This window comes from Hyperolius riggenbachi, chromosome 3 (assembly GCF_040937935.1).
Source record: "Hyperolius riggenbachi isolate aHypRig1 chromosome 3, aHypRig1.pri, whole genome shotgun sequence".
Lineage (NCBI taxonomy): Eukaryota > Metazoa > Chordata > Amphibia > Anura > Hyperoliidae > Hyperolius > Hyperolius riggenbachi.
This window is the reverse complement of record NC_090648.1, coordinates 197,893,237-198,015,132: the sequence shown is the minus strand read 5'-3', so window position 1 is coordinate 198,015,132 and position 121,896 is coordinate 197,893,237. Positions and strand designations below refer to the sequence as shown.

The following is a 121,896-nucleotide window of genomic DNA, read 5'->3' as shown; positions in this document are numbered from 1 at the left end:
TACCTGATTGACTTCAGCAGGGAGTCTAATCACGAGCTTGTAACGCAACATGAAGATTGGCATGGCTAGGATATGATGAATGTATCTATCTGTATTCCTGTTTCCTGAATAAATAACGTAAACATTGAAGAAGCCTGAGAAAGTCTATCTCCTGTTTGCTGTGTGGAGAGTCAAGTGATCTCACAGTCTGTGAGACGGTGGTGTCGAAGCAAGGTGATATAAGAACAGTTTATAACAGAGATGATTTGGTAAAGATTCTTTTTTTCTTTAAAAAGTCAAAGCCTAAACATGTTTTGATTTTTTTTGTGACAGTTTATTGGTTTGATGTTGTGATTTTTACTTTATATCAAGCGTCACAACAGCTAAAATGCTATACTATACATGAGTAAATATTTGTTTTTACTGCATAAGATAGGTTCTTCATCTGGTTTGAGTCCCAGTCACTGTGTTCTCTATTGTTGAAGTCCTCCAGTCTCCCTCTGAGTCCTGTTCTCTATTGCTGGTATGAAGCAATGAAAAGCCATTCGGAAGCGGCAAAATCCAAAAGATGCAGAGGTCAGCCGGGAGTGGTAGCTATCACACTATCCTACCATCACCCACATGCTCACTGAGAGTACCAATTCTTGGAGGTGGGGGAACCACTACCAATGATTGGGGGCAAAAACAAAATCAGCATCCATTTGAGAATATACAGTAGGTAAAGATCCAGTACAACTTCCATGACTGTTATTTCTTGAATTGTTGAGCTCTTATGTTTACTGCAGAATTTGCTATGCATTTGACATTTCCTGTTAGTTTTACTACTTAATCAGAGTCAAGGATTCCGCAAAAGCTGTAATCAGCATTGGGTAAAGCAGCCATGCTAGCTTCTGGGTTGGGACCAGCCAGAGCGTTTATGCCACCTGGGTACCTGTGGAGACATACATTTCACAGGAATAGAATATGTACATTAAAAATATATCCTGAACTGTTTCACAAACTGACATCCAAAATACATTTTTTTTTCTAAAGCAAATGTGTTAAATATGACATACGGTATATAAGGAAAGTGATTATGTAGTTTTGTATTACTATATTAGAATCTTACCTACAGTATATGTGTGCCCTATGCTCAGTGAATATTTAGGTACACTACATACATCATTGATCCCAGCACAGGAGCCTATAGGCACAGAAATTCTGGCGCCCTAAACTCCGCCCCTCAGCACAGTGCACACAATCTATTTTTAGGAAATAAAACCACGCAAGGTGATGCAGATATTACAAAAAATTGTGATCGTTTCTAATCACAGGCAGGTAATAATAAGTAGATTTTAGTGACTGGCAGCTTCTAGTGATAGAAAGGTGGTGGTAAGCAATATGGATGGTTAGTGTGTTAATTCAAATTTGGTTGCAATAAGTCTGCAGATTGAAAGTGAATCCAATCAGTCAGCTGCAATGACATTGGATTGGTTCAATTTCTCTCTTCCCCCATTTGAATAGCAGAGCAGTGGAACACAAATACCTGCTTGAAGTTTGGGTACTTTGGTCTCCTCTTCAATGTAGGCATTCAGCATGCAGCAATATTCCTATATAGGTCCCTGAAGTCACATGACATGCATTCAGGACCTTGATGTAGGAATGCTGCTGCGGGCTGTATAGTGGAGTTGGTATTTCTGCTCTGCTTTCCGGATGTTAGGAGAGAGGTGAGCTCCCTTAATCCACAGGCCCCTCTGCAGTCACAGGAGTAGTGGGGGCTATGGTTACGCCACTGCCTGCCTGCAGCCTGATTATACCTGCCCTTTATAAAGCCTGAATGTTGCCTATCATGAATGTGAGTATCCAGAAAAACCCTGGCTGGCCTGTCCCGTGTGCCTTTTGCTCTATCCCTGTTGCGTGTGTCCTCTCCAGTTTTATTGAAGCCATTATCACCTGCATTTGTATATAAGAGCATTACACATACAGCAGCAAATAGAGGTGCCACAGGCTTTAATAAAACAGGAGAGGGCACACAGCAGGGATAGAGCAAGAGGTGCTCAGGGACCGGCCAGCATCTGCCAAACTCAGGCACGTGACAGATAGCAGGGCCAGTCTTTTGTGCGCCTCTCAATACAACCTATTGCTACCTAGACAACAAGACCCCCATCAGCATAGAGCTTACATCCTGTGCACCCCCCATCCAGCACATATCCTAAGCAGCCCCTGTCCTAGACAACTCCCCACCAGGCAGACTGCAGACTGGACAATAAAGATTCCATACCCACCCCATAAAGCATGCCTTTTTAAAACACACACAAACACATATCAGCTGTCACGCCAATATAAACTTACACATACACCTACATACGCTCTTCAGCTTTTTTAATACAAACACATGCTGACACACACATACTGACGCACACAGACACAGAACATTTATATTGCGCTTTTCTCCTGACGGACTCAAAACGCCAATGCATCACACGTGGTGACACACACATGCAGACACGCTGATGCACACAGACGTACGCACAAGCAGATGCACACACATGCTGACATACACATGTTGTTACTCCAATATAAACTTTCCTTCTTCATTTCCAACAATCCTGTACTTATCTCCCTCCTCTGCTTCTCCCCTTTACTTTTCTGTACTTATAGATATACATATCTGCTGTTTAGGAACTGAGTCTGCCAGTGTCACTGCACTCCTAGTGTTAGCATGGATTTATGTTGTAGGCAGTGGGAGAGCCAGGCACGCCACAAGTACAGGCTTTATTATCCTTACACAGATCAGTGATACATCAAAGGACAGATGATAGACAGCAGTGAGGGTCCAGCTTGTGGCCTGACAGCTGTTTCGTAATTCTTCATAAGAGGCACATATTCTAAGTGGCTGTATGACAATTTGAAGCTGAACAGAGGCTTGTAAAGTTAAGCATAAATCTACAATACTTTGCAAACACACACAAAAGTTTTATTTTTTAATCTAGTAAACGTATACTTTATCTGAAAGCTTTGACATATTTCCTTAAAGTCACTGCATATATGTATAATTGTATTAATGCTTCTGTGAATACAAGCATTAAGGTGGCCATTCATAATTCAATCTTGTTCAATCCCACCAAATCTATGAAGTAGAAAGGTAAACTGATTGAATATACCGTATTTTTCGGAATATAAGACACACTTTTTCTTCCCCAAAACTGGGGGGGGGGGGGGAAAGTGGGTGCGTCTTATATTCCAAAGGTACGGTATTTTCGCCCCATAATACTTACCGGATCCTGCTGCCGCGATCCTCGCCTCCTTCGTCTGTCCGCCGTCATCCAAGGTCACAGCGGCAGCTGTCATCTGAGGTGTCATCAGAGGGTCCAGCAATCCCATCCAGTATCCCCGCTCTTTAAGTGTCCAAGTCGCCGGCTCCTCTTCACTGCAGTCATGCTTGTATGCAGCCTCGTGGTGATCACACGGTGATTACGCGCTGCCGGGGCCGACTTCCTCCATAGTTACGGCGTCCTCTTCTTAAATACAGTGCCCCCTTCTGTATGACGAGCGGCGCATGTGTGCCGGAGTCACGCATGACGTCAGGCGCACGTGCGTGATGCAGAAGGGGGCACTGTAACTAAGAAGAGGACACCGTAACTATGGAGGAAGTCGGCACCGGCAGCGTGTAATTACCGCGTGATCACTGCGAGCCTGCATTCAAGCATTACTGCAGCGAAGAGGAGCCGGCAACCTGGACACTTAAAGAGTGGGGATACTGGATGGGATTGCTGGACCCTCTGATGACATCTAATGGGACCCTCAGATGACGGCTGCTGCGACTCTCGGGTGATGACAGGCAGATGGAGGAGGGGAGGATCGCGGCGACAGGATCAGGTGAGATGCAGCAGGGGTGAAGTGTAGTGTAGTTTGGGTTGGCTTGGGGGGTTAGTTAGTGAAGTGTAGTGTAGTTTGGGTTGGCTGGAGGGGTTACTTAGTGAAGTGTAGTGTAGTTTGGGTTGGCAGGAGGGGTTAGTTAGTGAAGTGTAGTGTAGTTTGGGTTGGCTGCAGGTGTTAGGGAGGGAAGTGTAGTATACTGTAATGTAGTGTAGTGTAGTTGGTGGTGGTAGTAGGGGTTTGTGAAGTAATGTGTAGTTGGTAGAGGCAGCAGGGGTAGGTGAAGTGTAGTGTAGCAGGTGTTAGTATAGATGGGCAGTGTAGCTTAGATAAAGACAGTTTTGGGGGAGTTAGAGGTCATAAGAAGCCCCTGCACCATAGACGCACCTAGGTTTAGTTTATTTTTTTTCCTTATTTTTGCCCTCTAAATCTAGGTGCGTCTTAGATGCCGGAGTGTCTTATGTTCCGAAAAATACGGTAGTTTAAATGGATACTTTAGGTAGTCTATCATATTACAAACAAGTGTTAAAATTGCACAGTAAAGATTGTATCAGTAGGCACTTTCACACATGTATGCAGAAAAATGTTTGTTGAGTAGGTCCAGATCAGGAGTGACCCGATGTTAAGATATTGCTAAGCTCCACTCAGCTCCCTTAATCTATAGGGGACAAGTCTAAAGGCCGTACCCACCTCGCGATTTTTCAGATGATTTTCCCAACAAACGCGTTCCTTTTGAATGACGAGCGCTCGTTTCCGTGGTCTCGCGACATGGGTACAGGAGCATAATCACGTGAACGTCGTTTGGCACCACACGGTGATAACGGCTGGCATTGGCGCTTTGGATCTTTAAGATCCCCAACAACTCCACACAAAGTACCACGTTCGCTTGACTTTCTGTTCGCTCCCGTCATGTGCCATGGCACATACCCCCAGGCCGGAAGATGGATTGGCAAGCACTGGGACATCGCCGTGATCCATCTTTCTTCATTGTGAGGTGAATATTCAGCTTTAGACCAAGCTTAGAATTCTTAATAGCCTTACAAAAACAGTCTCCTAAAAGACAAGTGTGCTCTGCTTAGGTTTATTCACAGTAACATCAATCTAGATGTCTAGATGGCTAGCTATTAGTAGAATGCTCCTACAGTGGCAGCCATCTACTCCGGAATTAGTGAGTATTGGATATACAGTATATCGCTCTGGACAACACCACATGGCAGCCAGAGGTAAAGTGAAAGCTTGCCTTATTACCAATCATGGGGACTTTTCCATCTACTCCTGTTGGGGCTACATTGTTTGCCCTGCATTGACCAATAAGGATTGTGAAGAACTACTCATGCTATCATTATTTGCATTTACTCACCAAGGCAACTAAATCAGTACTATTAAAATAACATTTTTTTACAATTTTTTCCCCTATTTATAAGCATATACAACCTTTTTTTCTGACTACAGTGAGGTGGTGGTTGTGTGATTGTTGTGAGTGTGTGTGCTGTATTTATCAGTATTACTGTATACACTCGCATATAAGCCTAATTTTTCAGCACAAAAAATGTGCTGAAAAGTTACCCCCTCAGCTTGTATGCGAGTCAGTTGAGCTGAATGGATGGTGGAACAGGTATTGTTACTGGCAGAGGAACGTAAAGATCGTGCACTAGTAATTTTGCTCTTGCCAGCTGGATCCTTTCTGTGCCCGTGCCCCCCATTCCCTGCAACATGGAGTGCAGAGTGCACTGCCCAAGGCTACCTATGTCCCCTTGCTGTTGGAGCAGAGTGTACAAGCAACATGTCAGTGCGGTGCAATGATTAGGGATTCTTCCTGTGTGGCAATCGCCGTCTCATATCTATGATCCCATCTAGTGGCATCTTAAGACACGACTATCATCATTGTGGCACATCTGGCTACTGTGCAGTGGGCTATACGGGGGGGGGGGGGGGGGCTTATATGCGAGTCATTCACTTTTTCCTGGTTTTTGAGGGAAAAGTGGGTACCTCGGCTTATTCACGGGTTTGCTTATATGCGAGTATATACAGTAACATTTCTATTGAGTTATTTCAATTCCATGGAATTTTTATTTAAATTGTGCACAATACTGGTGATCCTTATCCATATAAAAGGGATTGAGTACAGTTTTGAACCAATTATTTTATTGGTCTATTGCTTTAGTGAAAATAAGATAAAAAATTGCACCTATCCTCCTACTCCTAAAAATGACTTTTAGATATCCTCCAGTTTTATGTTATTTTAAAAAAGTAGATTTATTGTTTTGTTTCAACTCAGGGGTATTTTTAGGCATAGGCATTACAGGCCACTGTCTGGAGTGCCATTGGTTCTGGGGGGCGCCATGCCCATGCTTAAGCCCCGCCCCTTAACTAAGCGCAACCTCCTAAATGAAGCCACTCTCCCACAGGTGTTTCTACCTCCTTCTGTCTCCTTGTGCCACCTCTGTCCCAATTCTGTCTCCCTTTGTACCTCCTTCTGCCTCCTTTTGTGTATCTTTCTGTCTCCTTGTACCACATTCAATCCCATGTGCCACCTCTGCCCCCCTGTGTGTCCAGAGATGGATTAAAGTGAAATGGTGCCCTAGGCAAGCAACAACTTTGGTCCCACGCTTGATGGCCACCTAGATTTTTTGGCAATATTTGTTTGGGGTTGCATAAACCAACCCCTAGACTCTCTTCAGGCCCTAGGCACCTGTCTAAGTTGCCTTGTGGATGATCTGGCCCTGTGTGAGTCCCTTTGTGTCTCCCTTTGTCCCACAGTGCCTCCTTCTGTCCCCCTTTGTGCCTCCCTTTGTCCCCTTGTCGCACTTTCTGTTCCCGGCCCCCTCCTGTGCTCCCCAAGTCCAGCGTGTAAAGGCAGAGTATAACGCAGCAGAAGCTGTGCTCTAACCTTCTCTTTGGAGTCCAGTGCTGTGCCTGTGTGACCATCTTTTCTGTTTTCTGCTCCCTGGTTTCCACTTTTAGCGTGTAATCATGCTACATGCTGTAGGAGATGATGGGCACTAGGGAGAGTGGTGAGCAGAGAGGTGGAAGCACAGCACTGGACTACAGCAGAGAGGTGAGAGCACAGCTTCTGCTGCACTATACTCTGCATTTACACATGAAGTTGGAGTAGTGCCAGGAAGGGGTTGTGCAAAAGGATTAGCGGGTTGTTTGTATCTCAGGGACTCCCTGTATTATGCAACCACCCTATACGGCACATGGTTTATGTTCTCTAGTAATTCCTAACGAGTGTGTTGGTTGGTTTCTATATAATCTAATATCTACTATGCACAAAAATATGTACTGTAAAGACAGTATCTTTGTACACACACACACACACACACACACACACCACACACACACACACACACACACACACACACACACACAATGCTGCTGCTGCTATCAGTTTCAAAGCAAATGTGTTTATTCCCTGCTCATCACAGCTCTTTTGTTGGCCTAACTTCACCTAACAGGAGTAAAGATAGACAGTTGCTTAAGCCAGTGATCTGCAAACTTGGCTTTCCAGCTGTTAAGGAAATACAAGTCCCACAATGCATTTGCCTTTATGAATCATGATTGTGGCTGTCAGACTCCTGCAATGCATTGTGGGACTTGTAGTTCCTTAACAGCTGGAGAGCCAAGTTTGCAGATCACTGGCTTAACCACTTGATGACCCAGCCTTTACCCCCCTCCCCCCCCTCCCCCCCCCCCCCCCGCTTAAGGACCAGCGCTGATTTTGCTGATCTGTGCTGGGTGGGCTCTGCAGCCCCCAGCACAGATCAAACACCAGGCAGAGCGACCAGATCGCCCCCCTTTTTTCCCCACTAGGGGGATGATGTGCTGGGGGGGTCTGATCGCTCCTGCCTGCGTGTGGCTGGCGGGGGGGGGGGGGGCACCTCAAAGCCCCCTCCACCGCAGGATTACCCCTCTCCCTCTCCTCCCTCCCCCGGAGATCGGAGGCTGCACAGGAACTGATCTGTCCTGTGCAGCCTCTAACAGGCTCCTGCCTGTCATGTGACAGTGATCCCCGGCTGCTGATTGCTGATCTGGTACAACGCTGCTACTGTTAGCAGCGTTGTATAAATGTATTGCAAGAAAGGAAGTGGTCTGGCACTGTAGCTTTTAATACGTTTCAGCAGGCATACATAAGTGAAAACAATGATGTGGCAACATGTGGCAAAGTAGTACACTGTATCACAAGTACTTATCGTGCTGCTGCTGAGGTGAGGGAGAGACGTCTGTGGGCGCAAGTGGGTGCACGGCCTTACGACCGTTTCGCTGTGAAATAAGCCTTGCTCCTTCTGAGGCCTGTGTGCACAATGTGCGAAGCGGAAGACGCTAAAGAAATAGCTGTCTTCCGTACAAAGTCCCCGCCTACCATTCCCACAATCCCCAGTTAGCTGACCAATGAGAGCATTGCTAGTTCCAGGTAATCCCCCTGGCAACAGCATACGTATACAAAGGAGCTCTGTATGTTACACGCCCCCTGGTCGCGTCCTGGCCGGGAGCTCGCTCGCCGGCTGGTGACACGGTTTGGGGGTGGAGCAGTCTCCATAGGAACGCGCACACACTCGTTGCTTCAGTGGCTCTGATGAGCGGGCGGTGTGCGGCGTCACCACGCTCCCTCTTGGGTAGCAGTTGCTCTCATTGGTCAGCTAACTGGGGATTGTGGGAATGGTAGGCGGGGACTTTGTACGGAAGACAGCTATTTCTTTAGCGTCTTCCGCTTCGCACATTGTGCACACAGGCCTCAGAAGAAGCAAGGCTTATTCCACAGCGAAACGGTCGTAAGGCCGTGCACCCACTGGCGCCCACAGACGTCTCTCCCTCACCTCAGCAGCAGCACGATAAGTACTTGTGATACAGTGTACTACTTTGCCACATGTTGCCACATCATTGTTTTCACTTATGTATGCCTGCTGAAACGTATTAAAAGCTACAGTGCCAGACCACTTCCTTTCTTGCAATATGTTCAATGACACTGCTGACAAACGGTCTTGAGCACGTAGTTTCTGCTGAGGAAGAACGTAACAACCCACAAATACTTGCTGCACCTCATCTTTGGGTCATACCGAGTGCCTGCCCAACCTCTCCTCCATTGATTTACATACAGTTGTTCCTTTGGCATTGAGCACCAGGTATGTCGATCGCAGGCGAAGATACTTCCCCTGAGGAGATCGACACCGCAGATGAAGCTGTAAACATTCAAGGTGATCACGTCACAGCAGGGAGGTCGGACCTATCTGGTTTTTTCACCTATTCCAGCGGTCCCAATAGTTCTAATTCTACTGTGGGCGCCAAGGTGCTGGAGCAGAACTTAGAGAGGCTCTGTGAAAGGGAAGTGGGAGTCTTTTGGACAGTAACCACGCTTGAGAAATATCGAGACGAGGACTTAGTTGCTAGAGGGTTCAGAAGATACCAAGAACCCTCAGAGTACAGACAGGACCCCAAGTTCCTGGAGACTTGGAAACAGGAATTTCTTGAACATTCTGCACGTCTACAAAACATAGTGCTCAACAGGAGTAAAGTTGAATTGAACCTGCTCACATCTGCCATAGCGGAGAGCAAATTGGAATTTAAGAAATTGGTGACTGACGATAGTTTTAAAGCTACGCTAAACAAGATTGATAAGAAGTTGGTGCCCCTTCAGGATAGCATTAAAGCTCAGAAATTAAAAAAGTACTTGAGAGATAGAGAAGATTATAAATTTGGAAGAATCTTCACTTGGACATTGCCTGCTAGCCAGGGGCCGAGAGGGAGACCACGTATCCCCCGAAAGCCAAAAGGGTACTGGACAACAGAATCAGAATCTAGCGGAGAAGAGACCCCAAATAAAGCACCAAAGCAAAGACCACAAAAACCGCGGAAAACACCGAAACCGCAGAACCCTAACAAACCGACTACTGACGAGTCGGAGGCCCCTTTAGACGACGAATACGCCGAGGGAGAGGGAAAAGTAAGAGACAGACAAGTCACCTGGGAAGACAAGACAAAAGGAGGGAGCAAGAAGAGAAAAATAAGACACTAAATATGCCTTCAAACGTTAAATCGAATGTGGTGAATTTGACATCGGTGGAGCTACCTGAAGGTGTTGAAGATTTATTAAACAAGGGGCTGAACTTTTCTCTGTCCTCTAAATTTGAATACTCCGACTTTAAAGTCGATCTTTATAAGGGAGTAAGAAAACTGAATATAAGACACCACTTTGAAAAAAGGAGGTTGGAGGAGTCCTCACAAGGAGGCTTGATCCGGCCACTTTTTAAGCCTACTATAGGAACTTTGGGTTTCAGCGCCTCCAAAAGTTGGAACGATAGAGAACTAGAGGCTATTTCTGCTCTAAATGAACTATTGATGGATTCAGCTCCGACTGCAGTGTCGTTGCATGATCACAACAAATTTCAGCCTTGTAAATCAGTAATGCCTTTTCCTACACAAGCAGGATCTGCTATTGATATTTTCGAGAAACAAGTAGACAGAGAATTAAAAGCCCTTGTTTATCCACAATCACAGCTGAATCTAACCACCACCGAGCTGCGCGCCTTGAAATGGCTTAAAAATCGCCCCGATCTAACAATCAGGAAGGCGGATAAGGGAGGATCAGTTGTTCTCCTTTATGCTGCAGATTATAAAAAAGAGGCCTTAAGGCAACTCCCGGATGCCTCCACCTACAGACCCCTGAGGGGCGACCCCACTGTGGGTTTTCTATCTGCGCTGAGGTCCCTCCTACGACAGGGGGTGGAGGGGGGCTTTTTGACACCGAGACTAGCCAACGACCTCCTGCCTGAATTTCCAGTTAAACCAGTGTGTTATCACTTACCAAAGATCCACAAATCTCTGACCGACCCCCCGGGCCGACCGATCGTGTCGGGCCTGGGGTCGGTCACAGAAAGACTGTCCAGGTATCTGGACCATGTCCTCAGGCCCCTCTTGTCCCATGTCCCCTCCTATCTAGGCGATACTTTGGACGTCTTGGAGGGCTTAGAGTCCACGTCGTGGTGTCAAGGAGATCTGTTGGTAACCATCGATGTTACCAGTCTTTATAGCAGAATACCGCATAACGAAGGGATCAAAGCTGTCAAAATGTATCTTGACAGAAATGAAAAAGATCTCCGCTTTAATGAATATCTCTGTGATTGTCTAGCTTTTGTACTTACCCACAATGCTTTCTTATTTGGCGATACGTGGTACCAGCAGATCTCTGGCACTGCGATGGGGACTCCCGCCGCATGTACTTACGCTAATCTGTTTCTCGGGGCATGGGAGGAGAGGCACGTCCATGATTTGGACAATCCACACAGGATGTACCTGAGGATGTGGTCCAGATATGTGGATGATGTCTTGGCCTTCTGGTCTGGAGATGTTGCAACCTTAATGGACTTTTTGAAGTACCTCAACACCAACGATGTTAATATGTTGTTTACTATGGAATATTCCAGAGAGAAAATCTGCTTCCTGGATTTGGAACTCTTGATTGAAGACTGTGGAGTCGTGACAAGGGGTTATCGTAAACCGACGGCCTCTAACACGATTCTACATTCAAACAGTTACCATCCCTCTCATGTCACTAGATCACTCCCGCTTGGCCAGTTTCTGTGTTTACGCAGAAACAACACCAGACTGGACGATTTTGTCAAACAGGCTAATGAACTAAAGTCACATTTGTTGCTAAGAGGCTATGACAGCGTGGCTCTCGATTCAGCAATGAATGAAGCCTTGAAAAGACTGAGATAGGTTGGATTTAATCAACAGAAGGAAAAATAATCCTAGCCATCAGAAGAAAGGACTAGGAGTTTTTACCTTCAAATATTCCCCAATGGAAAGAGAAATCAAGGATGTTATCAATAAGAATTGGCCTATCCTACTTCAAGACCCTATCCTAAAAGAATGTTTACCTTCTAAACCTCTTGTTGCGTTTAAGAAAGCACCCACAATTGGTGACCTTTTGGTCCATAGCGATTTCCGTGAAAGTCCACACCGCACATGGCTGGATAGTATTGCCTCTGCAGGCAATCACCGCTGCGGTTTTTGTAAAGCTTGTCGCCACATGAAAATGGCGAGTCTTATCGACTCGGTCCTGTCCAATTCAAGGTCCCGTTTTTTGCCACCTGCAGAACGACTTTTGTCGTTTATGCATTATGGTGTTCTTGCCAGCGTTTTTACGTTGGCAAGACGACCAGAATGGTCAAAGATAGAATCTTGGAACATGTACGCCTGCTCCCAAAAGGGAAAGGCTGCCCCAGGATTGTTGACCATATGGCCACAGCACACAATTCTGACCCAAGCCTCCTTTCTTTTGCTTGTGTGGACCTTTGCAATCTTCCCCGCAGAGGTGGCAATAGAAAGAAGTTACTTTTGAGATTGGAAGCTAAGTGGATTTTCAAGACGGACGCTATGGGCCCCTTGGGTCTAAACGACTATGTCGACTTGGCCTGTTTCCTGGACCCCTAGGTCCCTCCTATTTGGGGTTCTATAGCCTATTACCTACTCTGTTCCTCATCATATACATCATGACTGCAGCTTTGTATAAAAAAAATTTTCAATAGGTATTTAAACTTATATATTTTTGTACTTTTATATTTATGTATATTTATATGCATTTTTGTATTAGTCTCCTATTTAAGGTTTACAGCATGCAGTCATGATGTTATTTAATACCGTTATTGCTCAGTGATTCCTGTCCTACACACTGGTTGTGTATTCCCCCTTTCTTCCCCTTTACGGGACCTCTGTCTGGGTTCCTGGTGCCCTGTCCTATCACCCCTTTTTTCCTGTTCTACCCCCCCTCACTTCACACTTTCCTCACCTCTTCCCCCCCCCCCTCCCCCCTCCCCCCCTCCCCTCCTCTCTCCCCAGCGCTTTTCTCCTACATGCTTTCTCATATGCATGGAGAGTTTGTATCCTATATTTATTGCGTATCTTTTTTAAGCTAATAAGCTAGTTCCAGGTAATCCCCCTGGCAACAGCATACGTATACAAAGGAGCTCTGTATGTTACACGCCCCCTGGTCGCGTCCTGGCCGGGAGCTCGCTCACCGGCTGGTGATGCGGTTTGGGGGTGGAGCAGTCTCCATAGAAATGCGCACACGCTCGTTGCTTCAGTGGCTCTGATGAGCGAGCGGTGTGCGGCGTCACCACGCTCCCTCTTGGGTAGCAGTTGCTCTCATTGGTCAGCTAACTGGGGATTGTGGGAATGGTAGGAGGGGACTTTGTACGGAAGACAGCTATTTCTTTAGCGTCTTCCGCTTCGCACATTGTGCACACAGGCCTCAGAAGAAGCAAGGCTTATTCCACAGCGAAACGGTCGTAATGCCGTGCACCCACTGGCGCCCACAGACGTCTCTCCCTCACCTCAGCAGCAGCACGATAAGTACTTGTGATACAGTGTACTACTTTGCCACATGTTGCCACATCATTGTTTTCACTTATGTATGCCTGCTGAAACGTATTAAAAGCTACAGTGCCAGACCACTTCCTTTCTTGCAATATGTTCAATGACACTGCTGACAAACGGTCTTGAGCACATAGTTTCTGCTGAGGAAGAACGTAACAACCCACAAATACTTGCTGCACCTCATCTTTGGGTCATACCGAGTGCCTGCCCAACCTCTCCTCCATAGAGTTGTATAAATGTAAACAAAGCGGATTATTTCCGCTTGTGTTTACATTTAGCCTGCGAGCTGCGGTCCGCAGGCTATTCACGGAGCCCCCCGCCGTGAATTGACAGGAAGCAGCCGCTCGCGCGAGCGGCAGTTTCCTGATTAATTAGCCTGCAGCCGGCGACGCAGATCTGCGTCACTGGTCCTGCAGCTGCCACTTTGCCGGCGCGCGTTATGAGTGCGCGGTCGGCAAGTGGTTAAGCCAATAGAAATGCAGGTTTAACAGGAAGACCTTAGCGGCACTTCCTGTGGAGGCATACTCAAAGTGCTGTGTGCAAAGAAGTAACCATGTGTAGAAAGTACAAAGAATGTTACCTTCCCCCCATTATCCCAAGCAGCCATTCTGACACACAGCAGTTTAGTGATTAAATGAGAATTAGTGTAACGCCCCAAAAGAGGGTTACAAAGTGCTAATGTATTTTTCTGTGTGGTGCCTTTAAGTCTTAGACGCCAGGTTTGTGGAACTAAAACAGCGCATGAGAAGGGAGTGTAAGCGTCCACGTGATCGCATAGACCGTTGCTAAGCGACCAGAGTATGCAAAGCAGGGAACTTGCTGGAACTTTCCAAAAGTCCCGCACCGCCTGTCAGAGAGCTATTGCAGAGAGCGGAGATTACCCGGTGTAGCCGGAGGGAACTGGCTGAGACCAGAGAGAGCGCACCTGAGAGAGTGAGGAGAAGGACGTGACTTAGAACCAGGAGCTGGCGGTGCAGAGCAGGAAGGAGGTGGACAGAGAGAGAGGCCATAGCAGTCGCCCAGAGAGTGTGAGGGGACCCGGCGGCCATCTAGTGACCAGCGTAGAGCAGTAAGGACAGCGGCAGCAGGTTGGACAGTGACCGGAGGCGGCAGACCCTGCCCAGACCTGAGCTATGCAGCAGACAGATGAGTACAGGCCTGAGGGCCAACTACAAGCCACAGAGTGTGTTCTAAAGTGGTGTTACTAGAGACTGTTAGTGTGAGAAAGCTTTCCACACACAGCGACATTGTGCTAAAAGTAGTTACTGTTGATTATAAGTAGTGTATTGAGTGTTCAGGCCTTGCTGCTGCTGAGAGATATTAGTAGCCTCCCTAAAGTACCCGCTTAGCTGACTCAGCCCCCGCTTGCATTAAGTCTTGGTATATGAAGAGACATTGTTCCTGTCAAGTCCATTTCAAGTCAGGAGTTAAAGTTACTATTATTATTATGTAGTATTTATATAGCGCCAACATCTTCCGCAGCGCTCTACAGAGTATATATAGTCTTGTCACTAACTGTCCCTCAGAGGAGCTCACATTCTAATCCCTACCTTAGTCATATGTTTATATTGTGTAGTGTATGTATCATAGTCTAGGGCCAATTTAGGGGAAGCCAATTAACTTATCTGTATGTTTTTGGGATGTGGGAGGAAACCGGAGTGCCCGGAGGAAACCCACGCAGACACAGGGGAGAACATACAAATTTCTTGCAGATGTTGACCTGGCTGGGATACGAACTGGGGACCCAGCACTGCAAGGCAAGAGCGCTAATTACTAACTCACCGTGCTTACAAGTTCTTCAGTTGATGTGTTCTGCAGAATTACAGAGAATCTGAGATTTAAAGAGAACTTAACAGTATTGAAGAAGATAAGTGAAGGAGGAGGCGTTACATTGCATCTTGTGATCCTAAAGTGTGCTGCAGGAGAAACCAGGCGATACCTGATCAAAATACAAAGTCAACTAAGTTGGAGTACAAGTTTTACATCAACTCTAAATTAGAGCTTATTCAGCCTTGACATCATAGTGCACTTAAACAAAGTTCTATTGTAAGAGGGTGTTATTGATGGTATAGAGTGGTGCGTTGGTCACTTTATATTTTATTTTATTTCATTTACTTTTATTTTGATCTAACCCTTTCTGATTATTAGATTTATATTTTGTTTTGTTTGTTATTTTGGGAGGCCCCATCCCAAGGGGAGGCATTTAGAGGTGAAGTGGGTTGAGTGTGACCATACAAAGAGTAAAAGAGCCTAACAGATCTGTGAACAAGTTGAGCCTCCTACCTGGGGACCAACCAGTGAGATTGTGAATTATTCAGTACCATCTTAAGAACTGCCACCAGTTTCCCCCAAGGTTTTGCTGAGCAATGTAGCTTGGACTTGGTTGGAAGGGACTGAGAACTGTTTAGGAGCTGAACTGAATTGCTCAGTAGACCAACCCCTTACCCCCAGCCCACGCCCAACAACGGTACTGTGTATTGTATATGCTGTAAAGTGGATTGTTGTACGAGAAGACCTTTGTAGCTCAAATACTTTGTGTGTAACTAACCTTTTTATTCCACAGCTTTTACCAGTGCACCGGCAGTGAAGACCAGGAGATTGTGTTATTTGACCATGGATGTGTAAGGAAAGTGTATTGTGACATTGAAGTGTATTTGGTTTATTCATTTCTACAGTGACCACTGTTAGGTCATAAATAAATCTTTGATCATTTCATCTAAGTCAGTGTCTGGTGGACTCCACTCAGCCGAGTGCCTGGTGCTAATGGATAAATCGGGTTACATTAGTCCATAAGACAATTCACATCCAATCATGTACAGGGCTCTCATGGACTGTGGAAACCGATTCTGTGTTTTAGATCGTCCATCAAAGTTGATCAGGCCCCTCTGAAAGATCCATTAGTGACATAAACTGACATATGGGCAACAGCATCACTCCCATGGATACCAATGCAAGCACCCAGTCTGCTCATATCCCACTGTGCAGAGAACCGCCTCCACAGAGAATGAGACCCCCGTTGTGGCTACATACAGTGCCCAGGTACAGAGCTGACCCAACCAGAGTCTTAGAGGCTGTGATTTGGTTAGCCTATAACAGAACAGCATATGAAATATACAGCCTACTTAGCATTCCTAATCTATACATGAATCACACCTATGCTAAAGCTATGCTAGATTTACATTTCCCACAACATGAGCGAGGGGCACTATAGGGCGACAGGGTCCTGACTGGAGAAAAACTGTCAGTTGCATAGTTGAATATTAACTATTTCAGACAAAGAAAGAAGAAAAACTACTCTGCATATGTATTTGTGTGCTTGCCACTGTACTTGCAGTTGTTTATCATGTCAAATGTCACTTAAGCTTCTCTTTAAAGGCACAAATGGATGTTTGAAAAGCATTTACACACAGTTATGGAATACTCCTAACAAATATGTAAACCTCCAGGAGTACTTCAGGTGACCACAGGTGAGAAAAATACTATCCTTTACAAAAGCTATACTATATCATAATGTTGAAATCTTCTGCCATAGATGCCTTTTTGAAGATTGAAGCATAATCATTGATAACCCATAACCATGTACAGTTTATAAATATACTTTCTTCCATAAATCTCATTTAGCAAAAGTTAACATTATAGTGAATTACTTACATTCATACTCCTCCAAGAGGTCTTGAGCATTGGAATGGCTGAAACATTTGTTTGAAAGTCATTTTAGTCATTTCTTTCTTGCTTTAGTGATTTGTTTCAAAATATTTATGCTATTTGGTACAGAAACTTTTTGCACTGTCTCAGAATTCAGAGTGAAGCTAGACTGTAACTGGTAAATAGAGATTGCCTCGAATGGTTTGCATGCGAACAACGCGGGTACGTGTTCGCGTCGAAATGCGAACATATACCGAGTTCTACCTGCCCCCTATACTACATCATTGGGCTAAACTTTGACCCTCTACATCACAGTCAGCAGACACATGGCAGCCAATAAGGCTGCACTCCCTACTGGAACCCCGCCCCCCCTTATATAAGGCAGCAGCGTCGGCCATTTTCTCACTCTGTCTGCCTGCTTTAGTGAGAGAAGGGAGAGGTTACTGCAGACATAGGGAAATCGATAGTTAGGTCTGTTAGCTTGCTCCTTGCTGATATTTGTTGCTGAAAAGCACCACACAAAAAAAAAGCTCATTTAACCTCCCTGGCGGTACGCAGTTTCAGAGGCTGCGTCCGCAGGAGGATTTTTTTTAATAAAATGTTTTTTTTTTATGCTTTAGCTAGCACTTCGCTAGCTAACTATGTCCCCCAAGCCTCGCCGCACCTAACTAAACCCCCCGATCGTCGCCGGCAATATTTACCCCTCCGCGATCCCGCAAGAGCCGCAGCTTCACCATTCAGCTTCAGTCGTCGATATGGCAACGATCGGACATGTTGTCTGACGTCATCGATGTCATGACGTCGTGCGCAGTCCCGATCCTCCCCATAGCGAAGCCTGGAGCTGATTGGGAGGCTGCGCCATCACAGGATCCCTAGGGGGTACGTTTTACAGCGGCGATCGGGGGGGATCGGTGGGGAGCGGAGAAACTTGGGGGACATAGTTAGCTAGGTACTCAAAGTTGAAAGCGATGGGCACATCCAGTACATGCTTGTCTCCCTCTTGCTCTCCCAGCAACTGTAGCTGTTGTATTTTTTGCATACAATTTTTAAACTATTTTTCCAATAAAGGCTTTTTTATACTGGATGTGCCCATCGCTTTCAACTTTGAGTACCTGGCTGAGTGGAACTGTCATTGGTTTGGAGCACTCCGGGGAGGCCCAGTGAAGTAGCCCAGTGCACCAAACTCTCTCTACATACTCTGGACATAGTTAGCTAGCCAAGTGCTAGCTTAAGGTATTGCAGCAAATTTTAGCAAAAAAAATCATTCCGGGGCCATGTGATCCTCTGCGGTGGCTAGCCTGAATGTAGCTCGGGCTTAGCGACAGGGAGGTTAACCCCTTAAGGACCAGAGCCTTTTTTTCCATTCAGACCACTGCAGATTTACCGGTTTATTGCTCGGTCATACAACCTACTATCTAAATGAATTTTACCTCCTTTTCTTGTCACTAATACAGCTTTCTTTAGGTGCTATTTGATTGCTGCTGCCAGTTTTAGTTTTTATTATATTCATCAAAAAAGACATGAATTTTGACAAAAAAATGATTTTTTTTTAAACTTTCTGTGATAAAATTTGTCAAATAAAGTAAAATCTCTGTATACATTTTTGTCCAATATTTATTGTGCTACATGTCTTTGATAAAAAAAAAAAAAAAAACATTCAGTGTATATTTATTGGTTTAGGTAAAAGTTATAGCGTTTATAAACTATGGTGCCAAAAGTGAATTTCCCCATTTTGAAGCCTCTCTGACTTTTCTGAGCACCTGTCAGGTTTCATTAGGTGCTAAAATTTCAGGATAGTATAAATACCCCCCAAATGACCCCATTTTGGAAAGAAGACATCCCAAAGTATTCACTGAGAGACATGGTGAGTTCATAGAAGATTTTATTTTTTGTCACAAGTTAGCGAATATGACACTTTGAGACAAAAAAAAAAAGTTTCCATTTCTAACTTGTGACAAAAAAAAATGAAATCTGCCACGGACCCTTCTCTGAATACCTTGAAGTGTCTACTTTCCAAAATGCGGTCATTTGTGGGGTGTGTTTACTGTCATGGCATTTTGGGTGGTGCTAAATTGTAAGCACCCCTGTAAAGCCTAAAGGTGCTCATTGGACTTTGGGCCCCTTCGCGCAGTTAGGCTGCAAAAAAGTGCCACACGTGGTATTGCCATACTCAGGAGAAGTAGTATAATGTGTTTTGAGGTATTTTTACACATCCCCATGCTGGGTGGGAGACATATCTCTGTAAATGACAATGTTTTGATTTTTTTTACACACAATTGTCCATTTGGAAAGATATTTCTCCCACCCAGCATGGGTATGTGGAAAAATACATCCCAAAACACATTATACTACTTCTCCTGAGTATAGCGATACCACATGTGTGGCACTTTTTTTGCACCCTAACTGCGCTAAGGGGCCCAAAGTCCAATGAATACCTTTAGGATTTCACAGGTCATTTTGAGACATTTGGCTTCAAGACTATTCCTCACGGTTTAGGGCCCCTAAAATGCCAGGGCAGTTTAGGAACCCCACAAGTGACCCCATTTTAGAAAGACAACACCACAAGGCATTTTGTTAGGAGTATGGTGAGCTCATAGAAGATTTTTTTTTTCACAAGTTAGCGGAAATTGACACTTTGTGAAAAAAAAACAATAATGTAATGGATAGCGGAGATACCGCGCAACAGCAAGTGGCATGGCGGCTATCTCCGCGTCGCAGCCGGCGGTTTTTGCCGCACAGTTACATGCTGGTGCTTTGCCTGGTCCTTCTATCGCTCATAGACTAAGGGCTACGTGCGCGCGCTAAGCGAAAGGACCTTTATGCATCTAGAAGGGGAGTCAGCTGATCACTCGGTCAGCTGACTCCAGCTATGCTCTGGGTTGGCTGAGTGACTGGGGCGGCGCTATAGAGCGCGTTTAGTATATATAGGATCTGACTGTCAGTTGTTCCGCATCTGCTGTTGCATATGCTACGTGTTAGCACTCAGACCTAGTCAGATCCCAAAGTGTGCTAGAACCAGCTGGAGCTGGGGATCCACACTTAGCCAGATTCTGTTGATAGCTTAAAGTACTAATTGAACTGTATTATTTGTTATGACCTTCTGCTAGTTTGACTATTCTTCTGCTCTCTGATTCGGTACCTTTGCCTATCTGCTATAAGTTGCCGACTCTGCCTGAACTACTACTCTGATTTAGCTTCCTGTCTCTGTACCGTATCTGTCCGTGTGTTGCCAAACCTGCTTGCCTGACTCTTCTGCCCTCACCAGGGAGCTTAGTCCTGGTGAGGGACTCTCAGTTTAGTTATCACCTGCTCCTCAGGTAGATAGCTGCAGTATAGTCTGAATCACCTGCTCCTCAGGTTGATAGCTGCAGTACAGTCTTAATCACCTGCTCTTCAGGTAGATAGCTGCAGTATAGTCTGAATCACCTGCTCCTCAGGTTGATAGCTGCAGTATAGTCTGAATCACCTGCTCCTCAGGTTGATAGCTGCAGTACAGTCTTATCGCCTGCTCCTCAGGTTGATAGCTGCAGTACAGTCTTATCGCCTGCTCCTCAGGTGACTAGCTAATACAGCACTGTCGGGATCTCCTGCCCCTCAGGGAATCCCTGCTGCAGTACAGTCTGAATCACTCGCTCGTCGAGTGATCACTCTACATTGTCTCACTGTGCATCACCCGCTCCTCGGGTGAAACTATCACTATTGCTCTGTGTCTCCAGCCTGCTGGAGTACTAATTACTGTGTTCCTTAGAGATACCCCCTTCTACCAGCCCCTCTGGGATAGTGGGTATCTCCATCCATATTTACTGTTGCACCAAAACACTATCTTACACCTGTGTGTCCTGTGTCTTGCTATACTTGTATTATTGGTGATTCTGCAAATCACCACATAATCATGTATAACATCTGTATTATTGGTGATACTGCAGATCACCAATAATCAGAAAATCTGTTCTTGCTGACACCAATCGTTACAGAACATCAGACCAAACAATATGGACGCACTGCGTGACCAAGTCAGAGTCCTGACCACCGTGGTAAACAATCTTACCGGGGTGATTAATACCCAACAGACTCAGATTACTCAATTGTCTGAGACTGTACAGGTACTCCAGACAGCCGTTGATGCAGTGCTCTCCCTCTAGTCACGGACCTCCGCATGTCCGTACCTGAAAAGTTTTCTGGCCATAGATCTGATTTTCAGAATTTCAGGAATCGTGTGTTGTCTTATTTTGAGTTGAGGCCCAATCTGTCAGGATCTGAGAACCAGAGGGTAACATTCATAAAGACCCTTCTGTCAGGAGATTCACAAACATGGGCATATAATCTGAATGCTGAGCATGAAGCGTTATCTTCAGTTCAGGAGTTTTTTAAGGCCATGGCCGTTATTTACGATGATCCGGATATTGCTACCACTGCTGAGCGGAAACTGAAAATGAGTAAACAAAAGTAATAGAGGCGCCAAAATAGGATAAAATAATTAAAATCAGACTAAAAGGAGGGACATGGGTGGATTCACCTCCCTCAAGTATAGCAATGACCAGGCCAAGTTCAGCCGTAAGTTTTACAACTATATTTATTTTAACACAATCTCCAAAAAATTGATGCAACGCGTTTCACGGGCCAACATCCCGCTTCATCAGGCAATCGTAAAAGGAGAACACAGCTGAAGATCAGTATCAAGCCAGAGCGCCTCTTTATTTAACATACTACAACAGATTGGGCTCTCGGTTCTTTTTTTCCTCGTTTCCAAAGCGGAAACTGAAAATGCTCAGGCAGGGTCGTAATCTGGTTGAGGTTTACGCCGCTGAGTTCAGGAAGTGGACTGTGTCGGCTAGATGGGGAACATATGCATTGTTAGACTGTTTCCTGTAAGGATTATCGAATGCAGTTTCTGATTTAATGTTAGGGCATCCTGAGCCTAAGTCTCTAGACGAAGCAATTGCGTTGGAGGTACGGGTTGATCGCCGCCTTCGCTATCAGAGTCAAACGCGTGGGAAGAACGCTATAAGATCTGTTTCCTACGCCTCTTCTCCACCCTCGTCACCTCCAGACGAACCGATGCAGATCGGTCACTCGAGGCTGACGCAAGTGGAAAGGAATCGCAGAAGGTCAGAAAGACTCTGTCTATACTGTGCTGAGGAGGGTCACATTGTCCAGAATTGCCCTAAAAAGTCAGGAAACGCTGCCGCCTAGGTGTAGTCAGAGGTAATACCCTAGGCGAGCCGTTTCTACCTCTAAATAATAACCGTTTACTCCTCCCCTGTTCCATCACTTGGGAGGGTCGGGCTACGGCCACAGAGGCATCCGTGGACTCGGGCTCTGCAGCCAATTTTATAGACTATGACTTTGTGAAAAAATTGGGCATTCCTTTGCTCCCGCTGGACCGTCAGATTTTGGTTACAGCAGTAGATGATTCTCCTCTACAGTGTAGACAGCCTCTTTCTCAGACTCCCTCACTGCTGTGTACTATAGGGGTGCTACATAAGGATAAATTACAGTTCTTTGTCCTGCAGATGGCAACCTCTACCATTATCCTTGGTATGCCCTGGTTGCAACTACACTCCTCTCAGATTGACTGGGCGTCCGGTCAGCTGCAGAGCTGGCCTACCCATTGTCATCATCATTGTCTGGAGAGAGTTGCTGTTTGTGCCACCAAGGTTCAAGTCAAAGGGGTGCCAGTGCAGTACGCAGAATTTGCGGATGTATTTTGTCCCAAATCAGCAGACAAATTCCCCCCTCACCGGAGTTTCGATTGTCCCATTGAGTTCAGACCAGGTTGTATGCCTCCTAGAGGCCATCTCTACAATTTGTCTGGACCAGAGAAGTTGGCTATGCAGGAGTATATTAAAGAAAATCTGGCCAAAGGCTTTATCCGTCCTTCCAGATCTCCACGGGAGCTGGGTTCTTCTTTGTACAAAAAAAGGACGGTGGGCTCAGACCTTGCATTGACTATCGGGGTTTAAATAAAATCACAGTAAAGAATCGTTATCCACTGCCTTTGATAGATGATTTGTTTGCTCAGTTGACTAATGCCAGTATTTTCTCTAAATTGGATCTTCGAGGGGCATACAACCTGGTACACATTAGGGACGGTGATGAATGGAAGACGGCGTTCAACACACCCGATGGGCATTACGAGTATCTGGTTATGCCCTTCGGGTTGTGTAATGCGCCCGCCGTTTTCCAAGAATTGATTAATGAAGTTTTTAGGGAGGTTCTGGGAAAATTTGTCTTAGTATATTTGGATGATATACTGATTTTCTCTCCCAACCTGACAGAACATCGTAAACATATGAAGTATGTGTTATGGAAACGAAGGCAGAACTCGTTGTACGCAAAGTTCGAGAAGTGCCTCTTTGAGGTCACACAAGTCCCTTTTTTGGGATGTATCATTTCCACTGCAGGCCTTTCCATGGATCCTGAAAAAGTCTCTGCTGTATTGGAGTGGCCTCAACCTGTAGGATTGAAGGCACTCCAAAGATTTCTTGGCTTTGCTAATTACTACAGGAAATTCATCAAGGGATTTTCTTCTGTGGTATCACCCCTAACCAGCCTTACCAAAAAAGGGGCTGACACTTGCCATTGGTCGGCAGAGGCACAATCTGCCTTTGCTACGCTTAAAAAGCTATTTTGTTCTGCTCCCATTCTGAGACATGTGGATGTCACCTTCCCCTTCATCGTTGAGGTTGATGCATCAGAGGTTGGGGTTGGGGCTGTACTGTCTCAGCACTCTGGCTTACAAGGCAAACTTCATCCCTGTGCCTTCTTTTCTCGTAGGTGCTCTCCAGCCGAGAGGAACTACGGTATTGGCAATCGGGAACTTCTGGCCATTAAGTTAGCCTTTGAAGAATGGCGTCATTGGCAGAACATACTATTACAGTTTATACTGATCACAAGAACTTGGAGTACATTGAAGGGGCCAAAAGACTCAGTCCCCGACAGGCCCGCTGGTCCCTGTTCTTTTCAAGGTCAAAGCAGATGCACTTTCTAGGTGCTTTGAGCCTGAGACAGTGCAGCCTACAGCCCCTGAAACCATCTTACCTCAAAGATTAGTGGTAGCAGCCACGGAGACCTGGGAAAATTGGGCGAGTACTTTAAGGCCTTACCAACAGGACATCCCTGAGGGGAAGCCTGAGGGGGGTTCACTTCGTGCCACTTCCCTTCCGCTTACAAATTTTGCAACTATTCCATACCCATAAGAATGCAGGGCATCCCGGAGCTGCCCGTACTCAGGATCTGTTAGCTAGATGTGTATGGTGGCCATCATTGGCACTCGATTGCAAGGAGTTTGTAAGAGAATGTGCTGTGTGTGCCAGAAGTAAGCCATCTCACCAGGCACCTGTGGGTACCCTTCAGTCCTTGCTGGTGCCAAACGAACCCTGGACTCATGTGTCCATGGACTTCGTAGGGTAACTCCCTAGCTCCGAAGGCAAGATGGTCATCTGGGTGGTAGTGGATAGGTTCAGTAAAATGGCTCATTTCGTACTTCTGAAAGGACTCCCCTCGGCCCAGGAATTGGCTGATCTCTTCATCCGGCACATTTTCTGGCTGCATGGCATTCCGGAAAATGTAGTGTCAGATAGGGGAGTCCAGTTTGTGTCGGAATTCTGGAGAGCCTTTTGCTGTCAGCTCAATATGGACCTTTCGTTTTCATCAGGCTATCACCCACAGACCAATGGTCAGACCGAAAGGGTTAACCAGTCACTAGTACAATTTCTTAGGTTTTACGTGGCAGATGCGCAATCAGATTGGGTGAAGTGCCTGCCTTTTGCAGAATTTGCGCATAATAACCTGAAAGCTCATCTTCAGGTTTCTCTCCATTTCAGGTGGTCTCAGGGAGATCTCCCAAGTTTTCTCCTTTGCCAGTAGCATCTTCTCCCTTTCCGGCTCTAGAAGATTGGCAAAGGGCTTTAAGGGAAATTTGGGTCCTGGTAAAAAGAAATCTGAGGAAAGCCTTCCAGGTTCAGAAAAAACAGACAGATAAAAGGCGGTCAGTGGAATGGAAGTTTTCCCCAGGAGATAAGGTGTGGGTGTCTACTTGACATTTAGCCTTAAAACAACCGTCTCCCAAGTTAGGACCCAGATTCATAGGCCCGTACCCTGTGTCTAAGAAAATCAATGATGTGACGTATGTAATTGATCTCCCAGCCAGCATGAGAGGTGTGAGATCATTCCATGTTTCTTTGCTTAAACCTGCTGTGCATGTGGATTCCTTCCCCCCCCCCCCCTGTGATGATTGCCGATCAACCAGAGTATGAGATCGAGAAGATTCTGGATTCTCGATTAGTGCAGAATTCTGTGCAGTTCCTGGTTCATTGGAAGGGCTATGGCCTAGAGGAGAGAGCTTGGGTGCCGGATTGTTGCATGCATGCAGAGGAGTTGAAGAAGGAGTTTCATGAGTTACATCCTGGGTAACTGGGTAGGAAGTGTCCGGGGTCCACTCCTCAGGGGGGGGTACTGTAATGGATAGCGGAGATACCGCCGCAACAGCAAGCGGCATGGCGGCTAATCCGGCTATCTCCGCGTTGCAGCCGGCGGTTTCCGCCGCACAGTTACATGCTGGTGCTTTGCCTGGTGCTTTGCCTGGTCCTTCTATCGCTCATAGACTAAGGGCTACATGCGCACGCGCCGAGCGAAAGGACCTTTATGCATCTAGAAGGGGAGTCAGCTGATCACTCGGTCAGCTGACTCCAGCTATGCTCTGGATTGGCTGAGTGACTGAGGCGGCGCTATAGAGCGCGTTTAGTATATATAGGACCTGACTGTCAGTTGTTCCGTGTCTGCTGTTGCATATGCTACGTGTTAGCACTCAGACCTAGTCAGATCCCAAAGTGTGCTAGAACCAGCTGGAGCTGGGGATCCACACTTAGCCAGATTCTGTTGATAGCTTAAAGTACTAATTGAATTGTATTATTTGTTATGACCTTCTGCTAGTTTGACTATTCTTCTGCTCTCTGATTCGGTACCTTTGCCTATCTGCTATAAGTTGCCGACTCTGCCTGAACTGCTACTCTGATTTAGCTTCCTGTCTCTGTACCGTATCTGTCAGTGTGTTGCCAAACCTGCTTGTCTGACTCTTCTGCCCTCACCAGGGAGCTTAGTCCTGGTGAGGAACTCTCAGTTTAGTTATCACCTGCTCCTCAGGTAGATAGCTGCAGTATAATCTGAATCACCTGCTCCTCAGGTAGATAGCTGCAGTATAGTCTGAATCACCTGCTCCTAAGGTTGATAGCTGCAGTACAGTATTAATCACCTGCTCCTCAGGTTGATAGTTGCAGTACAGTCTTAATCACCTGCTCCTCAGGTTGATAGCTGCAGTACAGTCTTAATCACCTGCTCATCAGGTTGATAGCTGCAGTACAGTCTTAATCACCTGCTCATCAGGTTGATAGCTGCAGTACAGTCTTAATCACCTGCTCCTCAGGTTAATAGCTGCAGTACAGTCTTATCGCCTGCTTCTCAGGTGACTAGCTAATACAGCACTGTCGGGATCTCCTGCCCCTCAGGGAATCCCTGCTGCAGTACAGTCTGAATCACACGCTCCTCGAGTGATCACTCTACATTGTCTCACTGTGCATCACCCGCTCCTCGGGTGAAACTATCACTATTGCTCTGTGTCTCCAGCCTGCTGGAGTACTGATTACTGTGTTCCTTAGAGATACCCCCTTCTACCAGCCCCTCTGGGATAGTGGGTATCTCCATCAATATTTACTGTTGCACCAAAACACTATCTTACACCTGTGTGTCCTGTGTCTTGCTATACTTGTATTATTGGTGATTCTGCAGATCACCACATAATCAGGTATAACATCTGCATTATTGGTGATACTGCAGATCACCAATACTCAGAAAATCTGTTCTTGCTGACACCAATCGTTACAAATAAAAATCAATTTCCGCTAACTTGTAACAAAAAATGAAATCATACACCTAACGGAATACCTTGGGGTGTCTTCTTTCTAAAAGGGGGTCACTTGTGGGGTTCCTATACTGCCCTGGCATTTTAGGGGCTCTAAACCGTGAGGAGTAGTCTTGAAACCAAATTTCTCAAAAGGACCTGTGAAATCCTAAAGGTACTCATTGGACTTTGGGCCCCTTAGCGCAGTTAGGGTGCCAAAAAGTGCCACACATGTGGTACCGCCATACTCAGGAGAAGTAGTATAATGTGTTTTGTGGTGTCTTTTTACATATTCCCATGCCGGGTGGGAGAAATATCTCTGTAAATGACAATTTTTTGATTGTTTTTCACACACAATTGTCCATTTACAGAGAGGTTTCTCCCACCCAGCATAGGTATGTGTAAAAATACACCCCAAAACACATTATACTACTTCTGCTGAGTACGGCGATACCACATGTGACACTTTTTTGCAGCCTAGGTGCGCCAAGGGGCCCAACGTCCTATTCACAGGTTTTTTTTAAGCATTTGGTTTCTAGACTACTCCTCACGGTTTAGGGCCCCTAAAATGCCAGGGCAGTATAGGAACCCCACAAGTGACCCCATTTTAGAAAGAAGACACCCTAAGGTATTCTGTTAGGAGTATGGTGAGTTCATAGACGATTTTTTTTGTCACAAGTTAGTGGAAAATGACACTTTGTGAAAAGAAACAATAAAAATCAATTTCCGCTAACTTTTGACAAAAAATAAAATCTTCTATGAACTCGTCATACACCTAACGGAATACCTTGGGGTGTCTTTTTTCTAAAATGGCGTCACTTGTGGGGTTCCTATACTGCCCTGGCATTTTAGGGGCCCAAGACCGTGAGTAGTCTGGAAACCAAATGCCTCAAAATGACTGTTCAGGGGTATAAGCATCTGCAAATTTTGATGACAGGTGGTCTATGAGGGGGCGAATTTTGAGGAACCGGCCATAAGCAGGGTGGCCTCTTAGATGACAGGTTGTATTGGCACTGAAGTGCAGGAAGCGCAGGATGTTCTCAAATCGTGACCTGGACATGGCAGCAGAGAACATGGGCATGTGATTGATGGGTGTCTCAGGGGGTGATTAGAGGGGAAAATAGATGCAATCAATGCACTGGGGAGGTGATCGGAAGGGGGTCTGAGGGGGATCTGAGGGTTTGGCCGAGTGATCAGGAGCCCACACGGGACAAATGAAGGCCTGATCTGATGGGTAGTTGTGCTAGGGGGTGACAGGTGGTGACAGGAGGGGATTGATGAGTGTCTCAAGGTGTGATTAGAGGGGGAAATAGATGCAACCAATGCACTGGCGAGGTGATCAGGGCTGGGGTCTGAGGGAGTTCTGAGGGTGTGGGCGGGTGATTTGGTGCCCAAGGGGCAGATTAGGGTTTGATCTGATGGGTAGCAGTGACAGGTGGTGACAGAGGGTGATTGATGGGTGATCAGTGGGCGATTAGATGGCAGAACAGATGTAAACAATGCACTCTGGAGGTGATCTGAGGGTGGGTCTGTGGGCGATCTGATGGTGTGGGTGGGTGATCAGATGCCCGTAAGAGGCAGGTTGGGGTCTGATCTGATGGGTGGCAGTGACATGTGGTGACGGGGTGATTGACGGGGTGATTAACGGGTGATTGACAGGTGATTGACAGGTGATTGACGGGTGATTGACATGTCATTACAGGGGAGAATAGATGTATACAGTACACAGGGGGGAGGTCAGGGGGGGTCTGAGGTCGTGGGCGGGTGATTGGGTGCCCTAGGGGCAGATAGGGGTCTGATCTGATGGGTAGCAGTGACAGGTGGTGATTGATGGGTGATCAGTGGGTGATTAGATGGCAGAAAAGATGTAAACAATGCACTTTGGAGGTGATCTGAGGGTGGGTCTGTGGGCGATCATATGCCCGTAAGAGGCAGGTTAGGGTCTGATCTGATAGGTGGCAGTGACAGGTGGTGATTGACGGGTGATTGACAGGAGATTACAGGGGAGGATAGATCTATACAGTACACATGGGGGGGCTGGGGAGGATCTGAGAGTGTGGGGGGGGTGATCAGGCGCCCCAGGGGGCAGTTTAGGACCTAATCATAAAAATAGCGCTGACAGATAGTGACAGAGAGTGATTGATGGGTGATTAGGGGGTGATTGGGTGCATACAGGGGTCTGAGGGGTGCTGTGGGTGATCAGAGGGAAGAGGGGGGCATATCATTGTGCTTGGGTGCTTACCTGCGTGGCTGCAGCCTGCCCTGGTGGTCCCTCGATCACTGGGACCACCAGGGCAGGAGGCAGCCTGTATAATATGCTTTGTATACATTACAAAGCGTATTATACACTTTGTATTCGGCGATTGGGCAGCTAGTAACCCGCCGGCGCTTCCGAACGGCCAGCAGGTTACTGCGCAAGTGGGGCGGAGCCTGTCACCGGCGGTTGATCGCGTCATGAATGATGTGATCACCGCATAACCATGCCCACCGCCACCGATGGGCGTATTGCGGTCGTTTGGGCCCAGCCCTTGCCGCCGCCCATCGGCTGTGGGCGGTCGGCAAGTGGTTAAGAGCTAATGTTCTTGTGATGTGTTTTTTTTTTGTGTGGCCCACTGACTCTGCATATACAGCTCTGTCTGTCACAGCTGGCCCTTGCTAATTGCTATTCTGTGCCAGGCCCAGCACATTCAGTGCACACTTTTGTGTGACAGCACACTGTTTTATATACCAGTCAGTGCATACTTTTTCATTGCACCTGTGTGCCTGCACATTGTATTATACCACCAGTCAGTGTATACCTTTCACTGCACCTGTGTGACTGCACATTATATTATACCACCAGTCACTGCATACCCTTCACTGCATCTGTGTGACTGCACATTGTATTATACCAGCACTCAGTACCTTTCACTGCACCCGTGTGACTGCACATTATATTATACCACCAGTCACTGCATACCTTTCACTGCATCTGTGTGACTGCACACTGTTTTATAAACCAGTCAGTGCATACCTTTTCACTGCACCTGTGTGACTGCACATAGTATTATACCAGCAGTCAGTGTATACCTTTCACTGCATCTGTGTGACTGCACATTGTATTATACCAGCAGTCAGTACCTTTAACTGCATCTCTGTGACTGCATGTTGTATTATGCATACAACATGCAGTGCATAACTTTCACTTGAATGGATGGCAGACTTGCCCTCCATAATAGATTCTCGTTATAGGATTTCAAGTGTAGTCGTCTCATTATTATACAGCAGTCAGTGCATACCTTTCACTGCATCTGTATGACTGCACATTGTATTATACCAGCAGTCAGTACATACCTTTTACTGCATCTGTGTGACTGCACATTGTATTATGCCAGCAGTCAGTGTATACCCGGCAGGTCTGTTCGAGGTCGTGCTGACACTATTTTATGTGGCCCTTGACCAAAGTACAGTGTTCAGAAGGCACGTGCCATCAACTCCCAAGATTGTCAGGACCTGGTTGCTAGGCGTCAGTATGGACGTAAGGTGTGAGGATGATGAAGTACCTACTGTTGGTGCAGTTTTTGAGGTGTCTGATACAAGCAAAGATGGGGGTGATGATGATGATGATGATGATGATGATACTGCCATGGATGTCACGTGGGTTCCCAATAGACCAGATGAACGGGGACAGTTCAGAGGGGGAGTCAGAGAGGAGTAGGGGGAGGCGGGTTGCTGAAAGAAGCAGGGGGAGCTCGTCGTCAGAAACAGCTCGTGGCAGTGTCCGGCTGCATGTATCGCCACTTATGGACAGCCAGCCAACATGCCCTTCAAGGTCAGCTGCTGGCGCTACCACCACCACAATGCCATCACCCCAGGGCTCAGTGGTGTGGAAATTTTTTGTGTGTATCTGCCTCAGATGAGAGCGATGCCATCTGTACTCTCTGCCACCAAAAATTGAGTTGTAGAAAGACCAAGACCCGCATAGGGAGAACTGCCTTACAAAGGCACATGATGAAAAAAGCACAAACTGCAATGGGATGTCCACCTGAGGAAAAGCAGCACACAAAAGCAAAGCCACCCTTCGCCTCCTCTTCCTCCTTCAGGTGCAGCATCTTCAGCCGCTTTATACCTTGCACCTTCACAGCCACCCTCCACCACTCTGCCTCTCACCTTGAGTGGTTCCTGCTCCCCTGCCCACAGCAGCCAGGTGTCTGTTAAGGAAATCTTTGAGCGGAAGAAGCCAATGTCTGCCAGTCACCCCTTTGCCCGCTGACAGCTGGCTTGGCGGAACTGTTAGCTCGCCAGCTGTTACCATACCAGCTGGTGGACTCTGAGGCCTTCCAAAAATTTGTGGCGATTGGGACACCGCAGTGGAAGATACCAGGCCACAATTATTTCTCAAAAAAGACAATACCCAAACTGTACTGTGATGTTGAAAGACCATATGGGCTTGAAAACCGCCATCGCCTGCACTCTCGGCATCGTGCGCACCAGTCCAGCACAGCCATCACTGCACAAACAGCTGTTTGTGGTGCGTTACACAGTGAGTTTGGTCTGTCAGTGTGAACCAGTACACTACTTACACTACCAGCTGATCCATGTATACACACGCAAGATGTTTTCAATCACTTTATACCTCCAGTTTAAGAATGCAATGTGATTTCTGCCTGTTAGGGATTATAACTCTTCTGCGCGTCAAATCTCTAATTTTCCCCGGGACTTTTGGTGTGTATCCCACTCCGCCATGCCCCCCTACAGGTGTTAGACCCCTTGAAACATCTTTTCCATTACGTGTGTCGCCAGAAACAGTGTTTGTAGTTTTTAAAGTTTGCCTGCCCATTGAAGTCTATTGCAGTTTGCATGGTTTGTGCGAACGCGAACTTTTGTGGAAGTTTACGTTCAAGGATCGCGAACCCAAAATCGGAGGTTCGAGCCATCTCTACTGGTAAACAACATTCCCATCATTAGGTGTATCTGTAAAGGCTAGAATGGACTTATAAATTGGATTTCATGTGCCAGAAGATTTTGCTTTTGCATATTAATCTCTCTCTGGTGGTATCCACCACTCAGGCTCGAGGTGAAAAAAACAGCCAGGAGCTGTAACCCTGAGCGTGTTCATGGTAGCCGCAGGGAAGCTTGTGCAGAGCATAACACCTCCCCCGGTGCGATCCAAATGCCGGTAGCCACTCTCCTTCCTGTCTACGGAGGCTCTGCATCCCCCTGGTGAGACCGTTGTCTGTTGTCATGACGACAGACGGCAATCTCACTACAGGGTTACAGCGCCACCCGGAGGACGGAGGTATAAGTGGTGTCATCTCTGGCACACAGCTTTGGGTCAAGGGTCCATCTGACCACGGATGCCTGGTCTGCAAAGCATGGTCAGGGCAGGTACATCACTTATACAGCACATTGGGTCAACCTGGTGACCGCTGGGAAGCAGGGAGTACATGGCTGTGCAGCGGACCTAGTTATGACATCTCCACGGCTTGCAGGCAGGCATGCTGCCACCTCCTCTCCTTCTCCTCCTGCTACATCCTCTTCGCTGTCATCCGCCTCGGCTGAGTGGCAGTGCTACTCCCCAGGGCCTATGCTGCATGCCAGGTACGACGGTGTCATGCCATCTTGGACATGTCTTGCCTCAAAGCCGAGAGTCACACTGGAGCAGCTCTCCTGGCTGCTCTAAACAAACAGGTGGATCAGTGGCTGACCCCGCACCAACTGGAGATCGGCAACATGGTGTGGGACAACGGCAGCAATCTCATTTCAGCTTTGAGTTTGGGAAAGTTGACACATGTACCCTGCATAGCACATGTGCTGAATCTAATAATCCAAAGATTTGTGTGTAAGTACCCAGGCTTACAGGAGGCCCTGAAGCAGTCCAGGAAGGTGTGTGGGCATTTCTGGCATTCCTACACAGCCATAGCGCTCTTGGCCGATATTGAGCAGAGAAACAACTTGCCCGTGAGGCACTCGATTTGCGGTAGCCCGACTAGCTGGAATTCAACACGCCTCATGTTTGACCGCCTGCTACAACAGGAGAAAGCCATCAACGAGTATCTGTACAGCTACGGTGCTAGAGCAAGCTCTGCGTCCGTTTGAGGAGGTGACAAACCTGGTGAGTCGCAATGAAGGCGACATCAGCGACTTGATCCCATATGCTTTCTTCCTGGAGCATGCTGTGCATAGAGTGGTGGATCAAGCTGTAGAGCAGCTTGAACAGGAAGAGGAGGAAGAGCTGTGGGAACCATCACGACCACAACCAGATTTGTTATCAACACCTGCGGCAGCACAGAGTAGGGAGGAGGAGGAGAAGGAGGAGGATGAGTCGTCTGGGGAAGAGGAGTCAGATGAGGAAGGTGGTTTTTTTGAGGAGGAGGCGGAAGAACAACAGCAGCAGACGTCACAAAGGGTTTGTGCTGCTCACCTTTCCCGTGGTATTGTTCGTGGCTGGGGGTAGGATGAGAACTTACCTGACATCAATGAGGAAGAGCAAGAGGAGATGGCTAGTAGGTCAGCATCCAACTTTGTGCAGATGGAAACTTTCATGCTGTCCAGCCTGCTGAGGGACCACATATAAAGAACCTCAAAGGGAATGACCTGTCCTGGGTGGCAACGCTACTAGATCTTCGGTATAAGCACAAAGTGGCGGAGATGTTACCAAATCAACAGAAGGCAGAAAGGATGCAGCACTTGCACAACAAGATGGCAAGTATGCTTTACAGTGCATTTAAGGGTGATGTCACAGCACAACGGAATAAAGGTGCCACTACCAGTAATCTTCCTCCTCCTCCCATGTCCACGCAGGCAAGGACAGGATGCTCTAGCGATCTCATGGTGATGTCGGACATGTGGACATTCTTTAGTCCAACACCTCGCCTTAGCCCTTCCGGATCCACCCTCCACCAAGGCCGACTACCAGGCCTAAAGTGCGGATATAGACACTCTGAGAAGCAATGAACCCCTGGACTACTGGGTGCACAAGCTTGACCTGTGGCCAGAGCTGTCACAATTTGCCATCCAACTTCTGGCTTGCCCTGCCTCAAGCATCCTGTCAGAAAGGACCTTCAGCGCAGCTGGAGGCATTGTCAGTGAGAAGAGAAGTCGCCTAGGTCAAAAAAGTGTTCAGTACTTCACCTTTATCAAAATGAATGAGGTATGGATCCCAGAGGGCTACTGCCTGCCCCAAGACTAAGTCGGTCCCCACACAGCATCTCTGCCTGCAGGCCGCGTGACTGCCTTCTCCAGCACCATCAACACGGTCCAGGACTCCAGGTGGATTCCTGAATTTTTAAGGCCGCTGTTATAATAATTTTTTGGGTGCGTGTACCTGCCTGCCTAAATTTTCTGGCTGCACTGCAGCTGCAACAACAAAACAAAAGGCATGTACATGTGTCAATTCCCCTTCATGATAGTTACCTTGCCGCGGTGAAGGGGCTTGCGTATCACAATGAAGCAATGACCTATATGAGTGTGTTGGGGGGCACACCTGACCCACAATAATAAGGGCGTTGCTTCATTGTGGACAGACCAAATTTGATTAGCTGGACAGTCACTGTTGTTCTGTCATTGAGCTACCTCAGCCCGACCATATGGGCTTGAAAACCGCCATCGCCTGCACTCTCGCCATCGTGCGCACCAGTCCAGCACAGCCATCACTGCACAAACAGCTGTTTGTGGTGCGTTACACAGTGAGTTTGGTCTGTCAGTGTGAAGCAGTACACTACTTACACTACCAGCTGATCCATGTATACACACGCAAGATGTTTTCAATCACTTTATGCCTCCAGTTTAAGAATGCAATGTGATTTCTGCCCGTTAGGGATTATAACTCTGCTGTGCGTCAAATCTCTAATTTTCCCCGGGACTTTTGGTGTGTATCCCACTCCGCCATGCCCCCCTACAGGTGTTAGACCCCTTGAAACATCTTTTCCATTACGTGTGTCGCCAGAAACAGTGTTTGTAGTTTTTAAAGTTTGCCTGCCCATTGAAGTCTATTGCAGTTTGCATGGTTTGTGCGAACGCGAACTTTTGTGGAAGTTCATGTTCAAGGTTCACGAACCCAAAATCAGAGGTTCGAGCCATCTCTACTGGTAAACAACATTCCCATCATTAGGTGTATCTGTAAAGGCTAGAATGGACTTATAAATTGGATTTCATGTGCCAGAAGATTTTGCTTTTGCATATTAATCTCTCTCTGGTGGTATCCACCACTCAGGCTCGAGGTGAAAAAAACAGCCAGGAGCTGTAACCCTGAGCGTGTTCATGGTAGCCGCAGGGAAGCTTGTGCAGAGCATAACACCTCCCCCGGTGCGATCCAAATGCCGGTAGCCACTCTCCTTCCTGTCTACGGAGGCTCTGCATCCCCCTGGTGAGACCGTTGTCTGTTGTCATGATGACAGACGGTGATCTCACTACAGGGTTACAGCGCCACCCGGAGGACGGAGGTATAACTGTAGCGCTGGCTCCCAGAAAGGTGAGTAAGTGCAGGGGCTGCTGCAAGCAATCTAGCAGCATGATTTTCTCCCGATTTTAGGGTCTTAAAGCCTGCAAAAAAAATTGCAACGCTTTTAGACCCTAAAATCCAGAAATAATCATAATGCCAGGGAGATTAAATAAAACATGAAAGATAGTTCTTTATAAGACTATATAAATTGTACTTTACCTGTTATTTACCTTTCCCTGTAATCCTGTGGACAGAAAAGTTAAAATGAATAATACAAAATAAATTTTGGAAAGGCTGCATGAAATATCCAAACTGCATGAGTAATTGCACAGTCCCAATTAATTCACCTTTACTAACAAGGGAAAACAAAGAGGGTAAACTGGAGCATTATACAAAGTTACACTTACCTTTAGTCTTCAAAACCACCAGAATTAAAATGGCCACAAGTGCAGAAATGCCTCCAACCCTTGCAGCATTTATATAAGAAATATAACCTAAAAATAAAATAATGTAAAGCTTGGCTTAAGAAGAATGATCTTCTGGATTTTGATGAAAAAATATGTCCTGCCATCATGATTGAGTCAAACTATTACAGTCAAATTAGAAAACTTTTGTTTACCACCAAACAATTAATAGTCACTGTAAATTGATTTTTTTAATGCCATGTTTATAAAAGACACTTTTTCACCACTAGTGAGATTTATATTAAAGTCTAAGGGGCCATTCACACTTATTTAAGTTTGCGTGCATTTTTTTTTTTTTTTTGCAAATTCACACATCTAATGCATTTCAAATGTCATTACATGTTGCCTGTTTTTTTCTGTGTTTTGCATTTTGCAATTTTTCTGCATTTAAAACAAAAATTATGGGATGTGTGATTCACATTTCAAGAGAACCTGTACTAAGTAAAAATATTTAAAATAAACACATGAGGTAACTTCAAATGAACATTACATAGTTACCTTGCCATCAGTTCCTCTCAGAAGCTCACCATTTTCTTCTGACAATAATCCCTTACAGTTCTGACAATATTTTGTCAGATCAGAAATATATCAGTTGCTGTCAGTAAAATATCACTTGCTGTCAGTTATAGCTGAGAGGAAAACTGATGTACCAGGTAATGTCCATGTTTCCCTATGGCTCAAGTGGGCGATGTTACAGTTTAACTGTGTGCTGACCAGAAAGCTGTTATGGGTAATGGCCATTTTCAAAATGGAGGACGGAAAATTCCCTTGATCACAGTGAACAAACAGGACGCGGGACAGGAGAAAGACACTGAGGAGTAGACTACATGGAAGGTAAGTATGACTTGTGTATGCTTATTTTGACTTTTAATTTTCAGTTCAGGTTTTCTTTAATGCGGGTCAATGGCAACACAGAAACATTGTTTCGTGTAAAAATGTTCATGCGGTTTTGAAGCTAATCAGAAACATTTCCATGGAAGTCAACGTCATTGGAATGCACTGAAAATTTGCATACAAACACACACAAAAAAACCCAGCAAAAACACACACCCTAACAAATACCCCCCCCCCCCCCCCAAAAAAAAACGCAAACCACAGATTTGTGTATGCTGGAAATTGCATCCAGAATTCATTTTGATATGTGTGAATAGGCCCTTACTCAAATTATACCTACATTTTCTGAATTCAATTTTGAATTTAAGCTGTTTTTGTGCAATTTAACACTGACCCATAATGCTTTTTCAACCAGATAAAGGAACAATGTAACGATACACTATCTTTACATTGTGAGATATATATATATATATATATATATATATATATATATATATATATATATATATACACACACACACACACACTGTATATATACACAGTGCTGCCCGTACTTATTCATACTCCTGGTAAATTTTGACTTAAAGTTACTTTTATTAAGCCAGCAAGTAATTTTTTTGATGGGAAATGCCATAGGTGTCTACCACAATATAACTGTAACGATCGGTGTCAGCACGCAGAGAGAATCTGATTATTGGTGATCTGCAGTATCACCAAGAATACAGATATATACCTGATTATTGATGATCTGCAGAATCACAGATAATACAGATATATTGCTAACCTCTGGACACCTGGATAATGTGAGTGTTTGGTGTAACGGTAGGACTTTGAATATAGCACAGGAAATTAGAGACAGTATGGGCAATACTGCTCTAGAGAAAAGGAAACCTACCAGTAGCCTGAGGCTCCCCAAGGGGCGGAGTCAGGCTGGAAGAAGGACAATCAAGGTAAATGTCACTGAGTGATCTGGAGACTATCTCTTAATAGTAGAGATAGCTCTCGAGGTCGGGCAAGCCAGGTCGGCAACTCACGGTCAGATAAGGTACATAGACAGAAGGCTGATTCGGTATCCAAGGCTAGCAGGGTTTGGCAACAGAGTATCAGATATGCGAGGTACCGAATCAGAGATCAGAGGAGTAGTCAGGAAAGCAATAAGTCATAACAGATATCAAACAATGCCTAGTCTGGGTGTGAGGTCCTTGGTCTGTACACCCTGGAACTAGTCTGATGTATAACAGAATGGTAACACAAGTTCCCTAGTCTGGGTTTGAGGTCCGTGGTCTCTACACCCTGGAACTGGTCTAAGCATAAACAGGTTGATAACACAGGTTCCCTAGTCTGGGTGTGAGGTCCGTGGTCTCTACACCCTGGAACTTGGTCTAAGCATAAATAGAATACAATACAAGTAATCTGGCTCAGTGTGAATTCCCAGGTCCACCTGGTTCAAACACACTGCAGGATCTGACTAAGGTCTGAGTGCTTCCACGTAGTGTTCGCAACGGTAGACAACTTGTGACTGGCCAGCAGCAACTATATATAGTGTAGCGCTCTCTGGCGCCACCTCTAAGTGATGGACCAATAAAAACTTGCTCTGGCGTCAGCTGAACAGCCTGGTCAGCTGGTCCCCTCTTGGCCGTCATAAAAGTTCTGCCTCTCAGCGCGCGCCTATTCCTAAACCTGTGTGAACTAACAGACTCAGCCACACCAGAGGCACGCTGCTGCGCGCAAACCGCCGCGTTGGACGCGGAATCAGCCGCCTTGCTGTCAGAACGCGCGGCGGCTTTTCCGCGTTTTCTCACAATAACAAGACGATGTACAAAAGGCATTATTGTGGAAAAAAAACATTTCTCAGTTTTTATTTAAATTTGAGAAAAAAAGTGTCCAGTCCAAAATTGTTCATACCCTTCACAAACTGTCACAGTCTGTGGGAAAATCCAAAGTTATATACCATTCCAAATAGTCCAAGCTGTTCTAAAGCATCCTAATTACCTTAAAAAAGCTGTTTTAATCAATTCAACAGGTGAAAAACAGCATCTCTCTCCAGTTGGTTTGTGGACAGTCATGGCTAAGACAAAGGAGCTCAGTGAGGACCTGCGTCTGCGCATTGTGGCTGCTCACAAGTCAGGAAAGGGCTACAAGACCATTTCTAAATGTTTTCCAGTTCCAGTGGCTACAATGCAAAGTATTATTAAAAATATACAAGATGTTCTGCACTGTGGAAAATCTCAGACGATGTAGTCGGAAGCCAAAAGTGACACCTGTGCTGGCCAGGAGGATAGTGAGAGAGGTGATAAAGAATCCAAGGATCACCACCAAGGCCATCCTGGTGAATCTGGGCTCTGCTGGTGGCAATGTCTCAAGGCAAACAATCCAACGAATACTGCACACTGCTGGGTTCCACTGATGCAGAACAAGGAGGACACTACTTCTCCAGATAAGGCACACAAAAGCTCGCTTGGCCTTTGCAAATGCTCATCTGGACAAAGAAGAAAACTTCATGGGCCTGATTCACAAAGCGGTGCAAAGTGTTTGCACACGAGTGAAAAGCTCTTTATCACGCCTAAACTCAGTTTAGGCATGATAAGAAGAAACTCAAATACCTTCTACCAGCCCCCTTCAAGCTGATCGGCCCCTTGCCATCCTCTTCCACTTCCTGGATCATCCACTACGGCTCCCGATAATTCAGCCAGTTGGGGGCCAGTTGGCTCAGTCTGGCCATGCTTTCTCTACCCCGTTGTGCAAACTCAAGTGTTTCAAAGTTTTGCGCGCAACAGCACACACGCGCACGCAACGCCCCCGCTTCGCGCGCAGCGTCCATTAAGCCCTATGGGACTTTGCGCACGTGCGTGCGCGGTTGCGCGCGGGAGCTTCGCGCGAAGAGCAGCACAAATTGGTGATAACTAGGTGGTGCAAAGGTTATCACGCCTAAAGTCTTTTAGGCGTGATAACTGAGTTATCACCGCTTTGTGAATCAGGCTGCTTGTCTCCTGTGAAATAAAAATTGAATGGTTTGGTCACAATAATGTTTCCTTCATATGGCGTAAAAAAAGGAGAAGCCTTTAACCCAAAGAACACCATCCCCACTGTCAAACATTGTGGTAGGGACCTGATGCTTTGGGGTTGTTTTTTCAGCCAATAGACCAGGGACCCTAATCACAGTAAAGTAAACAGCACCATGAAAAAAGAGTAATACATGAGGATTCTCAACAACAACATCAGGTAGTCTGCAGAGAAACTTGGCCTTGGCCACCAAAGGACATTTCAGCATGACAATGACCCAAAATACACAGCAAAAGTGGTGAAGAAATGGTTAGCAGACAATATTAACGTTATGGAGTGGCCCAGTCAGAGCCCTGACTTGAATCCAATTGAGAATCTGTGGAGGGAGCTAAAGATCAGAGTGATGGCAAAAAGCAGGGGCGCCTCTGGCCATTTTGTCACTCCAGGTGAGGAAATCTGAGCCGCCCCCCCCCCATTAAAATAATCACAATGCTGCAGCATTTCACCAGAAAATAATCGTATTACAGTAGTAGTTCAGTGCAATAATACGAGCCGCCGATCTACCGCCTCTATACCACTGTGTCCAAATGAAAAATGTACTGTTTGATCGTAATTTTGATACATTTTTGTAACGGATTCATTGATCGAAAGTATAATCGATCTGGGATGTTGGTAATTACCAGATTCAATCCTAGTGAAAGAATCTGTCAGTAAAAATGAATGCATGTATTGACAGCTATAGGCTAGGGTTGCTAATAACAAGATCGGGGGGATTAAATTGTGAGGGTAAGAGGTGGTGGGGGTCAAAGTAGAGAATGACAAGGAACATTTATATTGCATTTTTCTCCTGGTGGACTAAGGAGCTGCAGCCACTAGGACGCACTCTATAGGCAGTAGCAAGGTTAGGGAGTCTTGCCCAAGGTCTCCTACTGAATAGGTGCTGGCTTACTAAGCAGGAATAGGTGTTGGCTTACTCAGCAGGAATAGTTGAGGTTTGCTGATGTTTGAACCCAAATTGCCGGTGCCAGAGGCAAAGCCCTTAACCATTACACTTTCCAGAGAGAGGGGAGAAAATAACTTTTATTTAGCTTTCCTGTACGACTAGTAGACAGCCAGCACTAGGGTAAGGGGGAAACGAAGGTTAAAGAGAATTTGTATTGTTAAAATCGCACAAAAGTAAACATACCATTGTGTTAGGGGACATCTCCTATTACCCTCTGTCACAAATCCACCGCTCCCCGCCGCATTAAAAGTAGTCAAAAACAGTTTTAAAAATTTTGTTTTTAAACAAACAAAATGGCCACCAAAACAGGAAGTAGATTGATGTACAGTATGTCCACACATAGAAAATACATCCATACACAAGCAGTCTGTATACAGCTTTCCTTTTGAATCTCAAAAGATCATGTGTGTGTTTACCTTCTGTCCCCTGCTTCTCTCATGCACTGAAGTGACAGGCTTCCTGCAGAAAGCTCTGCCTGTGCCTGTGTTTGTAATTCCTCAGTATGTGTCAGCCAGCTACTTTCACAGCTTAACAGAGGAGGATTTTTATCCAGCTCTCTTCTATCACTGATAAGATAGCAGAGATGCTGCTGCCTTATGTAAATAAAACACACACTGGAGTGTGCATAGAGGGGCCTGGAGACTGTGCATAAACAGACCAGCACGGAAGAGTTGGCAGCCTTCCAGACACAGGCCGACAAGTCTGACAGGGGAAATATACATTGATTTATTACAGAGACAGTGCTAGTAGAAAGTGCTGCAGTAAGGCAGAGCACATTAGAACAGCTTTAGGAACTTGTAGGATGGTAGAAAAACGTTGTAATTTTTGGTACAGTGTCTCTTTAATAAGGGAGAGAAGAGAAGTGGAGAGATACTAAGATGGAGCAGAGAGCTTAGATAGTATTGCAGTCCCATACCACACAGAGGCTACCTGCCTGTTATTTGACTCCTCCCCTGCCAATCTCTCACACAAGACTGCAGCAGCCCTCTTGGAGTCTAGGGACAGTCGAAAACTTTTCACCCTGTGTAATACCTTATCAAGCTGTCCACATGCAGACTTTACAATGGTGAGAGAGCAGACAGAGTTTTTTTCTTTGGACTCTGTATAAGGCAAGCCTCCTCAGTCAGCCTAGTGCTTCACATTGCCTTATACAAGAAAAACCTCAAAGCACCAGGCACTGTACCAGCAGCCTGGAGGAAAATCTCTCCCCTCTGCCCCTGGCCAGTCTGTTCTGCTTCCCAGAAAGACACAATCCTCCTCTTCTGATTTGTTTTCACAGTCATAAGGAGGGGCGGGACAGGAATGAACAGACACACTCTAGATCCCGAGATAACAACTAATTAGGGAATGTCATACAAAGTGTTGTAGACAAAAGTTTTGTAGACTCCTTATGAGAGGCTGAGCAGCAGATGCTTTCATTAGAACTTTTTATCTCCGCACCCTCAGTTTTCAGTCTCTACGGACAGGAAAAAAACTTTTTTTCCCCTGGAAGCGCCCCCAAATAAATCTGCCGCTCCAGGCAGTTGGCTTATCAGCTGGTGCCTAGAGGCGCCTCTGGCAAGAAGACCCTCCAGTCTGAAAGATTTTGAGCTCATTGCTAAAGATAAATGGGCAAAAATACCCATGGAGACATGCAAAATGCTGGTCTGCAATTATAGGAAGCGTTTGATTGCTGTAATAGTTAATTAAGGCTTTTCTATTGATTATTGAGAAGTGTATGAATAATTTTGGACTGGACACTTTTTGCTCAAATGTAAATAAAAGCTGAGAATTTTTTTGTACACAATAATTCCTCTTGTACATCGTCTTATTATCTTTTGGGAGACACCGATATCATTTCCCATAAAAAAAATTACTTGCCGGTTGAATAAAAGTAACTTTAAGTCAAAATTTGCCAGGGGTATGAATAATTATTAATTATAGCTTAATGAAAGCAGTCCCATCCTAAGATATCCTGAAAAAAAAACATTTGTCATGAAACCACCTTTGCTGCTGTTTGCTAATAAAGCTAAATCATTGGGGTAAAAAAAAAAAAAAACTTTAACGGCCACATATCACCTGTTGACCCTGAGACTCTGGGCAGTCCTGCAACTCAACCAAAATTTGAGGGCCCATTTTCATTTGCACTAGTGTGCATCTTGGAGATGCATGCCGGCACTTGAATTAAAATATCTCCAAATCTCTCTAATTTTTTCGCATCTTGCATGCGAGGCATGGCGCCTCACATGCAAGATGCGAAAAAATTATGTTGACAGCACACAAATTCAGATAGGCTGCAATTCCCTGTCCAAATTTGCATGCGGGGAATCACTAAGAATAGCCCCCAGTATAGACAGGCCCTAACTCAATGCCTTTGTGTATGAATTTTCCATTTTTTTCTTCAAAGTATTCAGAACGTGAGTTTACAAAAAAAAATTCAAATTGGAAAGCTGGGGCTGAACCACTGTTTGACACGCCGTCACAGGTTATTTCCATGGCATTTAAAATTATTTAAATGCAAAGTACTGGATGTCACTATATTTATTGTCATAAATAACCAATGAGTATGATAATTCATGGTAAAAAGTTAACATACCAGCAGCAGGCGTTTTAATTCCCAGCAATGTCGTATTTACATGTCTCCATCTATGGTTACCATTGTCATAAAAATATATGATACATAAGTATTCCCCATAGTCAGAGTATGTAATGTTTTCTATGTCCAGATTATATTGTTGATCAGATTGCTTAAATCTTGAAAAAATTCTCTCTTGAGGACGGCACAGCTCATTGGATGAAATGTTGTGATGATAAGATTCTTGTTCTATTTCCGCTGAAGATAAACACTGAGTAGATCCATTAGTATACTTAGCTATCCAAAGCAACACATATGAATGTTTTAATGTAACATGACAAGACAATGTAACCTTTTGATTCTCTGTAGTAGTTGCTGGATATTTTTGAAGTGTATCTGTAAGCAAAGATGTGACAAATTTTAGTTTTTTAGAACACAAAAACAGCATTATATTAAAAATGTAATTGTGGTAAATAGTAATATTTTAGCTAAGCCATCCAATGGCTCCTTACATGTCTGGAGCCAAAGCATTAAAACCACATGCCCATTTTGTGAAGGTCCCCCCTTGTGTTGCAAAACTGCTGTGGCCCATATAGGTATGAAATCCCACCAGACCTCAAAAGATTTTCTGTGATATCTGGCATCAAGATCTTTTAATTAGTGAAAGTTGTGAAATAAGGCCCCCATGGATTTGGCTTGTTTTTCCCTCTCCCAGAAATGGATAAATAAGCATCTCCCAGATGCTTGATCTGATAGCATTCTGGAAAACTTGGGGTCCAAACAAAATGTGATTCAGCATTAGAGATGATTCATGAGATGGTAACTTGACAGGTTTGTTGCAATTTTTGTTGCAAATAGCATGCATCTTGGAACAAAGTTAAATAAATAAAGTAGCTGCTGATTTGCTGTCTGCAACAATTTTGCAAGAAACTTGGCTTTAAAGTGGTCTGAAACTCAGCATTTCTTTTTTGCTCTAAAGGATTATTTACAGCCTTAAACCTACTACCAGAACAAAAAAAATGTGGCAGAATAGCATTCAAACAGTTAAACACAGCACTTTGTTCCGCAGTGGAATGCTCCTTCAGCTTATGACCCGCATCCGAAGAGGCGATAACATTATCTTTTGGTAGTAAACTGAAGAAATAGCTTGATGCACACAAATAGCTTGATTTCTTGCTAAGCCGAATTGTATCCCATACATCAGACGGTGCAACTTCCAGATAGAAACCAAGTAATATATAACATAAATATAAATATGAACAGTAAATCCAGGAGGAGCGCTTGTCAATAGAGATGTCGCGAACGGTTCGCCTGCGAACGGTTCCAGGCGAACTTTGGGGTTCGCGTTCGCCTGCACCAGGCGAACTTTTGCGGAAGTTCGATTTGCCCCATAATGCACTATGAGGGTCAACTTTGACCCTCTGCATCACAGTCAGCAGGCACATTGTAGCCATTCAGGCTACACTAAGCCCTGGAGCCCCACCCCCCTTATATAAGGCAGGCTGCGGCGGCCATTAGCCTCACTCGTGTGCCTGCTAGAGAGTAGAGACAGACTAGGGACAGCTGCTGCAGACTTGTTCTTCTAGGGACAGATTAGTTAGGTTCTTGGCTGCTTAGCTTGCTCCTGGCTGATTGTTATTGCTTTTATAGCACCCCTCAATAGCTCTTTTCAGAGCTCATCCTGTACTTCTTTTTTTTTCTGTGTGTCAAACTGACACTTTTGTTGCATGCACAGCCTTGCTAATTGATAGTGTGTGTGCCACTGCCAGCAGCCCAGCACATTCAGTGACTACCTGTGTGTGTGACAGGGAGCTGCACATTGTACTGCCCAGTACTGCATATACCCAGTACCTGTTGTGTTTACTTAACCCACCTCATCACTGCATGCATATACCTAGCTTTGTGTTGAGTGAACCCAGCTCACTGCATCTAACTACCTGTTGTGTTGAGTGAACCCACCTCACTGCATCTAAGTACCTTTACTGTTCAGTGAACCCAGCTCACTGCATCTTACTACCTGTTGTGTTGAGTGAACCCAGCTCACTGCATCTAAGTACCTTTATTGTTCAGTGAACCCAGCTCACTGCATCCAACTACCTGTTGTGTTGAGTGAACCCACCTCACTGCATCTAAGTACCTTTACTATTCAGAGAACCCAGCTCACTGCATCTTACTACCGGTTGTGTTCAGTGAACCCAGCTCACTGCATCTAAGTACCTTTATTGTTCAGAGAACCCAGCTCACTACATCCAACTACCTGTTGTGTTGAGTGAAGCCAGCTCACTGCATCTAAGTACCTTTCTTTTCAGTGAATCCAGCTCACTGCATCCAACTACCTGTTGTGTTGAGTGAACCCACCTCACTGCATCTAAGTACCTTTACTGTTCAGTGAACCCAGCTCACTGCATCTTACTACCTGTTGTGTGCAGTGAACCCACCTCACTGCATCTAAGTACCTTTATTGTTAAGTGAACCCAGCTCACTGCATCTAAGTACCTTTATTGTTCAGCGAACCCAGCTTACTGCATCTTACTACCTGTTGTGTTCAGTGAACCAAGCTCACTGCATCTAAGTACCTTTATTGTTCAGTGAACCCAGCTCACTGCATCCAACTACCTGTTGTGTTGAGTGAACCCACCTCACTGCATCTAAGTACCTTTACTGTTCAGTGAACCCAGCTCACTGCATCTAACTACCTGTTGTGTTGAGTGAACCCACCTCACTGCATCTAAGTACCTTTACTGTTCAGTGAACCCAGCTCACTGCATCTTACTACCTGTTGTGTTCAGTGAACCCAGCTCACTGCCTCTAAGTACCTTTATTGTTCAGTGAACCCAGCTCACTGCATCTAAGTACCTTTATTGTTCAGTGAACCCAGTTCACTGCATCTTACTACCTGTTGTGTTCAGTGAACCCAGCTCACTGCATCTAAGTACCTTTATTGTTCAGTGAACCCAGCTCATTGCATCTAAGTACCTTTATTGTTCAGTGAACCCAGCTCACTGCATCTTACTACCTGTTGTGTTGAGTGAACCCAGCTCACTGCATCTAAGTACCTTTATTGTTCAGTGAACCCAGCTCACTGCATCCAACTACCTGTTGTGTTGAGTGAACACACCTCACTGCATCTAAGTACCTTTATTGTTCAATGAACCCAGCTCACTGCATCCAACGACCTGTTGTGTTGAGTGAACCCAACTCACTGCATCTAAGTACCTTTATTGTTCAGTGAACCCAGCTCACTGCATCTAACTACCTGTTGTGTTGAGTGAACCCACCTCACTGCATATACCTAGCATCCCCCCCGAGATGGACAAAATGGACAAACCAGGTAGAGGAAGAGGTAGAGGCAGACCCAGACGAAGGCCACCAGGCACCGGCAGGTCTGTGCGAGGTGGTGTTGCTGTGATTTCGTGCGGACCTGTCCCAAAATACAGTGCTCAGAAGAAGGCATGTGCCATCACTTCCCAAGATCAGGACATGCTTGACTATTTAACACAGAACTGTAACGATAGGTGTCAGCTACCAGAGAGAATCTAATTATTAGTGATCTGCATCTTATCACCAAGAATACAGATCTATACCTGATTATGGATGATCTGCAGAATCACCAATAATACAGATATAGTACTAACCTCTAGACACCTGAAGCGTGTAAGTGTTTGGTGTAACAGTAGGAATTGAACCACCGGGGTAGCAGGTGGTCCAATTAGTAGAGAAGACTCTACTGCAGTCAAGGGCTCCAGGAGGGAGAGTCCCCGACTGGTCTTGCAGCAGGGCCCCCCTCTGAGGAGCAGGGGACCCCTGCAGGAGGACTGACCACCCAAAGGTTGGGTGACCTCCAGAAGGGTCGGGCAGGCCGGGTCGGCAACACACAGGCAGATAAAGTACAGAGACAGGAGACAGATTCGGTAACCAGGGACAGGCAGGGTAGGCATCAGTAGATCAGATGTGCGAAGGTACCGAATCAGAAAACAGAAGAGAACTTAGGAGAGATACAATTCATAAACAGATATCCAATAATGCCTAGTCTTGAGTGTGAGGTCCGTGGTCTCACACCCTGGAACTGGTCTAAGGAATAACACAGATGATATACAATATTCCTAGTCTGGGGTGTGAGGTCCGTGGTCTCTACACCCTGGAACTGGTTAAAGGAATAACACAGATGATATACAATTCCTAGTCTGGAGTGTGAGGTCCGTGGTCTCTACACCCTGGAACTGGTCTAAGGAATAACACAGATGATATACAATATTCCTAGTCTGGGGTGTGAGGTCCGTGGTCTCTACACCCTGGAACTATGCTAGAGAATAACACAGATAATAATACAGTGAACTGGCTAAGTGTGGATTCCCAGGTCCTCCTGGTTCCACCACACTGAAGGATCTGACTAAGGTCTGAGTGCTAACACATAGGTATTCGCAACGCTAGACAACCAGCAACTGAACAGCAAGAGATATATATAGTAAAGCGCTCCACAGCGCCGCCCAGCTCACCATCAACCAATCACCTGCTGAGCTGGGATCAGCTGACCGCCTCGATCAGCTGACCCTTCTCCTATTGGCATAAAGAGCCTGTCTTGCGGCGTAGCTCTCCATCTGTGTGCACTACTAGGTCCAGACAAAATAGAAGCATGTTACTGTGGGGAAACCGCCGCTCTGTGCGCGGATTCCGCCGCCTCACTACCAGAACGCGCGGCGGCTTCTCCGCAATCCGTCACAAGAACACCTCATCTTCCGCAGCCACCAGCGTTACAACAAGCACCACATCCGCTGCATTTGACACTTCGCAGGAGTTATTTGGTGGTGGTGGTGAAATCACTGATTCACACCCACTACTGCAACAAGAAGAAGGCGCAGGTACACCACCTCATACGTCTGAGTTAGGTGGCGATAGTATGGACGTAATGTGTGAGGAGGGGGATGATGAACCACCTGAAGTTGGTGCAGTTGAGGAGGTGTCTGAGGAAAGCGAAGCTGGCCAGGAGGATTATGATGACGATTATACGGATACCACATATGTTCCCGGTAGAGGAGATGACCAGGGGGACAATTCAGAGGAGGAGTCAGAGAGGAGTAGGAGGAGACTACTCCATGATAGAAGCAGAGGGAGCTCGTCCTCAGAAACAGCTGGGGGCAGTGTCCGGCGCCATGTATCGCCAGCTATGGCCAGCCAGCCAACATGCCCTTCAACGTCAGCTGCTGATGCCACCGTAGCGCCATCACCTCAGGGGGGCTCAGCGGTTTGGAAATTTTTTCACGTGTGTGTTTCAGATCGGAGCAAAGCCATCTGTTGTCTCTGCCAGCAAAAATTGAGCCGTGGAAAGGCCAAACGACACGTAGGGACAAGTGCCTTACGAAGGCACCTGGAGAGAAGGCACAAACAGCTATGGCAAGAACACCTGAGGAAAAGCAGCACCCCTCAAAAGACAAGCCACCCTCCTTCTCCTCTTCCTCCTTCAGGTGCATCGTCTTCATCCACTTTCTCCTTTGCACCTTCACAGCCACCCTCCTCCACACCGCCTCTTCCCTTCAGCGGTTCCTTCTCCTCTGCCCACAGCAGTACCCAGCTGTCCGTGAAGGAAGTATTTGAGCGTAAGAAGCAAAATGTCTGCCAGTCACCCTCTTGCCCGGCGTCTGACAGCTGGCGTGGCGGAACTATTAGCTCGCCAGCTATTACCATACAAGCTGGTGGAGTCGGAGGCTTTCCGTAAGTTTGTGGCCATTGGTACACCGCAGTGGAAGATACCAGGCCGCAATTATTTTTCACAAAAGGCCATACCCAAACTGTACCATGCAGTTGAGAGGCACGTGGTGTCATCTCTGGCACACAGCGTTAGGTCAAGGGTCCACCTGACCATGGATGCCTGGTCTGCCAAGCACGGGCAGGGCCACTACATTACATACACAGCCCTTTGGGTCAACCTGGTGACCGATGGCAGCAAGCAGGGAGTACGTGGCTGCGCAGCGGACCGACTTGTCACACCTCCACGGCTTGCAGGCAGGCCTCCAGCCACCTCCTCTCCACCTGCTACCACCGCTTCGCTGTCGTCATCCTCCTCCTCCTTGGCTGGTGCCGCGATCTCCTCTCCAGCTACACAGCCCCAGCACCCCAGGGCCTATGCTGCATGCCAGGTACGACGGTGTCACGCAGTGTTAGACATGTCTTGCCTGAAAGCGGAGAGTCACACTGGAGCAGCTCTCCTGGCTGCTCTTAACAAACAGGTGGAGCAATGGCTGACCCCGCACAAGCTTGAGATCGGCAACGTGGTGTGTGACAACGGCAGCAATCTCATTGCTGCGTTGAATTTGGGAAAGCTGACACACATACCCTGCATGGCACATGTGCTGAATCTGGTCGTGCAAGGATTTGTGTCCAAGTACCCAGGCTTAGAGGACGTCCTGAAGAAGGCCAGGAAGTTGTGTGGGCATTTCAGGCGCTCTTACAAGGCCATGGCACGTTTTGTGGACATTCAGCGTAGAAACAACTCCTAATTTGCGATAGCCCGACTCGCTGGAATTCCACACTGCTGATGTTCTCTCACCTGCTAGACCAGGAGAAAGCCGTCACCCAGTACCTGTATCATTACAGTACAAGGACACAATCTGGGAGGATGGGGATGTTGTGGCCCAACAACTGGACACTGATGCGAAATGCATGCAGGGTCATGGAGCCCTTTGAGGAGGTGACCAAACTGGTGAGTCGCGATGAGGGCACCATCAGCGACTTGATCCCCTACGCCTACTTCCTGGAGCGCGCCGTGCGTAGAGTGGTGGATACAGCTGTGGAGGAGCGTGAACGAGAAGAGTTACAGCAGCAGGAGTCGTGGGAGCCATTTACACCCGAACCCGATGTTTCCACAACACCTGCGGCAGCACAGAGGGGGCAGGAGGAGGAGGAGGAAGAAGAGGAGTCGTGTGGGGAAGGAGAGGAGTCAGACTCTGATGATGGTGATGATGAGGAAGGTGTTTCTGTGGAGGAGGAAGAGGCGGCGAAAGAAGAACAACCGCGGCAGCCGTCACAGGGGGCTTCTGTTGCTCCACGTTCCCGTGGTATTGTTCGTGGCTGGGGGGAGGAAGAGGAGTTGCATCCCGTCACTGAGGAAGAGCAAGAGGAGATGGAGAGTACGTCTGCATCCAGCTTTGTGCAGATGTCCTCTTTCATGTTGTCCAGCCTGTTGAGGGACCCCCGTATCAAAAAACTCAAGGCGAATGACCTGTACTGGGTGGCAACGCTACTAGACCCTCGGTACAGGCACAAAGTGGCAGACCTGTTACAAACTCAACACAAGGCGGAAAGGATGCAGCACTTGAAGAACAAGCTGTCGATGATGCTTTACAATGCGTTTAAGGGTGATGTGGCTGAACAACGCAATCAAGGTACCACTGGCAGTAACCCTCCTCCTCCCAAGTCCACGCAGGCAAGGACAGGATGCTCCAGCGATCTCAGGGTGATGTCGGACATGCGGACGTTCTTTAGTCCAACTCCTCGCCATAGTCCTTCCGGATCCACCCTCCACCAACGCCTGGACCGACTACCTGGCCATGAGTGTGGATGTAGACACTGCGAAAAGCGACAATGAACCCTTGGACTACTGGTTGCGCAGGCTTGACCTGTGGCCACAGCTGTCCCAATTTGCCATACAACTTCTCTCTTGCCCTGCCGCAAGCGTCCTGTCAGAAAGGACCTTCAGTGCAGCTGGAGGCATAGTTACTGAGAAGAGAAGTCGGCTAAGTCATGACAGTGTTCAGTTCCTGACCTTTATCAAAATGAATGAGGAATGGATCACGGAGGGCTACTGCACGACCGAAGACTAAGTCAGTCCCCACACACAGCATCTCTGCCTGCAGGCCGCTTGCCTTCTCCGCCACCACCAACAGGGTCCAGGACTCTAGACAGATTCCTGAATTTGTAAGGCCGCTGCTAGCAGCGGCCGCTACACTAATTTTTCTGGTGCGTGTACATGCCTGGCTAATTTTTCTGGCTGCACTGCGGGCGGCTGCAACAAAAATACAAAAGGCATGTACATGTGCCCATCCCCCTTCGTGATCATTACCTTGCCGCGGTGAAGGGGCTTGCGTATCACAATGAAGCAATGACCGCTGGCTATTTGAGTGTCTCGGGTGGGGGTGGCACACAAAAGATAATAAGGTCGTTGCTTTATTGTGGTCAGACCAAATTTGATCAGCTGGACAGTCACTGTTGTTCTATCATTGAGCTACCACAGTCCGGCGACCATATGGGCTTGAAAAACACCACGGCCTACACTCTGGCCATGGTGCGCACCAGTCCAGCATGGCCGTCACTACGCAAACAGCTGTTTGCGGTGCGTTACACAGTGAGTTTGGTGTGTCAGTGTGAAGCAGAACTCTAATTACACTCCCTGATTGATGTATACACATGCAAGATGTTTGAAAGCACTTTAGGCCTGCAATTTAGCATTCAATGTGGTTTCTGCCCTTAAAACGCTGCTTTGCGTCAAATCCAGATTTTTCCCCGGGACTTTGGGCATGTATCCCACTCCGCCATGCCCCCCTCCAGGTGTTAGACCCCTTGAAACATCTTTTCCATCACTTTTGTAGCCAGCATAATTTTTTCTATTTTTCAAAGTTCACCTCCTCATTGAAGTCTATTGCGGTTCGCGAACTTTTACGCGAACCGAACTTTCCGCGACGGTTCGCGAACTGAAAATCGGAGGTTCGCAACATCTCTACTTGTCAATAATTCCACCCCAAATACCCTGATTAAGGGTTATATTTAAGAAACTTTGGTTTATTAATGTGGGTTGTTTTTGTGGGTTTTTGCTTTTTTCTTTGGGCCTTTACCCGCAGATCTATTTTCTTCCTAATATCAGCCTTGGTATATGAGCATTGCAGGATTGAGAATGGGTCTTTCTATTCATATCTCCCATGCGAAGTGATACCTTTCTATTGCTCCCCTTTCTCTGCCCCTTCAATTGTGGTTACAGCTGTACGTTTTTTTTGTTTTTTTTTTATTATATTGTGTGAAGGATTACTGTATTATAAGGATCAGTGATGACTGGTATTAATATATTTGTGGGTTTTATTACTCATTCGGTTCTCAATGAGATCTTTTATTTCAATGTGATCATGTATGAAATGCAATGTATTAATGCCTACCTTCCTCTTTGGTATTATTTTTAATTATTGTCTTTATGTTCCATTCATGCCTGTATTGCGTGACCTGTGTGGTTCCACTCCAATCCTGTGATGCATTTTTTGGGCATATAGAGGTAAGCGGTTCTTTGCAGTTCACGCTGGTTCAGGCGTATAACCGCCTTTGTATGCAACTTTTTGGCTGCGTTGGTTTATGTGATGCTGGGTGAGCAACCTTACTTTAGCTAGCGTTACGTCACATGGTGCGTGAGGCGGCTAGAAGGTGGAAGCATCTTGGGTGGCCAGAGTCCAGTCCAGCCCAACTCTTTTCGAACGGTCACTCTACCCTATGTTAAGCCACATAATACCGTTTTCTCCACCTTACAGCTACGCGCAGTATCCTGTAATGATGAGTGACGTATCTGATGATCTGAACGAGCTCTATCAGCACAATAGTCAGTATTTTATTCAAAGTGTGATCACACGTGATTGGGTGCACAGTAATATACAGGAGTACTAGAGAGTGATAGCCCTGAGTGACAGGGGCTATCACTCACAAAGAGTGGTCGTACAGGCAAAGTCGGTAACAGATCGGTCAGTCAGACGTACAGAATCGTCCGGCAAAAATCGGAGCGAGTATTCAGGCAGTAGTCGGCAACAGATCAGATTGGCAAAGGTACAGAATCGTAAGGCAGAGAGTAATTAGAGTTTCAGGCAAAAAGGTCATACACAGAAATATACAATATACATGTAATGTTCTCTGGAGAGGAAGCTGCAAGCAGACGCCGAGAACGAGCTTGTCAGTGGCTCATAGGGTTGCTGTATCGCGCGCGCGCATAGACAGGACCTTTATGCTGGGAGGAGGCGCGTCAGCTGACCTGCCGGTCGGCTAATGTCAGGGGAGACTCGCGGCGCTTCTGATTGGTTGATGGGAGTGGGCGCGGCTGTAGGGTCTCCTCTGCTTCTTAAGCCCTCTGTGTTCACTTGCAAACTGGCTGCTGTCGTGAATACTTAGTGTCAGCGCTCAGACCTTAGTCAGTATCCGGTGTGCTTTGATCCGGGAGGAAACCGGGGATTTCACATAAGACTAGGATTGTTATATATTGTTATTACTTGATATTCTGTGTATGACTCTGACTCACTTCTGACTTTGCTCTTGCTTATCGATTCTGTACTTCTGCCCATCTGATTCTGTTGCTGACTCTGCCTGAATTATCTCTACCCTCTTGCCTGCCGTATTTGTACTTTACCAGCCTGTCTGTTACCGAACCTAGCCTGTCTGACCACTCCACTCACCAGTGAGCCCTTGTCACTGGTGAGGTTCTACTGATAGTACCCACCAGCTCCTCTGGTGAGGTCTAGTTAAACTAATCAGTTACCTAGTTGCACCAAGCACTATACACTTCAGTTATCTGTTACCTATACTGGTATTATTGGTGATTCTGCAGATCACCACATAATCAGGTATAGTGTCTGGATTATTGATGATACTGCAGATCACACAATACCCAGACGTCTGTGTTGCTACACCAATCGTTACAATACAATAATAATAATTCCTCTGCACTCCACAGCTCCCCCTGTTGACAGGAATTTCCCTCTACAGGTGCATTGCACCTTTTGCTGGGTTCCCGCAAATTATACGCTTGTGGAGGATTTCCACAGTGTCAGCGCACGTCTTGTGCGCTGATCACGGAGAGAATTCCACAATCGTTACACTACTGCAACCAAATAGATCAGCAGGGCTGCCAAGCAACTAGTATTGTTTAAAAGGCAATAAATATGGCAGCCTCCATATCACTCTCACCTCAGGTTCACTTTAAATTACAGTTAGCCCCGCCCTCATCTGGTCATAACCACGCCCATATAGCGACACCCAGAAATTGCTCCAGCACCTGCATAGCTCCCCCCCCCCCCCCCCAAAAAAAAATCCTGGAGCCGTCACTGGGGATGAGCAAGTCGGACACATCTGTGCGCGCATTGTGAGTGGTAGCGGCCGTTGCCTAGAGCCCGTTTTTTGATGTACGAGCCTTTTAACTAGTAATGAATATAACATTAGTAGCAAAAAAAGAGTCTCATATTTTTATTTTCAGTTAGTTTTTTTTTTTTTTTTTTTTTTTTATAACATTGCATTATACAGGATCTTCTAAAAAAATAGCATACTGTGTAATTAAAACAGTAAAAGGCTTGAACTACTTAAGTTGTGTGTAATGAATCTAAAATGTAATAAAGTCTAATGTTTATCAGTACATTACAGAAAATAATGAACTTTATCACAATATGCTAATTTTTATAGAAGATCCTGTACTGTCACAGTTGCAGTTTTAAAACCACACTCAGTCTTTTAAGCTACAAAACAAAGCAGAAATATTGACCTTTTGCACCTTCGTGCAGCAAAACCTTATCTCAAACTGCCTCTCACTGTTTCTTGGCTGTTTAAGTGCTTCAGAAAACAGGACTGTATTTGACCCAGTAGGTTGAATAGCTCAGAGAAGCAGAGATAATTAAAGTTTTTTTAACTCTTCATATACTGGAAAACCATATGAGACTCATACCTGTGCTACTAATGTTCTATTTCTTAGCTGTACTACACATACAATTCATTATCTCATAAGTTTATTTCCACTTCAGGTTTAGTTTAAGTTACTGAGAACAGAGAAGGATCAATTTAGAAGACAAATAAGTATTAGGCATTTTTAGGTTATCAGAATTCAGGAGGGTTTAATGTTAGTTTAAGAAACAAAATTAGGAGAGGGCATAGCCGGCCTTTGACCAGAGTGACCGGAGCGGTCGCTCAGGGCGCCGGATTCCAAGGGGGCTCCTATAGCTGGCTAATTATACTGAGAGCACCTACACCTGACTTTCAATACTGAGGGCACCTACACCTGACTTCCTATACTGGGGGTACCTACAGCTGGCTACCTATACTGAGGGAGTGCACCAACGCCTGGCTAACTATACTGAGGGCACAAACACCTGGCTACCTATACTGAAGGCACCTATGCCTGGCTATCTATGGGGGGAGACCTACACCTGACTTCCAATACTAGGGGCACCTATAGCTGGCTAGCTATAGTGAGGGAGGGCACCTACTCCTGGCTACCTATACTGAGAGCACCTACACCATACTTCCTTTACTGGGGGCACCTATAGCTGGCTACCTATACTGAGGGAGGGCACCTACTCCTGGGTACCTATACTGAGGGCACAAACACCTGGCTACCTATACTGAAGGCACCTATACCTGGCTATCTATGGGGGGAGACCTACACCTGACTTCCTATACTGGGGGCACCTATACCTGGCTACCTAACTATACTGAGTCTGAGGGCACTTTTTTTGGGGGGGGCGCACTGCGGCTCTAACGCATGGTGAAAATTGTCGTGTCGGTGCTGTGCAATCATTCTAAATTGGGGGGGGGGGGTGCAACTGTCCCACTGTTTTTATTAATATTCCTGAAAGGTTCTAGCCTTCATTTTTAAGTTTATTAAGGATAATGCACTCTTTCCATCCGTTTTGTGGTTATTAATAGTATTTTTCTATTATACATATGGAGATCTGAGCATTTGGCGTGATGTGTCACGACTTCAAAAAGGTTGGGAACCACTGTCCTAGAAGGTAACTCAGGAAAAAAGGTGAATTGCATATGGGCCTGTGTGTGTGTGTGTGTGCACCTGCGTGCATGTGCGAAGAGGATGAAAGGGGGAGGGGGCACAATAATCAGGTTTCGCTCAGGGCGCTTTGAAACCTAAGGCCGGCCCTGGGAGAGGGAGTTAGTGTTACAAATACTGCAGGCTAGAGAGAAAGGCCAGAGTCAGACATCAGCAAGGCTGAAATGTGAAGGAAAGCGTTAGGGTCAGCCTGCCTGGTGACGTCTGGAGCTTACAATCAGGACTGCCACTGGAGAAGACCATGCTCCTTGTTAAAATAAATTGTACATTTCTTAAAAAGACAGAAGGTAGCACTCTAGCCTGCTGCTGCATGCTTCCAAATACCGTAATGCAGGACTTTAAAGGATACCCAAGGTGACAGGTGACATAAGGAGATAGACTTGTGTATGTACAGTGCCAAGCGCACAAATAACTATGCTGTGTTCCTTTTTTCTTTCTCTGCCTGAAAGAGTTAAATATCAGGTATGTAAGTGGCTCAGTCCTGAGAAATTCCAACTATAAAAAACACTATCCTAGCAGAAAATGGCTTCAGAGAGCAGGAAAGAGATAAAAAGGTTCAATAGTTTATAGATTTTAGCTCTGTCATACTTCAATGAATGTGTCATTGAGTTAAAAAAAACAGTTAAACACTTAAAAAGTAGGTTTAAACATAAAATAAAACTGTAGAATATATCTTAAAAAGTCATTTTTAGGAGAAGGATGGGAAAGTTTGGGCAATGTTGTTAATCGTCATGATTTTCCTGCATAAATCGTTGGTTGTTAGGATAAAGAAATGTCAGTTAAATATATCATATAGGAGACACACACACAGTGTTGTTTGAGAAGTGAAATTAAGTTTATTGCATTTACAGAAAGTGCAGAATAATTATTTAAATAAAATTAGGCAGGTGCATAAATTTGCACTGTTGTCATTTTATTGATTTCAAAACCTTTAGGACTAATTATTGGAACTCAAATTGGCTTGGTAAGCTCAGTGACCCCTGACGTACATACACAGGTGAATCCAATTATAAGAAAGAGTATTTAAGGGGGGCAATTGTAAATTTCCCTCCTCTTTTAAATTTCTCTGAAGAGTAGCAACATGGGGGTCTCAAAACAACTCTCAAATGACCTGAAGACAAAGATTGTTCACCATTATGGTTTAGGGCAGGGGTCAGGAACCTCGTTGGCTGAGAGAGCCATAAACGCCACATATTTTTAAATGAAATTCCATGAGAGCCATACAATACAGTATGTTTCAAACTGGGACAGTAGGGCTCACGTTTCTGTTGCTATGGTGATGTGTATAAAGTTAATCCTCCGGACAGCAGACGTGTCAAACACGTCTTCAGCTTTTCTTGGGTTTCAGCAACATCAGCAATTTCCCAGAGGGCCAGACAGGAGAAATACCGACTAACAGCTTGTACAATTAGCTAGCTGACTTGGGGGTTGATTCACTTTGTAGGACGGGATCCCCGCACTTTAACCCAATAGGCTGCTTGTCAAGTGACAGACAGCCTATTGGGCCAGTCAAAGTGCGGGGATCTTGTCCTACAAAGTCACTGGACCTGACAGGATCCAGGGTGGGACAATTGGAGCAGCTGTTCATCCTGGGGGAGTGCGAGTAAGTTAGTAGTGCATGCTACAGCAGTAGGGTGCCTACTTTGAAAATGTTATTTGCGCTGCCACACTCAGCTGCGCTGCTTGAGCAGTGTAGCTTAGTGAATCAACCCCTACTGATTTGTATGTGAGCCAGATGTAGCCATCAAAAGAGCCACATATGGCTCCCGAGCCATAGGTTCCTTACCCCTGGTTTAGGGGAAGGATAGAGAAAGTTTTCTCAGAGATTTTAGCTGTCTGTTTCCACAGTTAGGAACATATTGAGGAAATGGAAGACCACAAGCTCAGTTCAGGTTAAGGCTCGAAGTGGCAGACCAAGAAAAATCTCGGATAAACAGAAGCAACGAATGGTGAGAACAGTCAAAGACAAATGTTACATAAAAGAACATGCACACCAGACAAAAAGATGCTTTTAAATGCAATGCTTATTATTGAAAACTTGTACATGAACCCCGATAAACGGGCAGGATACAAACATAAACATATTAGCACAATTTTAACTGAACAATCAGCAATGACACAATGTTACAATATCCTGACACAAACAGAGATGGAGGAAAGTCAGAATTTACCCAACAGCAGCGCTGTTTCGAGGCAATTTGAGCCTCTTGATCACGGGCAATAAAAGTCCAAACAGGCAAACAGCAGATAGGCAACAGATGCGATCATGCAGGGCGGCGTCCTCTTCATGCTGTGTCCAAACTCAGTTTAAATACATGCCATCTAACAGCTCATTGGCCCAAAGCACCGGGGCCGGCCCAAGTGACGCATGCGTACACGCGGCAAATTGCCGCTATACGCATTGACGTCACATCCGCTTCCGCCATGTTCCGTAATGCAAAAGTCATTGCGTACAAACGTACGCGTGTAATGCGGAAAAATCAATGCGTCCATACGGATTTTATGCCATATGGAATTTAGACTCTGCATATATGAACGGAGCAAAGCGGAGCGTTACCCTGGCTACAGAAAACCGCTTCCTGGTGCAATTAACGGACCAAATGGAACTTTGGTCCTTAGTTTATAAATCCAAAAAAGTTCTCTACTCTTCAATTTCTGCTCCATGGTTTTTTAACTATCTCCACTACCCTAAAGCGTAACTGTGATATACAGTGACCAGCAGTGTAGAAATGGCGCGCCATTTCTACACTGCTGGTCACTGTATATCACAGTTACGCTTTAGGGTAGTGGAGATAGTTAAAAAACCATGGAGAGGTGGTGATATGGAGCAGAAATTGAAGAGTAGAGAACTTTTTTGGATTTATAAACTAAGGACCAAAGTTCCATTTGGTCTTAATGAGGAGGTAGACCTGTCGGTTTTGTAGACTGTTGGTTACTGTCAAGAAGGATAGTTTTATATTTTATGGCATTGTTGCTATTTAACAATTTTATATATAGTGTCTTGTTCTAAATATGTCTGTTTGTGTTTTCTTGTAGATTTTGCCCGGAAAAGCACCGTTAATTGCACCAGGAAGCGGTTTTCTGTAGCCAGGGTAACGCTCCGCTTTGCTCCGTTCATATATGCAGAGTCTAAATTCCATATGGCATAAAATCCGTATGGACGCATTGATTTTTCCGCATTACACGCGTACGTTTGTACGCAATGACTTTTGCATTACGGAACATGGCGGAAGCAGATGTGACGTCAATGCGTATAGCGGCAATTTGCCGCGTGTACGCATGCGTCACTTGGGCCGGCCCCGGTGCTTTGGGCCAATGAGCTGTTAGATGGCATGTATTTAAACTGAGTTTGGACACAGCATGAAGAGGACGCCGCCCTGCATGATCGCATCTGTTGCCTATCTGCTGTTTGCCTGTTTGGACTTTTATTGCCCGTGATCAAGAGGCTCAAATTGCCTCGAAACAGCGCTGCTGTTGGGTAAATTCTGACTTTCCTCCATCTCTGTTTGTGTCAGGATATTGTAACATTGTGTCATTGCTGATTGTTCAGTTAAAATTGTGCTAATATGTTTATGTTTGTATCCTGCCCGTTTATCGGGGTTCATGTACAAGTTTTCAATAATAAGCATTGCATTTAAAAGCATCTTTTTGTCTGGTGTGCATGTTCTTTTATGTAACATTTATGTATTTTTATAACATTGCACCCTGCGTGATTTAGCATTGGTCTATATAGTTTGATGGTCTATTTATATGGGTGTGCAGACCCTAATGTACATATATAACAGTCAAAGACAACCCACAGACCAGCATTAAAGACCTACAACATCATCTTGCTGCAGATGGAGTCACTGTGCATTGTTTAACCGTTCAGCGCACTTTACACCAGAAGATGCTGTATGCAGAAGAAGCCTTTTCTCCGCCCACAGCACAAACAGAGCCACTTGAGGTATGCTAAAGCACATTTGGACAAGCTAGCTTCATTTTGAAATAAGGTGTTGTGAATTGCTGAAACTAAAATTGAGTTATTTGGGCATAACAAGGGCCGTTATTTATGGAGGAAAAACAACACAGCATTTCAAGAAAAACACCTGCTACCTGTAATAAAATATGGTGGTGGGTCCATCATGCTGTGGTGCTGTGTGGCCAGTGCAGGGACTGGGAATCTTGTCAAAGTTGAGGGACGCATGGAATCCACTCAGTGTCAGCAGATTCTGGAGACCAATGTCCAGGAATCAGTGACAAAGCTGAAGCTGCGCCAGGGCTGGATCTTTCAACAAGATATGACCCTAACCACTGCTCAAAATCCACTAAGGCATTCATGTAAAGGAACAAATACAACGTTCTGGAATGGCCATCTCAGTCACCAGACCTGAATATAATTGAAAATCTGTGGTGTGAGTTAAAGAAAGCTGTCCATGCTCGGAAGCCATCAAACCTGAATGAACTAGAGATGTTTTGTAAAGAGGAATGGTGCAAAATACTTTCAACCACAATCCAGACTCTCATTGGAACCTACAGAAAGCGTTTAGAGACTGTAATTTCTGCAAGAGGAGGATCTACTAAATACTGATTTCATTCCTTTTTTGTGGTGCCCAAATTTATGCACCTGCCTAATTGTATTTAAACAATTATTTCACACTTTCTGTAAGTCCAATAAACTTCATTTCACTTCTCATATATCACTGTGTGTGTCTACTATATGATATATTTAACTGACATTTTTTATCGTAACAACCAACGATTTATACAGGAAAATCATGACGCTTAACAATGGTGCCCAAACTTTTGCATCCCACTGTAGATACAGGTAGTCCTCGGTTAACGAACGAGATAGGGACTGTCGGCTCGTTCTTAACCTGAATCTGTCCATAGATCGGGACAGTCATCTTTGCCCCCGTTTTTAAAGCAGAGTAAGCGCAGCGGAAGGTAGATAGAGGACATCTCACCTGATCCTCGGCGCTAGAAGGTCCCATCGTGCTGCCCGGCCCGTCCTCTCGCTCCGTCCACTGTCCTCCCGGCGGCTTCTCATGCGTCGCATAATGACGGATCAGGAGGCGCCGCCACTAGGGGGCTTTTCCTGATTGCGCCATTATGCAACGCATAAGAAGCCGCCGGGAGGAGAGTGGACGGAGCGAGAGGACGGGCAGCGCAGCTTCCGGGCAGCACGATGGGACATTCTATCGCCGAGGATCAGGTGAGATGTCCTCTATCTACCTTCCGCTGCGCTTACTCTGCATTAAAGAAGAGATAGTAGTCCCCAGATACCAGAAGAGGTAGTCCCCAGCGGCGTGACATCATCGCGGCGGGTCGGGAGTTCGTAAACCGGGGATTACCTGTACAAACATATTCGTTTATTTTCATCTCGGGCATCCTTTAAGGCCTAAGACAGGGTTCTTAATAAATATAAAAATCTAGTTTTGCAACAATGTATTGCCTTATTTTCATTAAATGATGAGTATTTAGTTTTCCATAGTGTGAAAAAAAGTGACAACAACGGCAGTTCTGTTCTCCATTATGGTGACTTTCCTTTACCCCTGCTTTTAAGAGCCTTTGGTCCCAGAGACAACAAATAAGGGATGGTTATAAAACATGGAAAACCTTTATCCTCCCCCCACCCCACCCCCTACTAAAAAGGGTGTTTTCTTTGTTTTTGTTTTTTGTCTTTACCTCTATTTGAAAGAGGCATATCTTTTGTTAAAGCATATTAGGGTAACCCATAGTTAAAGAGGAGCTGTCAGCCATACTATCTCAGAAAAAAAAACATATATGTAACGAATGGGGAATTATCTCCGTGGTCAGCGCACAAGATGTGCGCTGACACTGCGGAAATCCTCCACAAGCGTTTAAATAACAGAACCCAGCTTTGGTGCAATGCACCTGTAGAGAGGAATTCCCACCTGCAGATGGAGCTGTGGAGTGCAGAGGAATAAACCCTCTGCACTGCCACAGATGCCAGAAGGAAATTGTACTAGGTGAAACAATACAGGGAAAGATAGCCCCTAGAGAGAGAGAGAGAGAGCACAGAGACAGAATGTATGTATGTCCACCAATCCAGTCGCCACCCGGCGACGGTTGACATACAACAGCGAAAACCAAAGTGAGAATGGCGATTGCTAATAGAGACACAAGACTGAATAAGACAGAGCGTGACTGAGTAGGGAAGACACAGCAAAGAACCACAATCTGAACGTCAAAGAAAATAACAAACGAACTACCTAAACACGATCCCCGCACGATATGCGCAACAGAGACAAGCGCGTTAACGGTACGGTCAGTGACAAAACGTACCAACCTTAACTAACGCATGAACCTAACAATGACGACAGACAAATAACGCGAGCGCTTGCTAATCGGTTGCCTCCCACCAGACAACAGCAAGCATTCGTGCTGGACAAGACAGACTAAAGGAGTAACCCGTAGCAACTGCAGCTAAGGTTATACTCCAAGACAGACAAAGGAGATCCACCGCCTCTACCGCCAGGGCGAATGCGATCTAGGAATGAGACCAAACGATTTACTGCCAGCCGCCGCAGGCGACAGTACAAGGGACCAGACAAAGCAGCACAGGAATAAACAGTACAAATAACACAAAGCCTGACTGCACTATAGCGAATGCAAGTTGCACTCTCTAATAATTAACTATACTAGAATATTCGCAAACAATCAGCAGAGGGGCTGAAACTCCAGGTAAGTCCAGCAGAACCAAACCTTTATGACCAGCAGGAAATTCTGGGAGGAAAAGGTATTTGTACTGCAAGCCTTCAAAGGAAGCAGATAAGCAATTTGCATGACAAGTGGATGCAAATCCCTCAGCAGAACAGCAGCACTGAAACTTACAGAATGCAGACAGGTCTCCTTTCCAGGGACCTGCAGCATACAGACCTAAAAAATGGTCAAAAATGGTGACAGACAGCAGAGCAGATCATTACAATATATAAGTATATAAATCCTTGCTCTACTTACATATGTATTGCATTGTCCATGTTTTGATTTTAGTGATTTTTCTACAGTAAAAAAAAGAGAAAATCCTTCTTAGCATTTCCCATTTTAACTGTGGCTATTTTGAAGCCAATCCTGATGTAATTTTCTCCCTTACACTCCTCTGCCTGATTGTGTATGCATTGCCCGCCCTGCACTATAGAAAGTGCATTGTCTCAGCATGAGAAATATTGGCCAATCAGAGAGGAACAGAGGTGTGGGAGGGGAAAATAGGAAGAAAAGAGGCTTCAGCCAATTAGGCTGCATTACCGTGTTTCCCTGAAAATAAGACAGTGTCTTATATTAATTTTTGCTCCATATACTGTGCTAAGGCTTATTTTCAGGGGATGTCTTATATTTCTATCAGGAAGTGTCTCTCAGCAGAACATTTCCTGTTCCTTTGTACTGCACTGTTCCTGGATTTGAAGGTATGCTACTGTACTGATTAGAGATGTCGCGAACCTCCGATTTTCGGTTCGCGAACCCTGTTCGCGAACCTCCGCGAAAGGTTCGGTTTGCGAAAAAGTTCGCGAACCGCAATACACTTCAATGGGGAGGCGAACTTTGTAAAAAAGAAAAAATTCTGACACCTAGAAAAATGATGAAAAACATGTTTCAAAGGCTCTAATACCTGGAGGCAGACATGATTGAGTGAAATACACATCACTGCTGGAAGACCCACCCACCCTCCCTCAAGCTAGGTCCTTATACCATTTGACTCAGTTGTCTGCCTACACTAATTAGTTATGGGACAGCTGCTACACACTCTGCTAGGGAGATTTTAATTAGCCTCTTGTGGGCTCCCACCTCCCTCCTCCCTTCTACCCATTCCCTCCTCCCTCCTGCCGGAGGGAGGAGGGTCTCATCTGCCAGGGAATTCCAGTATTTCAAAAACCAGCTTATATACCATGATAGGGATTTGAACCCAGGCCTCAGTGTATGGTAGGCAACTAACATATCCATTGTACCACCAACACTACTAGCTGAAAGTAGCTGAAAGTAGCTGAAAGTAGCTGAAAGTAGCTGAAAGTAGCTGAAAGTAGCTGAAAGTAGCTGAAAGTAGACTAGCATGTACCATTTATGCTTAATGCAAGAGAAAAATTAGACAAGACAAATAACATTTATATCACACTTTTCTCCTAGCAGACTCAAAGCACCAGAGCTGCAGCCACTAGGGCACACTCTATAGGCAGTAGCACAGATATGTAGCCAGACATGGCCTTGTATTTTGTGTTCAACAGTTGTCAAGAGAAAAATTAGACAAGATAGCAGTGTTAGGAAGACTTGCCTAAGGTCTCCTACTGAATTGGTGCCAGCTTACTGAACAGATAGAGACAAGATTTGAACTCTGGTCTCCTGTGTCAGAGGCAGAGCCATTCACCATTACACCATGCAGCCACTGCTTACAGACATGTAGCCAGACATGGCCTTGTATTTTGTGTTCAACAGTTGTCACAAGAAAAAATAGAGAAGATAGCAGTGTTAGGAAGACTTGCCTAAGGTCTCCTACTGAATAGGTGCTGGCTTACTGAACAGACAGAGACGAGATTCGAACTCTGGTCTCCTGTGTCAGAGGCAGAGCCATTCACCATTACACCATGCAGCCACTGCTTACAGACATGTAGACAGACATGTAGCCAGACATGGCCTTGTATTTTGTGTTCAACAGTTGTCAAGAGAAAAATTAGACAAGATAGCAGTGTTAGGAAGACTTGCCTAAGGTCTCCTACTGAATAGGTGCTGGCTTACTGAACAGACAGAGACGAGATTCGAACTCTGGTCTCCTGTGTCAGAGGCAGAGCCATTCACCATTACACCATGCAGCCACTGCTTACAGACATGTAGCCAGACATGGCCTTGTATTTTGTGTTCAACAGTTGTCAAGAGAAAAATTAGACAAGATAGCAGTGTTAGGAAGACTTGCCTAAGGTCTCCGACTGAATAGGTGCTGGCTTACTGAACAGACGGAGACGAGATTCAAACTCTGGTCTCCTGTGTCAGAGGCAGAGCCATTCACCATTACACCATGCAGCCACTGCTTACAGACATGTAGCCAGACATGGCCTTGTATTTTGTGTTCAACAGTTGTCAAGAGAAAAATTAGACAAGATAGCAGTGTTAGGAAGATTTGCCTAAGGTCTCCTACTGAATAGGTGCTGGCTTACTGAACAGACAGAGACAAGATTCGAACTCTGGTCTCCTGTGTCAGAGGCAGAGCCATTCACCATTACACCATGCAGCCACTGCCATGCAGCAAATTTTCTAGCATTGTAGGAACTGTTAGGGGGATCATAACTGGTGAGTTTCGGGCCCCTAGGCCGAAAAGGTCATAGCCTAGGGTGACAAAAACCTGTTTATTTGGGCAATTTCAATGGTGGCAATTCTGAGGTACATAAATCGCAGCCATGGCCGTTAGCAACGTCTGAATCTCACGAAATGTCTCATGCAGGTAGAAGACATATTGTTAGACTTGGGCTCCAAAGATGGGGTCCCTACATCTTTGCAAACCAGAGTTACAGGGGTCTAAAATTTTCTAGCATTGTAGAGACCCTTAGGGGGAACATGACTGGTGAGTTTCGGGCCCCAGAGTTACAGGGGTCTAAAATTGGTAAAATCCCCCATAGGCTTTCATTGGGCCTCCTATTTACAGTTCCAAAATCTCACATCTTTTCAAAGGGCAATTGCTCAGCAGTGGCAAATTTTCTAGCATTGTAGGGACCCTTAGGGGGAACATGACTGGTGAGTTTCGGGCCCCTAGGCCAAAGAGGTCATAGCCTAGGGTCACAAAAACCTGTTTATTTGGGCAATTTCAATGGTAGTGATGCTGACGTACATAAATTGCAGCCATGGCCGTTAGCAACATCTGAATTTCACGAAATGTCTCATGCAGGTAGAAGACATATTGTTAGACTTGGAATCCAAAGATGGGGTCCCTACATCTCTGCAAACCAGAGTTACAGGGGTCCAAAATTGGTAAAATCCCCCATAGGCTTTCATTGGGCCTCCTATTTACAGTTCCAAAATCTCACATCTTTTCAAATGGCAATTGCTCAGCAGTGGCAAATTTTCTAGCATTGTAGAGACCCTTAGGGGGAACATGACTGGTGAGTTTCGGGCCCCTAGGCCGAAGAGGTCATAGCCTAGGGTCACAAAAACCTGTTTATTTGGGCAATTTCAATGGTAGTGATGCTGACGTACATAAATCGCAGCCATGGCCGTTAGCAACGTCTGAATTTCACAAAATGTCTCATGCAGGTAGAAGACATATTGTTAGACTTGGATTCCAAAGATGGGGTCTCTACATCTCTGCAAACCAGAGTTACAGGGCTCCAAAATTGGTAAAATCCCCCATAGGCTTTTATTGGGCCTACTATTTACCGTTCCAAAATCTCACACCATTTCAAAGGGCAATGGCTCAGCAGTGGCAAAACTCACCAGTCATGATCCCCCTAAGAGTCCCTACAATGCTAGAAAATTTGGTACTGCTGAGCCATTGCCCTTTGAAAAGATGTGAGATTTTGGAAAGTGAAATAGGGAGGCAATGAAAGCCTATGGGGGATTTTACCAATTTTGGACCCCTGTAACTCTGGTTTGCAGAGATGTAGGGACCCCATCTTTGGAATCCAAGTCTAACAATATGTCTTCTATCTGCATAAGACATTTCGTGAAATTCAGACGTTGCTAACGGCCATGGCTGCGATTTATGTACGTCAGCATCACTACCATTGAAATTGCCCAAATAAACAGGTTTTTTTGACCCTAGGCTATGACCTCTTTGGCCTAGGGGCCCGAAACTCACCAGTCATGTTCCCCCTAAGGGTCCCTACAATGCTAGAAAATTTGCCACTGCTGAGCAATTGCCCTTTGAAAAGATGTGAGATTTTGGAAAGTGAAATAGGGAGCCAATTAAAGCCTATGGGGGATTTTACCAATTTTGGGCCCCTGTAACTCTGGTTTGCAGAGATGTATGGAACCCATCTTTGGAGCCCAAGTCTAACAATATGTCTTCTACCTGCATGAGACATTTCGTGAAATTCAGACGTTGCTAACGGCCATGGCTGCGATTTATGTACGTCAGCATCACTACCATTGAAATTGCCCAAATAAACAGGTTTTTTTGACCCTAGGCTATGACCTCTTCGGCCTAGGGGCCCAAAACTCACCAGTTATGATCCCCCTAACAGTTCCTACAATGCTAGAAAATTTGCTGCATGGCAGTGGCTGCATGTGTAATGGTGAATGGCTCTGCCTCTGACACAGGAGACCAGAGTTCGAATCTCATCTCTGTCTGTTCAGTAAGCCAGCACCTATTCAGTAGGAGACCTTAGGCAAGTCTTCCTAACACTGCTATCTTGTCTAATTTTTCTCGTGACAACTGTTGAACACAAAATACAAGGCCATGTCTGGCTACATATCTGTGCTACTGCCTATAGAGTGTGCCCTAGTGGCTGCAGCTCTGGTGCTTTGAGTCTGCCAGGAGAAAAGTGTGATATAAATGTTATTTGTCTTGTCTAATTTTTCTCTTGCATTAAGCATAAATGGTACATGCTAGGCTACTTTCAGCTACTTTCAGCTTTTTTCAGCTACTTTCAGCTAGTAGTGTTGGTGGTACAATGGATATGTTAGTTGCCTACCTTACACTGAGGCCTGGGTTCAAATCCCTATCATGGTATATAAGCTGGTTTTTGAAATACTGGAATTCCCTGGCAGATGAGACCCTCCTCCCTCCGGTAGGAGGGAATGGGTAGAAGGGAGGTGGGAGGAGGGAGGAACCCACAAACAGGCTAATTAAAATCTCCCTAGCAGAGTATTTAGCAGCTGTCCCTTAACTAATTAGTGTAGGCAGTATAAGGACCTTACTTGGAGGAGGGAGGGCCTCCAGCATTGAGAGCAGTGTGTATGGCAATAATGTGTCTGCTGGCTGTAATATAAGGAGTCAAAGTTTTGCTTTATGGGGCGAATCGAACTTCCGGGAAAGTTCGCGTTTGGTAGGCGAACGCGAACCCCCGAAGTTCGCCTGGAATCGTTCGCCGGCGAACAGTTCGCGACATCTCTAGTACTGATCAGGTACCTGCCCTGTCATCCCTGCACACAGCTGATAACCTTGCTGTGTGCTTGGATAACAGAACCGATGCCCATTTCACACTGCACCGCTGTGTCCCCGCTTTCTGGCCACCTCTTCCTCCTCTCTAACTTGCACTAGGGCTTATTTTTGGGGTAGGGCTTATATTTCAAGCACGATCAAAATTCCAGCATGGGCTTATTTTCAGGGAAAAGGGGCAGTTAAGTCTGAAGGGCAAGTAGAGAAGCAAAAAAGGACAACCCAGCATGCCCTGCAACTTCCTTTGTGCGTACCAATTTTTTTGTGTGCCAAATAGTCTGTACAAACTGCTGTGCTTGCACTGCGCTTTTCAAATCAACTGCGTTTTTTTTATTGTAGAGTCTTTTGAAAAATCATGAAAATCGTGAAGACCTGTACACACTGGTGCGATGCGCTTTTTCTATTCTCATGAAGGCTTGCGATTTAGCGCAGCAGTGTGTACAGGCCCTCGGGTAAACTGGGGAATGATCATTCATCAACAAGAAAAGTAATAGTGATTTTACCTTTTGGATTGCCTGGTTAGCATCCTTATTACTTATTTACCAGATAAAAATAAAGAATTGATTTTTGATTTTATACCCAACAGTCACGCTTTAAACTGTTGTGCTCAGACATGGCAATATTACTGATATTTAAGAAGCTAGAGTAATGCACTTTGTGTAGTTAGCACAACACATAATATGAGGTAATGTTCCTTAAAGGGGAACTGAAGAGAGAGGTATATGGAGGCTGTCATGTTTATTTCCTTTTAGACAATACCAGTTGCCTGGCAGCCCTGCTGATCCTCTGCCTCTAATACTATTAGCCATAGCCCCTGAACAAGCATGCAGCAGATCAGGTGTTTCAGTGGTTCAGACTTATAAGTCTGATCTGACAAGACTAGCTGCATGCTTGTTTCTGGTTTTAATCAGATACTACTGCAGAGAAATAGACCAGCAGGGCTGCCAGGCAACTGGTATTGATTAAAAGGAAATAAACATAACAGCCTCCATATACCTCTCTCTTCAGTTCCCCTTTAAAGTCAACCTAAAGCCGATTTAAAAAAATGAGATTAACTCACCTGGGGCTTCCCGCAGCCCCCTGCAGCCGATCGGTGCCCTCGCAGCTCTGGTCCGATGCTTCTGGACCCGCCGGCGACGACTTTCGGTTTCGCCGTCACCAGCCGACAGGCATGGGAACGCGAGTGATTGTTCGCGTTCCCAGCCTGTATATCGCCCCCTATGCTGCTATTGCGACCTCCTGGCCGCACTAGACTGTTTACTAAAATAGTAGGCAATGGGGAGCATAACATAGATCAACAGAGAGTACTAGTATAAAAGGGGCAATGAGGTGTCCTACAAGATAAATTACAAAATGCCTTATAACTGCAGGCAGAATTTGATGGCATATTACTATTGTGTGTGTTAGTGTGTGTAGTTGCTTGTGCGTGTGTGTTGGGCAGGCCAAGCTCTACAATTTACTCTGGGGCCATTCTACTGCAACTATGCAGCTTGGTGTGCTTTCAACAGAGAGCCCTTTCATGCCCCAAAAACTGGTGTAACGTTTGCATCTTAACACACTTAAAGAGACACTGAAGCGAAAAAAAAAATTATGATATTATGATTTGTATGTGTAAGATCAGATACAGTACATCAGTCTAATTGTTTCCAGTACAGGAAGAGTTGAGAAACTCCAGTTGTTATCTGTATGCAAACAAGCCATTAAGCTCTCTGACTAAAGGTCCGTACACACGCCGGACTGGAGGCAACGACGGGTCCGTCGTTACCTCCCGCTGGGTGGGCATGCCAACGACAGTCTGGCGTGTGTACGCACTGTCGGCGGACTGATACGGCTGTTTCAGAGCGATCCGCCGGGCGGATCGCTCTGAAACAGCCGTATCAGTCCGCCGACAGTGCGTACACACGCCGGACTGTCGTTGGCACGCCCACCCAGCGGGAGGTAACGACGGACCCGTCGTTGCCTCCAGTCCGGCGTGTGTACGGACATTAACCACTTGCCGACCGCGCACTCATACCGCGCGTCGGCAAAGTGGCAGCTGCAGGACCAGCGACGCAGTTCTGCGTCGCCGGCTGCAGGCTAATTAATCAGGAAGCAGCCGCTCGCGCGAGTGGCTGCTTCCTGTCAATTCACGGCGGGAGGCTCCGTGAATAGCCTGCGGGCCGCCGATCGCGGCTCGCAGGCTAAATGTAAACACAAGCGGAAATAATCCGCTATGTTTACATTGTACGGCGCTGCTGCGCAGCAGCGCCGTAAGGCAGATCGGCGATCCCCGGCCAATCAGCGGCCGGGGATCGCCGCCATGTGACAGGGGACGTCCTGTCACAGGCTGCACAGGACGGATAGCGTCCTGTGCAGCCCCGATCACCAGGGGGCCAGGTAGGAGAGGGGGAAGCGGAATTTTGCCGCGGAGGGGGGCTTTGAGGTGCCCCCCCCGCCAGCCACACGCAGGCAGGAGAGATCGGACCCCCACAGCACATCATCCCCCTAGTAGGGAAAAAAGGGGGGTGATCTGATCTCTCTGCCTGGTGTTTGATCTGTGCTGGGGGCTGTAGAGCCCACCCAGCACAGATCACAGAATTCAATGCTGGTCCTTAAGGGGGGGTAAAGGGTGGGTCCTCAAGTGGTTAAGTTAGTCCTGGAGAGGGCTGTTATCTGACTTTTATTATCTCAACTGTTCCTGGACTATTTACTTTTCCTCTGCCAGTGGAGAGGTCATTAATTCACAGACTGCTCTGAAAGAATCATTTTGAATGCTGAGTGTTGTGTAATCTGCACATATTATAGAATAATACAATGTTAGAAAAAAAACACTATATACCTGAAAATAAAAGTATGAGAATATTTTCTTTGCTGCTAATCTTCTAGTAATTATTCATAGTACACAACCAATTCATTATATCATATATTTTTTTTTCGCTTCAGTGTCTCTTTAAAGAAGTTAAAAAAAATATCATCAAACCTTTAACAATGCAAATCAGCACAATTCAGTCAGTAAGTACGTTTAACATATAAGATGGTCAGTCTGTAAAGTTATACATACCATTCAATGGAGAGACCACAAATGTTTTGTGGGAATCGTACAAGTCTTTACTTATTGCATATCGATTTGTAGATTTTGTTGTACAAGCAAATATCCCACCACCAGGTGCAACTTTATATTGCTTTGCTGAGTTATCTTTATAAAATATACCAACACCATAAATGGACGTATCATATTTATACCATTCAATTTCTTGTTCTTCCAAACTGCAGTTAATTATTATCGGCACGGGTTTATTTTTTTCAAATGTAACATTTGAATGAGCTGTAACAGAAAAAAACATGATTTAATATGTTAGTCTATAAAAAAATATGTGTGTTTGATATTTGATCTATTCAAATTAGTTGTGAACTGAACTAATGTAGTGAAAGCACATGCATCCAGTCTACAATTTCATTGGCCTGCTTTTGTATGTGAAGCAGATTACGCTAGAAATGGTCATCCAGGTTGTTCACCATTATGCACAAAGCATAGGAGGTTGTGCCTAGAACACAGGGACGTAACTACTAGTGGAGCAGCTTCTGCAGTTACAAGGGGGCTCAGACAGGGCTGGTAGGGCCCCAGCTTCTTATCCTCCCCTCCCTTACTTCCTCTGATACAGGGGGCCCACCTCCAGAGCTCCCTCAGCACCCTCCAATGACAGTCATGCAGAGAAGTGAAAACAAGTGTTGTTATAGCAGACTTGTGTTATACTACAGCCCCTCTTCTCATGCTTCCTTGCTCTCCTGGCGTCAGGAGTTTCTTTGCGTACATTTCCTATTGGTGCTTCTCTAGCAGCACATAAGTGCAGTGGCGTACCTACCATAAGGCTGCAGGTGCTCACAGCACTGGGTGTAGCCATGGTTAGGGGTGCTGCCGTGGTGCTCAGCCACTGTGTTCTTCCACCTGGGACCTTTTCTCATAGTTTGGGCAACATTCAGGAAAATAGCAGCAGACAGTGCAGGGGACTGTACTACTGCCTGCAATAGATGGAGCATCTCTCCCCCTTCCTGTCCCGTGGGCAATGTTTCTCCTCGCTTGCTACACACAGCCTGCAGTGAGTGAATGTGCAGAGCAGCAGGGTGAAAAGAGAGAATGATTGCTGTGCTGCAGTTGGGACATTAGCAGGGAGAGGTGGCAGGATGTGTTTAGTGCTTCAGAAGTTGCCTGTCATTAGTAGCCATGTGCACTGGCTGCTGTAATACCAGAGTGCCCTAGACTATTGAATATTTATCCTGATCAGAGTAACTAATCAATAATGCAGGACAGTCTGCTGTTGCAGAAGCCAGTGATACAGGTGCTGACAGTTGAATTATGTAGTGAGCAGAGAAGAAAGCTCCAGGCAATTTATATTATCTTGATTGCAGGTAATCTTATCTATTTTCCAGCTCCCCCTCCCACCCAGTTGTCTTCCCCATGACCCTTTCCTCTTTTCAGATTTTAGTGGCTTCTTTTAACAGCACTGGTGATATCTGCAGTCCTGGTAAGAGTTCTTCCTGCCATTTCTCCTCTCCTACCAGGCTCTGTCTTGTGCCTCTTCCTCTATATCCCCCTCCTCCTAAGCACCCCCCTCTTTCCTATGTCCTGCTTTTCTGACTGTCCTCAGAGAAGCTCACAATCTAACTGTACCATAGTCATAGTCTTATGTTCTACCATACTATTATTGTGTATTTATATAGCACTGACATTTTCTGCACCACTGTATAGAGTACAGAGTTTCATAATGGTTAGCTCCGTCCACATCTTGACAAATCCTTTTCCACATAAATCTCAACATTTGCAGTGACACGCTCGGCGCCCAAACCAGTCAACCTTTCCATCAAAAAAATTGTGGGTTTTTTTGTGTCTGTTTTTTTTTTCTCTTGGGTATATCACAATGGTACATGCTAGGCTGGCTTCAGCATGTAGCATTGTAGTGTGTTGTGTTGGTGGTATAATGGTTAGGATAGCAGCCTACTGAGCACTAGACCTGGGTTCAATTCCCGGCCAATGTATGTAAGCTGGCTTTTGAAATCCTACAATTCCCTAAGCAAGCTATTTTTTTTCTTGGATATTTCACAATGGTACAAGCTAGGCTGGCTTCAGATTGTAGCATTGTAGTGTGTTGTGTTGGTGGTATAATGGTTAGGATAGCAGCCTACAGAGCGGTAGGCCTGGGTTCAATTCCTGGGCCTGGCCGATGTATGCGAGTTGGTTTTTGACATCCTACAAATCCCTAAGCAAGCTCATTTTTCTCTTGGATATATCATAATGGTAGATGCTAGGCTGGCTTCAGCATGTAGTGTTGGTGGTGGTATAGTGGTGAAGAGAGCTACCTACCAAGCATACCAAGCACTAGACCTGGGTTCAATTTCCGGCCAAGGTATGTAAGCTGGCTTTTGAAATCCTACAATTCCCTGGAAGACGAGGAGGGAGGAAGGAGAAAAAGGACTAAGGGAACAGTTAATAGGGTCTATGGGCTACCATATAGCATAAACAAGGTTCCATTTGCGATTATTTTAATTTTTCCACCGGAATCCGGAATTCCGTGGAATTGCGAAGAAAATCAGGCGGAATTTTCATAGCGGCGGAATTTAGCGCTGGCAGAATCCGCAAATTCCAGCGGGTGGGGGGTGTCATTGTGGCTGTACTATTGTAGGAGAATCTGTAAAAGAAATAAAGCAAAGAGTGCACTAAGGGCTAAGATAAACCAAATGGCCCACCGACCACCAAATATTCTTACCTTTGGGAGATGCTGGTAACCTGTACTGGTGTTTCAGCTCTTAAGAGGAACTTGATATGCTAAAATATAACTTTTATTAGACACTTTAAAACCCTGGAGTGGCCTAGAATTGAATAGTGATTTGAGCAGCTGTGGGCAGAAGGTATGTCAGTGTAATGCTGGGGGGTCATACTTTCTGACCACCCAGCACAACAAGGCTAAGAGTAGAGATGTAGCGAACGGTTCACCGGCGAACGGTTCCAGGCGAACTTTGGGGGTTCGCGTTCGCCTGGACCAAGCAAACTTTTGCGGAAGTTCGATTCGCCCCATAATGCACTATGAGGGTCAACTTTGACCCTCTGCATCACAGGCAGCAGGCACATTGTAGCCATTCAGGCTACACTAAGCCCTGGAGCCTCACCCCCCCCCCCTTATATAAGGCAGGTTTGCCGGCCATTACACCCACTCGTGTGCCTGCTAGAGATAGACTAGGGACAGCTGCTGCAGACTTGTTCTCCTAGGGAAAGATTAGTTAGGCTCTTGGCTTGCTCCTGGCTGATTGTTATTGCTAAAATAGCACCCCTCAACAGCTCTTTTGAGAGCCCTAATGTTTTTCTGATGTGTTTTTTTTTTGTGTGTGTTGCTCACTGAATTATACAGCCCTATCTGTTGCAGCTGGACCTTGGTAATTGTTATTACTGTGCCAGCCAGGTCCTGCCTAACTATCTATACTGGGACACCTACCTATGCCGACCTAACTACTGGGTCACCTACTTACCTATACGGGGACACCTACCTACACTAGGTGACCTACCTATGCCTACCTACCTATACTGGGTCTCCTACCTATGCCTAGCTAACTACTGGGTCTCCTACCTATGTCTAGCTAACTACTGGGTCTCCTACCTATGTCTAGCTAACTACTGAGGCACCTACCTATGCCTACCTACCTATACTGGGACTTCTACCTATGCCTACCTACCTATACTGGGACTTCTACCTATGCCTAGCTAACTACTGGGACACCTACCTATGCCTAGCTAACTACTGGGACACCTACCTATGCCTACCTACCTATACTGGGTCTCCTACCTATGCCTAGCTAACTACTTGGTCTCCTACCTATGTCAAGCTAACTACTGAGGCACCTACCTATGCCTACCTACCTATACTGGGACTCCTACCTATGCCTACCTACCTACCTACCTATACTGGGACTCCTGGGACTCCTACCTATGCCTAGCTAACTACTGGGACACCTACCTATGCCTACCTACATACAAGAAGATAATAAGGTTGTTGCTTCATTGTGGACAGACCAAATTTGATCAGCTGAACAGTCACTGTTGTTCTATCATTGAGCTACCACAGCCCGGCGACCATATGGGCTTGAAAACCGCCACGGCCTACACTCTCGCCATGATGCACACCAGTCCAGCATGGCCGTCACGACGCAAACAGCTGTTTGCGGTGCGTTACACAGTGAGTTTGGTGCGTTAGTGTGAAGCAGAACTCTAATTACACTCCCTGATTGATGTATACACATGCAAGATGTTTTTAAGCACTTTAGGCCTGCAATTTAGCATTCAATGTCATTTCTGCCCTTAAAACGCTGCTTTGCGTCACATCCAGATTTTTCCCCGGGACTTTGGGCATGTATCCCACTCCGCCATGCCCCCCTCCAGGTGTTAGACCCCTGGAAACATCTTTTCCATCACTTTTGTGGCCAGCATAATTTTTTCTATTTTTCAAAGTTCGCATTCCCATTGAAGTCTATTGCGGTTCGTGAACTTTTCGGCGAACCGAACCTTCCGCGAAGGTTCGCGAACGGGGTTCGCGAACCGAAAATCGGAGGTTCGCGACATCTCTAGCTAAGAGCTGGATAATGGAAGAGGTTACACAAGCTACCCGGAGCAACTACAGCTCTGGGCTTCTGATAAGACGCAATGGCAGCGCAGTGCGATGTTGCGCTGCTCTTGCGATAGCAAACATTCAGACAGATACAAGACAGACTGGAGTGAGGTAGCCAATAGCAACCACAGCAATGGCTACCTCGCAAGGACAGGACTAAAAGGACAGAGGCTGACAGAATGAATGCTTGCTAAACTAATCACTATCTCAGTGACAGCAAGCATTCACAAAGACTAGAGTGAGGTAACCAATAGCAACCGCAGCAATGGCTACCTCGCAAGGACAGGACTAGGCTAGCTAAGCATGGGTGATCACGCTAAGAGCAACCTACCGAAACGTGCTAAAAACTGACTAGCTGAACACAGGATATCAACAGTTCGAGTACGTAAATATCAGCGGCACTGATATATCACCGTAACACGATTACAAGGAAAATAACAAACGCTGACTAGAATATGTATATATTGGCGATGAACCAATATATAACATAAGCAAGGACACTAGCTAGATCTGGACTGGAGCAATACAGCGAACTAACTAGGCAATACAAACAATACAAAATCTCTGCAGTAGAAGGAGTACGTATATATGTCCCCGTGGGAAATATATAATCGTAGCTCCACAAGATAACTGAACTAGAAGGAATATATTTCACAGTATCAAAGGACCCAGTAACAGCTTAGACAAAGCTGAAACTATGACGGGCGAGATCTAAAAGCTGGCATCAGCCAATGGATGCAAGCATGCAAAACTCCACACAGCTGAATGGTAATCATTCAATTCTGAGCTGGCTTGGTTACCATTTGCTAGCTGAAAGACTATCTGTACCAATGCATGCAGTCCTATGCAACAACATGCATGCAGGAAATCCAGGGCTATCTGGCTGCAGCTCAGCTGTAGTAAGCCATTGGTTGAGTGATGACATAATTCTGAGCTGCCCAGAACTGCAGAGCAATTGCAAATGACAATGTGACTCATTGCGAATGCACAACCGAAAGCAGGCTGAAAAGCCAGAAATGTCCCTTTGCGGCTCCACCGCAATGGACAGAACACGCCACAGGAGGAATCCTTACAGTCAGCAAACGTAAACCCTAGTGGACATTAGGAATTATCTCCTCCTCACCTCACACTGCTACAAGTAACATTTACAACCACCTGACACAACCCTACATGTTTCACCTCCTCAGAACGGGGGCTTCATCAAGAGAAAGAAAGTGCCCAGTGCAAAAGTGCAATTGCTAAATTGCAAAGATTACATCATAAATACAATCAAATCACATAATATACCGGTATTAACAGCCTGTCGGCTCAGCCTGTCACAACCAGTATGTAAATTAACTTGTCCCAGAATCCTTTGCTGACTCTTGTGAGTAAAAAATGAATATTGAACAGGATTGGAAAAATACAGTATGATGGTCTGGATTAGTTTAAAAGGTGGTCAATATTATTTATTATTTTGTGAGGATGGTGTAGGAGGAGGTAAACAAGGATTTTTATAAAAAGTCACAGTGAGTTTTAATTTCTTGGTGGGGAAGGGGTATAAATGCAGGTTGAACTGTTTTGAAGGGCAGCGATTTACAAATTGCCCACCAAGCTCATGGTGAATCAGATCTCCAGAGCATCACCAGAGGTGGTGGCAAAGTCCCACAAAAAAGTTCAGCTTTCAGTAACCAGTAAAAAAAATAAAAAGATTACTATGTGCATTGGTACTGATTTTTGTTCATTCATACTTTCTAATGCTATATTGAGCATCCTAGGGGTCAGAATTTCCAGTTGTAAAATCAAGTAAGTTTCTCTGTTGCACTAACTTTTGTATCTATTAAATTTGTTATCATAAATATTCTGTTCAACAAGGCTTTGATCACGAAATTGCTGACGCCATTGTTTTTCAATTTTTTGTGCAATGTTTTTTAGCGCCTACAGGCGCTTACCCGTGCGATTTTTTTATAAAGCCTTTTTCTAAGTGCATCAGTCAGGAAGTGAACCGTTTCACCCGGAAAAGAATAAATATAATGTATTTATTCATGAAAGCGCTGGGGAAATCGCTATACAAAGCATTTTTTAAAGTGCTTTGCGATTTCCCTATACCTTCCATTGAGGCAAATTGACCCAAAAATGGTACATGTAGTGCTTTGGTGAGCGGATCGGAATCGAACTGCTCAGATGTGAACACTCTCATAGGGAATCATTGCACAAGCGCTTCTAGGGCGATTTTGAAAATCGCTGGCGTTTAAAAAAAGGCAAAAATGCCCTAGGTGTGAACAAGCCCTAAGAGTTATTTTCCCTAGGCTGAAGTTTCTGTTGTGTGTCAGTGTTTGGACACACTGGGTTTAGCACATCCCTTCTTAATATTTTTGCATTTTTTTTTTAAAGTCTTTTATAAAAAAAAAAAGGGGGGGGGGAATTCTACAATGTGATGATGAAGAGTGGGGGGATGTTTGGATCAAGCCCTTCCAGTACCTTATAGCGATCAGGCACAGATTGATCCAATACAAAAATCTGTCCTCACAAAAGATGGCAAAATATTGACAGATCACTTGAAGGCCTAAGGCCACATACACACATCAGACTATAGTCTTTGGAAAGTGAAAGATCACAGACCAATCTTACCACCCTTCATGTAGTATGTGAGCCATACTCTACACAGGCTTTTCTATGGAGCTGAACTCCACATCAGAAAAAAAACTTTGCAAGATGCTGCACACACAGATGCTGTACAGACACAAAACATCAGTATCTGCAAAAGATCTGTTCCTGCCAAAAATCCATTCCTGCAAATTGCAATGATAGTCTATGAGATCTGCAGATCATCATACACACCTTGTTTAACTGACATTCATCTGCAGATCAGACAATCATCTGCAGATCTGAAAATCCATGCTGGTGGATCTGATCTGCAGATGAATGTCAGTTAAACAAGGTGTGTATGATGATCTGCAAATATCATAGACTATGAATGCATTTTGCAGGAACGGATCTTTTGCAGGAACAGATCTTTTGCAGAAACTGATCTTTTGAATGTCTACAGCATCTTTGTGTGCAGCATCTTGCAAAGATTTCTGTCTGATGGGGAGTTCAGCTCCATAGAATAGACTGTAGGTATGGCTCTCATACTACATGGAAGGGATTAAAATTGGTCTGTGATCTTTCATTTTCCAAAGACAATGGTCTGATGTGTGTATGAGCCTTATGTTGGTGCTGTAACCTGGATACAAATATGAAAATATGTTTCCTCAGTCACAAACATTTGTCTTATGCTTACTGGGTCTTACTACCCTACCCCACTGTCATACATTAGTATCTAGAGATCATTGATTGGACTATTTCTCTTTTATTACAGGAAAACTATTATTGTAAAATGGAAGCTGCCAGAACCTCCTCTAATGCAATTTTAAAAAAGGCTGCTAAATACATTGCTGCACTTTTTATAAATCAGTTTATATGACAGAAAATCAATACAATTTGGAGATCCTGGATTCTCAGGATTTCTGTTAACTGCATGTGGGTGGGGAATAACCAAGGTCCACCAGTGTGTTTGTATTTTGTTTTGTTGTTATGTTATTTTCCAGTCTACTTCCCACTTGCATGCGGTGGGGGAAATGTTTAATTATGGCATGTTGTCAATAAAAAAGAAAAAAAAAATACATCTTGTGGTGATCATTTGGGTAGAGGAGTGACTGGAACTCAACAGGTGTTCACCATTTTAAACCAGGAGCGCAACATTCAATACATACCTTAATATTGCCTATAGTTGTGTCCGCTGCTATGGACCTTAATTACACAGCTGGCACCACCACGTAATTATTCTCTTCCGGGGCGCCAACATTTCCAAGCGCAAGTGTGCACCATCATTACCTACAAACAGTCATTAACCCTCTGCACTCAGGACACTCACAGCAAACTGGTACACCAGTAGCTATAAAAACAACTAGGTTGCACATTGTATTCAGTTACAGAAATAGAGGATATTACCTTCCAAAATATATTGCATGTAACAGCATTCTGTATTAGACCCTTTCACCAGCATTGAGGGCTCGTTTCCACTAGAGCAAATCTGCATGCGTTTCCTGCATGCAGATTCGCTCAACCAATACAAGTGGATGGCGCCGTTTCCACTTGTCAGGAATTCTGTGCGGCTCGCTCTGCAAAAAAAATCTGCACAGCAGAGCCGTCAGAATTCGCACGCCGCACACCCGCACGCGAATCGTCGGTCATGTAACTAAATAGGAAAACCGCAAGCACTTGAGTCTTGCGGTTTTCCCGGCGTTTCCGCACGCGATTTCGTGAAAAAACCCATGTCAATGCTTGCCGGCATTGACATGGTTAAAATCGCGTCGTTAAAACCGCGGGTGATTCCGCTTGAAAATCTGCATGGAAACGTCAACGAATCCGCAACCGCATGCGGATTCGTTGACGCGGTTTCCGCGAGCAAATCGCGCCGCTCAAGTGGAAACGTACCCTGAGGGTTCCTCTGCAGAAAGAGTAGCTCTTCTACCTATACCAGACAGTCAGAAAGCAAGCAAACATTTCATACTCTTAACCATTTACTGACATCCTAACGTATTAAAACATCATGCTTACCGCTATTAACCTCCTTACCGGTTATCCCGAACATAGTTCGGGGTAACCTGCGCAGGAGGATTTCTCAGGCCCCGCTGGGCCGATTTGCATAATTTTTTTTCCTACACGCACTTTGCTAGCTGCGTGTAGTATGCGATCACTGCCGCTGATTCGCCGCTACCCGCCGCGCCGCCCCCCCCCCCCCCCCCCCGCCCCAGACCCCTGCGCAGCCTGGCCAATCAGTGCCAGGCAGCACTAAGGGGCGGATCGGGATTCATGGCGACTGGGGAGGCCCTGCAGGAAATCCCGTTCTCAACGGGATTTCCTGCATAGGATGCCGCCGCTCAGCGGCTATCATGTAGCGAGCCCTGGGCTCGCTACATGATTAAAAAAAAAAAAAAATTAAAAAAAAAAGTGCGGTGCTGCCTCCTTGCCGGATTTTTTAGAACGGCAAGGAGGTTAACGGCAATATGACGTTTTAATACGTCGCGCGTTCCTGCCACTGCTACCGCCGTGTGCACGCCGCTACCACCGCTGTTTCCGTCAGGATCCCATGCTGGGTAATTGGGGAAAAAGACCAAACGGTCCTCTACCCAATCCCAGTGCCTGGAGTGAATGGACGTGACCGCGAACAGCGGCTACGTCCATTCACAAAAACAGGAAAAATGAACACTTCCTATAACGAGTGTTCACTAGCGCCATCTTGTGGCCATAAAGTATATTACATCTACAAAATACATACATTTTCAAGTACATACACATCATTAATAAAATTACACTTCCAACCCTCCCCCCCCCCCCCCCCCCCCAAAAAAAACACTTGTAAAAAAAAAAAATCAGCTTAAAAAAATAAATAAATAGTTGCCTTAGGGACTCAGCTTTTTTAATCTATATTTTATGGGGGGGAAATTAATTTTAATTTATTACATAGGGGCTTGTAATTATGGCCAGAACAAAAAAAAAAACAGAACAGAAAAATAACATATTTCAAAATAATATACTGTCGCCATACATTGTGGACATAATTTAAACAGTTTAATAATCGGGACAACTGGGCAAATAAAACGTGTTTGTTTTATCCACAGGAGAATGTTTAATTTTAAAACTATAATGGCTGAAAACTGAGAAATAATGATTTTTTTCTTTTTTTTTCTGTTTTTCTCATTAAAACGCATTTAGAATAAAACAATTCTTAGCAAAATGTACTATCCACAGAAAGCCTAATTGGTGGCGGAAAAAACGAGGTATAGATCATTTTCTTGTGATAAGTAGTAATAAAGTTATTAGGGAATAAAAGGGAGGAGCACTGGCTGACAACTGAAAATTGCTCTGATCCGTTAGGATAAAAACCCTTGCGGGTGAACTGGTTAATATCCACATCCAAGAACAAAGTGAGTGCACACCTTTAAGTAAATGCCTGTTACTCCATCACTGTAAATTCAAACGGTGCAATATCCAGTGATATCTAGATACATAATATAACATCCATACAAGAACAAAGATCCAGGAGCAGCTCATTTGGAAAAAATATATATAAAACTTCAATAGAACAATTCCATAAAAAATGGTGAATCACAGTCCAGATGCGCAATATCAGCAGCAGGTACAGATCTTGATAAAGCCCTTATTGTGGGGCGAAATGGCTGTGGATCTGCTGTTCTCTGCACCTCTCTTCACCTTCTGTACCTACTGTTGATATTGTACATCTGGACTGTGATAAGTATAGCGTTTTTTATGCTGCCTACCATTCACCATTTTTTATGGAATTGTTCTATTAAAGTTTTGAGAAGTTTTATATATATATACAGGGTCGGACTGGGCCACAATAGTACAGTATTTTCCCTTGGTGGGCCCTGCCTCCAGGTCTCTGGTGGGCCCCCCTTCCTTGTCTGACAGAGCTCCAATTGCTGCCTGCAGCACAAAAATTCTCTTAGTGCTGTAATCACTCATGCTGAGAGCAGTGGCGTAGCTAAGGAGCTGTAGGCCTCGATGCAAATTTTACAATGGGGCCCCCCAAGCCCTCTATACATAACAATTGATACGACGCACCAAAAGCTGCCAATGGCAACTACAGTGTCAGAGGTGCAAGAGGGGGATGGGAAATAGCTTGTTAATGATTACCACTGTTCAAAGTATCTATAGAAGTGATTATTATGAGCACAGGACCAACAGAGAGGTAATACTGTAGTTGAGGGAGGGCCCTTCGGGGCCCCTTTGGCCCAACGGCCCTGATGCGGTCGCAACCTTTGCGGTCGCAACCTCTACAAAGTAGGACATTATTTATATTGTACTTTATATACAGTGTCTCTGAATTACAATGCTGCTAAGATCATGTACATTTGTGCCTGTCCATAATACATAATGACCACGCCCACCTTCCGGTGCATGGTCATGCCCTTTTTTCACTGCAATCATTGGACGTGTGGGCCCCAGGTTGAAATTTCTTTGGTGGGCCCCCAGTGTCCCAGTCCGACCCTGTATATATATATTTTCAAAACGAGCTGCTCCTGGATCTTTGTTCTTGTATGGATGTTATTTCATACTCTTAAACCTGAGATTCAGACTAAGGCCTGTCACGTCCCTACTACCATTATAGGGGGCACATGCCTACACATAAGTTAGTCTAAAATCTCCAGGGAGTGACAAACTGTACTACTATTAAATAAATGGTCTTTGCTGGCGCAGGGAACAAGGGAGCTATACTGTTCAGCTAGACCACAATGGCTGCTAAACTTTGCACACAAGAAATCGGAGCTGTGCTCATCTAGCTACAAACGAAGATTTTAAAAGGGGAAGCAAGTGCTGAGGGAAGTGGCCAATTTACATCTAACCAATCATTAACCCTCTGCTCTCAAGGCACTCACAGCAAGCTAGAACACCAATAACAATAAAAACAATAAGGTTGCAAACTGTATTCAGTTGCAGAAATAGAGGACATTTGCTTTCCAAAATCAATAGCATTAAACGCAGGGATAATCCTTAAATGTCTAAAAAGCAAACACTGCTTGGGCCCATATACAATTCACCTTTTCTCCTGAGTTTTCTCCTAGGTGATATTTTTAAAATTATCAATAAAATGCATTTTAAGCCACCAGAAAGCGTTCAAAATGGTACTTTTCACCTACTTTTTGGTACTTTTTCCATTTCAAAGTGCTGAAAAGTTAAAAAAAAAGTTGAAAAATTATCTCCTAGGAGAAAACTCAGGAGAAAAAAGTAAATTGCATATTGGCCTAGGGACAGCCCTGTTTCTAGGGGTAGGCAGACCAGGTGTCGGCCCGGAGTGGCGAGGGGGGGGGGGTGCAGTGGCAGGGGAGAGCGGGCATAGAGCGTTAGTAATAGCGCCCCCTGTGATGATGTAACCGCATGTCATCACAGGGGGCACGGTTACCAACGCAGAGGACACCTGGGAGAGGAAGAAGACAGAGGCTGCGGGGATCCCAGATGGTGAGTTATTACTGTGCTCTGACCACTCTCCCTGGCCGCTGTGCCTATGCCTGGCTACCTATACTGGGAGCACCTGCCTAGCTAACCTATACTGGCTATCTATACTGGAGGCACCTGCCTGGCTAACCTATACTGGGGGCAACTATACTGAAGGCACCTACCTAGCTTACCTATACTGGTGGCAACTATACTGGCTACTGATACTGGAGGCATCTGCCTGGCTGACCTATACTAGGTGACCTATACTGGCTACCTATACTGGAGGCACCTACCTTGCTGACCTATACTGGGGCAACAATACTGGATACCTATACTGGAGGCACTTATCTGGCTAGCTGGGGGCAACTACAGTATACTAGCTACCTATACTGGAGGCATCTACCTGGGTGACCTAAACTGGCTATCTATACTGTAGGCACCTACCTGGGTAACCTATACTGGGGGCAACTATACTGGCTACCTATACTGGAGGCACCTACCTGGGTAACCTATACTGGTGGCACCTACCTGGCTTACCTATACTGGGGGCAGTATGTTTGGTGATATTAACTTCCTGTTTGTGGCACATTAGTATATGTGAGGGGGGAACTTTTCAAGATAGGTGGTGACCATGGCGGCCATTTTGAAGTCGGCCATTTTGAATCCAACTTTTGTTTTTTCAATAGGAAGAGGGTCATGTGACACATCAAACTTATTGGGAATTTCACAAGAAAAACAATGGTGTGCTTTGTTTAAACGTAACTTTATTCTTTCATGAGTTATTTACAGGTTTCTGACCACCTATAAAAGGTGTTCAATGTGCTGCCCATTGTGTTGGATTGTCAATGCAACCCTCTTCTCCCACTCTTCACACACTGATAGCAACACCCCAGGAGAAATGCTAGCACAGGCTTCCAGTATCTGTAGTTTCAGGTGCTGCACATCTTGTATCTTCCCAGCATAGACAATTGCCTTCAGATGACCCCAAAGATAAAAGTCTAAGGGGATCAGATCGGGAGACCTTGAGGGCCATTCAACTGGCCCACGACAACCAATCCACTTTCCAGGAAACTGTTCATCTAGGAATGCTCGGACCTGACACCCATAATGTGGTGGTGCACCATCTTGCTGGAAAAACTCAGGAATGTGCCAGCTTCAGTGCATAAAGAGGGAAACACATCATCATGTAGCAATTTTGCATATCCAGTGGCATTGAGGTTTCCATTGATAAATAATGGCCCCACTATCTTTGCACCCCATATACCACACCGTCATCTGAAGGCAATTGTCTATGCTGTGAAGATACGAGATGTGCAGCACCTGAAACTATGGATACTGGAAGCCTAGCATTTCTCCTGGGGTGTTGCTATCAGTGTGTGAAGAGTGGGAGAAGAGGGTTGCATTGACAATCCAACACATTGGGCAGCACATTGAACACATTTTATAGTGGTCAGAAACTTGTAAATAACTCATGAGAGAATAAAGTTAAGTTAAAACCAAGCATACCATTGTTTTTCTTGTGAAATTCCCAATAAGTTTGATGTGTCACATGTCCCTTTTCCTATTGAAAAAACAAAAGTTGGATTCAAAATGGCTAACTTCAAAATGGCCGCCATGGTCACCACCCATCTTAAAAAAGTCCCCCCCCCCTCACATATACTAATGTGCCACAAACAGGAAGTTAATATCACCAACCATTCCCATTCTATTAAGGTGCATCCATATAAATGAACCACCCTGTATAATGGCTACCTATACTGGAGGCACCTACCAGGCTAGCCTATACTGGGGGCACCTATGCCTGGCAAACTATACTAGGGGAACTATAGTTGGCTACCTATACTGGGGGCACCTAGACCTGGCTAACCTATACTGTGGGCACCTATACCTGGCTCCACAAAGGGTGGGAGTGCAATTTTTACACCATCGCCCTGGGTGCAATTTAGCCTAGAAACTGCACTGTCCAGGGATGTTGCTTTGAAATTCTGAGGCATGAAAGTAAAGTCATTACCTAAATCTGTTGAAAGCGAGATCGCAACCCTAAGGGCCTGTTTCCAATGTGCACGGCATGGGTCTTGCGTGACGTGATGCCAGAACAGCTGTGATGCAAGACGCATCCGAATCCCTCTAGCTTCTAGACTTTATGTGTCAGGGACCTTAATGTGCAAGATACAGGGAGTGTAGAATTATTAGGCAAGTTGTATTTTTGAGGAATAATTTTATTATTAAACAACAACCATGTTCTCAATGAACCCAAAAAACTAATTAATATAAAAGCTGAATATTTTTGAAAGTAGTTTTTAGTTTGTTTTTAGTTTTAGCTATTTTAGGGGGATATCTGTGTGTGCAGGTGACTATTACTGTGCATAATTATTAGGCAACTTAACAAAAAACAAATATATACCCATTTCAATTATTTATTTTTACCAGTGAAACCAATATAACATCTCAACATTCACAAATATACATTTCTGACATTCAAAAACAAAACAAAAACAAATCAGTGACCAATATAGCCACCTTTTTTTGCAAGGACACTCAAAAGCCTGCCATCCATGGATTCTGTCAGTGTTTTGATCGGTTCATCATCAACATTGCGTGCAGCAGCAACCACAGCCTCCCAAACACTGTTCAGAGAGGTGTACTGTTTTCCCTCCTTGTAAATCTCACATTTTATGATGAACCAAAGGTTCTCAATGGGGTTCAGATCTGGTGAACAAGGAGGCCATGTCATTAGTTTTTCTTCTTTATACCCTTTCTTGCCAGCCACGCTGTGGAGTACTTGGAGGTGTGTGATGGAGCATTGTCCTGCATGAAAATCATGTTTTTCTTGAAGGATGCAGACTTCTTCCTGTACCACTGCTTGAAGAAGGTGTCTTCCAGAAACTGGCAGTAGGACTGAGAGTTGAGCTTGACTCCATCCTCAACCCGAAAAGGCGCCACAAGCTCATCTTTGATGATACCAGCCCAAACCAGTACTCCACCTCCACCTTGCTGGCGTCTGAGTCGGACTGGAGCTCTCTGCCCTTTACCAATCCAGCCACGGGCCCATCCATCTGGCCCATCAAGACTCACTCTCATTTCATCAGTCCATAAAACCTTAGAAAAATCAGTCTTGAGATATTTATTGGCCCAGTCTTGACGTTTCAGCTTGTGTCTCTTGTACAGTGCTGGTCGTCTTTCAGTCTTTCTTACCTTGGCCATGTCTCTGAGTATTGCACACCTTGTGCTTTTGGGCACAGTGATGTTGCAGCTCTGAAATATGGCCAAACTGGTGGCAAGTGGCATCTTGGCAGCTGCACGCTTGACTTTTCTCAGTTCATGGGCAGTTATTTTGCGCCTTGGTTTTTCCACACGCTTCTTGCGACCCTGTTGACTATTTTGAATGAAACGCTTGATTGTTCAATGATCACGCTTCAGAAGCTTTGCAATTTTAAGAGTGCTGCATCCCTCTGCAAGATATCTCACTATTTTTGACTTTTCTGAGCCTGTCAAGTCCTTCTTTTGACCTATTTTGCCAAATGATGTCATTAGACCACACCCCTTCTCATTAGCAGTTGGCTGATGGTGTAATGGTTAAGGGCTCTGCCTCTGACACAGGAGACCAGGGTTCGAATCTCGGCTCTGCCTGTTCAGTAAGCCAGCACTAATTCAGTAGGAGACCTTTGGCAAGTCTCCCTTACACTGCTACTGCCAATAGAGCGCTCCCTAGTAGCTGCTGCTCTGCTCTGGCGCTTTGAGTCCGCAAGGAGAAAAGCGCAATATAAATGTTATTTGTCTTGTCTTGTCTTTGTCTTGTCTCATTACAGAGATGCACATCACCTAATATGCTTAATTGGTAGTAGGCTTTCGAGCCTATACAGCTTGGAGTAAGACAACATGCATAAAGAGGATGATGTGGTCAAAATACTCATTTGCCTAATAATTCTGCACTCCCTGTATAGGAACTAAAAGCATAGCCCATACATGATAACAACAGGATGCAGCTGATAGTGTGAATCTGCAGACAGTGCTCCTGAATCATCTGCAGGCCAGAACAGGAACTGCAAGTCAGTTGAGCACAGTGAAAGTTCACCTGCTAGTGGATTGGCAACGTCCAGGAAAATCCAACTCCATACTACTACCAGCAGGCAAAAAATGGCAGTACATTATTCCTAACACACACCTTTAATCTCTCCTACACTTTTCATTTTCCATACAGAACCTTAAAGTGTACCAGAGATGAGTAACTTTAAACATTTTATACATACCTAGGGCTTCCTCCAGCCCCCTCTGCACAGATCGCTACCACGCCGCCCTCCTCAGTCTTCTCCCTCTTCGGTACCAGGTCCCGCAAATTCGGACAGTCGTAATCAGTCGACGCATGCGCAGTACGCTCTTTCCATTTCTCAGCGTACTGCGCATGTGTCCACTGGTCAAAGGGACGGGACCCGGTACCGATGAGGGAGAAGACTGAGAACGGCGGCGTGGGAGCGAACTGTGCGGATGTCGCTGGAGGAAGCCCCAGGTATGTATAAAACTTAGTTACTCATCTCTGGCTTACTTTAAAGTGGACCTAAACTCATAACTTCCACTCTGCTCTAAAAGATAAGCAACAGCATAACCTTTAAAGAAAAACATTTCTTTGTTACAGTTTGCAGAACTCCTACAATATATCTGCAGTGTGTCTTCATGGAAGCAGACAAAGGGTTACCACCGTGTTTTACATATTAGCTGTGTCTGCCAAGACTGCTGAATGTTTGTGCTAACACAGCTGAGAGATCAAATTACTTACAGACGAGGGGGAATTAGTCAGGCACTTCTCTCTAAAAAACACTCGGTGCATTTTGTTCAGTTTACCCTGTTTACTGTGCAAGAGTTCAGGTCCACTTTAACCACTTTATCCACCACTACAGTATATCTACATCCTCTGTGACTTCATCTAAGCCACGAGTCAGTAGATATACGTCTTGTAGCAGAAGCAGTGCTGTGCAGGATTGGGCTTGCTCCTGTGCACACCTCTGGCACTATCTGATGCAGCACTAATTGGTGAACGGGAATATATGTTTCCTTGGCTAATGAGATTGATTTTTACCATTAAAAATACTATTATTTTCTCAGTTCATAGTGAAAAATACACGCTGTAGCATTATTTCAGAATCAAATATCTTCACCATAAATTGTGACAGGAACATACACTTGATGATTTCCCGCCGATATACAGCAGATTCAATCACTGTGATCAAATCTGCTGTGAAATCGATGCGCAAACGCTGACCGAACGATCGATTTCCATCTGAAATCGAACGTTACCGTCGTTCTGTCCGTGCAGAAGATTTCGCTCGATCGCCGGCAAATCGGGAGTGCAGTGATAGCGGCGGTCGAATGTCCGATGACCGACGCTAGCGAGCAATACATTACCGCTGTCCCTTCTCCGCGATGGGCTCCGGCTGGCTTCACTTACTTCCTGTCGGTTGAAGTTTAAACAGTAGAGCGCCCTCTACCGTTTAGACTTCCCTCGACAGAAAGTAAAGTGAAGCTGGAGCCCTGGAGCCCAGAGCGGAGAAGAGACAGCAGAGACTGGGGGGCTCATGCCAGCCGGATCACAGATTGTGAATCGGTTTCATAGTGAAATCGATTAAAAATCTGTTTGCAGTGTAGGCAGCCAATAGATCCCTCTTTGATCAGATTCGATCACAGAGGGATCTATCTGCTGGTCGATCTGGTGACAATCGACCAGTGTATGGCAGCCTTTACATTCCTTGCCCACTCACCTATTCAATAATCCCCATTGGGTGCCTGCCCTATCAGTTTTCACTGTCTGAAATGTTTTGTGTCCAAAAAGCACATACCATATTTGTTTGTAATAATGATATAACTCAGTTAAGATACTTTGGAAAACCCTATGCCGGGGCGTAACTAGAAATCATTGGGCCCCCTGCAAAACTTTGGATGGGGCCTCTCTGTGCACACTTGAATGTGTTTTCCCCATGCAGATAAAAACAGTCAGCAGTGAAGCACATTTTCTTTATCAATAACATTAGCTTCTTTGACTAAACGTGCATGTTTTCACACATACAGATACACATAGTTTGCAGAAACCGCTTACAGAAAAGAGACAGACGAGCAGAACTGGCACTGCAGACTCTTCTCCTCTGGCAGCATCACTACAGTACACAGCCCTTGAGAAGGGGGTGGAGAGGTTGGGGCTGGGTGCTGTAGTCAAGACCCTGCTGCACACTGAATAGGGTCGGTTTACAAATCTTTGTATGCAAAACTTTATGATTCCTTATCAATGGCTGAGCAGATGCAGTCATTAGAACAGTTGTGAGAGAGCAGAAAGCTTTTACTCTCTGTATCCTTGCTGTCAGTCTCTCAGTGCAGGGAAAAGAAACTTCTCTCCCCCCAGGGCCCCCTGCGGCTTCTGGGCCCTCCTGCGGCTGCATCCCTTGCAGGGTCTATTGTTATGCCCCTGGCCCTATGTAAACAGTGCAAGCACGTTATTAAATATATGTAAAATATTCATATTAAAACAAATAAAAATATAGATAACAAGCCTAAGCCAAGATGCAAATATGAAGCAAATGACCACACCTTAAAGAGACTCCGTAACAAAAATTGCATCCTGTTTTTTATCATCCTACAAGTTCCAAAAGCTATTCTAATGTGTTCTGGCTTACTGCAGCACTTTGTACTATCACAGTCTCTGTAATAAATCAATGTATCTTTCCCTTGTCAGACTTGTCAGCCTGTGTCTGGAAGGCTGCCAAGTTCTTCAGTGTTGTGGTTCTGCTTTGCACTCCCCCCTCAGGGGGGAAAGAAACACACAAATGATCTCTTGAGATTCAAAAGGAATGCTGTATACAGCCTGCTTGTGTATGGATGTATTTTCTATGTGTGGACATACTGTACATCAACCTACTTCCTGTTTTGGTGGCCATTTTGTTTGTTTATAAACAAACTTTTAAAAACTGTTTTTAACCACTTTTAATGCGGCGGGGAGCGGCGAAATTGTGACAGAGGGGAATAGGAGATGTCCCCTAACGCACTGGTATGTTTACTTTTGTGCGATTTTTAACAATACAGATTCTCTTTAAGGGCCCTTTCACACTGGTGCGTTGCGGCCACCTGGTTTCGCTGCAGGCCACTGCTACGCCAATCAAAATCTATGGGGCCATTCATACCAACGCGAATCGGTGTGATGCTACGGAAGTGACTTTTTCGCTGTATTTCTGATGTTAGCGCATACCTAGGTTACAGTGCGACTTCTGTCACTGTAGTGACATGCAGTGGACCGGAAGTCATGTAAGTCTGTGGCGACGTATGTTTCTTAAAATGGCCAACACAAGTTTTACGTATCATGCATGCATGGAAGCATTTTTTTAGCAATACGCTTCCGTGCACGTGAACGCTTCTGCCACAGGAAGCGATTGTCTATCTGCTTTCCTGGCTGTCAGACGAAGATTACCACGTACTAATGTGGTAATTCGTGCAGGCCTGTTTTTGGCGGTGCAGCCCCTGCTACTGCCAATATTCAGTGTGAAACCGGCCTAAAGCTGAAGGAAATGTTGCAAATATTTAGTATTATGTCACCAAGCAATTCACATTCAACTCAATGGAGAAAAAAGTCTGCTAATATTTATTTGAGGCTAGGGTCACAGTAAAACGTTGCATTTCAATGCAACGTTAAAGTCGCGACGCAAAATTACAACATAACAATCAAGTTGCAAAGCACCTTAACGCTGTGTTATCGTTGTATACAGTAGATACGGTGGAGCATACAGGCAATGAAAAGTATGCTTCCCTTTATCCATTAACATCTGCATTTAGAGGTATCACACAGCAACATTTACAACGCAACCTTAACGTCGCACTGTGAACGTCGCATAGGCCTAACATTGCAGTGCAGTGACCTGCGTTATACCACTTTATTAATGCAGGACAATAACTTCCCACTATTTACGTAGCCTGAATGATAAAAGTAATTTTACCATCTCTCTCTTCAATATATCCCCTCCTCTCCTAAAATTACATATTAAGAAATCCTGTACATTTTGCACCAGTACTGTCTGGGCATGTAGAACAACATAGGATCTAAATGGTTCTACATACTGTGCAGCATTGCATACAGTACATTGGTGCAAGAAACATAGAAAAATGAATAATCTGAAGTACAAAGCATTATTTATGGGAGGCACTTTAATAAGGTTGTTACAGGACAGTCTGGTAAGATGCTGGTGGTGTGCTTTGCTGTTTGGCTCCTCTTATCCTTCAGCACACCTTTACCAAAATATACACAAATAAATATTCTAATAAAATCATAATGTATTATTACTTATTGAACTTACCCTTGCCTTGTTCTGATATAGAAATCAGTATCAGAGAAATTAAGAGCTTCTGCATATCAGCCACCATCCTGGTATCGAACACTGTGGCTGATGAAACCATCTTAGTGAAGTATTTCCAAATTATAGATATATTTGTCCTCCCACTGGGGACTTCCTTCCTTATTCTCATGTATGCGTCCTGTGTAGCAATCACCCACTCTGAACGGTATACGTATTAGTTTATGCGTTTAAGAAATGTTACGGTCAGCTAGGATACAAGAAATGAATTATAAAATTCTGTCTCACTGATACCTTACTGCCCTCAAATTGCACCGCATCTTCCCTAACCAAGATGACCAATGCTGGAGATGTGGGAGAGCCATTAGCTCACATTGACACACATTTTGTGATCATGCACGCTATTTGTCGAATACTGGGGGAAGGTAGAGAGGCTCGTGAAGCATGTCACAGAGAGTAAAACACCATTCGCGCTTGAAATGTATCTTTTACATCATATTGGCCTCAATTCACTAAGCTTATCTCCTGTCTTTAATAATGTTTCTAGAGTTATCACTATGGTGATGAGGCATGTCGTATTCAGGAAACATTTTACCTCAGGCAAACCTAAAGTTAACTCTTCTGTCTTTAACCCATTCGCGTTCCGTCTTTTTCACTTGAGAAATGTTCACCTCCCATTCATTCGCCTATAACTTTATCACTACTTATCACAATGAACTGATCTATATCTTGTTTTTTCTGCCACCAATTAGACTTTCTTTGGGGGGTACATTTTGCTAAGAGCCACTTTACTGTAAATGCATTTTAACAGGAAGAATAAGAAAAAAACGGAAAAAATCATTATTTCTCAGTTTTCAGCCATTATAGTTTTAAAATAATACATGCCTCCATAATTAAAAGTCACATATTGTATTTGCCCATATGTCCCGGTTATTACACCGTTAAAATTATGTCCCTATCACAATGTATGGCGACAATATTTTATTCGGAAATAAAGGTGCATTTTTTCCGTTTTGCACGGCTGATGGGATTCGCAGGCAATCCCGCCCACCCGCTCAGTGACGGCGTACATCTGCGAGACGCACGCCGCACAAGTGGAAATGAGCCCTAAGAGTTCTATGCACACAGGGAGGTACTGCTTGCTTGGCAGTTGGAGACATATATTATTTCCCACAATGCAACGGGGTTCACAGACAGCAAACTGTCAAGACCATGGTCATGACATCACACTGTGGGCAGGGTTTTACCACAATTTCACCCGTTATGGAAAAAGGGGTATCGACTACTGATTAGGATGAAGTTCAATCCTTGGTTAAAGTTCCTCTTTAAAGCTTGCTGATATGTCAGAGGAAGCGTTGGAGGTGGCACGTGTGGGCATGACGGTGTTAGATTTCTTATTCCTTGATTTTTTTTTGTTGCTCAGCACTGTTGAAAATGTTTTGTTTATTTTGGGTACATTTGTTCAACCCAAAAGTTAAAAATTAAAAAGATGTTGTATATTTGCATTTGTAGGGTAGCTTATGCTGGGTACACAGGGTAAGATTTTCCATGCGATTTTGTGACCTGATCGTTTTTCCCGCATGATTCCGCACTCGATTCTCTTATCTCCCTGTGCTATCCAGAGATTAACTGTATTTGGACAGCACTGCAGCTACATACAGGTCAGGAGATCTCACTGTCCCTAAATACAAAAGTATTTAATCAATGCCACACCCTCCCCGGTATAATTATAAAAGGGTTAAGTAAAAGGGGAGTGACAAATGGATCAAGCAATGCAAGCAGGGTGTCATGTGCTGCACAAACAGATGGTTACTCTTGTAGTCGTGACACTGTGTAAAGTGTAGTTAATAACTAAAAAGGAGAAAAGGATTGCTCAAATGGCAAAGTACTGTAACTCTTTAAATAATCCCAGCCTGTGCCAAAACCTGATGATGACACAGGGCGTTGAAAAGCATTATGACCCAATCAGCACACAGAGCCAGCAGTTTGTTTGATCCTCACGCTTCCTCCCTGTGGCAGCACCACACTGAGGCCAGGAGAGGCCCGTGACACTCTCTCTCTTTACAAAAGCTGATGCAGCACAAATGACATTCAACCTGTAGTGTGAGGGGCAGTGGGAGTGAATAGAGATGCACATGTTCATGGTTTATCAAATCACACACCCCACAAAAAGAATCACAAAAAATATCCAGTCTAAAAGAGTGCTTAGGCCCAATTTAGGTAGAAATGAAAAAAAAAAAAATAAGGTCAATTAAAATCTGTATTCTGGTTGTGCGCCGCTGAGCAGACTCCCATGCTTGCCCATAAATGAAGCTTGTTCAAGAAAGTATTGTGACATAAAATCTTCAAATGTCAGCAAGGTTGGGTATATTATACCTCCTCCTCCCAAGCATGAGGTTGTGGGTTCAACTTCCAGACCAACCAGGCCTGGGAGTTGACCACAACCTCATGCTTGGGAGGCAGAAGCAGTACCTCTACCATAGACCTGGCCAACTTCAGTAGGAGCAAATAATCTGCATGACATGAGGATTCATTTTGAGATTTAGAGAAAAAGGCATTCAGCACTGGTTTCAAAAACACCAAGAAAGCACAAATATCATGCAAAAATCCAAAAAGGCACTGTGGACATTTATATAACATGTGCATTTATGCACACACCCAGCTTTATTCGTAATGTAAAGCCGAGTCATGAAAGCTACACATTTGAAAAGACTATTACAAATGGGCATTCGGCAAGCTAAGGATCCTCACATTTCAATTTTTACTATGGAAAAGTGTTGCCAAGTAACGCACCTTGCACATTATGAAATGTGAATGCGTTTGCATAACCGCTGTTGTGATTGCATTAATGGTTTTTCATCTGTTAACATGGGACTTCGCTCACTTTTGCATTTCTGAGTTTTATAGCAGCGTGAAACACTCATTCTAAGGGAAAAAAATAATGCAGCTTAGGTTTTTACAAACGCCAGAGCAGCAAAAATGCTATTTGCTGGGGCTAAATGGTTGGAAAAGCGGGCAGTCATCAACAGCAAATCAGATTTCAATAAAGAATTTTAAACTACTTCCATTCTTACAATATTGATTCCAAGCACCCCAAAGTTTGTACAATTGGGTCATTGGGCGATTGCACTTCAAGGTTGGAAAAAGTGGACAGAGCCACCAACAACCAATCCAATTTCACTCATTGTGGGACATTTATCATAAGTGTCTAAGACAAAATATTGGTAGGTTTTTAGAAATTCATGCAGAACTGTCTCATACATCTTAACCTCTTGAGGACCATGGTGTTAAACCCCCCTAGTGACCAGGCTATTTTCTGTTTAATTGGCCACTGCAGCTTTAAGGCCAAGCTGCAGGGCCGTACAACTCTGCACACAAGTGATCCCCCCCACCCTTTTCTCCCCACCAACCGAGCTCTCTGTTGATGGGGTCTGATGGCCGAGCCCCCCCCCCCCCCCCGGTGTTTATTATATCTGCTGCATTGATACAGAAAAGAGAAGTTATAATACAGTAGCATAAATATATTATTTACGGTATATTATTGTAGATTAACTGACGAGATATAATATAAATAAATGTATAAGAGCTGAGAAAAAATCAAGCTTAGGAATCAATGCCCAACACACTGGAAGGATTAAGCACAGAGCAGCTTTGCAGGATTCAGCAGGAGGGAGGAGCACTTCACAAATGATGTCTAGTCTACAATGCACAATCTATTAAGCACTTCTTAAGCTGCGGCAGTTTAGGAATGGATTTGCACTTTTCTCAACTATAGAGCAGTTCTAGAAATTCATGCTAAACTGCCGCTATTAACCACTTCGCATCCAGACCTTGTTTTCAACTTATTGACCAGAGCAGTTTTGACAGTTTAGCTATGTCCCTATTTAATCAGAAATAACTTTATCCCTACTTATGACACAGAAATGAAATATATATTGTTTTTTTCAAGACAAACTAGGCTTTAATTGTATGCCATTTTTTCCCTCAAACAATTTTGTTTTCTATGAATTTTAATGGGAAAACAAAGAAAAAAATAGAAAAAACATGTATTTCTCAGTTTTACCAATTCCAGTTTAAAAATAAAAAGTGCTACTGTCGATAAAAAACACACATTTTGTTTGGCTATTCTTACTGCTTATCACAAAACTTCGATTATGTTACGGTCACAATTTATGGTGAAGATATTTGATTCTGAAATAGTGCTACAAAGTGTGTTTTTCACTATGAAATGAGAAAATAAAGTACCTTTAATAGTAAAAATCAATCTCATTAGCTCAGGAAACTTATATTCCCATTCACCAATTAGTCCTGCATCAGATAGTGCCAGAAATATGCACAGGAGCAAGCCCAATCCTGCACAGCACTGCTTCAATACAGGTCAGTAGATCTACTGACCTGTGGCTTAGATGAAGTCCCAGAGGACGTATATCTACTGACCTGTGGACGAAGTGGTTAAAGCAGATCCGAGATGAAAAAATAACTATAACAAGTAACTTGTCTATATGTCTTATCTAAAGTTTAGATAGTTTACACAGCAAATCTAGCTGCAAACAGCTTTAATAGAATATAATTTTGTATTCCTGTGATACAATGACAGCAGCCATGTTGTTTGTAAACATTACACAGAGGCAGGCTTCTCTGCATCTTGAGCAAAAAAACCTAATTACCCCTCCTCCTCCCCTCTGCCTCTGAAATCCTAGTAATACCTCCCCCTCCTCCTGCCCAGACTGAGCTCCCATGAGCCTCCATGAGCCTCCCATGGGCTCTCTGAAAACCTGTGGGCGTGGCTTGTTTAGTTTATAGAGAATTACAGTATTAAAACAAAAAAAGTATTTAGCTTGAGGAATGCCCTATAAACAATAGGAAAGGAACACAATTATGCAACGACTAAAGTTCATCTCGGATCCACTTTAAGTAGGATTTAAGAAGTTTCTAATTACATGCAGAACACTTTCCCTGCTGTTTAGAACTATTTAAGAAGAAAATACTGTTGGTAACGCTTTGATAAATCTGTCCCACTGATTTTTACTTAACCTCCTTGCCGGTTTTCCCGACCTGAGCTCGGGGTAGAAAAAAGCAGCTGCTATCGGTGATCCCGAGCTCAGGTCGGGGTAGGCATTGCAGAGCTGTACCTGCAGTTGTGGAGTCCCGCACGCGATCTCGCTGCACAGCCGGACTCCAGCCTCTCTCCCCGGCAGTGTGGGGTCTTTCCCTGGCCGCCGGGATCCCCCATGTCCCCGCTATTCTTCCGGGGACCCGGCAGCCAGTTGGAGCAGCGCAGCCGTGGTGGTGGCAGCAGAGCGGTGGTGGCAGCGTGACGTCATCGGGGGCGGGGCTAACATTGAAAACAAACTTCTCTATATTAGAGAAATATAGAGAAGTTAGTTTATATGTATATTAGCGCCATCTTGTGGGCAAAGAGAAAACTGCAGCCCAGGAGCCCAGGAAGGTAATTTTTTTTAATTTTGCTGCAGATCTCCCTGCCAGAATGATTTTTTTCAGGTTTTAGGGTCTGAAAGAGTGAAAAAAAATTGCACCGCTTTTAGACCCTAAAATCTGGAAAGAATCAGACCGCCAAGGAGGTTAAGAAATTAAAACTGCTGACATTTTTACACTTTAAGATGTCAGGATTCCCAAACTTTAAAGCTGGGAGTACACTTGCATAGCAGAAAACACATGCAAAATCACACATAATGTAAGTCTATGGGCCACACAAAAATCGCATGTGTATGTAAATCGCTCGTGATTTACACACAATGCTTTCCCACGGAGCCACAAAAAAACGTGTGAATTAAAAACACAAAAGAAGGAAAATGAAAAACCCACACACACAAAAAAAAAACAAACAAAGAGAAAGGCATATGCCAGAATGTGCTCTCAGACAAGTGTGCTCCCAAGCAAAAGTGTTAGTCACTGCGGACTGGGGTTCCTGGATTTAAAAAAAAAAAAAAAAAAGGGGGGAATCCAACAACAGCCAATCAGATTTCAGCCAATATACAAGAAAATATATATTGCTGACATTATCCTGTTTTGTCATGCTGGCATTAGGACTGGTAAAATTGTCATACGCTGTCTGCGCATGGCAGAATTATCACCTTTAGTGCATCAGGCCCTTGGTCTCAAGCTCACTGCGGTAAGAAAATTGAAAAAAGTGGGGGAGCCATCAACAGCCAATCAAGTTTCACACTTGCTGCCGTGGGAACAGTTAAATTGCTGCCATTCTTACACACTTAATGGCAGGTTCCTCAAACTGGGCCCAGTTGGTCAATGGGTAACCGAGAAACCAGAAAAGGTGGGTGGAGCCACCAATCATATTTCGACCACCAGTAAAATTTTGCTGGTCCTAATGCCAAGAAAGCAGCACCCTTACTGTATTACCAGGTTAAGCGGCGTAATGCTGGTGTTAGGACTGATAAAATTGCCATGCGCTATCTACGCATAGCAAAATTACTGGTCTTTCGCACATCAGGCCTTGGTCTCAAAACTGAAGAGAAAGTTTCAAGGTTATCTTGCTATCAAAGGGAAAAAATTGAACTGCTGCATGTCTCACAGTTTTCATCCAGGTTCCCCCGAGTTAGTACACCACAGGCGACTCCAGATTACGGTATATCTCTCTTGTTTTAAAGCCAACATCTTGTGGTTTGATCACAAATGACGCCAACAAGTTTTTGACTTTTTCAGAAAAAATGAATGTAGCATTGCTTTTTACAAACAAATGCCAACGCAGCCAAATGCCTCAAAAGGCCTTTGAGAAAGTGGCGGGTGCCGCGGAAAGCCTGCTGTGTTTCGTGGGGAATAAATGACAGAACAGGTAGACCATTTACTTCAAACCACTGTAAGTATCTTTTTTCCACTGTAGTTTTTTTTTTCTTGTTTTGTTCTGACCACTCAGTATTATTGAAATCCACTCTGCTATTGGTGGGCATAGTATTGCAGATGGCATAGCAGTTAGATTTATTGCAGCATCTATGGTATGTGGTAGTATTTAATGCATAGGCATTCTTTCAGGCTAAAAGTATTTACCTTGTTGTCCAAAACATGTGGGTGTTGTAGGGATGACTCAATATTTCATGCATTTGGCTAGTATTGTGTTAAATGTATCTGCTATGCATTCTCTGCTGTCCATCATTACACTACTCAGTCCTCACCTACTCTTTGGTTTTAATTGTTTTTATGTGCCATTGATTTCTAATAAAGATGTGTATTATGAGCACAAACTAGCAGCCCAGTTTTGTTATTATATCTTATATTACATGTATTTTCTCTATTTGCCCTCACCTTTAATAGGCCAGCTGTGTAAGTGACAGCATAGGTGCTCAAGAGATGTATTACAGTTACAAATTACAACACTAGATGGCACTGATGACATGGAGATAGGAGGAGAGTGAGTGTGTGTATGTATTTCTTCAGCAATGCTTAGTTTACAACAACAATCTTAAAGAACAAGCGATACCCATGCTAGCCTAGTAATAAAAAACATATATAAAGTAGATAAATACTAGTTCTACTTACATAACACATGTATTGCACTGTTCACGTTATGATTCCTGTGAATTTTATAAAGGAAAAGTAGAGAATCCTATTCTAGACCGTTTCCATCTTGGTTACCTATGAATGAAGCTAATCCTGCCATCATTTCCCCTCTCACTCTATTTTTCTCCTTTTTGTTAATTGTGTATTCATTACCCACCCTCCTCCCAGAGTCCTCAGACACTCCCACTGAGGTCTATACTAGGAAGTGCACTGTCTTTTTTTTTTTTATAAAGAGCTTTATTGTACAATAAGGCAAATTCAACAACAAGCTAGAGGTAGCAGAACAAATACAAAAAAAAGAATAATATCAAACATGGATACACATCCTACGCATATATATATTGAAGAGCGAAATACCAATGTCCATACCGTTCAACCTAGGAAATGGGGCACAAGAGTGCCTCCTACTGAGATCCTAGGGATAAGTCAAAACTAATAAGTTCTATAGTACGTTGCTCTTCTTGACTGAAAGAAAAACCTCTAGACTAAAACCAACCCCAAAATAAAAACAAAAAACAAAAAAGGAAAAAGAAAAATAACATCCTGTCTAAACACAAGAGTCCCGAATGTCATAGAGGCATTCAAACAAATAGAAACCCATCACACATCTGTCCAAGGGGAACTAAAATTGTCTATACGTTTTGCATGCATCCCAAATAAGATCAAATCTTGTTATATTCTCAACACTATAATAATAGACTCGATCAATTAACATCATCAAGTCAAGACACTGAGTAACCAAAGCTAACTCCAAACCAGTGGATTTCCACTGGAGGGCTATTGACCATTGGGCAGCCAATAACATGTATCTATATAAGGACCGGAAACTTCCAGGAACTTGAAGTGCACTGTCTTATGTCATTAGAAGGAGGGGGAAAAAAAGGGAAGATGAGGAATATATTATAGATAAAAAGATCCCCCAGCATGCAACTGTTTGGCGACGGTAATTAAATGGCATTAAAGGGCCAGTGCTTCTAAGGTATGTGATAACTCCAAACCATAACAGCAGAAAAAGTTTTGAAAGTTTTGAATGCAGGATTAGCATTTTTATCACTTAATACAATCAGACCAGTTGCTGTTGAAATTTGATTTTTATGGTGACAATCCCGCTTTAACAAAAATATATATGTTTGAAAAGACTGAGAGACTTCCTTTTCCTGCTTTTCTCTCTATGGTAATTTCAAATGATAAAAGTTTGCTTTCTATATTCCAAAGACATGTTTTTTCCCAATAGAGCATAGCATTAAAGCTCTAGTTTATTTTAAAAAAATAATTACTTTGCATGTTAGTGATAGCTATCGCTAACTCCATTGTACCTGCACCCTCTATACTTCTTGTATGTAGGGGAATTGGCCCCTCCCAGGCTCTTGATGACCCTTAAATCGGTGTGTGGCTACACACCTTGAACCTTGACACTACCATGTTCAACTTGTACTAAATTAATAACATGATTGATGTGAGGTTTGTTACTTTTATTGGGTTTTCGTTTAATTGCACATGAGTAACTCGCAATAGCTGATCTGCGGAATATGGCACTCATTTAGAGTATGGAGACCTTAGTTTTTGACTGAAACATGGTACTGATTCTCAATAGTATGTTAGTTATTTGAGTTTCATGCTTATTCAAAGTGTTTTATAATATGTTACTGATTTATTTCTTCCCCCTCTGAAGAGGACTCCTGCAAAATTGGACTATGGCCTCAATTCACTAAGATCATGCTGGAGATAATAAGGCAAGAGATAACTTGCCACCACACAGTGAGAGAGTGATCTTATCTCTCCATTCCTTAAGTTATCTCCTCTGTAGTTAGGTTACCTCTTCTGTAGTTAAGTTACCTCCTCTGTGGTTATTTTCACATGCAATTAACAGGTCGTCTTTAACTTTAGAATTCTGGAGTTATTTTAAGGATTGAAGAGATAACTTAACCACTTGCCGACCGCCCACAGCTGATGGGCGGCGGCAAAGTGGATGCCGAAAGGACCGCAATACGCCCAAGGGCGTTGCGTCCTTTCGGCATGCCGGGGGAGCGATCGCGTCATTCATGACGTGCGCTTCCCCCGGACACTGGCTCCGCCCACCCGCTGCAACATCCCGCCGGCCATACGGAAGCGCCAGCGGGATGTTAACCCCCGATCCGCCGCATCCAAAGCGTATAATACACTTTGTATTGTATACAAAGCGTATTATACAGGCTGCCTCCTGCCCTGGTGGTCCCAGTGTCCGAGGGACCACCAGGGCAGGCTGCAGCCACCCTAGTCTGCACCCAAACACACTGGATCTGCCCCCCCCCCCCGGCCCGTGATCGCCCACAGCACCCCTCAGACCCCCCCCTGCCCACCCCCTGACCACTGTTTGCACCCAATCACCCCCCTAATAACCCACCAATCACTCCCTATCACTATCTGTCAACGCTATTTTTTTTAACTCCCTAAACTGCCCCCTGGGGACTCCAGATCACCCCCCCCCCCCACCCCTCAGATTCTCCCCAGACCCCCCCCCCCCTGTGTACTGTATGCATCTATCCACCTGATCACCTGTCAATCACCTGTCAATCACCCGTCAATCACCCGTCAATCACCCCCTGTCACTTCCACCCAACAATCAGCCCCTAACCTGCCCCTTGCGGGCAATCTGATCACCCACCCACACCATTAGATCGCCCACAAACCCGCCATCAAATCACCCAAGTATATTGTTTACATCTGTTCTCTTCTCTAAACACCCACTAATTACCTACCAATCACCCATCAATCACCCCCTATCACCACCTGCCACTGTTACCTATCAGATCAGACCCTAATCTGCCCCTTGCGGGCACCCAATCACCCGCCCACACGCTCAGATTGCCCTCAGACCCCCCCTTATCAATTCACCAGTGCATTAATTACATCTGTTCTTCCCTGTAATAACCCACTGATCACCTGTCAATCACCTGCCAATCACCTATCACCCATCAATCACCCCCTGTCACTGCCACCCATCAATCAGCCCCTAACCTGCCCCTTGCGGGCAATCTGATCACCCACCCACACCATTAGATCGCCCGCAGACCCGACGTCAGATCACCTCCCAAGTGCATGGTTTACATCTGTTCTCTCCTCTAAACACCCACTAATTACCCATCGATCACCCCCTATCACCACCTGTCACTGTTACCCATCAGATTAAACCCTAATCTGCCCCTTGTGGGCACCTAATTAACCGCCCACATGCTCAGATTGCCCTCAGACCCCCCTTTATCAATTCGCCAGTGCATTATTTACATCTGTTATTCCCTGTAATAACCCACTGATCACCTGTCAATCACCCATCAATCACCCCCTGTCACTGCCACCCATCAATCACCCCCTGTCACTGCCACCCATCAATCAGCCCCTAACCTGCCCCTTGCGGGCAATCTGATCACCCATCCACACCATCCGATCGCTTGCAGACCCGCCGTCAGATCACCTCCCAAGTGCATTGCATCTGTTCTCTCCTCTAAACACCCACTAATTACCCATCAATCACCAACTGTCACCACCTGTCACTGCTACCCATCAGATTAGACCCCTATTGCCCCTAGGGCACCCAATCACCCGCCCACACCCTCAGACCCCAGCCCTCATCACCTCGCCAGTGCATTGCTTGCATTTATTCCCCCCACTAATCACACCTTGAGACACCCATAAATCACCTCCTGTCACCACCTAGAAGACACCCAAAGGTATTCCGTTAGGAGTATGGTGAGTTCATAGAAGATTTTATTTTTTGTCACAAGTTAGCGGAAAATGACACTTTGTGAAAAAAAAAACAATTAAAATCAATTTCCGCTTACTTGTGACAAAAAATAAAATCTTCTATGAACTCACCATACTCCTAACGGAATACTTTGGGGTTGTCTTCTTTCTAAAATGGGGTCATTTGTGGGGTTCCTATACTGCCCTGGCATTTTAGGTGCCCTAAACCGTGAGGAGTAGTCTTGAAACCAAATGTTGCAAAATGACCTGTGAAATCCTAAAGGTACTCATTGGACTTTGGGCCCCTTAGCACACTTAGGGTGCAAAAAAGTGCCACACATGTGGTATCGTGTACTCAGGAGAAGTAGTATAATGTGTTTTGGGGTGTATTTTTACACATACCCATGCTGAGTGGGAGAAATATCTCTGTAAATGGACAATTGTGTGTAAAAAAAAAAAATCAACAAATTGTCATTTACAGAGATATTTCTCCTACCCAGCATGGGTATGTGTAAAAATACATCCCAAAACACATTATACTACTTCTCCTGAGTACGGCAATACCACATGTGTGGCACTTTTTTGCAGCCTAACTGCGCTAATGGGCCCAAAGTCCAATGAGCACCTTTAGGCTTTACAAGGGTGCTTACAATTTAGCACCCCCCAAAATGCCAGGACAGTAAACACACCCCACAAATGACCCCATTTTGGAAAGTAGACCCTTCAAGATATTCAGAGAGGAGCATAGTGAGTCCGTGGCAGATTTCATTATTTTTTTTGTCGCAAGTTAGAAGAAGTGGAAACTTTTTTTTTTTTTTTGTCACAAAGTGTCATTTTCCGCTAACTTGTGACAAAAAATAAAATCTTCTATGAACTCACCATGCCTCTCAGTGAATACTTTGGGATGTCTTCTTTCCAAAATGGGGTCATTTGGGGGGTATTTATACTATCCTGGAATTTTAGCACCTCATGAAACATGACAGGTGGTCAGAAAAGTCAGTGATGCTTCAAAATCGGAAAATTCACTTTTGGCACCATAGTTTGTAAACGCTATAACTTTTACCCAATCCAATAAATATACACTGAATGTTTTTTTTTTTTTTTTATCAAAGACATGTAGCAGAATAACTTTCGCGCTCAAATGTATAGGAAATTTTACTTTATTTGAAAAATGCCAGCACAGAAAGTTAAAAAAGTCATTTTTTGACAAAATTCATGTCTTTTTTGATGAATATAATAATGTAAGGCTCGGTGGTGTATTCTCCACAGTCAGCACGCAACGCATGAGCTGACGTGGAGGAGGTACACACACCAGCACAAGGAAACAGGCCATCCCCAGTACAGTGGAGGGGAGGACTGACTCCAAAAGGAGATTGTGGCGCACAGAGCCGGCGCAGATCCGACAGCCACAAACAACACTTTCGCGATAACGTCTCAGCGCAAGGTAGCGCCGAGCGCACAAACCAGAACTGAGGAGATCAGGACAGGTAAACAGAATGAACGCCCGCCAGCCAGCCGCTACTCAGTGACAGCAAGCGTCCACAACAAGACAGACCGGAATGCGGCAGCCAATGCGTTTGCAGCGATGGCGTGCCTCACAAAGACAGGACAGGATAGTCAGGAAATAGCAGGATCAAGATAGATGAACGTAACACAGATAAACATACAATAAGTATGTTTTCCTAGCGTATTACAATTACAGCTATCAATGAAACTATTTGTAACGTCTGACTAACATATGTATATATCGGCAATGAACCGATATATGACATAAGCAGGAACACTGACTAGGACTGGAGCAATACAGGGAACAGGACTCAGAAGGATTCGCTATCTCTTCGCAGAGATGAACGCAATCCACAAATGGTAACAGGACAGGATTCAGAAGGATTCGTTATCTCTTCGCAGAGATGAACGCAATCCACAGACAGAACCAGGAGCAGGATAACTAACTCAGCACGGGTGATCGCGATACGCGCAAACCACCAAAACGTGCCGGAAAGCTGACTAACTGAACACAGGACATAAACAGCTCGTGCACGCATATATCAGCGTCACCGACGCATCAACGCAACACGAATACAAGGAAAATAACAAACGCGCCGGCATGCATATATATTGGCAATGAACCAATATATGATGCAAAACCAGCAAAGTATCTTTAGAACAAGAAACACGATCCGGGACTAAAGCAACAGCAAGACAGGCTTAACTGAAGCTATGATAGCCCGAGGAGTCCTGCAGGAAGCAGATATTTATACTGGGGTCATCCAATGGGAGCAGACATGCAGATTCCCACACAGGTGAATGATAATCAGTCACAAGCTGACAGCAGGGAAAGGCAGACAAAGCCATGCAGCCTGCATGGAAAGAGATCAGAACTGCCTGAGCTGCAGCACTACTACTGCCAGCAGCACCTGCTGCAGCAGCGATCATGACAAATAAAAACTAAAACTCGCAGCAGCAATCAAATAGCACCAAAAGAAAACTGTATTAGTGACAAGAAAAGGAGGTAAAATTCATTTAGGTGGTAGGTTGTATGACCGAGCAATAAACCGTGAAAGCTGCAGTGGTCTGAATGGAGAAAAAGGCTCTGGTCCTTAAGGAGTAGAAAGACTGTGGTCCTCAAGTGGTTAAAGACAGAAGAGTTACCTTTAGGTTTGCCTGAGGTAAAATGTTTCCTGAATACTACCTGCCTCATCGCCATGGTGATAACTTTAGAAACGTTATTAAAGACTGGAGATAAGCTTAGTCAATTGAGGCCTATGTATCCAGCTTTATGGTCAACTGTTTTACTATCTTGGCCTCAACCTTAGACCCCTTGGACTTCCGCTTCCTTTAAGGGTCTACTTTTGTCACTCAAAGGGCTACTTCGTTTACTTGTTCTGTATTACAATGTACCTGTTAAAGTGAACCTCCAGACTAAAAACCTACTCAGCAGTCAGCAGCACTGAAAAGGCTTGGTGTTTTTTTACCAGTTTCACAGCATCAGAACTTTGTTTTTCTTACCCAAGCCTCATTTTTAGCTGCACAGAAAAAAACTGCTCAGGCATTTTTCCCCTGATGCTGTGCAAAGCATGATGGGATTTCTGATGATGTTGAGCTCGTTCTGTTGTTTTGGTGCAAAAAAATTTTTTTTCAATTTTGAATTTGAGATTTGAAGCCGAGCGCATGCAGCTGGGAGGGGTGATCAGGACACAGGACAGTTGGAACTGTGTCTCATGCTCCCTCTCACCTCCTTTCAACCAAAAATATGGTTACCCCATGTTAAAGATGGCTGTCTTCATAAAAACATTTGCCTGTTCTTTTAAAACAGGGTGGGTAAGAGATGATATTATCTATCCATTATAGTTCACATAACTAATGTAACTTAATGACAGTATGTTTGATTAGGCTGAAGTTCCCCGTTAAGTTGAATGTGCCTTGTAAGTCTTTTTCTCTAATAAAGATTGTTTGAAAAAAAAAAATTAAATAACTTACAGCACTCTGCAATCCAACAGGTACCAAAAAGTAGATGAAAAAGTCCAGTCAAAATTATTTTGATAGTGAACAGATCCTATTTTATAAATAAGAGCCGTTCACTTGTCACTATGCAACGGATCTGAGGGATCTGTTGCAGAAGTGGACTGCACTTCTGCGTAGTCCGTGATAATCCCTGTCCATTTTGCATCTGCATAAGACAGGTATGCTTGCCTGTAAGCAATCGCTAAGATCACTGAAGGCACTGTCCCCTAAAATCACCTCAAACTATGATTTTGGGAGATCAAAAAATCATGTCTGTACAGCTTTTTAATTTATTTATATATTTTTTGAGAAATACTTGCCAATACAAAAATAAACAATTCAATATTTGTTATTGATGCAGTTGTAGTTGGTGTTCTGGTTTGTGCTATACAGTACAATATGAAATCAGTATTTGGCCAAATTGTGTTAAATCATTGTAATAACCACAAATTCTAGATTACAAATAAATCAGACTACTGCTGGTATGCAACACATCACTGTAGACAGCCTTATAATCATTTTCACAAGAAACCTGATTTATGTTAGCACATACCTGGCTATATAATGCTACAAGTATGCCTCGTTCTGTACTATACTGGGTGTATCTGTCTGGGTGGAATACCAAAAATTCAAGTAAACAAAAGCCCAAAGTGGTTTTTCCACATACTTTTAAGTGGTTTTCAAGTGTATCATGCAGAAAAATGTCTCAGGACCCCTCCTTGGAAAGTCTGCAGCTTTTGTTCTGTAACAATAGTGTCTTGAAGTTCCCTGCAAAGTTAAAGTAATCCTGTATGGGAAAAAGAAGCCCTGGGGGTACTTACCTCGGGAGGGGAAGCCTCTGGATCCTAATGAGGCTTTCCTGTCTCTGTCCGCCAGCCCAATACAGCACTGGCAGTCCCCAAAAACAGAGAGACATCAATATTTACATCTATGCTCCTGCACAGACACAGAAGCGGCTCCCTGCTTGGACTCCGGCAGAAATAGTCAACCCCAATTCGGTCTGCTCTACTGCGCAGGTGCAGACGGCTCGCTCCTGCCCAGTACAGCTGACCCGATCAGGCTTGGCTATTTCTGAGCAGAGAGGCATGGGCGTGCATCAACAAGGAGATCTTTGGGGGTCCCAGTGCTGGATCCCCTCTGCTGCAGAGAAGAAGGGAAGCCTTATTAGGTTTCAGAGATTCCCCCCTCCCGAGGTAACTACCGCCCAGGGGCACATTTTTCCCTTACAGGTTTACTTTAAGCTGCATACACACGTACAACAAGAATCTAGCATGTGTACAGCGCGGCCCCTGATCCCCATCCGCTCCTTTGTGTGCCATACCGTTGGTCCTCCCCCTCCCCACCATAGCAACAAGACTTGGCCCAAACTGTCGCCCAAGAGATCAGGTCCCAATCCCTGCCGGGTAACATTTGTTGTACCCGTGTACTCAGCTTAGAGATCATCAGACAGATTTAAATTTTTAAGAGGTTATGATAATTTGGCAGCAGTTTCTTTGCAAATAGAAACTTGGCCAATCCAAATCTGCAGCAGCTGGATTTTATTGGTCCTATTTCAAGCTGCTTGCAAATTGCATTGGCTCAAAAAGTTGCAAATTCAGTAACTAATAGCATCAATCAAAATTCAGTCCCTGATATACAATGGATTGGAAGCTTTGTGTGGTTGTTTTTTCTCTACTCCTACCCTTTCGCTCCTCCCATCCCCCTCTGTTGTGTTGTAACAGATACTGTTTTGCACACTGTAACATGGTGAGATTCAGGCTGCTTTCACAGTGGGACGTTACAGGCGCACGTTAGAGCAGCCCGTAACGCACCCCAACGCACAGCAATGAAAAATCAATGGGCTGTTCACAGTGCCCACGTTGCGTTACATTGTAACGCAGCACGTCTACATAACGTACTGCATGCAGTACTTTACACGTGGCTAAGCCGCGTTAGACTGTTTGCACATGCTCAGTAGGGTTTTTTTTTTTTCATTTAATGGGCGGAGAAGAGGCGGGGAGAGGCCGCTACGTAGCCAGGCACATGGCTACTTATTATTCACTGCACTTGAAGTGTTTACATCCTGGAGCAGCCGCGGATTGGCTGGCGGGACCACGTGATGCGGAGAGCTCCGCTCACGTGGTCTCCGCAGTGCCTCCGACAGAGCAGGCGCACCAAGAGCTGCTTGTAACGCGGCTCTTGGTAGCGTCCTGCTTCAACACCACCAGGCGTTGCGTTAGGGGCACGTTATGTGCCCTATAACGTCCCCTAAACGCAACGTCCTGGTGTGTAAGTAGCCTAAAAGTCTACAAACAGTTCACATTTCATTGTAAATGCATTGCAAGTGAGTAAGGTATTATAATGCACATGCTGACACACAATATGACTTTTTTTTTTTGCCTAAATATCATTGCAAGACACAGCAAAAGTTTTTTGGTTTTGTTATGTACGCATTATAATGCGATGCAATTACTCAATGAGACTGGCCACACTACCGCAGAAGCAACGTAAACTCAGCAGTGCGTTGCCGAGAGGTACAACTGGTATCGTGCAGTAGGCATTTGCATTGGAGTCTATGGCACCACAGCAATCTATTTAGATTGTTGCAGTGGCGGTGCAGCGCGCATGTGCAGATTAGGCGAGAAACAGTGACGTACCTCCTGTCCTATGCTATGCATATTACCCTGTTGGTGAACTCTGCTACAGGGTAATATGCACGGGGAAATGGCGCAGTGTGATAGTCCTGCCCCGAGCTCTCCTGCCGCCAGACAAACGGACTGCACTGCGCACCTTATGCAAAGTTAGCTTTAGGCTGGTTTCACAGTGGGACGTTAAAGTCCCATGTTACAGCAGCCAGTAACGCAGCCTAACTCACAGCACTGTAAAATCAATGTGCTGTTCACAGTGCACACGTTACGTTACATAGTAACGCAGCACTTTTAAACAAAGTGCTGCATGCTGTACGTTATATTGTGCTAAGCTACGTTAGACTGTTTGCACATGCTCAGTAATGTTGGAGGAGGAGGTCTCCCCTCCTCCTCAGCGCCTAGCCACATGGCTAATTAATATTAACTGCACTGTGGAGACTCGTGGTGGGACTGTAGTGTTGTCCGGATCATGAACGAATCGTTCATTTGATCCGGATCTTTTTTGTGAGTCGAATCATCCGGATCATCACAATGAAAGATTCGGTTCACAGTGGATGTCTGTCTGGAAGAAACAGGAACATACAGAATGTACAGTGCAGGGAAAGTCCTGATCCGCTAGTCATTTCACCCAGTCTGCTTCCCTAGTAAAATGATTTAAATGATTTGGTTCAAAGATCCGGATCTTTTCAATGATCCGATTCAAATGATCCAAATCCTTAAAAAGACCTGGACTTCCTATCACTAACCTGGAGCGGCTGCTTTGAGAGCTGCATAACGCAGCTCAATCTGATGTCCAACTTCAACACCACCATGCGTTGCGTTAGGGGCACGTTATACGACCATAACGTCCCCTAAAACGCAACGTCTTGGTGGGAAAGTAGCCTTAATCAACTTTAATATCTAACCAATTAAAAATTGTATAATGTATGCCATACAGAAGTGTCCCCCACTCCCTAATTTCCCCATCCAAGCTTATAGGGATCAAAAATTTAGGCATCCGGGATACAGTGGCCTCTCTCTACCTAGGCAAGTATTTGCTCTATTGGTTTAGGTTCACTTTAAGGGACTTTGATTAGGTTGTGTGGGTAGAGGGGAGGAGGTTCCCCTCAGCCAAGTGCCCTGGTAATTGTCATTTGGACATTAGTACAAATTGCTAAATGGTTTTGGAATCTGTTACAGCTTCTACTCGTTTTCCGTATTTGTAGAGGTTTTCGGATGAGAAGGATTGAGAAACCCACCCCTTTCATTATTGTGGGATTATGGTTCCATTACTGCTATAGTCATAATATACCAGAGGTGTATCTAGAGGGGTACAGGCATGGCTCATGCCATGGGCGCCACAGTACGGAGGGCACCATGCCTACTCCTGTGCTGCACCACCATGCTCGCCCCCATGCCTCCCCATCACTCAGACCTTATATCAGATGAATTCTGTTATCTGGGGAACATGTATACTTAACTTATGTATAAAGGGTGCACTTGGCTTAGTGTTAGAAAACAGGACAGAGAGGGAAGAAGAAGAGAGAGTTTCGAAACATTAACTTCAGCAATATCCCAAGCCAAAAAACACAGGCAACCATAACACATGCATGCAAGAAAGGATGCCGTTTTAACCTCCTTAGCGGTAACCCCGTGTGTGACACGGGGTAAGCCGCCGGAGGGTGCCGCTCAGGCCCTACTGGGCCGATTTGCTTAATTTTTTTTTTGCTGGACGCAGCTAGCACTTTGCTAGCTGCGCCAGCACCCCGATCGCCGCCGCCGCACGCCCGATCGCCGCTATCCGGTGCGGCGCGCGCCCCCCCCCCCCCAGACCCCGAGCGCTGCCTGGCCAATCAGTGCCAGGCAGCGCCGAGGGGTGGATCGGGTCTCCCAATGACGTCCCGACGTCGCTGACGTCGGTGACGTCATTCCGCCCCGTCGCCATGGCGACGGGGGAAGCCCTCCAGGAAATCCCGTTCTTTGAACGGGATTTCCTGATCGCCTATCGCCGGAGGCGATCGGCGGGGCTGGGGGGATGCCGCTGAGCAGCGGCTATCATGTAGCGAGCCCTCGGCTCGCTACATGATTTAAAAAAAAAAAAATTAAAAAAAAAACTGCTGCGCTGCCCCCTGGCGGTATTTTTCATACCGCCAAGGGGGTTAAGAGGGAAAGGGGGCTATGATGAAGGGGGGGGGGGCGCAATTTCAATGCTCGCCATAGGCTTTATATTACCCAGATACACCTTTCGTACTGAGGCAAGAAACTGAGCTATCACATGTTGGAAACAAAGGTATAGAGTTTTAATAAAGTCTCAAACCTTCTGGGCAGCATGTAAAATAAGGTGTCGGAGAGAGATCTGTTGGATGCCATAAACTGCATGCTGATTCCCGATCAATTTCAGCATGAAATCTTTCCGGAATTGACCTAGTGACGCCGTGCCCACGTATACATCGCAAACCACGTTGGGCGCTTGTATGTTGACGGAACACGGAGCCAGCGGCAGACACTGACAGGTAAAGTATGCACACACAGGGCACATTTTACACTTTTTACAATTAGCCTGATGTATGTTCACCTTTAGCCGACTAGCTCAAAGAAGCTCTTTATAACAACAATTTTTAACTTCCAGTACTGGAAAACAATATGCGACTCTTTTCTTTGCTTCTAATGTTCTATTGATTATTCATACTATTTGCTTGCAAACTCTTCTCCTCTACAGCTTCCAGTGTACCTTACTTACATAGGGGCAACTGGGCTATTGCCTAGGACCTCAAAGCCTGCATGGCCACCCCTTCTAAGTCTCCCCTTTGAGGGTCATCACTACGGGGTTGCAGTGGCGGCTCCAGCTTCAGATTTTTGGGGGGGCTCAAAGGGGGCACAAGGGCTGGCAGACGGGGCTCACTGGGGGGGAATTTGCGGTGCGCAAAGCGCGTCGCGGCAAAAAATGGATGTGGTCATGACGTCATGTGGGTGGGGCTAACTGTAATGTAGTTGTACCAGCTAATGTAGTTAAATAAAAAAAATATGAAGTAAATGCACATAATGACATGCAGCGTTTCCCCAGTATATGCACGTAATGACAGACAGCGTTTCCCCAGTATATGCACGTAATGACAGACAGCGTTTCCCCAGTAAAAGCACATAAGAGACAGCTTTTCACCAGTAAATGCACATAATGAGAGACAGCGTTTCCCCAGTAAATGCACGTAATGAGAGACAGCGTTTCACCAGTAAATGCACATAAGAGAAAACTTTTCACCAGTAAATGCACATAAGAGACAGCTTTTCACCAGTAAATGCATATAAGAGACAGCTTTTCACCAGTAAATGAATATAAGAGACAGCGTTTCACCAGTAAATGCACATAAGAGACAGCTTTTCACCAGTAAATGCACATAAGAGACAGCTTCTCACCAGTAAATGCACATAAGAGACAGCTGCTCACCAGTAAATGCACATAAGAGACCGCTTTTCACCAGTAAATGCACAAAATGACAGACCGCCTTTAACCAGTTAATGCACATACTGTAAGAGACAGCTTTTCACCAGTAAATGCACATAACGACAGACAGCCTTTCACCAGTAAATGCATGTAATGAGAGACAGCGTTTCACCAGTTAATGCACATAATGACAGGCAGCGTTTCCCCAGTAAATGCATGTAATGATAGACAGCTTTTCACCAGTAAATGCACATAATGACAGGCAGCCTTTCACCAGTAAATGCACATAATGACAGACAGCCAGTGTCCCCAGTATAGGTAGCCAGGTGTATAGCTGTCCCCAGTATATGTAGTCAGGCTGGTGGTGGTGGGCTGGGGGCCCCAGGGCACCTCAAGCCTGGCTGGTGATGGGCTGGAGGCCTCAGGCCTGGCTGGGGGCCCCAGGGCAGCTCAGGCCTGGCTGGTGGTGGGCTGAAGTCCTCAGGCCCGGCTGGTGGTGGTGGGCTGGGGGCCCCAGGGTAGCTCAGGCTTGGATGGTGGCGGTGGGCTGGGGGCCCGAGGGCAGATCAGGCCAGGATGGTGGTGGTGAGCTGTGGGCCCTAGGGCAGCTAAGGCCTGGCTGGTGGTGGTGGTGGGCTGGGGGCCCCCAGGGCAGCTCAGGCCTGGTTGGTGGTGGTGGGCTGGGGCACCACAGGGCAGCTCAGGCCTGGCTGGTGGTGGTGGTGGGCTGGGGGCCCCCCAGGGCAGCTCAGGCCTGGATGGTGGTGGTGGCCTGGGGGCCCTAGGGCAGCTCAGGCCTGGCTGGAGGTGGTGTGTTGGGGGCCCCCCAGGGCAGCTCAAGCCTGGTTGGTGGTGGTGGGCTGGGGGCCCTAGGGCAGCTCAGGCCTGGATGGTGGTGGTGGGCTGGGGCACCTCAGGCCTGGCTGCTGGTGGTGGTGGTCTTGGGGCCCCCAGGGCAGCTCAGGCCTGGATGGTGGTGGTGGGCTGGGGGCCCCAGGGCAGCTCAGGCCTGGCTGGTAGTGGGCTGAAGTCCTCAGGCCTGCTGCTGGTGGTGGTGGGCTGGGGGCCCCAGGGCAGCTCAGGCTTGGATGTTGGTGGTGGACTGGGGGCCCCAGGGCAGATCAGGTCTGGATGGTGGTGGTGAGCTGTGGGCCCTAGGGCAGCTCAGGCCTGGCTGGTGGTGGTGGTGGGCTGGGGGCCCCCAGAGCAGCTCAGGCCTGGTTGGTGGCAGTGGGCTGGGGACCCTAGGGCAGCTCAGGCCTGGATGGTGGTGGTGGGCTGGGGCACCTCTGGGCAGCTCAGGCCTGGCTGGTGGTGGTGGTGGGCTGGGGGCCCCCCAGGGCAGCTCAGGCCTGGATGGGGGCGGTGGGCTGGGGGCCCTAGGGCAGCTCAGGCCTGGCTGGTGGTGGTTGTGGTGGGCTGGGGGCCCCCCAGGGCAGCTCAGGCCTGGTTGGTGGTGGTGGGCTGGGGCACCTCAGGCCTGGCTGCTGGTGGTGGGCTGGGGGCCCCCAGGGCAGCTCAGGCCTGGATGGTGGTGGTGGGCTGGGGGCCCCCAGGGCAGCTCAGGCCTGGATGGTGGTGGTGGGCTGGGGGCCCCAGGGCAGCTCAGGCCTGGCTGGTGTGGAAAAAAAAATGGCAGTTGGCTGGCTGTCCACCCACCTTCAGTCTTCCTCCCTCCAATCCTCCTGCTGCTGCTGAGCTGCCTGGCTCCAGTCCGACTATACCGAGTCCTCGGAGGCTCGGACTTTTGTGCGTGCTGCCTGTCTGCTGTGCTGTCCGTGGGTGGGTGTGAGTGCTGGCTCTGGCTGGCAGCCAGTCACTCACAGTGACGCAGGCCTGCTCCCTATTCGGCCGTCGGCGGGAACTGAAGCTGCCTGGGCGGGCGAGGCGAGCACGCTGCACGTGTCACGTGACGCAAATGTATATGCCAGCAGCCCACCACGAACGTACCCTTGCGGGCTGCTCTGCGTGTCTGCCAGCATCTATGACCCGGGCCGGAGCGGAGACTGATCACTGTCAGACAGTCAGCCAGGCCCTCCTCTAGACAGTCCTCCTCCTCCTTATTTTGCCTGTCTGTGTGAACCGCATAATAGGAATTTGCAGCGTCCGCTGGGGGGGCTTTAGGTGGGGCTGATAGGTCGCCAGCTGGGGCTGAAGCCTGGGTAAGCCCCAGCGTGGCGCCGCCACTGCGGGGTTGACGTGATGGTGACCCCTGGAGTTGCAAACTGCCCAATGGAGCGTAATCTCACATATCCGGCCAGCATGCTCCTAACTTCTACTACTACTTACAATCTGAATAATCTAATTAGAAATAGGATTGTTCACTAAAAATTGTGCACCTTTAGCAACAGGTAGCCAGGGGGTTGCAGATCTATAGTGAGCAAGAAAATAAAGCACTACATAAAGGAAGGTTTCTAAGCACTATTTGCTTCTAAATACCACAGAATGGTACAGTAAGGCTGCTTACACACAGGGACGTTACAGGCGCACGTTAGTGCAGCCTGTAACGCTCCCCCAACGCACAGCAATGTAACACAAGTGGGCTGTTCACACTGCCCACGTTGCGTTACAAGTAACGCTGCACGTTCTTCCGAAAGTGCAGCATGCTACGGCGTTACAGCGGCTTAAGCCGCGTTAGACTGTTTGCACATGCTCAGTCATATTGGGGAGGAGCGGAGAGCGGCCAGGCACATGAGCTAATTAATATTCACTGCACGTTGTGACGTGCAGTGTTTACTTCCTGGTGCGGCCGCTCTGTGCGGCGATTTGCCGGCGGGACCACGTGATGCCGCATGCGTCCAAGAGTACGCATCACGGACGCCAGAGTGAGCTGCACAACGCGGCTCACTCTGACGTCCACATCGAAGAGCACCAGGCCTTGCGTTAAGTGCACGTTATGCGACCTTAACGTAGCACCTAACGCAACGTCTTGGTGTGCAAGTAGCCTAAGGGTTTGATTGAGTTCTGTACAGGAACATTTTACTCAGAGTTGTGTTTTTAGAATAAGAAAAATGAACCTTTTGCAAACAGCAGTTATTAAAATCATGATTGTATTTTATTCTTGCAGGTTACAAAAATGAAGATACAACCTAACTGTAAACATTCCTGTTACACAGATCACACGCATCTACTAACCATTCTGCAGGCCGCTTTGATCTTCCCTCAGTTCAAGAAAGAGCTACAATAGAGAAAAGTCATCTTAGTAAGCCAACAAAAATTATTAAATAACCTGGAGGATGCCAGTGCTCACTCCCTCATGAGGTTATTGAAGATACCGAGCATACTACTGGCATGGTTTTTAGTCCTTCAATTTAGAATCAGGCATATCATCAAAGATATTTTCAATGTATCTGTCTTGCTTTCTGGCAATGGGGATATATCAAAAGAAATTAAGATGCCAGAAACACAAACTCCCATGCAGGGCTGTCTGGCCATTTTGGTAACTCAGGCAAATAATTTGTTTTGCAGAAACCATTGAAAAGTTACTTACAGAATGTTGTTACTCAGAATCCATAAAGAAGTGCAAATTATTTACCAGGCAAGCTACACCTCACCAGCCCAAACTCACCGGACCCACATAACACACCCTAGACTACGTTCACGTTGGGGCGTTACAGTGTGCTGTGTCAAAAGGCAATCATATTGCAATGATAAATTTACATAGGCGTGTTAGCAGTTGGATGTGGTGGGATCTGTCAGCATAGCATGGTGCATACAGTGCAGTACCACATAACATGCTCGTTAACAGTTGCAGAGAAACATAATTTGCATGTATTGTATGCATTGCACTGCATGTATAACACTCAAATTGACTATTCCCCTTTGTTGCTTTGTGATCCTATTTTTCCAGGACATGCAATGCAACGCCTTAGGCTACTTTCATACATGGTGCGCACCACACTATGTGTTCTGTGGCATGAGACCCCGTCGCAGGATAATCGCACCACATAATTTCCCCTTGCACTTTACCCTGTGGCAGACTGCTGTGACAGGGTAATATACATAGTTCCCCCCTCAGTGACGTGCTCTCTGCTGGACAATAAGTAAGGCACTGAATTACCGTCACTCTGCTATCTGCACATGTGCACCGTACCAAAGCCACGATTGTCAGGTCAGACATATCACATTGCTATTGAATTGCATTGCTGCACAATCCGTGCAGTAGGCATGGATCACGCAGCAACGCACTGCAGACTCTCAGGTTGTCCCTTTCTAGACAGCTCACACACTGCTACAGCAAAGTCCCCGTTATCTGGAACTCAATCGGAAGGCTCAACTAAATGACATGCTTGCGGCTCAGGCGACAGGCCAGGAGACGTACACATGTGACTTTGAAAAGTCACCAGGAATTACAGTAGAAGACAGCACCTGGAGGCTCTGAAAAATTGTACAATGTATGGGCACCTTTAGAGTGACTACCAGCGCATGCGTGCACACCCACGACTGAGCATGCCCACATCCGCACGTCGGCGACATACGTGGCTCTGCACCGGCGCACTCAAGATCCCAGGGCTTCTATTAGGTAAGATTCCGCACAATGGCCTGATCCAATTTACTTTTTCTCCTAAGTTTTCTCCTAGATGATATTTCACATTTCATCAATAAATGCCTTTTAAACCACCAGCAAACAAGAAAATACTCAGAATCACACACATACACACACTTCTTTTTCCCTGCCCCCTCCCTGTTTATTGGTTGAAAAGCAAGTTGGAAGATTCCATTCCAACAGGAAATTCAAATGGGAGACTACAATTCAATACTGCGGAGAGGCAGTTGAGCTTCTATCTGCAGGCTGCACTACTGTGATAAGACAAATAAATTGTCCCCAGATACTAGAATTAAGCAGCTGGGTTACCCATAAACTAGCGTTTAAAATGTCCCCCAGATTCCTAAATTCAAAAGCCATGGTCCCCCATGGTGCGTACACACATACTATTGTAACAAACATCTGTCAGACCCTCCCGTCGCACCGTCGTTCTGTCGGCAGAATGACCGCGCCACGGGAGGGTTTGATGGACCCGTCGTTTGTTACAATAGTACGTGTGTACGCACCTCTTGATATTAGAATTAGTCAGGTGCCTTGAGATTAAATAGTCACATGCTTCCAAATAAAATAATAAAGTAGTCACATGCTTCCAGATAAAAGAATCAAATAGTTTCATGCCTGCAGATAAAAGAATTACGTAGTCACATGCCATCAGATAATTCATCAAGAAGCCACATGCTGCCCAATAAAAATGAAGCTGTCACAAACATCCAGATAACATATTTAAGTAGTCCCACACCTCCAGATAAAATAATTAAGCAGTCAGGTGCCTCACAATAAAAAAAATAAATAGGCAGGTACATCAAGGTAAAACAATTAAGTATTTCTATTCTATGGAAACAGCGCTCAACAACCCACATATTAATACACAAGATTCCACATTTAAAAAGTCCACAACACCCTCAATAGGTGTGATCCACAGGTATCCAGTTAATAGTCCAAGCAATAATTCTTCATATACAGTTCATAGCAGTAATGATATATTCTCACCGGAACAATAGGGCCAACCACTAACGATTAGCAATCACGTTTTTGGACCATGCCAGCACACAAACTCCTCCACTGATATAGGCAGGGCCGGATTCTCCATAAGGCATTGTAGGCACGCGCCTACAGGCGCCTGATGAGGGAGAGGCGGCTCAGTCCCCTCCCAGAGCGCCTCTCCCTCATTCCCTATTCAGAGACCTGATTAGAGTTTAAATGAGAGGTTACTCACCGGCTCTCAACATTCCACTGACAAGATCTCCCTTCAGTCAGGGCCACCACTTGCTACTTAATACTGAGGTTCCTCTAGCTACCTAATACTAAGGGGCACCTGCAGCTACCTATGAAAGGCAAAGGAAGTAAGGGAGAAGTGACAGCTGGGCCAGCCAGCACACATGTGGTGCAGTTCGGTGGGGGGTTTGCAGGTTCATGGAGGGCAAAGTCGAAGGTGCCAGGAGATCTGTGCCTATAGGCTCCTGGGAGGTAAATCCGGGCCTGGATATAGGACTCCTCAGATGTGTGTATACATGTCATATGAAAGAGAGACACAGCAATAGTGTGATACCGTTTACAGAGCATACACTATCCAGCACCACCAGTGCTCCCACTCCACTCACGGGTCACCCTAAAGTGCCTCCACCAGCTATGCACTCAAGCCTCTCACCAGATAATATGGCCGACCCTTCACAGACCAGCAGCTCTAGCTTGTTGTGATGACTTTCTCTTGTGTCAGCAAAGAAATGATCTAGGGCTCCTACAGCTCCTACAGCGTCATCAAGTGACGAAACTAGTCGGGCAGCGCTGTAGGAGCCGGTCAGACGCTGGATCACCTCGAGGATTGTTTTATATGCGCATTTTAACTGGATGTTTGTAAGTGCACTTGCTCTTTTTAATATATTTTATTAAATGGAATTACGCTATGGTACACCTGTTTGAGCCCTAGATCATTTCTTTGCTGACACAAGAGAAAGTCATCACAACAAGCTAGAGCTGCTGGTCTGTGAAGGGTCGGCCATATTATCTGGTGAGAGGCTTGAGTGCATAGCTGGTGGAGGCACTTTAGGGTGACCCGTGAGTGGAATGGGAGCACTGGTGGTGCTGGATAGTGTATGCTCTGTAAACGGTATCACACTATTGCTGTGTCTCTCTTTCATATGACATGTATACACACATCTGAGGAGTCCTATATCAGTGGAGGAGTTTGTGTGCTGGCATGGTCCAAAAACGTGATTGCTAATCGTTAGTGGTTGGCCTATTGTTCCGGTGAGAATATATCATTACTGCTATGAACTGTATATAAAGAATTATTGCTTGGACTATTAACTGGATACCTGTGGATCACACCTATTGAGGGTGTTGTGGACTTTTTAAATGTGGAATTTTGTGTATTAACCTCCTTAGCGGTAACCCCGTGTGTGACACGGGGTAAGCCGCCGGAGGGTGCCGCTCAGGCCCTGCTGGGCCGATTTACATAATTTTTTTTTTGCTGGACGCAGCTAGCACTTTGCTAGCTGCACCAGCACCCCGATCGCCACCGCCACGCGCCCGATCGCCGCTATCCGGTGCGGCGCGCGGCCCCCCCCCCCCCAGACCCCTGCGCTGCCTGGCCAATCAGTGCCAGGCAGCGCCAAGGGGTGGATCGGGTCTCCCAATGACGTCCCAACGTCGCTGACGTCGGTGACGTCATTCCGCCCCGTCGCCATGGCGACGGGGGAAGCCCTCCAGGAAATCCCGTTCTTTGAACGGGATTTCCTGATCGCCTATCGCCGGAGGCGATCGGCGGGGCTGGGGGGATGCCGCTGAGCAGCGGCTATCATGTAGCGAGCCCTCGGCTCGCTACATGATTTAAAAAAAAAAATTTAAAAAAAACTGCTGCGCTGCCCCCTGGCGGTATTTTTCATACCGCCAAGGGGGTTAATATGTGGGTTGTTGAGCGCTGTTTCCATAGAATAGAAATTTTGTACGTAGTGTGACACACACAATTGAAAAATAGCAATCCGACCAGACAGAGATTTATTAAGATTTATCTATTGAGGAGCGCACTGATCAAATATAGAATTTTTAAAAACAATTAAGTAGCTAAGTCTGCTCTGCATACATAAATTAAGTAACTATGTTACCCAGATAAAAGAATTAAGCAGCCAAGTGCCTATCTATATAAATATTAGTTATCAAGATGTGCCCCTAGATCAGTGATGCTCAACTCCGGATCCGGATGAAATCCGAATAGTTGTTATTCGGATTTCATCTGATTAAATGAAATCACCTGTGCGGGGGTGTTAATTAGTGATGGGCGAACAGTGTTCGCCACTGTTCGGGTTCGCCCGGATTTTGGCCTGTTCGGGTTCGGTTCGGCACCCCCCGAACACCTCATGGTGTTCGGGAGGGTGCTCGGGCACGCTGCCCGAACCCGATCAGGCCTTCTGTGTTCGGCCGAACACAGCCTTCTGTGTCCGGCCGAACAAAGCTCCCTATAGAGTCCCAGCATAAAGGGAGAGCATGCCCCGAGCGCGGGGGGGGGGGGGGGGGGTTCGGAAATGCCCCCCACCCCTCCCCGCTAAGCTCTCCCTTCTGCTGGACCCTATAAAATTAAATAGAAGTCCCCCAAAGTACCTGTAGCAGGCTGGCAGGAAGAGGACAGGAAGCGGGCAGCCGGCGATCGCAGGCGCTAGTACCATCTGGTGCTTCCGCCCTCTCTCTGACGCACTTCCTGTTTACATTTGTAAGTCGCGTCAAGAGAGAACAGAAGTACCGCGATGACGCGTACGAGGGTATGTGTCATCATGTAGATGACGCGTACCCTCGTACACGTCATCGCGGTACTTCTGCTCTCTCTTGACGCGACTTACAAATGTAAACAGGAAGTGCATCAGAGAGGGCGGAAGTACCAGATGGTACTAGCGCCTATGCTCTCTGGCTGCCCGCTTGCTGTCCTCTTCCTGCCAGCCTGCTACAGGTACTTTGGGAGACTTCTATTTAATTTTATAGGGTCCAGCAGAAGGGAGAGCTTAGCGGGGAGGGGTGGGGGGCATTTCCGCCCCCCCCCCCCCCCCGCGCTCGGGGCATGCTCTCCCTTTATGCTGGGACCCTATAGGGGCCCCAAAGGGACATGTTCGGGTTGGGTTTGGCCCGAACATGCCGAATATCGGGGGCATGTTCGGCCGAACCCCCCCGAACCCGAACATCTGGATGTTCGCCCATCACTAGTGTTAATCTTACCATCATGACGTCTTCTTCCATCCATCCCTCGGCGCCTCCTACGATGCGGTCCAAGCGGCAGTCACGTGACTACAAACACTTCCTCCTTCCGGGCTGAAGGAGGAAGTGCTTGTAGTCACGTGACGCGCGTGGACCGAAAAAAGACGTCATGATGGTAAGCTTAACCGCCCACTCCACACAGGTGATTTCATTTAAAGAGACACTGAAGCGAGAAAAATTCTCGCTTCAGAGTTTATAGTTAGCAGGGGCATGTGTGCCCCTGCTAAACTGCCGCTATCCTGCGGCTAAACGGGGGTCCCTTCGCCCCCAACATCCCCCCCCTCCCCCCCGGGCAATCAACGAGCAAATTGGTTGTAGATTTTGCTGCTCCTAGAGGCAGGGCTAACGGCTGCAGCCCTGCCTCACAGCGCATCTATCAGCAGCGCATCGCGGCCCCCCCCCCTGCCCCTCTCAGTGAAGGAAGACTGAGAGGGGCGGGGGAGAGGCGGAGATACGCGCTGACA

General features: G+C 45.5%; 1 protein-coding gene across 1 annotated transcript; it reads right to left on the bottom strand.

Annotated features, from left to right (window-relative positions):
- Positions 1-358: 358 nt before the first annotated feature.
- On the bottom strand, positions 359-91,942 carry LOC137562258 (uncharacterized). Its single transcript, XM_068273590.1, has 7 exons — positions 91,843-91,942; positions 70,942-71,205; positions 43,057-43,431; positions 35,585-35,671; positions 35,397-35,421; positions 16,864-16,901; positions 359-910 (listed from the first exon to the last, which is right to left on the bottom strand). The coding sequence occupies exons 1-7, from the start codon at positions 91,940-91,942 to the stop codon at positions 894-896; spliced, it is 906 nt and encodes a 301-aa protein (XP_068129691.1). The 3' UTR covers positions 359-893.
- Positions 91,943-121,896: the final 29,954 nt, after the last annotated feature.

Bases quoted from the DNA above. Each gene is read 5' to 3' on its own strand.
- LOC137562258 (XM_068273590.1), bottom strand. From the start codon at position 91,942: ATGGTTTCATCAGCCACAGTGTTCGATACCAGGATGGTGGCTGATATG. The intron at 71,206-91,842 runs GTAAGTTCAATA...TTTCTGTTACAG, and splicing joins TATATCAGAACAAGGCAAGG to CTCATTCAAATGTTACATTT. The intron at 35,422-35,584 runs GTAAGTGTAACT...TTCTGTCCACAG, and splicing joins GGTGGTTTTGAAGACTAAAG to GATTACAGGGAAAGGTAAAT.